The 144,179-nt window shown below is 35.2% G+C and overlaps 1 protein-coding gene and 1 pseudogene across 1 annotated transcript; both read right to left on the bottom strand.

Moving 5' to 3' along the window:
* Nucleotides 1-24,843: 24,843 nt before the first annotated feature.
* LOC149247322 (homeobox protein knotted-1-like 1) lies at nucleotides 24,844-83,450 on the bottom strand. The gene is made up of 5 exons (XM_089443887.1): nucleotides 81,819-83,450; nucleotides 81,286-81,412; nucleotides 80,907-81,038; nucleotides 26,356-26,612; nucleotides 24,844-25,203 (listed from the first exon to the last, which is right to left on the bottom strand). Exons 1-5 carry the CDS (start codon nucleotides 82,476-82,478, stop codon nucleotides 25,027-25,029), a joined length of 1,353 nt encoding a protein of 450 aa, XP_089300013.1. The 5' UTR covers nucleotides 82,479-83,450; the 3' UTR covers nucleotides 24,844-25,026.
* LOC149247323 (beta-D-xylosidase 4 pseudogene) lies at nucleotides 41,822-44,668 on the bottom strand (annotated as a pseudogene).
* Nucleotides 83,451-144,179: the final 60,729 nt, after the last annotated feature.

Below are 144,179 nucleotides of genomic sequence, written 5' to 3'. Positions count from 1 at the left end.
AACAAAAATTTATTGTTCTTTGCCATAAAGGAGTTCTAGAAATCTAGATTTGGGAATAAAAAAGCTAATCCAAGTAGCTCAATGATTACTATGACCTTCCAAAGTTTTTCCAAGGATGAAATGATGCTTGTGATCCTGCAAAGGAACTTACATCAACCATTTAACTCAATCCTACAACAAGAAATCATTAATATTAAATGCAGAAGTAGAAATAAATAAAAACAAGAGATGCATGCGAATAAGAAGTGAAAAGAAGGAAAGAAAATGATAAAAAAAGGGTCTGAGGCTCCTGGGATGGCCAAGCCCAAGGAAAATCAGAGACCTATGGAGGAGTACAAGATTTAGAAGTTGAACATGACACCATTCTTCATTATTTTCGTCAACACAATTACATCCCTGCGAGAAAATACAATGGAGCTGTAGAAATACGAGTTCTCTCCACAAGAACACTAATGAAAATCTATCTAGAGGAAAATTTGACTTGGTACTTATAAAAAATGATTAGTAATCATTCCCCATGAATGGAGGAAGCTTTCCCCACCAAAATCCCTTGATTAGTGGATCCAGTTCCCAATACTAGGAATCTGCATTAAATGGTAGGGAACACATTCCTAGATTTTCTCAATCATTGGAGTTCCACAATCTGTGCCATAATTCCATAATATATTGTTGATTTATTATTTAATAGTGATCCTCCTGTAGTAGGGAGCAAGTCCCTAAATTATCTCCTCCTCCAAATCTTCATAATCTGCCCAATATTCTCATAATATTCCACAAAAATAAATAATATTAGGCACAAATATGCAATTATTCATAAACTTTCCTAATGAATATATTAGAGTTAAAAATATATTATCTAATGCAAAAAGAGAGTTTTAATGTGTTGAAGGATGGTCAGAGGCCTTAATTTATGTCTAATTTAGAGGCCCATTAATCGCCTACAACGAAAATACAAAATATGTATTAGTTAAATATGTTCAAGATTTCAATTTATAGATGAAACAGTTAATGATAGAGGGGTAGATACCTTCCCTTACAATATTATATATTTGATCATGATCAAGTGAAACGATGGCCTCTTCATCATGCATCTCTTGCCATGTTGGAATTAGATGATGTCCCTTTGGATTAAGAGGGACATTGTTTGGTCAATTTATTATGCAAATTAACACAAGTATTTAATTATCAATTCGGGCTTGTAAGCATGGAAGCATGTCCAAAGTATAAGAATTTTAGTTGCAGTCAATTTTAGAAGATGAAATATAAAGATTAATGGAAATTCATATTACAAATATAAAATCTAACTTAATAGTTTCTGATTCAATATACAATAAATGAGGAAAGAGGCTCCTAACTAAGGAGATCCGGGTTGTCCTTTCCTACAATATTACTTTCATAAAAAGAAACAAAATTTAACTGATTAACAATAGTTTTGATGCATAAAATGTAGAGAGAAGTGGCTCCTAACTAAGGAGATCCAGATTTTCCTTCCTTACAATCTTATTCCATCATTATTACTATTGCATCGAAACTAGAATTCATAAATAACTCAACAAGGAAATGAGAATGAATTTCAATTATAGCTCATAATCAAATAGAAGGAGAATTTAACTTGAATTCTTGTTTGTCCCTTCATATTCAGATTAGAAGTAAATCAATATTCATTCAACAATCATAATAAATCTTCATACATCTAAAGAAATCTGAAGCAAAAACTAGTTTATAAAAAGTATGCTAAATTAACCGAGAAGTGCACTTAGCTTGGTGTGGGGGCCCTCCACCCTTGCCTTGCACACTTGAAGAGATCTCAGCTACAGCAAACTCAGTTACTCACTCAAGCATGAATAGCAAATGAAATGAAATAGGTTCTTCAATTAACTTTCAGTCTTCAAAGAGTCTCAAAATCAGATTACATAAAATTCTACATGTTCAAGCCTTCAATAGCCTTGGCTTAAATAGAGAAATAATAAACAAATTTGAATAAAAGGTCTCTAACAATAATATATATCCTAATCCCATCTATCTTGGTCGAATCCATCCATTCAATTACACAAAATTTGGAAAATCCCAAAAAACATTAAATTTGGCCTATTTCCTAAGGATTTTCTGAACAGCAGATCATGTTTGACCAGAGTTGACCAAGCATGTTTTAGCTTGGTTTGACTGAACCAATAGGTAAACATCCATCCTTGGTTCCAAATATTTCCATATCTGTTCTCATATCGTACCTAGGTGTCTTGCAAGAATGACTTCAATGGAGCCATTACGGGAATTTTCAGTTCTGTCCAAAAATACACTAAAACCCCAATTTTTGCAAAAATATCTAAAAATTGAAAAACCTAATTTATATACCTGAATATGCATAAATTGGTCAAAATAAGGTGTATATGGATGGTATATGGTTGAAAATTATGGAAATTAGGTGTATTTTAATAAGCAAAATTTGATGGAAAATGAGGGCCAACAGAGATATTTCCATCATTTCACCTACCCGTGTTTTTCACAATGATCAAGTCTGCATCCATCAATACCAATGAAAAACTCATAAAAACATTCAATTTTTCTTATCTCGGTGGCAAATATTTACCCCATGTCTTTGCTCTGCACTATGTAATTCCCTTGTTCCTTCTATAGTATTACAATACCAAGGAATCGATCTATTCACATCTCCAAGTTCAACATTCCAAAAGAACCTATTGACAGGCCTAATAGATTCGTGACCTTCACGTCCTAAATGGGATCTGCACCAGTTGACCACCTCTAGTGATGATTTGAGTATATCAGCATCTTGACTCATTTGGTACCTCCTAAGTGCTTACCTCACATAAGCACCTGCACCATCATGCTCACCCTTTCCATGTCATGTTTTGAAGTAGCTCCAAGTATGTTGAATTTGTGTAATCATCTCAACCAATAAAAAGTGTGTTGAGTTGAACTGCCCTATATAATCATTTTACCATTTTCAATGCTACATGAATGATATTTCATCTTTTTTAATGATTCATAAATATGGTCAAAGCAATGTTGCACGAACAATGTGTCATGCTCATGATTGCAATTGATGTAAAAGTGATACTCCTTAATCATATCACGTGACTCATCAATGTTATCACTACCATCAAGATTCAATTGTGCATGTCTATATAGAATATGTATGAATATGGACACTTGGTCTAAGTGATAATACTCACTCTCAATCTCTATCTAAGGAGAAAATATGTAATTCTCAGCAAATTCCACCACTGATAAGATTATGCCTTGCTGAAATATTTTGTGAGAATTCTTAAATTCAAACACTTTCCACCTCAACCTGTGTGAGCGTTTGATATATTTATAGATCTAGTTTTGAAACACCCTCATGAATTGTGAAATAGGAATCTCAACCTTAAGATAGTTGATCCTCTTAGGTGCCAAAGATGAAGAATATGGTTGATTTCCCATGACATACTCATAATGCTTCCATGTGATGGTGACATATCACATCCCAGACTGGTGGGGATCAATAAGAAAGTTCCTTTGGAACAATGCCAAATCAGCACATTCAGTGCATTTTCTCCCACCTATACATATTTTCTTATAAAACAACTCATTTGGCTCCCTTCTGCATAACATTGATGAAACAAAATCATGCACTATTAGAATAGGAGTGTCACGATCACGAGCTGAGCGTGCTCATGTGTGACAAGCGATGGTGGGAGACAAAACTCGGTTATGTGCGATGATTTGAGTTTGCAACGACGAGTGGGTGCATTTGGTTAAACGCGCCTCGGCAAGTGTGCAACGACGAGTTGTGCAACGATTTACTTAGAGAATCGAAAAACAGACATGAGGAAAATTGGCGAAGTATGGACCCACACGATGAGTTATATGAGCTGTTGAAAAACCGATGAGTTGGTCAGACATGTGGAGTTAGACACCATGGGCGGCTCGACGTGCGGAGCAAACGAGTTGTTGGGCCGACGCATTATTTGATATTTTTCATGGGCGATTTGTGTGGTCGACCTAGGCAAGCCGACCCACCTTAACTCATGGAGAATGCGTATATATTGGAGATGGGTTGCAATTCGATAAAAGAGAAAAAACCTTGAAGTTTCATTGCCACATTTGGCCCAAAATTGTAACCCATCTTCACACACACACACACACATATATATATATATAAAACTTACAGTCATATAATTTATTATTACATATTTCAGAGATTTTGAATATTTCTACTGCATATACAAGCCTTGTTCATTACAAAACATTGGATTTATATATATGCATGTGTGTGTGTGTGTGTGGACATACACACCCACACACACATTATGTGGGTGTCTATGTATCCATAATATAGCTTGGGTGTATATGGATTACACTATGAAAAGGAATAAGGTTGGGCTAAAGCTGCTAAGGCTACATTAGTTTACTAGGTAGTCCAAGCCAATGCATATACTTTACACAGTTAAATAACAATGTGCAATTTGTCGTTATATATGTTATGCAATATAAGGAAATGAAACATAAATATGGCCTAAATAAATTCAACATGCACAACAAAATTGATATGTCGGGTGTTGCACAATTAAAATGACCAAGCTCTCATCAATTGAACACATATTTTGCAACTGGAAGAAAATAATACTTGGCCAAGTTTACAATAATTATTATGTTATTCATTCAAATTATGAGTTACAAGTACAATGATTTATGGTATGGTGGTCATGAGATGCTTCCTACTCATACTATTTCAATTTTTGTAAATTTAAATCTCAGAGCTAGGTCTTAGCACATTTTTTACAATCTCAGGAAATTCAAAATTGGTTACAGGAATTGACTGTGTCTTTATTCAGTCAAGTTACTTTACCAGATGAAGGGAAAACTATGTTAAGCTAGGTTAAGTAACTATGAGCTATAAGGAAAAATAATTTTTTTAGAAGAATTGTCTTTTGAGGTTTGTGGTCATTAATTATCATTTCAAATACTAAACAATGTTCACACAAAATTTTGTAACCTGAAGCATTGTAGTTTTCATTTTTACTGGCACTGCAAAATCATTTTCTAGTGCCTACAAGATTTTTCCTATTTTAGTAACTATTTTAAAACATAGTTTATGAACAAATGGAAATGAATTTTAGAAAGAAAAAAATAGGTGTTCTAAGGGAATGGACCAATTAACAAAAACCTCCCTCATTTTTCTAACAGATATCATGGTTTGATATTCGAATGTATCTTTGAGGCCTATTTTTCCATATTTTTCGAAATTTTATTTCCTATAAAATGTCAAGTCAACAACTGAAGGCCACCTCATTAAATATGGCTTGGGCTTCAAATAAACAGATAGAAATCAAATCCACATCCTTAGGCAACACCTTAGTATTCAAATTCAAAATTATGGTCAAGGATCAACTCCAACATTTGAGACTTTTTTGCAACCAAATTCAGATTATTTTAATTTATTATTTGATTTTGTTTTCCAAAAAGATAGAGACAATTTGTTAATTGTATTTGTGTATATATTTTATGATTTGTAATAGAACATGGTTGAAATTTTGTGTAAAGAACCCTGCGTGTTTCTGTATATTTTGAGATCTATATATATTTTGCTATAAACAGAGTTATATGCCCAGTTTGTAGAGATTCATGTATGAATAATTTCCTGTATGTTTTCTATTGTGTTTAAATTTCTCATTAGTCACACATTCTCAACATTTGTCTTTAGCATCTGGATAAATTTTGATGAATTAGAATTCACGTGGAATTGCTCAGGTTCATGTTATTTGGATTGTTAATTGTTCTTTCAGCTTAAATATCACTGTAGAAATATCGGTGCTTTGTCTTGATGTTTATATTCTATAGTATTCTACATACCTTGATGATAATCTATCAAAGAAATTGTGAGTTATTTTGCCTTTGTTTATAGTTGTTCATGTAATCTGTGTTTAGCAAGCATTTATCTCTTTTCAAAGACTCCATGCCCAATGGTATCTTTCCTATCCCTTCCGAACCAAATTTATTTATGTCAAACTAAATATAGCCATTGAGCTAAAGACCTACTACTAAAGTGATCTTGAGTAGCAGTTCATGGAGAAATCCCTCTCCATATTGAAGGGTCAAATTTCAATCTTTCCCTAGTGGGTTTCCTTCCACAACCAGGAAAAATTATAAAGGATAACATCTTGGCACTATTGTCGGGGAATGAAGATGAAATCTTCCCTGGGAGAATGACAAAGATCAAGATTTGACCATTGATAGTGAACAATGGTCAGACACCATTAATTTGTACATCTTCCACCTGGTGACTCCACTGGAGGACAATCTCATTTGGCATAAACATGAAAGTCCAATATGGAAGAACCATGTACCAAAACTTGAATTTTTTCCAAGAGATGGTTTTCTTTTTCATCAATTGTTTCTTGTCATTTTTTGTATATATCAAAAGATTCATTATTTCGCCACTAGACTCAAATGACCACAATAGATCTAAATTTGTATATCCTTCTTTGAAAGTTGGAGGTGTACCTTTTTCGCATGTCACCGATCTTGAGAAAATTCCTACATTTGTACCATATGGTGTCCATGATTAGTTTTTTAATTCTCATGATACTAAAGTTGATATATCACCCCTTGTGCTCAATACTATACCTTATAAGATTCAAGAGAGATTTAGACCTATTAAATTACCATATGTCCTTCATGACATCCCTACAAAACATTACAAATACCTCCCTATGTTTGATGGAGAGAATCTTACAGCTAGAAAACATATTCAAGCCTTTGAGAATTTCACAGATATTTTCGAAGTTAAGTATGATGATGTGTACATGAGAGAATTTTCTCAATCCTTACAAGGGGATGCTAAAAAATGTTTCAAACATTTAGATCCTAAATCAGTCGATTCATGGTAGGAACTGAATGATACTTTTCTAGAATTTTAGAGCGAGAGGAAATCCAAGGCTCAACATTTTGTAGAGTTTCATGTCATAGAGAAATAAAGGGATGAAATTGTCTCTATGTTAAATAGAAGATTTTTCAGTCTTTATCATAATATGCCTAGATATATTCAGCCTCCTCAAGTTGTTGCCATGTTGCATTATGCAACAACCTTTCATTCATATTTTTCTTACTTTCTCATGAATAGAAGGTTTGTGACCTTGCAGCAAATGTTCATTGATGCTCAGGAAATAGATGACAATCTTCATGCATGTGAGAAACTCCCAAAATGTATTCTGGATGAAGTTATAGATGCAGATGAACAAGAGAATGAGTGTGTTCAAGAGAGACTTGATCTGAATCATAATCCATTTCATTATGAGCAAAGGATTGATAATATCATGCATTTTCTTGAAAATCTCAATGATGATGTTTTTGCAGAGAGCAATAATCAGCTTGTTGAAGAGCAAGTTGTTGTCTCAAATTTTATTACTAATGATATTCAAGGTGTTTTTTATTTACCTATCTATAATGATGCCTTTCACGACAAACCAATTATTTTTTTTCATTAATAAATGTTCATTTCCAACAGTCTAATCAAAGAACTCAACCTGCATATCGTAGTTATAACGTTCAACGTAAAGAGAGTAGTAAATTAGTTAAAGGTGATTCTTTGCCTTTGTGTTTTTCTTCATTCAAGTTGTTGAAAGAAAAATTTGAAATCGTAGATGAAGCAAAGGAAGTTGCATTGATGCAAAGTCATATATGCTTTTTAAAAAAAACTGAAAACATTATAGATTAGTAGGAAAATTTTCGTGTTTTTCACGATCTCGTGGATTTGTATATGGAAATTTTTATTAATTCAAATTTTCGGCTGTTAATTTACGAGGATTTTGAAAATGATGATTATAAGGATGTTGATTTTCAAAGGAAATTAAAGATATTTTCTTTATCAGAAAATATTCCATTGCAGTAATTTTATAAAAAAATTCATCATTTTTTTGTTGGTTGAGATGCATGGGAGAAAAATTTGTAGTTGAAGGGATTACCCATTAAAGTGACAATATTTTACATTGTTATGAGACCAATTTTCCTTCTTTTGAGGATCCATTTGCAGCATGCTTGGAGACAATAAGCAGGCCTAAGATTTCATATTTTGTCAATAATGAATTTGTTTTCATATTTTTAAATGATTTGTTATTAATTAGGGTTTTCTTTTCACCCATGAAGAAGGACATGCAAGAAGTTCAACTAGTGGAAAAGATGCTTGCATGGTTTCACAGGGTCTTTTATTTTACCTGATTAAGCAACTCATAATTTAGCTTAGTAGGTAGGAGTGCTTGCAAATAAGCTCAAATTCAGAGAATCCTTTCAGAAGTTTTGTTTTTCAGTTTTTTTGGTTCAGTTTCAGTTGAGGATCGGACTTAGTTAGAGAGCAAGTTATAGTTTGCAGGTTGCAGGTTAGAGCTTTGGGAGCATCCCAATAGATCGATCATAGGGTCTACGGGTTCTTTGTTTCTTCGCATGGAGGACAACATCCCCATTGGAGCCAGTTGTTAGAACCTTGTTTACATTCTCAGAAAATTCAAAATTGATTGTAGGAATTGACTCTGTCTTTATTCAATCCAGTTACTCTGCCATATGAAGGGAAAACTATGTTAAGCCAAGTTAAGTGACTATGAACTATAAGGCACATTAAATTTTTTGAGAAGAGTAGTATTTTGAGGACAAGTTTATTAATGAAAATTTCAAATATTAAACAATGTTCACACCAATTTTAATAAAAAGAATCATTTTAGTTTCCTCTTTTTACTGGCACTGCAAAATCATTTCCAGCGCATACAAGATTTATCTTTTTTAATAACGTTTTTAAAATTCCGTTTTCGAATAGATGGAGATAAATTTTGGAAAACAAAAAGATTTTTTTGGAGGTAACGAACTAATTAACAAAAAACCTCCCTCAATTTCTAATAACTATCATGGTTTGAGATATTATAATGTATATTTGAGGCTTATTTTTCCAAAGTTTTGGAAATTATGTTTCCTATAAAAATGCTAAGTCAACAGTTGAAGGCCACTTCATCAAATTCAACTTGGGAATCAAATCAATAAATGGAAATCAGATACACATCCTCAAGCATCACGTTAGTATTAAAATTCACAATTGTGGTCAAGGATAAACTCCAACATTCAAGACTTTTTTGCAACCAATTCTAGATTTAGTTTTATTTTAATTTGTTATTTGATTTTGTTTTCCAAAAGGATAGATACAATTGGTTAATTGTATTTGTGTATATATTTTATGATTTGTAATATAACAAGGTTGGAATTTTATGGAAATAACCCTATGTATTGTTGTACGTTTTCAGATTAATATATATTTTGCTATACATAGTCTTATATGCCTAGTTTGTAGGGATTCATGTATGAATAATTTCCTATTGGTTTTCTATTGTGTTTGAATTTATCATTAGTCAGACCTTCTGAAAATTTTTCTTCAACATTTGGATAAAGTTTGATGAATTACAATTCATGTGGAATTGTTGCAGATTCATGCCATTTGGATGCTTAATTTTTATTTCGGTTTAAATATAACTACAAGAATCTTAGTGCTTTGTATTGGTGTTTATCTTCTATAGTATTTTACATACCTTGATCATAGCCTATCAAATAAATTGTGAGTTCTCTTGCCTTTGTTTATAGTTGTTCATGTGATTTGTGTTTAGCAATGATTTATATTTTGTCAAAGACTCCATGCCCAATGGTCTCTTTCCTATCCCTTCCCAACCAAATTCATTTTTGTCGAACCAAATCTAGCCAATGAGCTAAAGACCTATTACTAAAGTGATCTTGAGTAGTAGTTCAAGGAGAAATTCCTCTCCACATTGAAGGGCCAACTTTCAATCTTGAATTGGTCTGAAGGTTTCCTTAGTGAGTTTCCTTCCACGGCCAAGAAAAAATATGATTGATAACAATAGGAAAAAGGGAATACAGATATATATTCATACCAAATTCATTTTCAAGTTTTTCATGGGATATTGTAACTTAACATTAGAAATTCACAAACGAGATTTGGACTGCTTATCTGTAAAAGTGATTTTCTTTGGAAAACTAAAGAATAGGATTCATGTAAATCTCCCAACCATAGGAAGTTAGGAAACTCTATCTATAACTTGCAATCCTCGTTCTAGGTCTAGAGTCTGATATTTTGAGCTTTCCGATTAAAATTTCACCAATTGAATTTTAGGATTATTGTTGATTGCAGGTGGTTTATCAGCCAAGGAAAAACACATTGGTTTATCAGTCGTAGCAAGCATTATGGTTTATTAGTCCTGGAAAGCACTAATGATCTGTTACATAGGTGATTTTTTAGTCAAGGAAAAGCATGGTGGTTTATCAATCATAGCAAGCATCATGGTTTATCATTCCTAATAAGCACTTGTTATCCGTTGTGTAGGTGGTTTAACATTCAAGGAGAGCATGGTGTCTTATCATCCATAACAAGAATCATCATTAATAAGTCCCAACAAGCACCTATATGTTCAGTCACTCTCTCTTCATGCTCATTCTGTAACAGCCCTAGTGAAAATTCCATGTAATAAAACTTAATAAAGGAAAAGTAATAACCACGGTTGATGGGACACTTATTCCAAGTTGAATGTTGGACAAAACATCCTAGTGGGTGTTCATTTGGTTTAATATGGCTAAAGGAAATTGGAAAAGGCAATGGCTAAGGCTTTGGAAAGGAAAAATGGCATTTTTGGCACATTTGTTTATGAAAATAACGGAAATTTGGAGAAAAGGGAGGTGAAAGGTCACAAGTTGAATGTGAGGAGGAAAATGAAGGAAATAATGAAAACTGGAGAAAATAGAGGCATAATTAATAAAAAGGCTTATGAGGATCAATTTGTATCCTTTTGTCGGTTCAATTTTGGAGCTCTCTTTCTCTCTCTTGGACACTAAGAGTTTTCTTGGAGCATTTTGGCATTGGATCAAGAAAGGCAAAGAAGGAAAGAGGAAGGAGATATCAAGCAAGGAAAAGAAGGATCAAGCAGCTACAACATTATTCTTTGCAGGTATCAAATTGCATGTGTATTTTCCTTGCTAGATTTGGCATGCATGGTATTGCATGTGGTTCATTTGTTGTTATGGCATGGGTTTTTCCACGTGTGACAGTTTTTTCAACCTAGCCTTTCCATTTCTGAGTAGCCACGATGTGATGGGGTTCTCATGTTTTGGTTGAGGTGGATGTCTAAACAATAGAACGCATGGCCTAGTAACCCCTGAACCGGATTGTGGGTTGCGGTAAAGCCAAATTTTGTGTTTCCTCAGTGGGCATAGGAATCATGGCTGATGAATGGCAGGATATACGGTAAAGCCAAGAGATGGTTAGTAATCTTAGGTTGGAATATGCAGTAAAACCTAGAGAGTGGGTCATGGTTCAAGGCCGAGTGATCCGGTGTCGATTGCGCTAAATCCTAAGAAACTAGGAGACAGGAAAATCACTCACGGTGTAAGTGGATAAATTTGGTGGCATCCATGCTTGTTTGGCCTAGTGATCAGGTGGAGATCATGGTAAAGCCTATTATTACATTTTCATTGTGTTTTCCTAGTGACCCGAGATGGATTATAGTAAAACTTCATTCCTATTGATGAGGGCGAGGTGGTTTAGCCTCGGGATGCCCTGGTTGGTTCTTTTTGTTTGAGTCCCACATTCATGTTTAGAATATGGCATGGAGTTGAATGGCTGAAGAGAGATTTGGCTCAGCCATTCTATGGTCGGGCTGAATGTGGTAGTCCCATCTCGAGTTTGGATTTTGATTCATCAATATGAGGTTATTTCTCCTTGTATTTGTATGAGTATTAAATACTAGTTTATATGTGGATCATATGGTTGTGATTTCATTGGTATTTCTGTTGCTATTATGTTGGTTATGTATGAGTTTTATGATAGTGGCTATGTATGGCTCTCATCATGTTTTTACTTGTAAATTAATGGAAAATGTATCTATGACCTAATAGATGATAATGCAACAAATGATATGAGAGAACAATGGTTCTTAGTGCTTCTCATGTAAGTATGAGATCCCTATGCTTAAATATGTTTTTTTCACCTATAGATTACATATTTGTGATATGTTTGACAAAATGCCTGTCATGGCTAGTAAAGGTCCAATCAAGGGCTTGTTCAAGTATTTAATTTTTCATCATTGTTTCCCTATTATCTTAATGCTCTAAAGGTGTCATTCAATTATGGGCAGTGACCTGGGCTTTGGGCCTAAAAAAGTGGCTCAAATCCTGGGGATGCTGACACAACACTGAGCAAAATAGTCCCTGGACATTAGCATGCCTTGTCACGAGAGAATCCAGAGCCTCCTGGTGACTGGCAAGCCTATAGCATGAGAGATTCCAAAGGTCAAGTGGTCAAAAACTTCAGTGGGACCCAGGGGCTAGCTACTTGAGTGGTTGGGATGGTTCCTAGGAGTCCTGTAGCTGATGTGGAAAGTTTGTACGTTGTGTTTATGTCGATTCCACTTCCTTAAGGTCACGTAGGAGGTTGAATCCAATCATAGTAGCCTCTCGTCACATGTTTACCTCAGTTGCCTGATTACTTTGGTAGATGTGGGAGGAGGGTGTTACAGAGTGGTATCAGAGCATGGTTCACCCCTCAGAATGGATGAGCGGTGTGTTGGTCATGCATTCATGTCATTTTCATGTGTGATTAATCATCCTTGGGGTCTATGTGCTTGTTACATATGCACGGTGTCAGTGATGGTTGTAGTGAAGTTGTCATGTGGAAGATGGTGTTGTTGCTATGAAGTATGTCATCATGAGTATATGATTGGTTACATGTTGTTATGCTTGCGTATTGTCAGTGTATGTCGGTATGGTTGTTGTTGTCATGCATGGGGTCATAGTATGTGTAGTTGATATGGTCATGCATCGATGACTATACTCTAGCTAGACTTATTGTTACATGGTTATGTGCTTATGTAATATATATCTATATGTTGTTATGATTATCTTTATACATGTATTGTGTTGATTTGATGATCTTGCAGATGAGATATCATCCCCAAATTTTTCTAAGGTGCATTGGTTTATTTTGATTTGGTTTAGCCAACATAGTATGCCTTGCAAGAGAAAGATCAAAATGACTAGCAAGATGGTAGACTACAGAGACTCTCCCTATGAGTCAGATGAGCAGCATGGTGTTGGGCAGTCTTCTGATTTAGCAAAAACCTTGAGAAGCTTAAAGGAAGGAATAAGGAGTTGTAAGGTATAAAATGACAGGATCATACGGAACAAGAGAAACAAGCAGAGGTTAATGCTATACTTCTTCAGTGTTTGTCAGAATTATAGTGACAAGGGCGACTTTGGATCAACCATGGACAGGAGGGAAAAACTAATGGGGCATATAGCAGTAGGTCTCGTAATGGTTACAGGTCGAATAGAGATGGCAAGTTGTTGGATACTCTAGATAGGAGAGGAGATGGATACAAGTACTATTCTAGTTCTGGTTTGATAGGCATCATGATCGTCATCGTTATCATCCTTACAGGAGGAGTGATAGGGAATACTTGCTAGATGATTTTAAGAAAGCAAAGCCACCAAATTTTGATGTAGATGTGAAAAATCCGGAAGATGCGGAGGCTTGGATACTTGGTATGAATAAGTTCTTTGAGTTGCATAATTACACAGAATAATATGAAGGATAGAGTAGCTATCTTTAGCATGAGAGGTAAAGCATACATCTGGTGGGAATATGTGAAGTGGGTTAGAGACATCTAGACTGATGACTTGAGTTGGCATGAGTTCAAGAGGCTTTTTAGGAAGAAGTACTTGTCAGAAAGGTACTACGACAGTAAGGAAAAAGAATTTTATGAGCTAAAGATGGGATCAATGATAGATGAAGAGTACATGACTAAGTTTCTGGAGCTATTGAGATAGGTACCATATCTTCAATATGAGAAGGCTAAAGATCAACCATTTTTCAGTGGATTGTCATTAGCGTTTAGAGATCAAATTCAGCATGATAAGCCTCGGTCACTTGAGGAAGTTATTGGGAAATTGAAGCATTGTTATGAACAATCAAAGCATAAGAATGAATCTCAGCAAGGTTGGAAAGGGAAGGAAAAAGGTAAAGGTAAATGGTAGCCTAAGAGAGAAAGACCTCAGAATGTTGAAGAGAAAGAAAATGTGGCACCACAAAATAGGTTCAATACATCTAGATAGGAACATGGGTCATAGCAGCAACAACATAGAGGTGAGGGTATTGGTCGGTTGGAGTGTTGGACATGCAGAAAGGAGCATATTAAGAGAGATTGTCCACATAATCGAGGTGGTAGGCCTCAGATATATAGTGCATAGGAGGCACGAACTATTAGGGATTTTGGCCAGACCGTTCCTCGAATTTATGCAGCATTGGATAACAAACAAGCAGACCACCAGGAATCTATCATTGAGATGGACGATAGGCTTTGTGATCAATTTATTTCTATTTTGATTTATACTGGATATAATTATAGCTATGTTAGTCCTGAATTGTTGTATAAGTGTGGTTTGAGTAAGGAATTACATGCAGAATCTTGATTAGTGCAGTTGGCTACAGGTACAAAGAAGTGAGTTCATCATTGGGTACGAGCTTGTGCATTTGATTTGAATGGCATGCCTACCATAGCACATTTGAATGTATTACCATTGGGATCATACAGTATGTTGTTGGGCATGGATTGGTTGTATCTTCATAGAACCAAGGTATATTTTTATGACAAAGCCATTGAGTGTGGTGATGACAATGGGGAACCAAGAGTCTTATAGGGAAAGAAGAAAACCACATCGGTTAGGCTGGTAACAACAATGCAGGCGAAGCGCAGTCGTAGGAAAGGGTGTATGTTATTCGTAGTGCACATTTCTAATACAAAGGTAAGGAAGTTGAGGATGCAAATGTTTTGAGCAGGTACCCATTTCTACAACATTTTCAGGACGTATTTCCTGAGGACATTTCAGAGTTTCCACCCCATAGGGAGGTAGAATTTTCTATTGAGTTAGTGTCAGAGGCAGCTCCAACATCAAAATCACCTTATAGGACGAGCACACCTGAGTTGGTAAAGTTGAAGTTGCAGTTGAAGTAAATGTGGAAATGGGATATATTAGACAAATTGTATCACCTTGGGGTGCACTGGTATTGTTTGTAAAGAAGAAATATGGTACTCTTAGATTATGCATTGACTACAGGCAGTTGAACAAAGTGACTATCAATAACAGGTATTCATTGCTGAGGATTGATGATGTGTTTGATTAGTTGAAGGGAGCATCAGTGTTCTCAAAGATTTATTTGAGATCCGGATATCACTAGGTACGCATCAAAGAGGAGGACCTTTACAAGACAACTTTCTGGACCTAGTATGGGCATTATGAGTTTGTTGTAGTTCCATTTGGTTTGACTAATGCTTTAGCTACATTTAAATGCTTGATGAATAGTCTGTTGCATCTGTCTTTCGATAACTTTGTTATTGTGTTCATTGATGACATATTGGTATATTTTAAAAATGAGGAAGAGCAGATCGCACATTTAGCAGTAGTATTGAACATTCATCTATCTATGACCATTTCCATGAGAGGTAGTCGTAACTAACTAATTTCACATGATTTTTGAATAGTCCACTTAGCACTCATTGCATCAGGTGATGCTCACACAGGTGAAGAAGTGGGATTGAAACTAGTGAAATGAATCACATAGCATCAATCATCACTTCAGGGGCTTGCAACCAGTAACCAGGACTTCCTGGGAGGTCACCCATCCGAGATTGCCTCTAGCTCAAGCGCGCTTAATTGTGAATTTTTCCCCACAATCAAGTCCACTTAGCTTGTTATCCCATTTGCAAAACCTTAGCAAGTATTGTGCCTCATGAACCATTCAAATAGAGTTCCCTTCACTCTTTTGAATTTAAGTATTAAGGAGTTTTCGGAGTGCATTATATTAGATATCATTTTGGGATTCAATTGCATTAAGTAAGTCATTCATCAATGACCATTTCCATGAGAGGTAGTCGTAACGGACTAATTTCACTTAGCACTCATTACATCGGGTGATGCTCACAAAGAAGAAGAAGTGGGATTGAAACTAGTTATTAATATCCATGGTAAAATGAGGTAAATATCCATGGTTAAGAATCTTTTTATATTATAAGTATTAAGTTTTAATTTTAAAAATATTATAAAACTAAATTAAAATAAAATATTTGGATTTTGAAATGAGTTATGGTTTTTGGGCATGTGGTATTGATAAGTCATGATATTGGCCCATAATATTGCAACAAAACCTAAATTATTAGCAAATTAAATTTTTTATTTTATTTTATTTTTTTAAATATAATTTTAACAATTCAATCTATTTAAAAATCTCAAAACTAATTCAAACTAGTTTTATTTAAAAATCTCAAAACTAATTCAAACTAGTTTTTTTACGAAAATAAAAAATAATATAAGTTAATCTCCTCAAATATAATAAATACAATTCTATACTACTACTATATAATTTCTGTTTTCTTTAAAAACTTTTAAAATAATGAAAAACTCTATTCATATTTTTATTATAATTATTTTTAATATCGATTTATGTTATTTTTAAAATAAAAATTAAAAAAGAAATTATTATTATTTTATTTTCACAATAATAATTTTTAAGAGTTTTAAAAGGGATTCATATTTTACAATATAGCATTATCAATAATTATATTTTAAAAAAAATAATAAGTTATAATATTTTTAGAAAAAAAATCATGTATTATAATAGAGTAGTATTAATATTTATATTAATAATGATTTGTAATTTATAATATATTATCGTTAATATTTATATTAATGGCTATTTATATAATTTTTTAAATAACATGTTTTATAATAATTTTATTAATTATAAATTTACAAGATGTTAATAGTTTTATTAATAACATAATTTAAGAATAATTTTATTAATTATTAATTATGTGTTATTATTATATATGAAAGTATTGAATTTTATTTAGAAGAAAAATGTATTCCTCTAATACATGTCTATTTTGGAATTTGGCTTCTACCATTTTAATTATGCCCATAGGTATGTTTATTTTAGAATAAGACTATCATAATTTTAATTTACATATTAATATTATTTTTTTCTATGGTAGGAATTTAACTTGCATAAAATATTTTAGAATATTTTCAATACTGGAAGAAGTAATGTCTTTTTTGCCTTTTTAATTAAATTTATTCATTAAAAAAATGCCTTATGAACAAATGCATATGAAATGAGTTATGATTTTTTTGTAACAAACCCTATTTACAAATTAAGAATCTTCATGATAAAGTGAGGTGAATCTTTATAGTTAAAAATATTGTTACATGTTTTTATAAATGTATATATGTTTAAATTATATATTAATTATTTTTTATCATTAATAATAATTATTATTATTTTAAGTTAAGTTATAATTTAATTATTATTTATGTTTTTTTTTTTAATTTTAGCAATTTCTGATGTATGATTAAGTAAGTGTTTGAGGTGGGTGATATAGAAGAAAATGGAGCTAAATAGAGTTAGGGTTTCACTGTGTGGAAAAGTGGGATTTGGGTCAGGCGCCATGATCTGTCCCTTGGACGGATCGCATGGCATCCAAGGATCTGAGGCACTTGGTCGCTGGAGGGCTCTGAACTTTGGGTGGGCGTATACTGAATCTCCATATTGGCGTGATCAACCCGAATACTCGATCGCTGGGGACGTGGAGCTTACAAAAAAAGGAGATCAATGCCCTACAACAGATTCCAAACTCAAGGCATAAAAAACAATATCATTCTACCGCATTCGGTTCCACATTTTTCTTGGGCCCATAAGAGCCAGCACACCCTGGATGGAATGGTTGAAGAGGGCTCCTTAGACATATTTTGCGCGACTACTGTTGGAGTCCCTGAGGAAAGAGGAGACAACAATTTTTTCAGTGGACAAAGCACACGAAAAACACTGGAACTATAACATGGATCCCCGTTGTGGTCACAGTCTTGCATTTGGCACTGAAATCACAAGGGGAATAACTTTGTGTTGCTCACAAAGGAAGAGATACAGGTTTTTTTGCACTGATGTGGAGGCGGGACTATTGTTACAACCACACCAACTCCATGTAATTGAGTTGGAGGGAGAATAGAAAAACTGGGTACTCTAGGACCATAACTTATTGGCATTGAAGGCAAACAAGATAAAGGCCCTCTGCTCTTGGTGCGCCACACCATCATCTGTTCTCCTAAGAGAGAGCCGGAACAGGCGTTGAAATTTGGCACTGATGGGATGGCCCCAGTTTCGACCTGCGCCAACAACTGTGTCATACTGAGCAATGAGCCATATGGGATATCCATAACAGAGTGGATTATCGGCAACAAGTTGGATTATGGCTCCCAGAACTTGGTAAATACTCTTCGCTTTCAAATATTTCTAAAAACCCCTGCTGGGACTTCCTTATTAGTCTAGGTAAATAAAACAAACAAAGTGATACAACTGAAGCACAACATCTTGCAAAATGTCAGATACCCTACTCATATGTAGAATTTGATATATGGGGGCAGAACATTACAGGATAATCGGTCTTTGAAGGATTATCATATCCTATCAGCATCCTCCATAATCCTCAACCTGAGACTAAGAGGTGGCACTGTGATAGCCAGTAAAACAAATAATGCAGGTGGAGGCTATGGGAACAGTACTTCGAAAAGCACAGAAACAAAACAGAAGCAAATAAATGGAAGAATCTCCTTCAAGAACATCCTACAAGGAAAAAGAGCAGATTCAGAGCCAACAAAACAAGTAGGTACTTCCCCTAGCTCGTATATAGTGGAGCAATTGAACTCCACTCCATAACTAAATATAAACATTACAGAAATAGATGAGCATTGTGCTACATTTGAATCACAAGCCATTATTTGTCGTTTCAACTGTTTCTGGCCAAAACTAGTATAGATTTTTCATTGGATTTTGATCAATTGGACATTAGACTGTGAAATGCACCTCTGCTTCAAAGGGTTCTTCATTGTTAAATTCCCAACATCGGAGGCAAGAGACATTATCTTACAGGAAGGACCATGGTTCTGGGGATCGACGGGCCTTTTCATCACACCTTGGTTCCCAGATTTTGATGCAAACACCATGGTTATTACCAAAATGCCGGTTTGGGTCCGAATGCACAATCTCCCTCTACATTTCTGGGATGAGCATGTTCTAGTAGATATAGGGAACATCATAGGGAAATATATCAAGACAGACACCCAAAGATTGGAGGAAAGGATCTACACATACACAAGGATATGTTTGGAAGTAGATCTCAGCAAAGGTTTATCCAATCGCATACAACTGACCCACAAACAACGAAATTGGACACAACTTCTAGATTATGAGAACACAACTTTTAGATGTAGAATTTGCAAGCAAACATGGCACCTTCAAGATATGTGTCCTAAAGCCAAGAAAGACACCAGAAGAAAGAATAAGAATGGGAAACAACCCAAAGGCTGGAATTTCCCTCTACCCAACCCTGATGAGGAGGAGGACGAAGCAGAGGAGAAACCCACACACATTGGGAACAACCAGACAACACAGGTACCAGAAAAACAGGGGGAAAGCTCTCAAGATCCTACTGAACCATAGAATATTATGATACTACTAGCAAACATACCAAAAGCAATGGATACCAGTGGATAAAATCGTATACATTCATCAAACAATTCAGATTCAGAGAAGGACAATGCAAGACCTAAAATTGGAAATCAACTTGCTCTTGTCACTTCTTCGTTGTCTCAAAGGGAATGGCGCAAATTCGAGAAAAAGAAAGGGAGAAAAGCCTAAATTTTCTCCTCAAATGTATATTAGTTTGATTTTTGTATGTTTTTTATTATCATGAATCATGGACTTGATGATGATATGTTTCTTAGCAAATGCAACATGTAATTTTCTTTTCACTAACAAAATTACAATTTAGATTGATGTCTATCATCATTATCCAATCATTTGATTTATATGATTGTGTTAATTTAATTATGAAGAGTTATTAGGTAGATGGTAGGGATTTAGCCTCCACAAAATATTCTAGAATATTCATAATAGTATATGCAAATCAAAGGTTAAGATTTATCTCCAAAGTAGTTATATTATTTTTCTATTTCAATTAGATTAATTAATTAATTTAAAACAAAAAAGTCATATGACATGTCTCTTATGAAGTAAGTTGTGGTTTTTTTTGGGCATGAGATATTGATAAGCCATTCTAATGACACATCATGTTGTAAGAAAGTATATTCCGATATTAAGAATCTCCATGCTAAAGTGAAAATCTTTATGATTAAGAATCATGTTCTATGTTTTCTTATATATATATGTTTAGCTTATATGTTAATTCTTTTATAATTCATGATAATAATAATAATAGTAATTTAAAATAAAATTATAATTTAATTAATTTTTATAAAAAAAATAAAAAAATTAGTAAAGTGAAATGTAGAATAAAATATTTTAATACTTGTTATGAATTGATATCTATTAATATTTGATAGTTATTTAATTTATATGATTACACTAATGACTAAATAAATAAAAATTACACTTTATTTACATACATTTTATTAATATACTATATATAAATATTTATAATGGCCTATACTAATATTAGATACATACTTGTACCACTACTTTTTAACACTGGTCTTTGAATTTGTCGATACAAAATTAAATTAAATGGGAATTTTATTGACATTTTAGCCAAATATTTATGGCTAACTATAATGTGATTGATTACACATTTGTGTCATATAATATTAGGTGCATCATTTTCAAATTACAATTTCCCTCTCTTAGGTTACCATTCAAAATATGATGGATTCCATGATATCATAATCATTCAAAATATGATGGATTCCATGATATCATAAGATGATTTTGGGTGTTGCAATGTAATAAAGATTTTTCTTTTCCATATTGGTAATTATATTTGTTTTTATTAAATTTTATTTAACTATAATATTAAATTTAATAATATATATTATAGTTTTTTAATTTATTTTAGAAAATTGAATATAACTTAAAGTTGTGATATTATGTGAAAGTTACATTTTAATAAATTTAAATGGAGAACTTGTTGGGTCCCTATAATACTAGTGATTACCCCATTACTATTGTAGTTATACCTCTTATTTATATTGTTGTGCCCCTATTACCCCCATATTATTATTTCTGTGCCCCATAGAATCCCTCTATTGTTATTTTTGTGGCTTTATATTATTATTGTTAGGTCGGCTGGATTATATTGTGACTCCTTAGACTCCTATATATAGAAAGGAGGTTTTGTCATTTGTATCATCCAAGAATTGTTCATTTATGTAATGTAAAGGAGGTTGCCCCCTCAAAGAGACTGAATTCTAAGGCGTTGATCTATCTTTTCTATCTTTTCTTGAGCTGGTTTCATAACATTTGGTATCAGAGATTTGGATTCTAGGGTTTCGCTGCTCCAAACAGGTCATCGTGGCATTTTCGCTATAACGTTTTTTCTGTGACGTTTCAGAAGTCGCAAAAAAAACCCATTTGAGAAGAATTGGCGCTGAAACTTGGGTCCGAATTTCAGAGCTTTTCGCGCGATATTTTCGGAGATATGATCTGAGGAAGTTGGTCTTTTTGTAGACTCCTGAATTACATTCAAAACAGGTGACCTGGGGAAAATCGTCATAACTTTCTCTCTGAGGATCGGATTGAAATTTTGTAAAAAGGTACAGAAAGAGGACGGATTGTAGTTTCTTGTGGGTGTTTTTTAGATCCAAAGGTCGAAACAGCAACTCGCGGCACGTCGTACAAGTTAGCTCTACTGAACTAGTCTATAATCAAGTCACTGTGGGAGATTTCATATAACTCTTCCTTGGAGAATCCAATTTGGGTCAGACTTGTGGCATTGGAAAGAGAATACAGAGAGCTACTACAGGTCACAAATTCAGAACTAGATGACTGGAAAGTACAGATATACATCAGAGGCAATATCGAGCTCCTACAAAGTGAAAAAAGGTGTGTAGATTTTTTTAAATGTTTGCTTAAGCTTGGTTTGAAAATTTATTTTGAAAGAATTCAAAAGGCATAGTAGAGTATTATTATCGGTAACTGATGCCCCGAGGAAAGAAAATGCAAACACCTAGTAAGGAACCTGAAAACTCTAGCACGACTCATGAAGAAGAGGAAGAAATGCTACATGATATATCAAAATTGCAAAAACAAGTGCAACAAATGTCACGCTCACAAAAGTTAACAGATGTTAAGATAAATGGCGTGGAAGCTAAGATGGACTGTTGTTCCATGGGAATTTTTCGATGACTTAATCTACCAAAACGATTAAAAGAGATATGACTATAAACCCCCACACATGCCATAAAGTATACTATAATATTTTAGCTAATAACGCGGTGAGCAAAGCAAGGATCTTTTCATACTTGCACTCTTTAGCGAAAAGAAAACATCGCAGATTTGTGAAAGCCCATTTCCTTGGGAATCTAAAAATTGCATATGAGTTCAATACCATGTGTTTCAAAATTCGGCATTGTTTTCATATAGTATGTGAAAAAACAGTACATGATGTCACTGCATTGTTTTTTAACTCGCTAAAGAACGCTAGGAATCTACCACTCAGTAGCCTTTATTTAACTCGGTGAAAAACGTTGGGACACTGCTACTCAGTAGCCTTTGTTTCATTTTGTCATTAAATCTGAAATGTTAATCCCAAGTCTGGAAGGTACGTGATAAGATATTTCTTAAAATTATTTTTGTTGGGTTAAGAATTAGTTTTTATCAGATTTAAAGAAACAGGTTAAGACTAAGAGATATTAGGCAGAATTGAAAATCTGTCCTTTACAAACCAACAATGAAGTAATTCCAAATAGTTTGATTTACAATAATAAATCGATCTGCGTGGTACCAGAGACTTGTGTAATTGAAGGAGTTTGTTTGTCTATCTTTACTATGATAGGCCTATAGAATTCGACAGTTGTGACCTGGGGAGGGGTACATTCACTTCTTGAATAGTGAAGACTTAAATAGTTTCCATTTGACAAATACGCTGGGTTGAATATTCGGTATCGAGGTGTAGTTTGAGCATCTTGTAGAGGTCGTTGGTGATCATGCCTTCGAACTCTGGGTCGTTGGAGTTGTATAGGGCGAGTGAGCATTGGGGAGTCGTGCTATGGGTGTGGAGCAACGTCCAGCAAATGGTTGAGGTTCTCGTCTCGCTGAGTAACTGATGATGATCGAGATGGAGGGCCAGAGCGTTGAAAAGCTGATTGAAGAAGGATCAGAGTTAAGGAGTTGCGTTGAGGAGCAGCTTGCGGACCTGTTAAGGAGCTACGTTGAGGCGCAGCAGTGTGCCCTGCAATATTAGCGATTTTTTTAATTTCACGAGGTAAATAAACACAAGGAACAGTCATCCCACATGGGTGAAGATGAAACCAAAACTTCGACTGGGCCGCAAACTAGTGTAAGTTCGGTGAAAGGAATTGTTTTTTTGAATTTTTCTTTTGGGTTTTGTAACTGAAATATGTTGAGTCTGATCAACTCAACATGTATATGTAATTTGTTAGAATTTATCACTCTAACAATTGCAAATTAGAGTTAAGATTCAAGACACTAAGTTTATATATGAGTTTAAAATAAGTTGGTGAAGTATGCCAGAGTTTAAAATAAGTTGGTGAAGTATGATAGTGGCAGTGTATATTAGTTGCGCTTTAAGATTCAAGACACTAAGTTTATATATGATTTTAAAATAAGTTGGTGAAGTATGATAGTGGCAGTGTATATTAGTTGGTTGAAGCGCAGCAATAGATGAATAAATAAGGTAAATTCTATTAGTTGGTTGAAGCGCAGTAATAGATAAACAAATAAGGTAAAGAATTGTGTTGAATAATAAAGATTCAATATTATATTATAATGTGAATTATACATGTATGAGTAAGTAAGTATGATGTTTTGTAGTGGTTTTTGAAAAGTATGTATTTGGTAACTCGGTGACTTTGGAGTGTGTAATGTAAGTTTAATGAAGATGTGTACCCCATAAAGTTAGTGGCAATCTTAAAACCACTTTGGAAGTGTAGGTTTGTGGTAAGCCAGAAACCAAGTGTGAGAGTGAAGTGGACAGAGATTCGTGTAGACATGGTAAGGTCAGCTGACAAAACCCTTGGCATAGTTTAGGTTAAGCCGATAAAACCCAAAACATGGTTATGGGCAATCCTAGAAAACCCATGATGATCATCATGGAGGGGGATTTGCAAGTACATGTACAGGTGCAGAGATGTGGTTGACTGAGCCATATACATGAAGGACATCCTAGTAGACTAGCCTGTTTCCCGTAGATGGTTGTTCTTTTATATGGAAGTTGGCATATTCTTTTTTTGATAATATTTGTAAACACCAAGATTACAGTTAGACTTTCTTGATTGAGATCTAGACAAGTAGTAATTAAATTTCTACTCGTCTTTGTTGTACTCATCAATTCTAGAATGAGTCTCTTGTTCCTATTAGTTAGGAGTTTGCTGAGGTCTAATTGGTTGAAAATTTCTCTTCATCTAATTAGATTACTAAATTGGTGTGGTTGAGATATTCACCCAACTAAAAAATTATATATCTAATTATATTGATATTGTATTATTATTTAATAGAAACAAAATAATTGAGTGTGCATTATACAATTTTAAATTAATAATATTTAAATTTGCATTATCTATGTTAGTGTAATTGTCCCTCTAAATGTTAGTCTCATCCGCTAATTTATTAGTAAATGAATGTGTTCCAAGTACGCGAGTGTACATTGCATCACCTTCCAATGTAAAAAGATCAATGACAGCTACCCACTTTGAGAAGACAGATTGATAACAGCAAAACGCTTCAGAAAACATTTGACATTTATACATTAACAGGTTAGGAAACTAGAACGTTCATTGAGAACTGTCACTGAGAAATACATATACATGGGATATTTATGCATTCAAATAAATATCCGCCATATATAAGGAACACAAGGCAAGCCATAGCATGGCGGTCAACCGAACAGACAGCAGCCGATACTTTTAGCATTCAGCTCCATCCATATAAAAGGAAGCACCGTGAGGATTTAGACTATCCATGACCACAAACTGCATATCCTCTGAAGGTTTCCAGTGGCGCTTTCGCTGGTTTATGAACCAATTATTTATTTGCTTCTGATCCAGACCAGTACTTTCAGCCAAAGCGACCTTGTCCGTTTCCTGCAGAAACCAGATCACATGATATGTTGGTTATATTTTCATGATGATAATTATAATTCATAATTTAGATATATTTATTGTGCAAACAGGGGTATTTGAGTCAAAGTAGTTGAGCTTAAGTAGAAGAGGTACATATTGTGTCCCTGGCTATCGTGGGCTATGTTACCAGAAACGGGACGGTTGTCACCGTTCCCGGTAAAAAAACGTGTAAAAAACGAGATCAGACGGAAACGCCGTTTTCTATTGTCGTTTTAGTTAACCAGTGCATATATTTTACTGGTCGTAGTTGGCCCTTTTGCAGGTCGTTCTCAGCTCTATATTTTCACTCTTTATTGTAGATTTCATGCATATATTCATTCAATAACCTAGAGGCATATGCGAAGTATACAGAAAGTTGATTATTTTTGTACTATTGTCCCTTTTTTAGTTGATTTGTTTTCCTTTAACATGTATAGTGTTAAAATTCATAGTTTAAACACTATTCTATATGTAGCTCAAGAAGTTCACATTTAATTGCAAATCTATTTATTGTTTATATATATATATATATATATATATATTATTTGGTTTTTTTTAAGGAAACAATAATTAGCCCAAGGCCCAAAATGCATAAGAATGTATACACTTAATTTACTAGGAAGCATAAGAATGTATATATTTAATAGTTAATTTGCTAAAATTAAGTTTGGTATTCAAATTATTTAGTTTTTAAATAAAATTTGGGCTAGAAAATTAGTTGAAACTATATTGAAAATTGAAATTAACTCTACATTTTTTATTTTTGTTTTTATTTTCTCTCTCCTCATTTCTTGAGTGATAAACCTCCAAACTCTGTTTCTCGTACCGTTGTCGTTTCTCTTTTCGTTTCTGGTAACATAGATGGTGGGTCGTTTCTGGCTATATAGATATTGTCTCTACTCATGGCAGGTTCAAATCTCAGTAGACATATTGTATCTACGGTATCTCAACAAGTAAAATATATATATATACGAGTTCTACTGAATAAACCATTGTCTCAATGGTTGAAAAAAAAAACATCTCAATAGACATATTGTGTCTCATTAAGTAAAAAAAATATAAACGAGTTCTACTGCTGGATAAACCATTTTCCCATTGGTTGAAAAAAAACAGAGCAGCAATCAGTTGACATACCGAAGGATATGGCCACTTGTAATGTACATTCCACCACTCAAGCAGCTTCTGCCTTGCCTCCTTCGGGAGTTTTCCTTTCTTCTTCTTCTTCAGAAATTCTTGCTTGAGACTGCTGAAGTATCCACTGTACTTGCGGAGGAGTTGATCTTTCAATTCCCTATCTTCCGCACGCGGATCAACTTCGTGAACTTCGATTTCGCCACAGCTGAACTCCTCTTCCGAGGATCCACCTCCATCTTCCCTTTCGTCGCAGTAGCCTGTTGATAAATTTCATCACATCACTTGTTATATTAAAATTTGCATTCTGAACTCATGGAAGTTCAATGAATATTAAAATGTTGGATTACAGTCGATGTAAATATCGAAATGTTCATCATAACTAATATTTGGTTCCATGCATCCTGAGTAAGGATTTCTAACTATAAACAATTCGTCATGGCTGTCAACTTAAAAATTAAACAATTCTACATACAACCTTATCTGTTAATATGCCTATGATAGAGGATAAATATTGAACTCTAGCATCCACCAAATTTTGAATCTGAAATTGTCATGTTAAGTATGGAAAAAAGTAATATGCATGCCATTTTAACAGATTGAAATGAATAAATCACATGTGTAATTAAATGGGGATGTACAGCTAAATGTTATAAAACACAAGTTAACATCTTATGTATATAAAAATTTAGGTAGAAACTAAATGAAAAGGATGTGATTAAAATTTTAGAATAGAAACCTGAAATAAAACCTCTTCTATGAGAGGCCACAAATAATAATATGGTTAAATGTTGAAAATGTACAAGTTAAAATCGTTTCATTAAAATTTTAGGTAGAAACTAAAAGAAAATGATCTGATTAGATTTTAGAAAGAAACTTGAAGTAAAACATTTCCACGAGAGACCGCAAATAATAATATCATATGGAAATGAAGTATAAACACACGTTGAAAGGTAATGTCCCGTGACTGTTGTACTTGTGTGTTCATCTCATTTCTATTTGTATATGAGATTTGAAATTAATAATAAATTTATAGACAGTGTAGGAAAACATAAAGGGTTGCAGCATATAATTGCATACAAAATTGAAATATAGTCTTCGAAGGTTTATATCTGTTTCAGTAAAGAAATTTAAATAGACACATTGAAGGGTAATGCTTCATGGATTCAACTGCACAATTAAAAATTGTACAGTACTGAAATGTACATACGTTTGGCCCACATTATGAGGTTATCTGCAATATTTACTATTGTGTGTTGTACTGGCTAGCCATCAATCTAAGTAAGCTAATATTTAGATATGTGTGCTCTTAGGAGTGTACATACCACAAAGCAAGGTTGCAGTAATTCAGTAAACTACAACCATACGAGTGTTTAGTGGTAAGACACCAATATATTCTTCAAAAGCCAATTCGAAAATTTAAAAAATAAAATAAAATTCAACGTGAAGCATAATGATAAAGAGAAAACCTTTCTATTATGTCATCAAAATTAAATCTAACAAATTTTTTCTCAAATACTACCAGTTTTGAAATGATGCCCTTTACTGTTCTATCCCTGTGTGGACCATTTCTTGTACTCTTCTCATTTTTATCTTCATCTCTTTCGTCGCTTGACTGTTCTACTTGTATGTGTAAAGCATCTCCGTGTGTTCACCTCATTTCATTTGTATATGAGATTTGAGATTAATAATAAATTTATAGGCAGTATAGGAAAACATAAATTGTTACAGCATCTAATTGCACACAAAAATGAATTATAGTTTTCAAATTTTTATATTTGTTTCGGGAAAGTGATTTTAAAAAAAAAAAATTCAAAAGATTTCTAAATTTGCTAATAATAATCAATCTAGCTAATCTTATGTCTTATAAAGATTTCTACGTGTATAATGATTTAGTTCTAAAGGTGACTCTCTTAAACTTCTTTAAAATTAGCTACAGGAGTAATATAATATTCCAACGCCCCCCTTATCACCATGGGTAATAATTCTGACTCCAAGCATTACAACTTTATGATCTAGTTGTAACTGAGACTATTTCAGACAATACTACAATATTCCAACACTACACTTAATTATGAAGCCTGATGATTCTAACTCTAACCATTACAAATGTACATTAGACAATGTCTATATGGGCCTACTATGAATACAAAATTCATAACATGGTAGCTTTTTGGTCCATGACCTTACTAGACTTGAAACACTCAAATTAGCTTCAATTTTAAATCCATTTTTTTCAATATTCTTTTTTGGTCTACTTGTCTTTTTCCATCTGCCTGTACTTCAATTATTGTTAATTGAACATCTACTTGTACTTCAATTATTGTTAATTGAACAACATCTTTGTTTTTTCCATCTCTTCTTTCACTGCCATAACAATTTCAACAAAGTCCATGGTTACTTTTATTTTTTCTGTTCCTCCTTATGCAGATTTTCCATAATCACATTCATCTCCATCATACTTGGGCTTCCAAAGCCACTCCTATAGAAATGCTAATAATCAAATTCAATATTTGGTGCATTATCCTTCATGTCTTCAGCATTTTCCATTACTACATTCTTCTCACAATTTTACACCAGTGCAAAGGTAGATTGATTTTCGTCTTCAACTTCAAATTCATCATCCCCGTTTGTATCTTTGTTTACCATGCTAACGCATTACATCTCCTACAAAGTCACATTTTTCCTAGGGAATTTCTTCAACAAAAGGACAACTGCAGTTTTCAGGTCTTGTTTATCTCCTTCTGCTTTATAAGACATTATTATTTCTTCAATATTAAAATCTCTTACTTCTTTTGCTACAACAATCATTAACACTATCAACTTTATGATCAAAATTATTCATCCTTTCATTATATGTTATCTCTAAAACATCCCAAATTTCTTTGAACCTATTTACTACTGTATTTTTGAGGAAAACGATCCTTAGAGTTGTTGAATGAGAGATATTGTCACCAGATCATTATTCATCATTCTTATTTGCTATGAATAGAAACTTAATTTGATGTTCTCCAAATCCATTCATCACAATATGTCATAAAAATCGTAATTTTGATGATGGTACAATAAGAACTACCGTTGCTAACGATCGCAATAACTCATTCACTTTTAGAGACCATTTTTTAAATCTTTTATTTTATTTTTAAATGATATAAAAAACCCCAATCAAGCACTCATCCAAAAAATTATTTTACACTATGTAACTTAAAAACTTTAATATAAATGTCTAGAAAAAATAAAACTGAAAACCTTTTTTTCCCATCTTATCACGGCAACTATTCGAGCTGAACAAGGCATTTTAACTTATTCCACCTCTAACTTTCTTTCCACCAGTCTTGAAACTGATCGTTCCTATATCACGTTCACTTGGCTATTGATGGAGGGCGCAGTGGCAGTAGCGAAAAGGAATGCAAAACGTGGCGGTTCTTCTTGGCAGCTACTAGGACGTCCAAATGAGGCTTTTTAGTGGCTTGGGAATAAAAGTAACGGCTATGGTTGTATTCTCACACCTCACATTTTGATGCATGAGTATTTAGCTTAACAAAATCAATTGTAATTTAGATGAGAAGAGGAATTAATTAGATATTGTGAGACATATTTGTAAATGTTTTCTAATGTAGACAAACATGAGAGGATTAGGATTAGTTAAGAATTAGTTTAAAGAAACTGGGCAGCAAATGTAAAGAAATTGTTTTTAATGTATTGAAAAAGAAAAAGAAAAAAAAGAGAGGTTGGGGCAGTTAGCTAACCAAGCAGCCACGGAGAGTGTCTATAAGCCTACAGGCAAGAGAGGGAGAGAGGCCATTGTAATCAGAAGATCAAGTCGGAGAGACAGAGTCTCATTGTGTAATCAATTGTGATTTGTTTATATACAGAAGAACTCAATTTTGAATTTGAATGTGTTTGAATGTTGATTGGTGAATGATGTATTGAATTGGAATTCAAAATAAATGTGTGTACAGACAAGTCGAGGCGAATACACAGTGGAGTAAAAGAGGCAGAGGAGAGGAACGAACCGTAGGTTCGTAATGGACCTTTGAATCCATTAAGGGATCAAGAAATGATCTAGGACGAGATCAATCAAAGGAGCATGAGAGAGTAGTCCAAAAGGAGGCGCGTAGTCAAAACAACAAAGAACATAAACCATTAAGGAAACCCCGGAAACCATAGAAGAATGTAAGAGATAGCATAAAAACCCAAGAAAAGAAGCAGACGAAGAATTGAAGTATTGAGTCTTAGGAACCATTGGATTGGGAAGATCAATGGTCGAGATTGAATCAAATCGGCGGAGTCCTTCTAAAAGTTATCGAAACTGAGCTTTAAAGAGTTGCGATGAGAAATCGCCGATTGATTGTGGACCGGTGGACCAAGACCAGATCAACAGTCCAGATCTAATCGCAAGTCGCAAGTCAAAGGTGCCCAGGGACAACGACGGTGACTTAGTGACGTTGCGATATCGCCCATAGCGATAAATCGGCAATCAAAGTTCGGGCTTATCGGCATGCAGAGGAATGCGACTAAAGGTGGACCTGACGATGTTATTTATGCAGAAGGAAAGTATTTGAAATCCGCTATATGTGTTCAGAGCGGGATTTCAACGTAATTCCATGTAATTACGATAAATGTGTGCCAAGCCTTTTTAAGGTTAAAACATATATTTATGCCTTTGATAGTCGCATATCGGAGGAAAGGGGCGATGATATCTATATGTGATGCCCCGAATGGAGCAACTACCGATTGCGATGAAGTTTAACCTCGGGGTCTGTGCAGAGGCCATACCGAGGCAGAAAATGTGAGTTTTGTTTATATTTCCTTTGTAATTGGATTATAAGGGATTTAGCACCGATATGTGGTTTTGTATGTTAATATATATGTAACCAAGGTTATGAGAGGGAAGGTTATATATATGCGGGCTTAAGGGGTTATGATAAGGATTTTGAAGGGTTTTAAAGTCCCGATAGGGAGGACTTAAAGTAAGGCTTCAATAAAGTCTTATGTGAAGGTTTAGAAGGGTGATTAGAGTCCCGATAGAGGGTTTAAGCAGGGTGATTGAGTTCTGTAATATAGGAACTGATAAAGAGGGCCTTAACCATTTTATGGTAGAAGATTTGACTCCTAAGAGAGTTAAATACCTGGGACTAAGTTGCTTATGCATATATAAGAACATTGTGGGTGTAAGCAGGGGTAACCCTGCATTAATTGGTATCAGAGCAAGTTAAAAGCTCTTGGAGAAAACTTAGAACAGAGTTGAGTTTAAGTTGTTTATGCAAGCAAGAGAAGATTAGATTTTAAACTGATAAACAACATGCACACAGGGATAAAAGTGCAGCAGAACTTGCAGATGCAAGAAGACAGGGAACAATACATTCAAAGTGCAGGAGAATGGTGGAACAAGATCATGCAGATATCTTGAAGGTGAGATGACATGTTTTGATTTCAAATTGAAGTTGAATATTGTGGTTGCAGATGAAGTATCTCAACAAAGGACAGCAAGAGAAGTTGTGAGAGGAAAACCTGATGTGTTCTTGAAGGCAGAGTTAGGAAAATACTATGAAAGAGAAGTGGCAGTGAACCTGAAGAATCCAATTGAAGGTTGTACAGGGAGGATAAGATTATTCTCAAAAGGGAACTGAGAAGCAAGCTTTTGAAAGCTTGGGAATGGTCTTTGTTTAAATATCATTGATATGCAGGTAACAACATTTAGATCTCAGCAAGAAGATCACAGCCTTAAGAGCAGTGATGAAGGAAGTCAGTAAGGGTTTGTAAGAGTGTGGTCAGAACCTAGCATTTCAATTGTGATTGAAATACAAAAGGACAGTTGTGTTCTTAAAAGATGTAGGTGAGTTAAAGCCTAGAAGGAGCAAAGAGAAGTGCTCAAAAGAGGTTCCAGAGATAGAGAACCAAGTACTTGCCAAAAGACCAAGTACAGAGGAAAGATTGGTGAGGTAAGTTGCAACAAGGAGGACTTGTTGTTGCATAGGTTTTAATACAGCTCATAGTGAATGAATGAGGAACTCATAGATGTGGAGAAGAATATGACTACTAATAGTCATAACAGAGGTCTTGAGGAAGACCACAGCAGAAGAAAGATGAAGAAAGAGGTTGCCAAGGCAAATGGCAAGACGATGAGCCAAGAAGAGTTTGACGGAGAGAAACCTGAGATAGGTCTCCAGATTGAAGTATTGATGAAGATGCTGCAGAGAACTAATGAAGGCCAGAAGCGTGGTTGGACCATGAGAAGAAGAGTGAAGTGGCAGAAGCTACAAGAGAAAAGATATCAGCAGGCGAGTTTAGAGTTGGCAAAAGAGTTGAGAAAGATTGAGCAAATGATTGTTCAATTGGAATCAGAAAATCTCAGAGAAGCTGAGTTGGAAATGGAAGTGTCCATTTGTGAACCAGAAGAGGGTAAAATTCTGGGAGAAGGAAAAGTCTGCACTGAAGAGACAAATGAAGAGTGGAGATTAGGCGAAGATCCCATGGACTATTGTGATAGTTCCAGATAGCCTGAGGAGATGCTGACAAGAGATGAAGTTGAACCTGAGAAACTGAATCATGTAGAAGATTCAAAGCAGCAAAGAAGTTTGATAACTGTAGAAGCAAGAGAGACCACCAAGTCTTGTGATTTTGATATTAATGATTTGTGGGTGATTGCAGGTACATCACAGGAGGATGAACAAATTTTAGAGTTTGTCAAAGAGGAGCAGAATCATAAATTTGTTCATATCAAGACTGAGATGGCAAGATCTCGGAGCCAGAAGGAGACAAAAGAGTCACCTGGAAGTAGGCAGCAAAATGTTAAAGCTATCATGGAGGAGGAAGAACATCTACTAAAGGATGTTAGAAGAGGTGAAGCTTACACCAAGGATGCACTTGGAAGGCATAATGAAAGAGATGAGTTTACTATGTTCAATAAATCTGATCATGATGATCTGGTAGAAGAAGAAGGTCCATTTGATGATGGATCAACAAAGGATGAAGATGAGGAGGATTTGATGATTGAATCATCAAATGAGATCATGAAATCTCATGGGTTTAAAATTGACAAATTGTGTGTGAATGCAGGTATTGCAGAAGACAAACCATCCTATGGAATTGTCTTGAATGAAGCTGAAAGATGCCAAGCCAAGTATGATGATGACTGTCTTTCGAATGAAGAAATAGTGTCACCAGTAAGTTATGCTTGTGACAAAGAAGAAGATAGTGAGGATTGTACAGGACTTTTGGGAGAGCTTCCAAGTGAAATGATAATGTTGTGGCGAGAGTTAAGTCTTTTGGAGGAAAGGCTAGAAAACTAGGAAGCAAGCATTCAGGTTGTAAAATCAAAACTGAATGAGGGTGGAGAAGTTTGCCACGATGGGCAAGGACAGAGATTGTTTGAAGATGAGATGGAGGTTCTTAAAGAACAAGAGGGTAAGGATGAAAGGGAGGCAGTAAGAATCAAACAATATCAAAGAAGAGTTAGCCAACAACAGGCTAAGGATGAAGAAGTTCACTATAGTGAACAAAGACAGGAAGACATCATTGGAGCAGATGATGTGGAAGAGAGACTAGGTGATAGTCTCATGAATTCTGCTGAGAATTCAAAACAGCGTATTGATGTGTTGATAGAGGAGGAGAGAACAGAGAAGCAAGCCGAATTGTTGCCAAGGAGAGAAGAGGCACCAAGGCCTTATGTTTTGAACTTTAATAATTGGTTTGTGAATGCAGATTTTGTTGCAGATGTTGAGAAAGATTTGATGCAAGAAGTAGAAGCCACGGAAGAGAAAAGCATGAAGATGCAAAAGTTGGAATAAAGCAACAATAATCTGAAGACCAGAGAGAGAGAAGACGTGTACCACACCAAAGACATGCTAGACTTGGAGATAGAAGAATTGTGGCAGTTAATGATGATGCAACTCAGATGGAGGAAGCCACTGACAAAAGGAGTGATCAATAAGAAAGTGAAGCTGATTGAGAAGGGAAGAAAAGAAAGGAGAATGAGATAGAAGATAGCAGAGATGCGGCAGCAGAAAAGGAGCAGAGCATTTGGACTTCTACAAACTAAAGTTTGGGACCCTGGAGGTTTCCTATTGCCATATGGGAACACATGATCAGGAGATCATGAATGTTTTCAAGCTTGGGAGTCTGATGCAGGAGCATTCAACCCAAGAAAATCAATGTAATTTAGTAGACATAGGGGGGTCTTGTGTTTTCAAGAAATTAGGTTCCTGTGTAAGAATTAATGTAAATATTTAGGCCTTTGAATTATTTTAATGAGAATAGAAATTAATTAGATATTGTGAGACATATTTGTAAATGTTCTCGAATGTAGAAGAACATGAGAGGATTAGGATTAGTTAGGAATTAGTTTAAAGAAACTGTTGAGCAACTGTAAAGAAATTGTTTCTAATGTATTGAAAAGAAAAAGAAAAAAAGAGGTTGGGGCAGTTAGTTAGCCAGTTAGCTAGCCAGCCAGCCAGGGAGAGTGTATCTGTAAGCCTACGGGTAAGAGAGGGAGAGAGGTTGTAGTCAGAAGATCAGGCCGAAGAGACAGAGTCTCGTTGTGTAATCAATTGTGATTTGTTTATATACAAAAGAACTCAATTCTGAGTTCGAATGTGTGTTTGAATGTTGAATGATGAATGATGTATTGAATTGGAATTCAATATAAATGCGTGTGCAGACAGGTCGAGGCGAATACACAGTGGAGTAAAAGAGGCAGAGGAGAGGAACGAACTGTAGGTTCGTAATGGACCTTTGAATCCATTAAGGGATCAAGAAATGATCTAGGACAAGATCAATCAAAGGAGCATGAGAGAGTAGTCCAAAAGGAGACGCGCAGCGAAAACAACAAAGAACAAAAACCATTAAGGAAACCTAGAAACCACAGAAGAACGTAAGAGATAGCGTAAAAACCCAAGAAAAGAAGCAGACGAGGAATTGAAGTATTGAGGCTCAGGGACCATTGGATCTGGAAGATCAACAGTCGAGATTAAATCACATCGACGGAGTCCTTTTAAAAGTTATCGGAACCGAGCCTTAAAGAGTTGCGATGAGCGATCACCGATTGATCGTGGACCATTGGATCGGGACCAGATCAACGGTCTAGATCTAATCGCAAGTCGCAAGTCGAAGGTGCCCAGGGACAACGATGGTGACTCAACGACATTGCGATATCGCCAATAGCAATAAATCGGCGATCGGAGTTCAGGCTTATCGGCGTGCAGAGGAATGTGACTAAAGGGCGGACCCGACGATGTTATGAATGCGGGAGGAAAGTATTTGAAATCTGCTATACGTGTTCGGAGCGGGATTTCAACGTAATTCCATGTAATTACGATAAATGTGTTGCCAAGCCTTTTTAAGGTTAAAACATATATGTATGCCTCTGATAGTCGCATATCGGAGGAAAGGGGCGGTGATATCTATATGTGATCCCGTGAATGGAGTGATTGCCGATTGTGATGAAGTTTAACCTCGGGGTCTGTGCAGAGGCCATACCGAGGCGGAGAATGTGAGTTTTGTGTATATTTCCTTTGTAATTGGATTATAACGGATTTAGCACCGATATGTGGTTTTGTATGTTAATACATATGTAACCAAGGTTATGAAAAGGAAGGTTATATATATGCGGGCTTAAGGGGTTATGATAAGGGCTCTGAAAAGTTTTAAAGCCCCGATAGGGTGACTTAAAGTAAGGCTTCAATAAGGTCTTATGTGAAAGTTTAGAAGGGTGATTAGAGTCCCAATAGAGGGTTTAAGCGGGGTGATTGAGTTCCGTAATATAGGAACTGATAAAGAGTGCCTTAACTATTCTATGGTAGAAGATTTGACTCCCGAGGGAGTTAAATACCTGGGACTAATTTGCTTATGCGTATATAAGCATACTGTGGGTGTAAGCAGAGGTAACCTTGCATTATATTTCGAGATCAATCTGATAGATCAGAACTTAGAAGAGGGAAATATAAACAGTTACCGTAGGTAAGTGTACACGAGAATGAGTTATAGCTCCAAAACTTTCATATTTCAGTTGCTTCATGAAAGGGTTTCCAATTAGCTATGAAGCTTTCATATTCCAATTGCTTTATGGATTTTCAAATTCTAAGGTTGGAGTATGTACCCTTATATGAAGGGTATGAAGGGATTTACTTGTGGATAAACTAGAAAGTCTCAAATATCAATATCTATTTTAACAGTAACTTTAAACATATAATTTTTTAGTATCAACTTTCAAATTTTAAATAATTAATATTAATAAATCCAAATAACTTCGACTCCTCCTATGGATTTTTCCAGAAATCTAACTTTTATAAACTTTTAATAATTACTATATTTCATATTATAAATTCATTACATTTCTTCCTATCCTCAATGGAATTTCTTCCTCTTTTTTCATCCAACATAGATGTTCTAAATTTAGTCCCTTTCTTCCTGTATTCAATAGAAAATTGTCATTCTTGTTTCAGCTTCTTCAATTCTATTTGTATATTACTTTTAGCATTTACAAACATGAGTTACTTTAATATCTACAAATAAATGTTATAAAAGACACTCGCATTCTCTGCAACAAAGCTTTTAAACCGGTATATAAACTGCCGTTTACGCTGTTTCTAAGTACTCTGAGCCTCCATATCTTTTGAATTACCCCTGCAGTTTAACTCTGCAAATCCCTTAGAGCTAGTAGAAAACCCAACTCGTTGAGTTATCGTAATATACTATTTAGCACAATGGCACAACCACATCTGTTGATATATGATATATTTTGATTGACTTCATTTTCATCCCTAATTGGAATAGTTGAAAATATAGTTAACCTATTTATATCAACTATATTTATTAATATTACTATCAACTATATTTATTAATATTACTATGCAAACATATATTCATCTATTACATTTACTAATATCATTATACAAACCTACCTTCATTAAAAGAAATTAGTAACAATACACTAATTACACCCCTTCTTTTACCAATATTCACATCACTCCAGTCTTTTTATCTATCTGCGCCCTCTGTATGATATGTCTACCCTCTAAGAGTCGGCCTTTTGTGAGTGCTTCTCTCTCCTTTGCATCTTTTGTCTGTCTATCTACCTTTAGATGTTGAAACAACTAATTTGTATGGGTACAGCCACTTCTTCAAGTCTTTTTGTCTACTCTTTACGTGTAGCGCCACCGTTTGTAAGTTGAAACACTTTATGCACCATTGATCACAATTTTGTAGGAACTCAGAATTTATTGCAGGTATTCGCCCATTTTATATCGATACCGTCACTTCTTCCACTCCTATCTATCTACCCTCTGCGTGTGGCACGACCATTTGTAAGTTGAAACACTATATGCATAAAAAAAATTCTCAAATTTGTTAGACCTAACATATCATTTTTTTCTCCTGTCTCGTTAACTTCTTTCACTAAAAGTCATTTGGTACAGAAGATTAGCACCCTTGGCTCAATAATTGCATTTTGCACTGAATGATTTTCTAGTGCTCCGGACATAGTTGGATAGAATGTTTCACCATTCATTCCAATTGTCTTTATAGTAAACTGTGTCATAGTTGGATAGAATGTTTCACCCTTCACTCCAATTGTCTTTATAGTAAAATGTGTCTATTTGAAGGAAATAACACCTGTCATGTTACTCGTAACTTTCTGTCGTCAATCTACAGCAATTTTCTCAAAACTTTATGCAGTCAATCTATCACAACATTCTCAAAACTTTCTATAATCAATCTATCACTATTTTCTCCCCCACAGTCTTGAACTTCTTCGATTTCATAATTTCGTATTACGAGGTCATTATTTCGCTTTCTTTTAGGACATCAAATACATATTGTTAAACTTCTGTCATATTGTTGTATGACTTGTGCCCAATGTATACCCAGGGTATGGTAGAAGTGTACCAAAGAACACTTTTCAACTACTGCGGTATGCATTATTGGAAACATACACGTTGCCCCCAACCAGCTAACCTGCTAGAAGAAATTTATAACAGTCACCCATAGCAACAAAGGAAGTGAATGTTAAAAGCGTAAGCATGTGTCCGTGAGATAAGCAAAGGTCACCCAAAAAGGAAAATAAGCTTCACAGCTTGAGCAAATGTCAATGAAATATCAAGGATCACCAAAAACAATATAAGTTTTCCATAATAGTATAATAATACACTTCCCTAGCTAGGCATACCCCTAGCCGAGCATAATCCAAAAAATTTAAAACAAACTAATGGCAAGTTACCGTATGTAAGACAAGTTAGATGGTTGAAAAAATTAAAACAAACTAATGGCAAGTTACCGTATATAAGATAAGTTAGATGGTTGATGAAGGCTAAAGATGTTTATTTATGTAAAGCAATAATTTGATTTTTAAGATTGGAAATGAGTTGCATAGTTAAAAACTTTTGAATAACATAAATAATTTTAAATTTTCATTACTTAATAGATTTAATTATAATTTTTATATACATCTTTATTATTTAATAAATTTAATTACAATTTTAAATATAATAATTAAAAATATCATTTTTTATTAAATTATATATATATCTTATATTTATAATTTAAAAACTCTAAAAACTTATTCTCATAAAGAGATCTATTAACACAATTATATAACAATATACTTTCCAACCTAAAAACATCTATTAGAACAATTATATATATAGCTGTATAGATACAGCTATATAAAGAGTTCCAGTAACAAAAAGAAGTTCGTTCGCAAAAACCTTAACCAGTCTTATTCATTATATTCCGAATCATTAAGGACTGAAATCCCGTTTTTAGAAGCAACTTAGCGAAGAAGGGGGCACCTATATTGTTGGTGAAATCAGTTGGTTTGTTTGAAGTTCTTTTAAAATAGCATAGGTTATGAAAATGAAAATATTATTTGCATAGGTTGATATCATACCGCTACTTGGACACCTAAGTAATGTGTTATCGACTTTAAAAAATAGTATAACTAGTATTTCGTTGTTTGTAATTTATCCTGCTTGGTGTTAATTTATTTCGAAAGATCTTAACAATATTGAATAAAACTGTAAATGAATTAGTGCACATTATCAATTTAAGTTAAGAAATTGCATTCTAAAAAAACAATTTAAAAAAAATGCTAAACAAAGCATAAAAAATAAGAGCAACTATCTCACAATTGCTTAGCAAAAGGTGAAAATGAATACAATAATAAAAATGAGGAGCAACTATCTAATTACTCCTCAACTTAGAAAAATTATCAGCATATATAAATTAGAAAAATTTAATTCCAGGGCCCAATCCTTCTTTCCTTTAAACAATCTTCGTCTTAAAAAAATAGAAACATTATTAGGAAGTCAGGGTAAGGATGCAGTTATCAATCTTAAGAATTCCAAATTGATAGGCTCAAATTTTTTCAAAAAGACATTATTTTTATTTAAAATTAAATAGAAATTATATTAAATATACACAGGGTAAAATATTATATATATAATTTATTTTTATTTTATTTAAAATTAATTTTGATTTTTTTTTTTAACATCGCGTCACTCTCTTCAAAATATTCTATATAACTATAATTCTAAATTTGAATAACCTATATGGAGTACCACTTTTTTATATGAATTAGAATTTGTGAGTTCTTTGTTTTGGTTGTTGGCGTGGGGTGAGGTTGGCCAGCTTTCTTTACCACTACCACTTTCAAATGGTGAGGGTAAATAGTTTAGTTTAGTTTAGTTTTTCTCTTTTTTTTATCTTTAGAGATATTTTTATTTTTACATAGACATTTTTGGATGGGAATTGTTGTATTATTGATTGATTTTATGCAATGTTACCATCTTCACCATCAAATATGGTTGAAAACATGATAGTTAATATTTTGGTTTTGGTTTTTGTTTTTGTTTTTTATTCATTTTTTCTCAAGTTCACCATCGAGTATGGTTGAAAACATGATTGCTAATGTTTTAGTTTAGGTTTTTTTCTTTTTCATTTGTTGTCAAGCTTGGTATTTCACATAAGAATCTTTGGTAAATATCACACTAAAAAGCCACATCCTCACAATCCAAAACGTGAGCCTATCTAAAATTTTCTTTCTATAGTATTGTCATGTTTGCAAAATATATATATATATATATATATATATATATATATATATATATATCCATCTAAAAACGGTGTAATAATCACTGTTGCTTTTAAAATTATACTAAAAACATAATAAAAGGCCACAGTACATTGAGCACCTCAAAGATATGTCATAATAAAATTGAACACCTACCAAATATTAGATTTAACACGTTTCAGGTTGTCTTCGATGCGTCTCGCTGTAATGAATCAAACCGAGCAGTTCCAATATCCGCTCTGTTTCTTCAATAAATGAAATCCGACGCGGTCTAAAGCAAGTAGGTTGAGTAAAGGTAAATAGTCAATAATAGTGGTACCCTCGAAGTAAGAATATGTAAGCGAGTGTGTTACCGAATGCCCGTGGAACAAGGCTCTATCTCCTAATTGACATGATTGCTCATGTTTTAGTTTAGGTTTTTTTTCCTTTGTTCATTTGTTGTCAAGCTTGATATTTCACATAAGAATCCTCGGTAAATATCACACTAAAAAACCACATCCTCACAATCAAAAACGTGAGCCCATCTAAAATTTTTTTTCTATAGTATTGTCATGTTTGCAAAACCTCCCTTGTTGATATCAATCTCAACACATATCATGTTTGCAAAACCTCCCTTGTTGATATCAATCTCAACACATATCTAAGCATATGAGAAGAACCTAAAGTTCAATTGCTCAAGAGATGCTTTTAAATCATTGCCCAAGGTATTCTCAATATATTCAAAAGATAATAAATGCCAACAATGTAGCGCTATATTTGGAAGGAAACCTAGGCAGCCATTTTGGTAATGAAAGTAGTGGTAAGAACAAAATATGGGAACCATGAGGTTACAAAATAATTAGCTCTTTCCCAAAACGTAATCTCCTGGGTTTCTTTCCTGAAATCCCGAAAAACTTATAAGTCTGCTGGATTCTAAGTGAGATCTAAAATTTCACTTTCTCTATATGAAATCCAACGAGGTTGGAACCATTTTCAAACATCTTAAGTCATTTGATGGTAATGTTAAAAATTTAAGTAAAAGGATTAAAAAAAAAGATAAAATGGAATGTCCTTTTAACAATTTAAACATTGCCATGAATTACATATCAATACTAGGGCCATATACTTGATCATTAGATTGCCCTACTCAAAAATTCTTGTTTCTTTGAAAAAAAATTGTATATATAGTTGATCATTAGGTTGCCTTACTCAAAAATTCTTGTTTCTTTGAAAAAAAATTGTATTTGGAATGTGTTTGTAAAAAAGAATTGCAAAAAAACCTAAAGAGCAAAATTTATTTAGAAAACCAACTTCATAAATGTATTCAGAAAAAGTGAAGGGTCCTTTCGCCCAGCGTCTTTGTTAGGTTATTTCTTGTCAAGCCTCGGGTTCAACCAGCAAGCTTGAACAGGTGCCCTTGGTTCATATATCCCAGCGAGCAAGCAGTTGTCCCAAAATCCCAGCCACATCCTCATCTACCTCATATGGTTCATCTAATTCCCCTTCTCCCCACCCTAGTTCCACCAAGGCAGCTACTAATGTTGGAGCGAGCACAGGAACTAATGCTAGTTGTCATTGTCGATAGCTAGCAGTCATAGCAAGTCGATCACAGCCAGGAGTAGCCTTAAGGGCATAGCCACACTCCCCACAACCTTGACCACACATATACATATACATATATATATACATAAAATTTAAATCTTTAAAAAAATAGTACCTTAATTTTCAATAAAATTTAATTAAATAAATTAGAAAAAATATACTTACAAATATTTCAAACCAACACCCCCACATTTAATCTATTTCCATTCCGTATACTTTTCCAACCAATGCCAAGTCCAAATACACCAAAGAAGTATAAAGCCCAATTCGTCGACATACTTCTATGTTGCTCTTATGTTTCCTACGTCTGATCCCCTCCTTTGCGTCTTCACAGGTAAATGATAATCAACTGTAGTTTAAGTAACAATTGCAAACATGTTCTTCCCCTTCCCTATGGAAAATTTATCATGGTTATCACTTAGTTACACGGGAACCACTCCGGACATGCTGGAAACTCATTCTAGCGGTTCGGTTCCTGCGTTTCTGGGAGCTTTGAGACGAGACCGAAACATTCTGTTTTTGTAAGATTTTTGAGATACACAGATCTAGATCTGCAAAACAATAAACAAGCTTGCAAGAGAAGGAAGGAAGCAAGCAAGAATTGAGAAAAGAATGAAAATTGATTCTACAATATTAGTTTTAGAATAAATACATAAAAGCAACTAAGTTAAGCTTAGTTGTACATGCAATAACTAAAGCTAACTAAAGCTAAGTGTGCTTTATCTTATGTTAATGTGTACATGTGCCACATGCAAGCAATAAGTTAACTGGAGCTAATCTAGGTGCATGTACACCAACACAGCTAGTCTAAGTGCATGTACACCAACACCCCCCTTAAGCATAACTTAGGTGAGTGTGATGCAAAATTAATGAGTCCCGGCAACACGGCCATTTTAGGTACCCATATACAATGCATAAAAAGGAGGAAAGAGGGAAAACCCAGTGGGAAGAAAACCCCCCCTCAAAATATAATGCAAAAGTAGAGAAAAGACAACTGCTAGGCAGTCGTGTCCTTCACCCCGAGTCGATCTCGCAGGAATCGAAACTTCTGCTCAGCATGTTTTCTTCCAGGTGTCGCAAATCCGCGGCCTGACAGAGCGCGAGCAAATACGTGGAGACCATGAGATTGAGTATGTCGATTGCCTCGGCTGATTTGCGGGCTGAGATGAGGCCCAGAGAATTGACATCTTGGTTGTGCTGCTCGAATTTTGTATAGCTTAGTCCATCACCGAAATTGTACACAGTTTTTCTTGTATAAAATTTGTAAGTCCGGCCAGGGTAACCTCGGGCAGGATCTGGTCTCATGTTCATGTCAGTCATGGGGACTTTGGCAGCGAACTCTTCTGAGTAGCAAGTCACAAGCAGTCTGCCACCCGGATTGTATTTTCCAAATATTACATCTGCAATGGCTGCTCCTCCAGCTTGTCCCGGATAACCCACCCAAAGAATCCCTAAGATCTTGTTAACATTCTTTGCGAATGTTATGTCAAATGGACCCCCTGACATAATCACAAGAACTACAGGTCCCTTGGCTGCGTCGGTAACTAGGTCTACGAGCTGTTGTTGCAGTCCTGGTAACAGCAAACTTGTTCTGTCTAGAGCCTCTGCTTCCAATGACAAGTCTCCACCAACTATTAGCACTGTTGCATCTGCATTGCTGGTTGTTTGGACTGCCTGAGGTATTGACTCGTTTCCCGTGCATGCAACGTTTGCACAGCCAGGTGCGTAGACAGTTTGAGTGTAAGCTGAAAGGCCTTGAAGGGGCGTTGTGTACCTACATGGGATGCCGGCATAGTTTCCGATCATTGTTGCAGTGACATTCGCATTGGGGCCAATGACAGCCAAGGAGTGGACCTGGTTTGTTGCCAATGGCAATTTACCATCATTCTTTAGCAGCACTATCCCTTCCCTCGCAGCCTTGAGAGCCAACTGCTGATTAGCATCAGTGCACACATCATTAGGTCCAAGATTCCCATATGGCTGCTGAGCCGGGTTGCCGTTGAACCAGCCGAGGCGCATCAGCACCGTGAAGGTATTATGCAGAGCTATATCAATGGAAGTCTCGTTCAGTTTGCCTTGTTGCACAGCTGATTATGTGTACTGAGCTAGGAATGTCACGCAGTTGAGATCCAGACCTGCATTTATAGCATCGGCAGCTGCGTCTTGAGGAGTTGCCCCATAGTGCTGTTGGTTGTAGAATACAGAAACGGAGTCACAGTCTGAGACAATATAGCCGTTCAAGTTCCAAGCGCCTCTGATGGTGCCTGCGAGCAGATTTTTATCGGCGCAGGTGGGGACGCCGTTGAACTGATTGTAGGAGCACATCACGCTGGCCACATTGCCATCCAGCACACAGCTCTTGAATGGTGGGTCGTATGTGTCCTCCAGATCTTGTTGCGTCACGATGGCATTGAATGTGTAACGCTCAACCCCATGCCAGTTGTCCATGTCATAGGCCATGTAATGTTTGTAGCAGGCCGCCACCCTCAACTAGTTAGGGTCACCACCATTGGTTTGTTGGAGACCTTGGACGTAGTTGGTGGCATACAAGTTGGCGACATGCGGGTCCTCACCAAGGGTCTCCTGCCCTCTCCCCCATCTCGGGTCACGGAAAATGTTCACGTTGGGACTCCAGAATGTCAGCCCTGCCTGTCCCGCGTTGTGCATAGCCCGCGCCTCTGTTGATACCACCTTGCCAGATGCAATCTTCAAATTGGTTTGCATGTCATAAATGCTCAGGGAATCTGGGGTAAATTCCACTTTCCTTCTGCTGCCTATGTGTGTCATCTGATACACTGAGAGAAGATTCACAGAAAGCCTTGGAATATGCAAGACATTTTCAAAACTTCCATCTTCGAATTGCACTCTTCCTTGTCCAGTTGCTGCAACTACAGAATTATCCCCCATGAGAATGGGAGGACCTGAGTATGCATGTAGAGAAGAAAAGGATTCCTTTGAAGAAGCCATATGATGTGAAGCTCCTGAATCGATGATCCATTCTTGTGGTGCAGAATGAAGAGCAATCAAAGCATGCCCATTACCTCTTGGATCTGATGCTTTTTCTCTAGACTTCTTCTTAGCATTCTCAGGAATGTGGTCTCCAAGATTGTGTTGCTGGAGTGTCTGCGCCATAAGATCTATAGTCTTCTTCATGCATGCAGATTCAGGATGAAAACCACAGTGGCAATAATTGCACATTGATTGCCCTTTCGTTCCTTTCCTTTCCTTTGAGCCAGATGATCCATCAGGGGGTTTGGGATGTCCTCCCTTTCTTGGATCAGGATCCTTCTTCCATTTTCCTTTCTGATGGTCTTTGGAATTTGCCTTTCCTTTTGCATGCACAGTAAGTGCATGCGCTTTGGAATTTTTAAGTGTGCCCATTTTGATGAGCTTATCTTGCTCATGCATCAAAGACTGAATAAAAGAATCCAGTGAGGGCATCTTCCAAGCTACACCAGTTGCAGATCTGACTGTGTGGAATGTAGAGACAAATACTGCATACTCTGGACCAAGTTTTGATAAAATGGAAAGAATCAACTGATTTTCTTGCTTGGATTTGTCGATCCCGCATCCTTTCAGCTGAACCAACAAGGCTTTATACCTCGTGAAAAAATCTTGAATGTTCTCAAAGTTTCTCGGATCTAATGAGTTTAACTCATTTTCGAGAATGTGACCTTGCATTTCATCCTGTTTTCCAAACAATCCTTCCAAAATTTTCCATACTTCATTTGGAGTTGAACATGATTCAACATGAAATAGCAGTTCCGGAGAAATAGATAAACATAGGATGCCGAAGGCCTCGTCCATGCGATTGAAATATCTTGTTTTCTCCATTGTCGATGTTGGTTCAACTTCCGTTTCCATGGTTATTCGAAATAAGCCTCTACTTCTGAGATGAAGTTGAATCTTTGGCTTCCATTCGAAATAATTATATGGAGTGAGAATTGCCGATTGTGGAAACTCCAATTTAGACTCCATTCTTTGTTGTTGCTTCAATCTTCTGAACCTGCAAATAAAATTGCTTGTGCACTGATTACAAATCCCTGTGCTCTGATACCATGTAAGATTTTTGAGATACACAGATCTAGATCTGCAAAACAATAAACAAGCTTGCAAGAGAAGGAAGGAAGCGAGCAAGAATTGAGAAAAGAATGAAAATTGATTCTACAATATTAGTTTTAGAATAAATACATAAAACCAACTAAGTTAAGCTTAGTTGTACATGCAATAACTAAAGCTAACTAAAGCTAAGTGAGCTTTATCTTATGTTAATGTGTACATGTGCCACATGCAAGCAATAAGTTAACTGGAGCTAATCTAGGTGCATGTACACCAACACAGCTAGTCTAAGTGCATGTACACCAACAGTTTTCGTGCAGACCAACAATAAAAACGAGGGGATGTTTCTAGCACTTAAAGAATATGATCGGGGAACGTGGTAACGACTATGCATTCCCTCCTATAAAATTAAATAAAGTAGTTTTTAGCATCCTCATAACACACTTACACGAATTGTGCGCAGTCTGATAGACCACTAACATTTATCAGAATAGATGTCCAAGAAAGTCGAACGTTTTTATTTTTAATGAAGGTAATTAGTTCCCAAGTTAGGTCTTCGTCTACGACTCGGCAGACGAAGCAAAATTAAGATATTTTAAGGTTTAGACTCACTATCATGTCTGATCTAAAACCCTAGGAGAAATTTATATTTCTCCTGATTCTGACTTTTGGTGGGGTTCACACTCAAATTCCGATTTTTGGTAGAGGTTCAGTTTGTGGCAAATACATGCACATTCAAACTCTCGTAATTTTGTCAACAAACAGAAAATACCTACCGCTTCTCTATTCATTGACGTGGCCGTATATTCCCCACAAAACGGATATATAGTAGTAGTTTGTTGACTATGTTCGTTGATTTTACAGTGACAATTATCCAAAAAGATGACAACGACTAAGGGAGGCTAGTAGGCATGTTGTTCTTGAAAAAGGGAGGCTAGTAGGCATGTTGTTCTTGAAATTTTGATTTGAGTTCTTTCAAAACTTCTCCTCTGCTTCTTGGAGTCAACCAATCACTTCTTGAAATTTTGATTGGAGTTCGTTCAAAACTTCTCCTCTACTTCTTAGAATCAACCAGTGAGTCATTATGACCGGAAAAGGAGGAGAATTTATTTTAAAAGGGCGAATTGTCCAAATAGACATGTTGTTATTGAAATTTTGATTTGAGTTCTTTCAAAACTTCTCTACTTCTTAAAGTCAACCAATCACTTGTTCTTGAAATTTTGATTTGAGTTCGTTCAAAACTTCTCTACTTAGAATCAACAAGTGACTCATCAGGACGGGAAAAGGAGGATAATTCATTTTAAAAGGGTTGTCTTATTTTAAAAGGGTTGTCCAAATCCTCTGGTTATATAAAAAATGAATACGCAAGGTACTAGGGTTTGTACGTTTCAGCAATAGACACGGTAGTTTGTCTGTAACTTTGTACATTTTTCCAATCTTAAAAAAAGTGTTATTTTAATTAAAATTGAATCCCTTTTCAAGATGGGACACTATCAAATTATGCGGGTGATTGAGCCATAGCAATGCAATATTTTAGTTCCTAGAATGGAAAATCCTAAAGGTTAAGATCTTCTATCGCAAACCATTATTGTCCTTGCCCACATGAGGTATAAAAAGCACATAAATTATATTATATAATAATATTTTTTTATTTTTTATTTCTTGTAAATTTTTGGGGAAACTTTTAGCTATTTCGACCACTCCTACTCAAGTCCTCCATAACCAAATTAGTGCAACATAAAGTTTTTATAGTTCTTATCATGTGTTTATTTATCATGGTTATCATTATTATATGAGTTTATGACAATCAACTAGCAAATAAATTGTGTATTAAATTCTGTAGAAATTTAATTTTAAGATTTGAAATTTGATAAATTAATTTTTGAGGTTTTACTAATTTCATTCCATTTCATAGTAAATGATTAAATTTGTAAATCAAAATTCATAAATTTATATTACAATTCAAGCTTGTAATTTATTTTTGTAAATTTTAAGTCATAAGAACATTTTCTTTGTATTTATTAATGTCCATTTCTTACTATTTAATATTATATTTCATATTATATAGATATATATAATTCAAATTCAAATTAAAACTGAATCTAATCATTCTTAAACACGAACATTAACTTTTATCCTAAAATATGTGACTTAGGTTAAAAGTGGATTATGATTATTAAATACCTACCCAAATCCCATTTTCATATATAAATATAAATATCTTCCTGCTTAATCAAGGTGATTTAATTTAACTTTATGTAAAGGTGCAATCTAATTATTCAATTTTTTTGTTTTATAGAAATAAGACAATAAAAATTTTGTAAGTTATTTAAAATATTATTTTGAATATATAAATAAATTTAAAATTCTCGAAAAAATTATAACACTAAAATTTATATATCCCATAACTTAAAAATAATATTCCAATAAATCCACACCAAATTTTATTACCAATAAATAATATTAAAAAAATTACTATATTTGCTATTTTTTTTAAGTGTGGTTCACGGGCACCGGAGTGGCCGCTACGGCCACATAAAGAAGCGAAGCAGCTCCACCCTAACCCCGAGGGCGTCGAGGCGATTTGACCCCGTGACCTCCCAAACCGGGAGAGTACTAGAACGGGAACTCGACCATTTGAGCTATCCCTCAGGGCTGACTATATTTGCTATTACAATATATAAGTATATGAATATTATTGGTTTGTAATATAAGCATATGAATATTATTGGTAAACCATGGTTGGGATCTTATTAAAGAATTTTTATTTACTTTACTTACATTGTCTTTTTTTAGTAATGAGTAACTCCTAAGGGGTAAATTTACATTTTTCAACTCACTCCAATCAAATAAAAATTTACATTTTTCAACTCACTCCAATCAAATAAAATCAAATAAAAGTTAATGATGCCCCGCAAACCACATATTACAATCAAAATCTATATCAGGAACATTATTCCGTAAGATCATATATACTCTCCATTCTGCTTGCAGAAAGACTCCTATTTTGTAAGAAGATCATACATGACGGTCCATTCTATGTGTGGAAAGACTCGATTTTGTTTGATGCAAGACAAAACACATCTGAGGAATAGAATCTATATGTACAAACAATAAGAAAACGATAAATATTAGCGTTAAAAAGTTCGGAGATGCGCTGAATATGTATAGGTAGAAGGTAAAAGAAGCCTTCTCATTTTGTCAAGATATAAAGCGGTACAATGCATCAAGTTCAGGTCAAAGGTAAAATAACCCTTTTCAGTTTGTCAAGATATAAAGTCGTACAGTACCACAAAAGCATCTACCCCACTTGAGGGACCGTGCACCTAGTCTCTCTTTGGGCTTAGATATTCACTTCCTGACTATCATCTTTAACATCACGAGAAAACATAGTCATAACAGACCTTGTATGATCAGCCGTGCGTCACTGTTTACAGTAATTTCTAGTGGGTCGCCACCGCGAAAACCTTTGGGTGGCGAATAGAATCTTGCGACCCAGGGGCGCACAATGTTTGTTTAGGTAAGGACAACTATCTCGTCGGAACTCCCAGTTGCCGAAATAAGTGGTCTCATCCACTAACTTCAAATCTGTCAGTACTGCCCTCGCAACTCTCCTCGGGTCTTTCCCACACAAGACTTTGCTCACCGGTCATGGCTTTGTTGATCAACCTAAAAGGTATTTCAGAAATGCCATTAAAGCTATTAATGTAGTGGGTTAGTTCAAACCCTCGCAAAAACTCTTTCAAAATGAAATATAGTCTAAGGAGGCGATGTTTTCACTCAAATAATGGAAAATCTAACGAGGTAATAATGGAAAATCTAAATTTAACAAAGTAAATCTAATAAGGTTTTGACTAAATCAGTACAAATTTTTGGAATCCACCTTCGAAAAACCATTGAACACTCCCACTATTAAATTTCTTCAAAAAAAAAACACCAAATTTCCATCTCAGCAATATCGTCATCTTGTTATATGAGTTGTTTATAATGCGACTTTTTGGAGGTAACGGAATCCAGCGGAAGAAATTGAGGTTAAATCTTGATTTGTTGCAGTTAAAATGGTTTTTTAACTGCATATTTGGATTCAGCACCCTGAAAAACCCCTGGGACGCTTTCATTGTGCAGAAACTAGCTATCAAACTTGCGATTCCAATAAATTCCTGCCAGATTTCGACTGGAAAAACCCGCCAAAAAAACTTTCAAAAAATCACCTTATAAACAACCCTTAAGATTCGACTGGTTCCCACTGTTGTAACCCTCAACCGCTTTTTTTAAACTCTCCTAATACCAACGCTACACTTAAGATTCGACTTGTTCCCACTATTGTAACCCTCAACCGCTTATTTAAACTCTCCTAACATATATTACTGAGATCAATACCCGATTGCAGATTGGTTCTTGATAACCCAATTCTCATCCCAACGTAGGTCTCGGGGAGAGGCCAACTCCCAGTCAAAAATGCTACAAAAATGAAAAGCTGCACGGCCATGCAGCGAGTCAGAGGGCGGCACTACTACCGATAGGGGCTAATCTACAGGAATATCTGTCAGATTTAATAGACTGCAGTTATTTCCCTTTGACTGAAACAAAAATACAGTACTTTGACCACAAAACGCCGGCTGAGCTGTGACGTTCGTGAAAATCCATGCACGCAACCTCTCTTAAAAGCTAAGGTCCACGTGGGTTCTCTTAAATCCTTTTTCTATGGCTACTATGGAGCTTCTTTCGAGTTCTTCGGCGACGACGTTAACTGCCCGACACGCGTCCAGCACGGCCCGGTGATTTCCCTGTAACCACTGGGCTTGCTTACGTCGTCATTGCCAAAGAAACTGAAAATTTGCAGCCTATAACCATTTTTATTTGGAAAGCCTTCTCAACGGCGCAAAATTACTATATCAGCGAATGAATCTTTTCACGGACGTCAACGTAACAAATTTTAACACTGATTAATTCTTACGTAACAAAATTTTAGCACTAATTAATACTTGCTATTTAAACTATTTTATGTTAACTTTGATTAGGTCAAGTTACTGGTAGCTTTCTAAAATCTTTGCTTAAATTTGACGTTAGAAGAATTTATGGTTTTGTTTATAGTATTCATTATGTAACCAATTTAAAAGTGAAAAGACAATAATATTTTTAGACACAACCACCTTTCGAGTTTCCAAATTTTTAATAAAAAATGTGTTTTAAATATATACACAAATTCAGCTTAGTGAAAATTTAGTGAAATACTAAAATTATGAAAAAATCACAAAACAAATTTGTGATTTTAATAAATTTAAGACAAATTTTGAAAAACAAATAACATACCACAAACAAAAAACACTAAACCAAAAACCAAAAACATAAAACAATATTGTGGTTTAACAACGGTGTAGTATGGTGATTTGGTCTCCACCAATCCCAAGATCCGTTCCGAAACAAAACTACTCTTCCGTGATTCCTGCGAAGTAATAACCAGAACAGTATATATATGTGTGGAGAAAAAAATAGAACACGGCTGACATTAAACTGAATTGTTTCGTTATAATATGCAGAAACTGCGGCCTCGTGTTATGCTATTCTGTGATAAAAGATAGATGGAAATGGTCTGTTCTGTTCAAAACTCTTCAACGTTTGATACATATCCGGTTCAAATATTTCTAAAAATAGATTTAATTTTTGAGGAACCATTAATTTATGATGCGTCCAGTAGAACCAAACCAGGGCACACCGCGGAAGGACATACCTATGGCAAGCGCCTAGTTCTGATATAGTCTTCGTACTTGAAACTTTCTTTTATTTCGACAGTCCCAAGACAATACCCCGATCAATAAAATCACCAGAATTGGCCTACCTAATAAACATGATTATTCAGAGATCCTACGATGGGCGCTCTCTTTATTTCGACAGTCCCAAGACAATATCCTGATCAATAAAATCACCCGAATTGACCTACCTAATAAACATGATTATTCAGAGATCCTACGACGGTCGCTTTCTTTCTGAAACTACGATAATATTGATTACAAAAATAAAACAATCTACGCGCGCTTCGATAATCAAGGATGTTACAAAAGCTCTGCGCAAAGCAACCAGCATACACATTATCCAGTGTGTTCTCGTAACTTGTGGACATACTTACAGTAGCTATTTTGTTTCAAGATTTAGGTGATCATGCTGTGACGTCATTCGTTATAATCTGCAGCTTTATAGTATATGCTGCTCCATGGTGTCGGAATATTTCCGAATTGTTTGATTTCCCTCGTATCTATTATATTTTAAAATTTGCAATCTAGTCATCCGTGTAAGTATAAGAAATTGAAATGTTTAAAAATTTGCAATAAAATAATTCTCATATAAGTATAAGAATTTGAGTCTATAGTGACAAAATAATCCTCAAGATAAAAAAGATTTGACAACACTAATAAACCATCGAAACATGGATGCAATATTTTCTAAATTCCAACCTACCCAACATCCATCAAGGCACAGGGACTCTGTACCATCTGCATAGCACCGAACAACAACCTGACCCCCACCGGATTGTAAGCGAGCATGCTGTCACGTGATAACCTATCAGCTAGAATTTTACTACCCTACATCCATTAGGAAGAGAATTCTAGTAGCTTATCTATTATTATGTTATGTCTATAACATCAAATAACAATATTTACCTCACCGGGTTGCAGAGCAGCTAGCTTGCCTGGCTGCATTTGGTGCAATAATAAACGATCCTATAAATTCTCGTCCGTTAAACCTCCATTTATATTCTTTAAAAATATCATGAACTCATCGCTCTATCGCTAATGAATACATTTATTTGTAATAGTATGACACACTTGCATAACTCTAGGGGTGTGCAAGCACACGCACCTACATATAGATTATTCTTAATCAAACATTTTCTTATACAAGTAAGATTTAAACATCATAAAATGAAATGAAATTTCTTAAAGGCGATCTGATATTTTGAGAATTCTCAAAATAAAACCCAAGGGAATGTGAACTTAGAATCTCACATGACTCCCACTATACTATATCCCAAAAGGACAAATCCAGATTTCATGACCGCAGACAAACAAGGGTTAAAATTTTGAAATTTAATAAATCATATTTACACTTATTAATATTTATATTTATTAGCACTCGCATAAAATATAATCCCCTTATGTTATGAAGTAAGCCAAAAACAACAAATATTACCATTCTTGGAAAATGTGTACACCCTCACGCTTTATAGATTAGGATGACGGTACATAATGATTTTAAATAAATAAACCTCGTCACACTTACATTCATACTCATTATTAAGATGGTGGTAGGGGTTAAGTGCGTGCATAGTGAGTGTGCATGTAATCATGTGCACGCAGATTTGGATATCGCACTCCTAGTTGGAAGAAATTAAGAGAAATGATGTTCCTGAGAATTTTCAAATAGAATCCAAAGTGGGTGTGTTTAGAATCTCAAACGGTGTATTTAAAATCTCAAATGAGTACCACTGTATGAGCCCAGACCAAAGGACAAGTCTAGATTTCACCCGATTCTAAAGGACAAGCCTAGATTTCACGTACTAGACAACATTGTTCTGATTGTTTCCATCCTTGCTACTCGTGCAAAGGTTTCTTCATAGTCTTTGCCTTGTTGTTGCTTGTAGCCTTTCACAACAAGTCTTGCTCTGTGCCTGTCAATCTTGCCTTCAGCATTGCTTTTGGTCTTATAGACCCACTTAACTCCAATGGCATCTTTGCCTTCAGGGAGGTCCACTAATTCCCATGTTTTACTCTTCTCAATTGCACCAATTTCTTCATTCATTGCTTCAATCCATTTATTTTCATTTACAGCATCTTCAAAATGAACTGGGTCATCAACATGACAATACAAAGCGAATAATGAATTCAGACCGGTATTGTTACTTACCTCTCCTTGTTCATAAATCTCATTCAGATTTCTGAATCTTGGTCTTCTTGGTGTGCTTGGAGTTCCATCCAAACTTGAGGGTATTTCTGATCCCTGTGACGTGCTTAGAGAAGCACTTCCTTGACTTCTCAAAGCGGTTCGAATTCCAGCTTGTGGTGTGGTTTGTTGCACTTGTTGTGGTGGAGGAGGAGCCACCAAGGAAAGATTATTTGCTGCTGTCCCTTCCTCTTCTTCTTCGTGAGACACAATTGTCTTCACATTCACTGTCTTCTCTAAGCTTCCATCCCAAGCTTCATCTTCAATGAACTGCACATCTCTGCTTATTATCAATTTCTTGGTGGATGGATTATAGAGTTTGTATGCTTTTGACTCATCACTATAGCCAATAAAGACACACTTCTCCCCCTTACTGTCAAGCTTCTTTCTTAGCTGATCTGGTATATGTGCATATGCTACACAACCGAATACTCTCATGTGAGCGACAGTTTTCTTTTGACCACTCCATGCTTCTTCTGGTATTTTGTTCATGACAGCTTTAGTTGGGCATCTATTCAAGATGTAAACTACGCAAGTGATAGCTTCTGCCCAATACTCATGCGGCAAATGTTTTGCCTTCAACATACTTCTGACCATGTCAAGAATGGTCCTATTCTTCCTTTCGGCAACACCGTTTTGCTGAGGTGTATACCTTGCGGTGAACTGCTTTTGTATGCCATTCTCTCTGCAAAAACGCAGAAAGTCATTGGAGATGTACTCTCCTCCTCTATCTGTTCTGAGCACTTTGATATAATGCCACACTGCTTCTCAACAAGAGTTTTGAAGTGGCGGAATTTCTCAAACACTTCACTCTTCTGTTTCATCATATACACCCATGTCTTTCTGGTGTAATCATCAATGAAAGTTAAAACATATTTATTTCCTGCAAATGATGATATTTGCATTGGTCCACACACATCAGAGTGAACAATTTCCAAGGGTGCTTTTGCCCTTATACTCTTTCCTGCTGGAAAGCTTTCTTTGTGTTGCTTGCCCAAGATACAGCCTTCACAAAGGTTATCTGGTTTCTCGATCAATGGCAATCCCTTTACCATTCCCTTTCTTTACAACAGATTCAAGCCTCCAAAATTGAGATGTCCAAATCTCAAGTGCCACAACCAATTCTCATCTTTCACTTGTTCCTGAAAGACTTCTTGTGTTACAGCTGCAATAGTTCTTCCTTCCTTCAAATCTGCCCTGAGTTTGAGAGGAAACATTCTATTGTTGGTCATCTGCACCTGTGCAATGATCTTCTTACTTGGAGGTATGTCTCTGATTGTACACATATCATCTTTGAAGAACACATTGTAACCTTTGTTAATGAGCTATCCAATGCTCAAAAGATTACATTTCAGACCAGGTACATAGTATACCTCTGGCACAATCATCTGTTCTCCATTTCTTGCTTGGATACTGACTCTGCCCTTACCCTTGACAGATATCTTACTATTAGTCCCTGTTGTTACCTCAGATTTCACATTTTCATCCAGATTGGAAAACATTGCAATATTTCCAGTCATGTGATTACTACAACCTGAGTCTAAAAACCAAAAATCTTCTTGTTTATCTTGTGCAATATTACATGTTAACAGCACAATCTTTGGATTCTTATCTTCTTCATTTACAAAATTAGCATTCTGCCTACTATTCATGTCATTTTGTTTTTTTTCTACATTCATTGGCCTAGTGCCCATATTTCTTACAATAATGACATTGGACTTGGGATTTGTCATACCTTTGTCCATGAGCTTGCTGTTTGCTTGAACCTTCATCTTGGTTTTGATTGCAGCTCCTTCCGCTTGTGCTTGCAGGATTATTTCTGCCTTTGTTTTGGCTTCTTCCACGACCTCTGTTATTTGCTCTGCCTCGACCTTTTCCTTGGCCAAAAGACATTTGAGTCTTGAATGCTTGCTTAAAATAGGAATCTGTTCCTCTACTTAGTCTGTGTTCATGAGACATAAGAGAAGCACTCAGTTCATCTACTGTGAACTGTGAGAGGTCCTTTGTTTCTTCTATTGCTACCACAATAGATTCAAATCTTAAGGGTAAAATTCTCAAGATCTTCTCTACAATCCTTCTTTCTTCAAGAATCTCACCATGAGACCTTATCTGGGTTATCAACCCAATAACCCGAGTGAAGAATGAATCTATTGTATCAGATTCCTTCATGCTGAGTGTTTCAAAATCTCTCCTCAACATCTGCAACTTTGCAGTCTTCACCTTCTCCATGTCTTGATAGGCAGTTTTGAGAATATCCCATGCCTCCTTGGATTTTGTTGCTACTGCAATCCATGGAAAAACACTTTCATGTACTGATTGGAAGAGAAAAAAGAGGGCTTTGGCATCCTTCTTCCTGTCGCTCTTCAACTGGTCTCTTTCTGCTACTGTCAAAGCAGCCAATGTTGTTGCATCTGCAGGTTCAGTTCCTTGAGAAGCAAACAATGCTTTCATTGTTATGGACCAATAACTGTGATTTTTCTCATTAAACTGTGGCAGTTGGGAATTTATCAAACCAGTTCCAGCATCTGCCATCTTAACCTATAGAAATAAAGAAGAGATACTAACTGTATAATTAAAAACAAGCAAAAAACTTTTTCTACTAGAGAAAATCTGCTCAATAAGCTTTTTACAGCTCCTACAGTGAAAAACAAACTCTGTTTTTGACTCACTGAGTGCCTAAACCAACTCTGATACCATGATGGAAATTTTTGGGAATTTCAAACACAAAAGAAATTGCACAGATATATTCGATTTCATTAATAAAAAGATAACTGTTACAAAAAATAGTCTTCCTCTACAGAGGGGTTACAACAGGAACGTTTCAGTTCCAGAAACCAATTTCACTATCTCAGAAAATTAAAATTTCAGCACTGCTGTGCATTGCAAGAAAAAAATAGAACTCTTCTTCGCTAATTCTACACACCTATGTCTGCTCTTGCATTTTTTTTTTTAATGAACAACACAAAAATATCTTACAATATGTGTTGCTTGTGCCCATACTTCCGTAAAATAGAAAATAATAAAATTAAAAATTTCACCTACATTTACCAACAGTAACAAATATCATTAATTACACGGCTGAAAATATCTTATCGGGATTTAATGCATGGCTTATCACAATATCGCACCATCGCATCGAAGGAAGAGAAAAGATGTGCCACCGCTTCCATAACCGTTGAATCATGCGATTTGCGATATGCGATCAGATCGCATCGCGAAATCGCAATCGCAGACAATCGAAGGGTCGCAGTGAAGATTGACAAGGAAATGTGCGATATGCGATGGAGAAAAAATCTGCAGATTCGTTGAAATAAAGTCGCTGCTGCTTTTTTCAACTATCAGCGTCCGGCAGTTTGAAATTATCATTCCAACACGATGAAAGATTTTCAAATTCGTGGGGTGCTGAGCATCCGAACGTTTTCCAAAATGGAAAATCTGCAACGCTGAAAAAACAGTGGCTAATGTACCTCATCAAATCCTATGTGGCATTGGGAGGATCTCCATCTCCTTTAAATAAAGTTGCCCTCATTATAGTTTCCTCATTATAGTTTCATGATGGCTCAGTCTCTTGTTCTTCGATGGCCTCAGCAGCCGAGTTAACTCAATCACAACATACAATCTATAGCCAGTTGTCGTCTACTCACGTGTTCACGTGTTCCTGTAACAATCACGAACATGATTCCTAAACCATGGAGGAAAGAAATATCCCGAAGACGAATATGCAGTCAATGTGAAATCGCGACGACGTTGCCATGATATAGTCTGAAATCACGACGACGAACGTGCTGCTCCCCGCCCTGCGGTGGCCATTCTCAGGCATGTAGTGGCAAGTCATACAAGAGCCGCTCTTGTAGAAAACATCACTTCGTGTTGGAATGCTTAACAAGGCTGTCAGCAGCGGCATAGAATAGCTTTTCCGGCCAATTGGACCAATAGAAACAACTGGCACCATGATGGCACAGCCCAGGTATTCCTCAGTCACGGACACATACACTTCATCCATTGAGAACATTATTCCACAGGCTGCTTGAATCCAGGTTCAAAACAGACACTGCATGAAGATGGAGTCGCGCAAACAAGCAATTCTATAAACAACGGCACTATCAATTCTTCCATATCCCTGAGCCCCAAGTTATTGAGAGAATACTTCAACCATTCATTAATGTAGGAGAAAAGATATAATAAAGGATGCGGTTCAGGCTGATTATGATACCAAGATAAATTTTGTATAAACATAATTCATATATATATATTAGCGTTATGTTTAAATGAAGTGTTTTGTTAAAATAGATAAATTATTTTGGACAAATAATTATTTGGTTAAGAGAATATTTGAATCGCATACCAATCTAAAAAACATCTAATTCCATAATATGATAAACCAACCAAATCTAAACAACCCATAAAAAAATTTAGAAACATATTCTACTTCTACTTAATAGAGGGCATCCTAGTTTGCATTTTTGCCACTAATGGCCGAACCGAAGCTGCATTGGGTATCCATATCAACGTTGGTGGTGATGCGTGTGAATGACAATGAAAAAGCCTTAGTTAACATGTATGTTGTTGTTTTGATACGATATATATGAGATGTTGCGGCTACAGATACGGCTCCTACTATTAACGTTACTCTCATTTGGAAGTGGTTGAGTTTGTGAAATGTAGACGGTTCCTACTATCAACGTTTCTGTTATTTGGGAGTGCTATAGGTTGTAAATTGTCGACGGGAACAGTTTGCTGATCCACTTTGAACTCGGTATAAGCAATCAAGACACTTAATACCCACACCATTCATCCTTCAATATGTATATTATTAGATTTGTCCTTCAAATGATGAGTTAACCTAACTGTTAATTTTGTTTATTTTTTTAAAATCAAACTCAAGGTAGACGATCGCCTGAAAATCTTTGAAAGACCATAAAGTATAGAAGTATAAACAAATTTTAACCATCATTTTCACCCATTAGCATTGCAGCCTAGAAGTGACCGAAAGGAGAACGCAATTTGATTCTCTCTTTTAATTGAAGCATTTTTTCAAATACTTTTTATACTGAAAAATGACGACGATTGAGATTAAAGGGTAATCAGATCAAACTTTTCAGTTCATGCACTTTGTTATTGATTTTTGTTGGCCACTTTGTTTTAAGGTGAGAGGAGTTAAGGGGTTAACTTGGGGGTGAATCAATAATTGTGGTTAGGGTTCCTGGGCCATTCACTTTTAGAAAAATTAGAAAAATTGATAAAGGATGGATAAGAACGTCTGATAACAAAGCATTGAGTGCCTATTAGTATAGCAGAATTCGGGTATATATAGCTACAACTTAAAGAGAATAACTAATGAGCTGACCTAGATCATGATACACATAGTCATCCTTATCCTTGTAATTTGATCAAGTATTTTTCCAAATACAGGAAAATGACGACGATTGAGATTTAAGGGTAATCACATCAAACTATTTAGTGCACGCACTGTGTTATTGTTTTTCGTTGGCCACTTTGTTTAAAGGTAAGAGGAGTTAAGGGGTTGACCTGAGGGTGAATCAATGATTGATTGTGGTTAGATTTTTGGACCTCCATTTTTAGAAAAGTTGCAGAAAGATGGATAAGAATGTCTGATAACAAAGCATTGACATCAGTGCAAGATGTGCCGATAAACATAGCAAAATTCCCGTAGAAATAGCTCTAAGTTAAGAGCATAATTAATCAGCTGATCTAGATAATGGATAAACATACTCATCTTTATCCTTTTGTGACTAAATTGAGATGGTTAACCTTTAAGTTTTAGCTCCTATCATTATCTAAAAGACATTAGAGGCTAGGGTAAATGGGTTAACATTAGTGTTAGCTAGTGGAATAGTTAGTTGGGGAAAACTAGTGTTAGCTAGTGGAATAGTTAGTTGGGGAAAACTAGTTGATCATTGGTTGAGTGTTAGGGCAAGTTGATAATTGATACTCTATTGTTGATGACAATTAATTTTGTTTGCTTTATTGTTCTATAACCCTATTCTAAGCTTTGGCATACGTTATTATAACCTTTGGCAAAATGAAGTCTTTCGGGCTCTTTAAAATTTCGTGCAATGTCTTTTCTAAATGATGAACGGAGTTGTTTTCTTTCTTTATTTTCTTAAGGATGTAGAAATTGCAGCTTATTCTAAATGATGAATGGAGTTGTTTTCTTTCCTTATTTTCTTACGGATGTAGAAATTGCAGCTTAATCTATGGTTATGGTTTGTTTTCCAGTTCCAAAGATTACCGTTATATTTAACCGGTATCTAATGAGCCTATTTTTAATGCATACTGAGTTGTCGAAGTCCTATTTTATCCCCCTATCTCTGTTTTCCAGCTCCAAAGATTAATGTTATATTTAACATGTATCTAATGAGCCTATTTTTGTACAGCTATGCGTATTGAATTGTTGAAGTCCTATTGATGACAATTCATTTTGTTTGCTCTCTTGTTCTACAGCTCCATTGTTCTATAACTCTATTGTAAGCTTTGGCATACGTTTTTATAACCTTTGGCAAAATGAAGTATTTGGGGCTCTTTAAAATTTCGTGTAAGGTCTTTTCTAAATGATGAATGGAGTTGTTTTCTTTCCTTATTTTCTTATGGATGTAGAAATTGCGGCTTAATCCATGTTAATGGTTTGTTTTCGAGTTCCAAAGATTACCGTTATATTTAACCGGTACCTAATGAGCCTATTGTTAATGCATACTGAGTTGTCGAAGTCCTAATGAGCATATTTTTAATGCATACTAAGTTGTGGAAATCCTGTTATATCCCCATCTCTGTTTTCCAGTTCCAAAGATTAATGTTTTATTTAACATGTATCTAATGAGCCTATTTTTGTACAGCTATGCGTATTGAGTTGTTGAAGTCCTATTGTATCCCCTATCTCTTTAACACTTGATGTGTTTCAAGTGAGACCTTTCCTTTGGGATTATTGAAAATGGCAATGATGCTAGAGTACAATTCCTTCATTAGTATTCAATGAGAACCATGATATCGATTTAATACCAACAATATTTAACACCCATGTCCAAGTATATTGCTAGGTTTTCCATTACTTAGGTTGATACCCCTTCTTTTCCATGTGCATCATATGATACCTTCCGCACTAGATCTCTTTAACACTCGGATGTGTTTCAAGTGAGACCTTTCCTTTGGGATGATTGAAAATGGCAATGCTTCTAGAGTAAAATGAAGCTTTCATGAGTATTTCATTAGCATTCCATGAGAAGCATGATATCGATTTAATACTAACAATATTTAACAACCATGTCCAAGTATATTGCTAGGTTTATCATTACTTATGTTGACACCCCTCCTTTTCCATGTGCATCATATGATACCTTCCCCTCCTTTTCCATGTGCATCATATGATACCTTCCCCTCCTTTTCCATGTGCATCATATGATACCTTTTGCATTGGATCATAAATGTTTATAGAACTTTGGACATTAACTCTATATATGGGAAATTATAGTGTTAGGGATCTACTTCCATGATGCATATCTTTTAATTCAACTTTTCTCATTCAACTACGCTACTACATCTTCCATGTTTTTTGTGGTACAAGCTTCACTCTATTTTTTACATGAGATGTAAAGAGTTTTCCGATGCAGGTTCAAATTATTCACATTTGTGTTCCTATTGTACTATAGCATGTTCCCATAGCATCTAGAGTTTGAGATTCGGAACATCACGATACAACATCTTACTCTCCTTTAACATGCTCAAACATCATCACATTGCATGCATTTAGATGGTGATTTTATGAAAACTATGGTTGTCCTTATTGATCAAAGATCTATATTTTTCTATAGTTGTGTTAAGCCAATGGTTTTTTATAAAAGTTCCCATAGTATATGTGTGCGGGGTATTCTAAAAACATATATGTAAACAAGTGTAAAATATCTATTTATGCTTGTTAGCACCTCAAACCCTTAAGATTGTAAGACATATTAAAAAACATTAGGTCATAGTGCTTATTGATTAAGGTAGTACCCATAACCTCATTAATAAAAGATTCTCAAAGCACTTTAATTGTTTTGTGTATTGACACATTTTCAGGTTTTGGTTGCTAATGGAGGGAAGTATTGATTATGGAGCACAATGACATAACATTAAACTTAGCATTGGAGAATAACTTAGAAATCCTAATGTATGACATTCCAATTAGATGACTAGATATTGTTTACTTTCTAAAAACTACAGTAAATTGTACATGAGATTTGAGTTGGAAGGAATTCAATATGAACTTAATGGGTTAAATTGGCATCCTCAGGTTATCAACCCTCCTGGAATGGAAAAGCTCCCAAAGAAGGATAATAGTGGAGTTTTGGCTAAACCGTATTTGTGGAAGAAGTGAGAAGAGTTTTGGCTAAACCTTATTTATGGAAGTGAAGCAAGAAGACTAAAATATTTCAAAGGACTTCAAATGCATCTTCAAAAAGCACAATAGGTTTTTCTAAGAAATTCTTAATGGGTTGTTTATGTATAATCAAATCCTAGTATCATGTACTTTTTGCAAGACCAATCCAAAGTACATGTAGTAGGCATAGATATGGAAAAGGCTAGCGAATCTTTGAAAATTCTTAATGAAAACCTTAAAATGGGTTCAAAATAAGATGAAGCATTAAGCAAATTAACATTAAAGTTAAACACAATTTTACTAGGGTGATTGAGTGTTTTTAAGACTACAAACATATAAGCAATCTACCATTAAAAAAGAAAATCCAAAATTTTATGGGCCCTACAATATTACTCGCAATATTGGACATGTGGCGTATGAGTCAGATTTTCTTTCTTCTTGCATTCCTAAAGTTTTCCATGCCTCTTGCCTATAAAGGTTCTTGGTCAAACTATGTCAATATAAACATAATTTCCATAAAAAAACAAAGAAGGCAAGTTGGCTATTGAACCGAAAGAAAGTTATAGATCAACATTCTTTATCTCTTCGAAATAAATCTATTATGGAATAGCTAATCAAGTGAAGGATATGCCTCTAGAAAAAGCTACATGGGAAAATGAAAAATCGTGTAGAAATACCCTCAGTTACAAGTTTTGAAGGAAAGGGTTTAAAAAGAACTCTATGTTAAGGCACTAACCCTCGTTCATTATTATTATATTGGTTATGGTTATGTGAAGTGAATGTGAAGCAACATCATGCTTACTTTATCTCATATTTATAATAAAGGAAATTAATTTGTATAAGCATCTTGTTTTATGCATTAAATATATTATAAAAAGAGATTTCTCATTTATTATTGATTGACTTTTTATCGTTCTCAAGGGAGGAATTACTTCTTTCTATCCTTATGTCATTTGTAAGGTTTGGTACATAACAACTACTAAGGATGAAAATATTCTTTATGCTAATTTTAATTATTTGTATTTGTAGGTTAAGGACATATTAGCATATTTAATATAATCTTAATGTTGTAGTTCTAATTATTATAACCTTCAATTGTGATTATTCACTGATTTTAGGATACCACATTTATTTTAGGATTGCCCTCATTTGCTTATTTTTTTTCTAGGTTATGTGAATCTGCAACCGAGGGGCATCTAAGCGGTCAAGGTCAGCCGCAAATCACATTTGGCCTTGGCCACCCCAACCCTTAGCATAGTTGAATTTTTTCCCACAAAATTTCAAACCTATAACCTTTTTCATCGCGAAATACCTTATCTAAACACCCTATCATTGTCTACTGTACTCCTAATAAGCTATATACACTTTTGTTTTATATATATATATATATATATATATATATATATATAAAATTTAAATTCATATAAATACAAATAAATATTTACGTAATTCTTTTTAAAATTTAATATAATCAATCATTTCATTATTTAATTAGAATCATATTTACACACCTTAACCTCCTTTGTCCCCTCCATTTTCCTAAAATTTATGAGTTCTCCCATGCCGCCTATGCGTCTAGCCATATTGATTTATATTATTATATAAAGATTAATGAGGTGTTTTACACTTCAAAATAGAAAGGTATTGTTTGATTTTATATAATCTTATGTTATTGGATATAGGATAATATTAATAAACGAAATGTAAATAAAATATATATATCCATATTTTTAATATAAAACATCAAATTTTTAAGTATAATTTTTTACATAACTGTATTAATAAATTAAATTATAAAAAAATTTACTTAATAAATTGATTTTTTTTGTTTAAGGTTGTATTTTAATTAGTTATTGAGGTGATATGAAATGGTGTAAATTAATTAGTTATTGAAGTGATATGAAATGGTGTAAAATAAGAGATTTAAGGTTTAATTTTCAGTCTATGGAGAGGAGGACAAGTCATAAGTCTGAGTGATATAGTGGTAGTAGGAAAAACCAACTATGTTACGCTAGTACAAGACAAATATGTTTAGATTTAAGTTTAAACAAATAATGATACCATGTAGAAGTTTTCCAGTACACCAAAACTTGCAAGTATGAGCAAACACCAAAACTTGCAAGTATTAGCAAACTTGAAAACGTTAGAGGTAGGAAGTCTCTTCTTTGAGAAACAAAATATCTCATACATCAATTTAATGTCTAACTAAAAGGTAATCTTAAAATTAGATTATTTGTTATTATTACATTTTGTTTATACTCCAATTTAAGTCAGGTTGGGGCTAACAACAATGTTGGATGGAAAAACAATCGTTCCACTAAAATGTTGGATGGAAGAAGTATTTTTCCACCATTGAGATGTTACTACCACTATGGTAAAAAACTTGATCAAGCTTCCCTTGAAATAGTTTAATTCCCTAAGAGTGACTTCCATACGTAATTCTTCCCATAAAATTTGAAACTAAAAACTCAACCCCATACAAAACAACTAAACTACATTTGTGAAATATATCATAACTAAAAATATAATAGTTTTTCATCCTTACTTCCATTTCCTAGAAAGGAGTCACTTGACGTGATCCTTACTTCCATAGCTTATTGTTCTTTACTAGAGTGAAGGGGACTATTTCCTCGTTTGATAGCTATTATAATAGCGATGTAAGATGTTTCTTTGAAACCAATCACCCCAATGCTTGTATGCCCTCCACAACTATTGATTGTATTTATTTTTGCATATTTAAAACACAGTTTCTAACAATCCTTGCACAAGGATATAAATCATCGAAGAGGGGATTGTCATAACGACGGTATCTCTTTTGTTGTATGTCTTTTGGTCTATTACTTCTCTATTTTAAATGTGGCCACTAGAATCTATACCGATGTTTTACAACGCTCTTTTGTTGTATGTCTTTTGGTCTATTACGTCTCTATTTTAAATGTGGCCACTAGAATCTATACCGATGTTTTACAACGCTCTATGTTTGTACGTTGATCTTTCTCATGCTTTTGATTTTCAGCGGGATTTATACATTATTATGTAGGTGTATTTGTATGGCTATGGTTTAATGGCAGTTTAAAGCAGTAACTCTGAATGTGAATATAATTCAAATTCGAATAAACATGTTCATATTTCACGTGAGTGTCAAATATGTTATGTTAGAGAGTAGTTAAATTTTTTTGCTGAGTAGATGATGCCTTAGTATTTTCTTAGACCCGACTTTCTGCCAATTATTGTTGTAATTTTCGAACATGACTTACCAAGTGTGCGTTTTCCAACGTGTGATCCTTTATTCAAACATCGATTATTCTGGTTCACATACGTGTGAGTATTTTCAAGGGCGTTTTAGTAAACCCACCCATTTCCAAAGCTAAAATGAAAATTAACTTAATACCCAACAAAATTAATAACAATAAAAATTGAATTAAACTTTTTGATTATATGCATATGCACATAGACATGCGTAGGGCAGCCTGACTGGTTAGGATTTATAAGGATAAAGACACTCACTTTGATTGGAAGCGAGCTAAACTTTATAGTTTGTGGATTATTATATCTTCTCAAAGAGACTTTCTTACTGTATGATTATTGGTGACAATAAGGATTTCTATATAATATAATGATGAATGAGAATAAAGATAACATATTTTCATTAATTTATCCAAAATATGAATAGGTATAATGGGTAAGTCGTAAATTCAAGGCCCAATCCAAATACATTTAATTAACACCAATGTTATCTGGTCACCTATAATTTGAAAACATTATATCAATTTCATATGAAAATAGACAACATGGCCAACCAGATCGTTGAGTTTGATGTTTGAAATGGAAGGCATCAAGAACGAATATAACTACATCATCGTTCTACCAACTTCATATGAAAATATGACAAGATGACAACATGGCCAACCAGATCACTGAGTTTGACAATTTTAGTTTGACGATTGAAATGGAAGGCATCAAGAACGAATGTAAGTACGACGAATCCCCTCCCTATGTTATTATTTTAGTCGAAGATCATTTATAATAGTACAGCCATATAAGTTTCGTACATAAACTCCCAAATGATCCATAAATATATCTTGCCTGGAGAGTCGTTTATTTATTCTTTAATCATACCCCCACCCTTGGTCTTCTCATCAAATAGAGTTTCTTTAGCCAACTTGGCTTCTCGAACAATACTCTCTTCATCTGATGCGGTTTTTCTTTAGAATTTGCGCAGTTGCTTCTTGCTTAGCCAATGCTTCTTCATCTTTTCCTCATGTCTTTGTTTCAATATCAACATGATCTTCTTCCTCGGTGACTTTTCTATTTTTTTCTTTTCCAACATCGACAAATTTGATAGGCACCTAATCTACAAGCTCTTCTTGAGGAAGCTCGGATATCTCTAAGCATTAAGATATCTTTGTTTTCAGTTTTATTTAATCTCTTTTTTAAGGCAGAGGCTGAGAATGGTTACAAATTCTGTTGAATATTTCTAATTATGACTAAGTGTAGTAGTTTCACTTTTAAAAATTACCTAAATATTTAACACAATTATAATTTATAACACAACTATAAATATTTAAAAAAAGTTAACATTAAATTTAGAGTCTGATTTCATTCTTTCATTTATAAATATTTAAAAAAAGTTAACATTAAATTTAGAGTTTGATTTCATTCTTTCATTTATAATTTATTAAATTTAGTTAATTCACATAATATTTATTATTGAAAAAACTTATATTTTGTAAAATATAAAAATATATATTAAAAAATATTATAATTATTTATATATATATATATATATATATATATATATATATATTTATATTGAAGTTATTTATTAAATCTAGTTAATTCACATAATATTTATTATTTAAAAAACTTATATTTTGTAAAATATAAAAATATATATAAGTACCTCTATATATGGTATTCTTAAAATTATTTTTGAAAAACGTAAAAAAAGATTATGGTTTTGAACCTTGTCATTTAAATAGCTGTAACAATATATATATATATATGAAATATAAAAACATTTTTATTAAAAAAATTATAATTATATTTAGAAATAATTATTAAACAAAAATAACAGAAATATATATATTTTGATATTCTTAACAAAAAGAATTCATTGTTTCTTCCTCCTATAACTTGAAAAAATTACACTTGCTGGTTACTGCTCAAGGTTTAAGGGGTATGCTTTTGTGATTACTAATAAATGAATATATTTATAAAAAAAATGATGAAGTGAAGATTATAATAATGTGAATCTTGTTTAAATATGTATTTGTAATAAGTGATTATGAATGAAGTTTTCTGTGAGAGATATAATTTTGTATGGTAAGAAATAATTAATAAATAGTAAATAAACTAAAATATTTAAAAAATAATTTTATTTTTATATTTTAATCTAAAATTTTAGTAAATTTAATAAATAATAATATATAATTTAATTAACAATTATATTTTTATATATGTATATATATAATTTATTTTTATAAATTTTCAAAATGTTTAATTGAAATGTTAAATTTTATACTAAGTGTGATATTTACTGCTTGTAAAATGTTTAAAATATGGTATGGTGTTTTAAAAAAATAGAGACGGTATTGGGAAAAAGTGATAATTATGGTATTATGAGGAAAACTAAAAGTGATATTTAAAAAGAAAATTACAAAACTATTTGCGACAGTAATTAGGAATTTTTAATTTCATAAATCGGACAGAATTAATGTGAAATAAGAATAGCCAAAATATATTCATAAAAGTCAGTTATATAAAATAAATTCAAATGCCTCTAATCTCCACAATACACAAACCTCTTACAAATTTGTTAAACCAATACATTGTCTTTACACATGGTGTAATACATAGTCAAACAATCCATAATATGATATATACCATCCATACTATAATATACTATAATACACATTGTTATATGATATAATAATCAAAATATTTTTAGTGGAAAATTAAGGTAAGTCAACCCAAAGATAAGTTCCCTCATTTCTACCAAGTGATGATTCAGATGCCTCTAACCTCCACGGTGCACACATGTATATTACAATGGAAATTTTTTCAGTGGAAAATTAGTGTAGGTCAGCCCAAAGAGATCAATAATATGATATATATCATCCATAATATAATACACATTGTTATATGATAGTGACCCAATGATGATTCAGATCCTCTAACCTCCACAGTGTGCACACACATATTACAATGGAAATTTTTCAGTGGAAAATTAGTGTAGGTCAGCCTAAAGAGATCAATAATATGATATATATCATCCATAATATAATACATATTGTTGAGATTTTTCAGTGGAAAATTAGTGTAGGTCAGCCTAAAGAGATCAATAATATGATATATATCATCCATAATATAATACATATTGTTGAGATTCCTCTAATATGATATATGATAGGGACCCAATGATGATTCAGATTCCTCTAACCTCCAGGGTGCACAAGCCCCACACACACATATTACAAATTTGTTTAAACCAATACATTGTCCTTACACATGGTATAATGCATCATCAAAAAAATCCATAATATGATATATACCATCAATAATATAATACACATTGTTATATGATATACTAATGGAAATTTTTTTAGTGGAAAATTAGTGTAGGTCAGCCCCAATAGGTCAATAATATGATATATACCATCCATAATATAATATACATTGTTATATGATAGGGTAGGTCAGTCCAAAGATAAGTTACCTCATTTCTACCGAGTGATGATTCAAATGCCTCTAACCTCCACTGCCCGGGCGCGCACACACACACATATATATTTGTTTAAACCAATACATTGTCTTTATACCAATCCATAATATGATATATAACATCCATAATATAATACACATTGTTATATGATATTACACACACATATATATTACAAATTTGTTTAAATCAATACGTTGTCTTTATAACAATCCATAATATGATATATACCATCCATAATATAATACACATTGTTATATGATATAATACACACACACATATATTACAAATTTGTTTAAACCAATGCATTGTCTTTATACCAATCCATAATATGATATATACCATCCATAATATAATACACATTGTTATATGATATAATAATCGAAATTTCCAAAGAGATCACACTCTCGGGCCAAACAAATCCAAGCCTAACCTGGAGGGCATTGAGGAGAATTGACCTGTGAACTCCCAATGGCAAGTTACTTTAACAACAACAAGTCCACCTATTGAGCTAACCCTCAGGTCTATGGTATGATAATTGAATTACTTAATGGTATACATAAATTATACCTTCTATTACATGATAAATAGTTTATTTTGGGATATGATATGCTATAGATGTTGCAAGGTTATGTTATGTTAAGTTGTGTTGTGTAAGCATTTTGACTCCATCAAATTACATAACAATACAAATAAAAATAAAATACAATTAAAAAATAAATAAAATTAATAATTATAATTATTAATTAAAACATTTTGACTGAATCAAATTACATAAAAATAAAAATAAAATTAGTCTACATCAAGAGGTGCAAACTTCTTTTAGAGTGAAAAGAGATTTGATCCCTCTCAACACTTGGTAGATCTAGAGTTAAGATGGATCTAGGCTGGTTTAATTATCAATAATTATTACATATATAATAGAGATTTACCTTCCATGGAATATTATAAAATATTCATAATGATATACACAAATAAAATGTTTAAATTTATCTCCAAAATATTTATGCCTTTTTTGTCATTTTAATTAAATTGATCCATTAAAAAATAAATGTCATATGAAGTGAATTATGGTTTTTTTGAACATATGGTATAGATGAGCCAAAGTAGTAAGTGTTTAGATACTTATTATGAATTGATGTTTACTAGTGATTTAATTTATATAATTGTACTCTCCTATAATACATGCCATGAGTGTTATTTCTAAACCAAATTAAGTGTCCTAGTATATAAATGATTTATGGAGAAAATTGTGTTATGGAGATTTGAAACCTTAGGGTGAACATTTCACCCATCATTAGGGACAAAAAACAATAAGCATAGGTGAAAAAGAGGAGAAATCTAACTAATTTAGAAGAAAATATAAAAATAGAAAAAAAATAATAAAATAATGATGAGAAAATTTATTATTAAAATTAATTATAAATTTATAATATATTAATTTATTAACTACACTCATATTATTGGAGAATTAATATTAATTATTATTATAAAAAAAATATTAATAATTATTAGTATTAATAGAGACATAATATTAATAATGATTAATCATTATTAATATTACTAATTATAATATTGTAATAAAAATCTGGTTAAAGAATACAATGTTTTTAGAAATATAGTATTGACATTAATAATCATTTAATATATGGATATACTATATTCTAAAATTATTATTGTTATTATCAATAACGAATAGTAATTTGAATAATCAAAATTATTTTATATTATATCTATTATATTTGTCTTTACTCTTTTGCATAGACAAGGTCACACATTTTTTAGTTATTCAAATTTTATCACTTTAATCAGCGATTAAGATGCTTTTGGGACATAATAATAATAATAATAATAAATATTATTATTATTATTATTATAAAATAATAAGAATTTTAATAATATTGTGAACATAATAATTATAATTAAATATTGATAATATTTAAATTATTATATTATTAATCACTTATAAATTTAAAGAATTGTTAAAAAATAATAATTAATAGTAATAGTAATATTGTTATAAAGATAATACCAGTTGTACTAAAAAGTCATGTTATTAATGTTTAACGAACCAAAATCTAATATTAAACCGAGATATCCGAATATAACATAGTTATTACAATTAAAAATGTTATAATGGATCGAGATGTAATTATGTTAATAGAATAAATCATTAAATATATGTATTAAATGAATTATTATTCAAGGCTAAATAAGAGCGAAGGGAAAAAAGAAAACAAGGGAAAGAGAGAGAAATGGAAAACATAAGGAAAATTGATTTGACTATTTTTGCTTGAAGAAAGATAGAAAGATGCTTATTATTGGAACCAAGAGAATAAGTGGGAAAACGGGGAGAGAGGAGGGTGGCAAAGGAAAACATGGGGAGAAGCAAAATGAGAGGAGAATTTATGTGACAAACAATGTATAATGGGATGTCATGATTGACTAAGTTTAAAGCCTTCATTTTTCTCGTTAAAAAAATTGTATGGATTTTTCTTGATTTTGATGGCTTTCTAATGAGACATTGAGACAAGTTGAGTGGAAATTAACAAAATCCAAAATTTTAGCTTTTTCAAAGTAGATAAGGTGGTTAGTAAGGGTAGAGTGTTCGACAATGGTTGATTTGGATACACGGTTATGGATATTATCAGCCATGTGCTCTTTGCAACTAGCCTTGAAGGATCTTTTTTGTAGTCTATGAAAGTTGCAGGAAAAGGGATTTCATATACTCCAAGGCCAATCAAGGAGTCGGGGGATTTCATATACTCCAAGGCCAATCAAGGAGTAGGATTTGTCTTTAGCAGAACTAAAGAGCATTCTTAGGGTGTTTTGGGATTTGAAGGATGTTTGAATGTTCTTTTTCCATAGGATCAAGCTTGAGATTTTTTTGCAAAGTATTTATGCATTTTTTGCCCTTTTAATTAAGTTGATTAATTAAAATAATGCCATATGAGGTGAGTTATAGTTTTTTGAGCATGTGGTATTAATAAGTCATGGTATTGGACCATGGTATTGTAAAGAAGTCTATTTTTTAGATTAAGAATATCCAGTGTAAAGTGGGGGTAAATATCCATGGTTAAGAATCTTGTTCCATGTTTTTTAAATGTATTTATGTTTAACTTATAGGTTAATTTTATAATTAATAATAATAATTTATATAACGTATACTTCAGTTAATTTTTATGATTTGTTTAATTTTAAGATAGTGAGACATATTATAAAGTAAGTGTTTTGATGTTTACTATGGATTTTTGCCTATTGGCAATTAATATCCATTTAATTTATATGGTTACACTAATTATAAGTGTGTACGATCAAATATATATAATCAACTCTATTAAATCTATGAGCGTAAATCTATTTAGATTTATATTTATTATGTATTTAGAGGGATCAAATCCTTTGAGGTGAATTTTATTTAAAGTTTCCCCTCTCTCTCTCTCTATATATATATATATGGAAACCGCAATATTTTATTTAAGATAAACATTGAAATATGTTGTCTCTTCTTGGCTCGCTTCTTCACTGACTAACTCAAACCTTTAAAGGGTGGTTGAGCCTTCCAAATAGCATGCTCCCACAATCCTTTTGAAACAACCAATAAAACATCTTAGGCACTCTCAACTTGCCAGTCTTCACTATGTGGAAGCACACTTAACTCTTGCTTGGCTTCAAAAACCTTTCTTCTATCATTCCACCATCTTACAGTTTACAATCCTACTAGGTAAGTGCCTTTATGCTCTCCCCGGGCCAAACATGTTGGCTATATTCCAACAAAAATGAGACGTCCATCGATATTTAATCCTCTTTTGCACAATAGGTCATGTTCTAGTGGTTGTCTTTTCAACATCCTCTACAACTATTGTTAGCAAAAGCTCAATCTTGCCTCCAACATCTTGCTTTTGGGTCTTCAAAGCACACTCATGTCCAATCTTTTCTAAGGTTGATTTCTTCGTTTTTAATTGTGACTATAATATTTAATATTAAAAGGTTGCACGAGGCATGCAACAACACCTCGATAGTACATCAAAGAGAAAAAAGAGCGTTAGAGACTGAGTATGTGGGTCTAATACAGACCATGAGATCCAAAATTGTGCATGTTCTTCTATATACAATTCAAATTATCCACAGTTCTACAAGTTTAAATCCTCCATCAACTTCCTAATAGAAAACAAATTTTACACTTAAATGGGTATAAAGCTATTTCTTGTGGTATGCTATTATGGAATCCTTCTTGTCCTCTTGTTCATTCCCATCTTCTACTGGCTTGTTGAGGTTATGTCGCTTTGAGTTCTCCATGTTCACCAAGCTAGATGAATGTGGACAGACCATGTCTTTCCTAGCAAGGTGCAAAGTTAACTCCTCCATATGATTTCTACGATATCCAAGTTCACATTCAATTCTTCCAATTTGATGTTTCTGATCAATGAGATTCTCCATAGCTACTATGAGGAAGGAGGCTAGTTGATTATGGTCAATTTAGAGCCTTTTAAAGGCAAAATTCATGTCTTCATCATCATCGTGCATCTTTGGAGCAAACTTCAACAATCTAGTACACAATAAGAAAAATATTATAGGGGAATTCCCAAGATGTATTTAGCACTACACTAGTAACTAACATCCTGAACCAAGCCTGGATGCAGGGGAAATTCTTCCAAACATTGATATGACAGAAAAGAAAATTCCAACAGAGGGCACAAAAAGGTGGTAACAGAGAGGGATTGTGCGAGGTCTCTCTTTATCATACACCACATGATGATGTCAAACACCGAAAGAATTAGAACAAGCCATAAAAACACTTTCGCATAATGGATATAAGCGATTCATCCCCAAAATATGTTGGGGCATAAGACCTCTAGTACACTTGAAATTCATTGACACTGTATAACACCAAACATCAAATTCACTCCTATGTGGAAAAGAGAATTTCCATTCAAGAGCACTAACTTCTATGATCATCATCCTAACTCATCGCATTGAGCTTGTACCAGAAAACTTCATGAATCTTTCAAATTTAAACATCATGATCAAGTACCATCTCACTATGCAAACCAAACAATGAATGTGAGAATACATGAATGGGTAAGTAATATGAGGCATCGATTCCACCTTGAGTGCACGAAGACATGTGACCAACAAAAACCATAATATTGGCCTTTTCATCCGCCTCTTGTGATGATTCAAAGGAACCCTTATGACTTTGGGTATGATAATATTCAATTTCCTTATGGAACAAAACATTTGTGTTTATGATTGCTAACCACCTAGTCTCCATTTCCTAATTTGACTCAATGATCCACCAACAAGTCAACCTACATGTTTTGTCATAATATATGAAAGGCTTCATAATGCTCAAGCTTATGAAGCAAAACCATTACCATTATCGTTAAGAAAAGAGCCTCCAACTTCAAATTGTGAAGAGAGAAGTCCTTTTGCAAATAAGAGATGAGAAGGGAGAGTCCTCTATTATAATTAACCTAGTAGTTTTTAGAAATAAAGCTTAGATAAGGCGTTGGTATAGACGAAAGGTTTCTACTTCTATTTGAAGCTAAACTAAAACCCCAATAATAAGAAATTTCTCATTTTCCTTCGGGCTAATATACTAAACAACCCCCCAATCTTGCCACCGGTTTTCTCGAGAGTATCTACACCAAAGTCTCTCATGTGGATTTAACAAGAAAAATATACTAAAGCAAGAATAAATTGTAACAATTCAATGTCACAGAGAAAATTTAAATGGAAACCAAATTAACAGTAGACATTACATTCTTTTAATTAAATTGAAACGCAAAAAAAGACAAAACTATCTTTAAGATAAATCTCATTACTATATAATTGTCTACTAGAGAAAATATTCTTTAAAAATATATCCCTACCATCCACCTAATAACTCAACATAATAGTTATTAATAATTAAATTAAAATTTTGAAATCATTATTCCAAAATAGCCAAATTTATTAAAATAACAATCAAATTTTTAACTAAATATACAATTAACCAAATCAATTATAAAATTAACTATATTAAATATATAATATATCAATTTTATGGTTCACCTTATTGTTAACCTATCAACTACGTATCAACCATCAAATTAGCCTTGTAACCTTAATGGTAAATGGTATGTAGCTCTACATATTCAACAATATCAGTTATAAATAATACCGTAAACTCTACCACATGATAGACCATTCCACCTTACTATCAATAATTCACAGAGAACGTTATGATGTTGTACACCATGTCATCAAGCTATAAAGGATATTGCAAAGTCTATCATACGAGTATCCAACCTTAATTGGTAAGACATAATAAACCATACACTTAATCATAAGTGATAAGGTTGTCAACCATAGCAATATATGCCCAACTCGAGAGTCGACGACAACTACCTTAAATTCAACCTTACAACATCCACGTTGTGAAACCTATCGTCCATCATATCAACCATACCTCAGTGACGATACCTATTAACCATATCAACTATAAAGACAATTATAACAAATCTAAACAAACAGCAAAGTAGTTTTTCCTCCATTTTGTGAGTTATATGATTTATCATTTCCATTATCAGATTAACAACATCAATTATTTGTTCTTCCATATCAAATATAAAGTCAACCATATTGAATTTTAATCATACATAAGTCATCTATGTTATCAATCATGAAGTTACACATCATAATTATGTGGCCACTCCACAAGTTCAACATGTCCACCACCCATATTGTTAATATTGAAGTTGGAATTTTAAAGTTAGAATTTTAGATAAATTCAAATAGGAAAATTGTGATATAAAAGCAATCAAATGATCAGCAACAATCATTTGTATTTAACTCCTTGAAACATTTCATCCCACTCAAGTATATAAGATTGATGATACTTAAATGAAGTATATAAGATTGATGATACTTAAATGAAAATGAGATTGTGTGAAAAAAACTAAAACATCCTAAAAGGAAAGAATATCTAAAGTTAAAAGCAAAGAATATTTAAAGTAAGCCAAGTACTAAGGAATTTTCTCTGAGAATTCACATTGATTTGAAATTAAATCTTAATTTTAAAATATTTATTTTATTAATTTTATTATCGATTTTATTATATCATCAATTTGTACAAAATATTATTAATTTATATAAAATTATAATATTATTTAAATTTATTTTGAAATTAATTGATATATAATTAATTAAATTTTTATTAAGGATTATAACGAGGGACTCATCATTGATTTTTTTATAATTATGTTTTGGCCATAAATATATACTCAATTGTTAATGTAGAATATTACACATTTTTTATTTTTATAATAAATTATAATTTAATTTTTTATTATTTTATTGGTGAAAAAAATTGAAATATTTTTACAAAATTTAATTGAAATAGAAAAAAATAATAAAAAATAAAAATGTCAAAATTCAAAAACAATAAATTAAAATAAAAAAATTTTGATTAAAAAATGTTACAAAGTATATAATATATATTTATATTGCTCTTGCACAATATTAATAACTAATATATATGAAATGGTATGAATATATTCTATTATAATTGTGTCAATATATCATTTCTAATGGATAACTATTTGTGTGTCCTTGTTCTTCAGAAAATTTCAATTTTTTTACTTTTAGTATAAACAATTTAATTTTTATTTACAAATTTTATGAATAAATAGCATTTCTTTTATTAATAGTTTAACAATAAATAATATTTATTTTATTAATCTTTCGACAAAAAACACTCTTTACTTTTACTTTTGTCTGTATATTTTGTGTATTTATATTGTGATATATTAAAATTTTATTTTTTATCTCTTTTTTTTTTTTTTTGAAAAGAAATGAAGTCTTCCTAGAACGTTGAATTGATAATAAATAAATAAAATACAAAAATTTAGAAAAATCAAAATTACAAAAAAATAATTTGAAATAAAAATATTAGAAAAAAAGCTAAAAGGATTTCATGCAAATGTCTTTGTAGAGATTTTTTAACATTATATACATTAATTTAAATAAATTAGTATAATAATATATATTTATTTTATTTTTTAGCCAATTACACAACATTTATAATTGATATATGAAATGATATGAATATATTTTGTTAGGGTTCTCATAAGATTTAAATCTCCTTGTGCTTTTAGGATAAACAATTTAATCTAGTTGTATAAATTTTATGAATAAACCATATTTTTCAAAGCCATATTTAGGTGAAGCTTATGGGCCAAACACCATTTTAATACCATGGGCTAAATATCATGGACCAAATACCATATTTATAAAATAAGTAAGGTAAATAAATAAAACATTTTTTTATATTAACTCCATATTTCACTTTATATTTACGAACACTCAAAACTAAGGTTTTATTTAGGTGAAGCCTATGGGCCAAATACCATGAGCCAAATTATTATTAATACCATGCAAAAAAATATTATCAACCCTAATATTAATATTAATAAAAATAAAGATGGCACATAGTATTGACACATGGTATTGAAAACCAATGGTATTGACCCATGGTATTCACGTGGAATGTAGCCTATTTAAAGGGGGGAATTAAACCATCATAGATCCATATTTACTCTGGATCTACCAAGTGCCAAGAGGGATCAAATATCCTGATATGCAAACTAGGAAAAAAGATCAAGATATGTAAAAAGATTTGATCCCTCTAGGCGCTTGGTAGATCCAAAATAAAGATAAATCTACGCTGGTTATTATTAAGATTAAAAAAGCGATACACTTTTCAAAAGAGCAATATTTGGATCTAGCATTTCAATGCCACATCCATAAATAAATAATGTTACAACAAAAGTCAGACATACACATATAAACATGAAATTAGTTTTTTCTCCACCTCCACCTCCACCTCCACCTCTAGAATATATGAGCCGGCTTCTATTTTCAAAAACCACAACAACGCCTCTTGGATTATATATCAAGCACCACCTTTGCTCATACACCTTTTTTAACAAAATGGTGCTGGATATGTTTCAATGAATTTACACCTTATAACACTTCACAAGAGTATGTTTGATTATGAGGACAGGAAATGTTTGATATGCGTCACCATATCGCACTTCGGTTGCCGGCCTTTTCCCAACTTATCCACACTTAGAAGCATTAATCAGTTACAAGAGACAACACATGTACCAATCATCACAAACGCGAAAACAGTCGGTGATTTAGCCACGACCAGCACAAATTCGTTCATGAATTCAGAATTTGGATTGGGAAAAAGTGGGAGCAAGCATTCAGGAACACGTCAAACATATTCATTTATAGCATTGACCCTAGATAATACATTTACCAATCCTCACAAAGCGAAAACAGTCGGTGATTTAGCAACGACCAGCGCAAATTCGTTCATGAATTCAGAATTTGGATTTGGAAAAAGTGAGAGCAAGCATTCTGGAACACGTCACACATATTCATTTCATTTATAGCATTGACCCTTTGATTCCAATGGAGTTCCTTAAACAACTTACCGTCAGCCCAAAAAGATTAAATATAACGTTTCAAGCATGAAGACTAATTAGTGAGCTGTTTAAAATATAAACAGCTTTAGTTCACATTTACGAAGGTCTGATGCCTCTCGTTATTCCGCAGGTGTTTCATAGGGTTTGGAAAAAGATGTTTAGAGAATCGATGCCTAAAAGTATTTTATTACAAACCTGGCCACGCCTGCATTAACTGATCAGGTAATCAAATCTTTAGTTGGAAAACATCTAGCTCAGACTCTAATATTCCTGCCTCAAACCCAATATGCTACTGTTGATACTGTAATGAAAGACTACTGTTCGAATATATCGTCGGATTATATTCACCGTATTCTCTGCCTTTGGCACTAATCAATTAATGGCAAACTGGTAATAATCCTAGTCATTTTTAGGTATTTAGATTGAAATAACTGACCAAAGTGGACGATGTTTGGTTTTTTGCTTAAGGATATGTGGAGAGGCTTAGGGTTTCACCCTTACAATTTATCGTAATGTTTGATTCTTGTGAAGATCCACCTCCATGTTTTTAGGGTTTCACCCTGCATGGGCGTACTTCTTCCTTAAAAAGTCTACAAACAAATTACCCAAATGAAAATGGTTAAAGCTAATAATATTCAGTGGATTGAACGAAAATTGTGGTGAGAAATTGTCCCGACTCCCCAGAGATGTTTTGTAAGTTGTTAAAATTATCCAGAGGGTGTTCTATAGCCCTGTTGGGAAGAAGGAAATGTTCAACGTTGATCCATATGTGAGCTTGTTGTAACCTTGAATAAATGAACCAAAAAATTTACAGCTTAGTTTTCATTATCTATCATACCTTTTAGAATTTACAGCTTAGTTTTCATTATCTATCATACCTTTTAGAGTATCTGAATATAGTGTATGCATACCTGTATTGTAATTTTAAAATAATGAGGAAAAAAAAAGGCATAATTGTATAGTTGGCATAATTGTATAGTTTGAAGCATAATTGTATAGTTTGAATGGTTTAATAGGTACAGTTTGAGTAGGCTTAATAAATAAATAAGAGTATGTAGTTTTTAGTAACAAGTTATATGTTAAAATTTAAAAGGAGTAAAGAATATACATATCTTTAACTTAGATTTTAGTATCTAGTTTCTACTAAAAAGTTACATATTCAAATTTAAAAGGAATAAAGTATGTATATATCCTTAACTTAGATTTTAGCAATGAAATAGTTAAGCAGAGATGCATCCTGGTCTCATACACTAGTCTAATACACCAATTTGATGACTATGACCTTAAAACTAAATTCGTTTAATACCAAAAATAAAATCGGATTTTCAGGTTTTAAACGTTCAATAATAACGATCCTTACAGCATCTGGAATACTCACTAAAATGATTATAAATGTCTACATTCTATTTCTGGCTTTATGAATGACTACAGTGTAATTTCTATGATTTGTATCATATTATGCCCTTAGTGCAGACTAAGCATCACTGCCTGCGATGTAGCCTATAAGCATTGCAATGTAGCCTATAAGCATTAGCGTTTATAAGACTAAATAAGTCATATGGTTGAACTGAAATGTTTACTTACGTTAAGGAAATACTCAAAATGCCGCTTGTACTCATCACAACAGCAATTTTCTAAAGCCGGACCCTAATCTATGCCTGAAACATTTCTGTTCGCTTATAAGGCTAAATGAGTCAGCTGGTTGAATTGAAATGTCTACTTAAGCTAGGGAAATACAAAAAAGCTGAGTGTACTCGTCCCACCAATAATTTTCAAAGCCGGACCCTAATCTATGCCCGAAACATTTCAGTTCTAAAGTTTAAACATTTATGTTTTGATTAGTAGATCCAAGGTTGAAACTTTGAAATAAATTGATACTGATACCACTATCTTTCAGCCATTTTTTTAGGGTTACACCTTTCGCGGACCCTCGCTGTCGTGTCACGCAATTATGAAACGAATTGGGAAAGGGGTAAAGTTTACTTTAGCGAAAGATTTGCATACTTTGCTTTAGATTGGGCCCTTCAGCTTTTGACAATTTATCAGAAATGGTCTGTGCGGACATCTCTTTGGAGTACACGATTTCAACATTTCAAAACCAGTACTCAATAAAGACTAAAGTTCTTTCAGACGTTTGACAGAAGTATGGAAGGTTTATGGAAACGCCACATAAAGAATATGAACGGAAGAATATAAACGGCATGTCTAACCTAGATAAATAAACGCACTGCATAGTAGTTTAGTTAGAAACTTTGAGGATTCGATCATCTGACCACTTAAATAAAACGGATTGTAGCATTTCTAGCTAACTAAAATAAAAAAGGCAAACCGTACCTGAAGGGAAACTCCTGGTAGCTCCTTTACTCAAGCAATTTAGCTGTGTCTCCATCTTGTTCAGAAACGTTCTCGCTTCTTTGAATGGCTTCGTTAGTTCTAAATGGTACTTGATCAACATCTGGCAGTAGCCTCCTGAGACAACATGATTTTTAATCAATTAGACAGTTAAATGAAAACAAAAAAATGACAGAAGTTTGGCTAAATGATGGCAGTCCTACGGAAAGGTTTCAGCATGCAAAAAGAGTAGCCTGTTCCAAGCCAGTCTGGCCAACAGTTTTCCTGCAGGATACTACTAGAAAACAAGAACTAAGGTTCTATGGAGTTAGACATTATTTCATAATGCTCCTACAATTATGTCAAAACCTTGTGAACTGTCAGAAAATCACCATGAATTGATCAAGCTCCGGATCCACTCCTATATCCATAGTTCCCGAATGGCGTCCAAGCTGATTCTCCTGAATAATCTCATCCAGTACTGTGACAACTTCTGGAGGAGCCCCAACCTGAAAATAGAGACATAAATCCAAGATGGTATCAGCGAAAGACTGAAGTACCTAGATTTGGGAACCGTAACTATTGTTTCCATAGTTCGACCAGAAATAAAGAAAGGCCTATTCCCATGTGAATTGGTAACTGGTTCGACTAATCATCAGGAAGACCTAGTGCCATGTGAATCAGTAACTTGTTTGTTAGAATAATCTAGACGAGGAGCACAACGACCACAGTAAAATCGATATCAAATATTACTATCAAATTACAAAAGAAGAAAGGCGCGTATGTATGAACAATGGGACTCCACTGAAAACAAAGCAACATCCTGCCTGCAAATCACAACTGTTTTGATATCCCAGTCCTTTGATGCAAAATTATAAATACGGTTGCTGAACCAGGTGGTATTATTTATTTTACCTTCTGGCAATCCATGTAAGCTGCCAACAGCTGAGGATAGTGAGGATGGCAAGCAATTTTTGATTTCAGCGCATCAATGGAATCGTTAGGGTTACTGGAACAAGCACTATCGATATCGACCTCCAAGGAAGTCACCATCCTGCTGGCTTCTTGTTGGTGGTGCTGGTGGTGTTGCTGTTGCTGGTGGTGGTGAGGAGTTCTCGCCATTAAGGACGGCTGAGGGCAGCACGACCTCCCTCCTCCTCCACCACTCGTTTTTCTGTGATAATCCAACTGATTCGAACACACCTCCGTCTTGACAGAAGACAAGGACGAATCGGAAATGACGGCCGCTTGTTCATTCATCACCAGCTGTTCTTGTGGTGGGAAATGACCACCGACGAGATGTTTCTGGTGATGATGATGATGACCGCCTTGATTAAACATAGTGGCTGCCGCCGCCGAGAGGAGACCTTCAACCTGACCTGCGTGACTATAGGACGAGAAGGCGCTACTGGGTATGGTCCTGGTCATGGTACTCATTATGCTCTCATTTCCAGGTTCTTGTTCAGTCATCAAAGCCATCATAGAGCCCACTCCTGTGTCTCCATATTCACTCATGTTCACTCCATAAAAAGTAGCAGCACCAGCACCTCCAATATTCATATTCATGTCCTCCATTTCTATTTAAAACGCCAAATCTCTTAAACAATAGCCTCAGCCCTTGTGCTGCAGCCCATTGTTCATACAATTAAGAATAAACCCCGCAAGCCCAAAGTCCAAATCTCAGATCCTCAATTCATCTCAGATTCTTCTCAAGATCCAACCAGTTTCACTCCACGAATCTTCCCTATCTAAAAATACCCATGATTTACTAGGGAATTTTCAGGCAACACTTCTATACAAGGAGGGTGAAGCCAAGACGCCATTTTCCCTCCACTTTCCCTTGCCTTGAGAATTTCAACAACCAACTCATATCAAATCAAATCAAATCAATTCAGCTCTCGCTTTCTGCAGCCGCAACCGCCCAAGCTATCCCATCCAACTCAGACACAAGCAAACTCATCCAGCCACAGGGAAAATTATAATATTGAATATTGGATTACATTGGATATGGCATATCTATTCTCTGTATATCTATCAGCACACAGCTCAAGCGAGCAGCAGAACCTGACCTACTTGCTCTCAAGCTCTCTCATCTTCTTGTTTTTGCAGCTCCTCTCTGATAACTTTCCCAAATCAATGAAACCAGGAAAACCATCTAGATTTGCCTCCAAAGTACTCCCTCAAGTACAGGATGGACAGTGTGTATTGAAGGAGCTTTTAAGGCCTATAGATCTGCGCCACCTGCCCAACGTACAACGACAACGACGCACCCACACTCGCTCCTATTCGATTCCTATTTTTCCACAGTATACGAACCACAACCACCGCCTCCTAGGCTTCTTCCCATGAGCTCGCTGCTCCGTCACCGGTGCATGTCGTCAAGTGAATAATGCAAAAAGCAAAACCGTATGCCCTGAGGCGTCTTCGGTCAACAAAATGTATTTCCACGAGGGGTTCCGTCACGTGCATCTTGCAGAGATGGCAGAGCATTCCATCGTTTGCTGCCAGTACTATCAGTCTTCACCGGGGGACGGAGGTTTCAGGGGGGCCTGCCTTCCCTACCCCAAGTCCCGTCCGTTCTTCCCTTCAGGATGGAATGGGTTGGAATTTAAGTCTCACTGAGTTGGATTTTGTCATGGTGTGATTTGTTCGTTAAATATAATTAAAAAATTATTGGAGCTGTAGTGGTGAAGTGTGAAAATAAAGATAGTGAAATGTAAAAATAATCAAATTTAATAAATAAATATATTTTAAACTTCTAAAATCTGGCTCTTTCCCAACCACCCAAATGTAAGAGTGAAAAACTTCCTCCCTTTCCAATACCTAATCAACTACAATTAAAATGTTCACAAAACCATTAAAACTATAAAAACAAAGGTTCACAAAACCATTAAAACTATAAAAACAAGTGATGAGGTGTGAAAACCGTCCAATTTAATAATGAGTATGTTTCTTTATATATGATTCTATAACGGCGGTGCAGCTACTTCGCCCAGCTGGAAATTATGCCCCACATCCACACCCCGATGCTTTAGGAGCCTTCACGACCCGGCCCCTGCATGTACGTTTCTTAATTTTTGATTCCGAAATCATTCATCCCGTCCCTATTACTCTATAACTATCATGGAAGCGCATGACTTTCCAGCGTTAAATTTTTTCCCTTCTCTTTCTTTTGTCTGATTGTCTACCCCGCTGGACTCCAATATTTAGTTAATCTAAGGTTGGTGTATGATGCTGCGTGTCCCCTTTTAGGTTGAGGTCTCTAAATCTAAGAGAACAAACAGTGCTCTTCCCCCTCCCGTTTCATCGCTTTCATATTGTGTAACATGAAAATGAAACAAAGTTAACACATTCTTACTCCTATGTTCTTACTTTATTAGGGTCATTTAACACTTTTTATATTTTTAATATAGTTTTACGGTTTTGAAAATGGGTAAAGCTAAGTCACATGACACGAGACACGGAGGACACGTAAATACGAGTATTCAATATGAAACGCAGCGACCTGGAAACAGGACACGGGGGACACGTTTTATATATATATATATATATATATATACCGAAATATAGTTTTTTATCCATATTAAATTGCAGGTTGCAGCTTATCTAATCAAATTAAAATATAATTACTTCTCAAAGTTCATAGTTCACTTTAAAAAAATAAATAGAATCAAAATTTACTATTTAGAAATTAGAATGTGATATGCTTGGTCTTGATTCTTGAATATTCAATGTTCATTGTTCATGTACAACTTACAAGCACATAAGAAAATAACTAAGTCTAATCCTATTGATTTCTTCTTGTGAGAAAATGGCAACGGATATCTCGGCTCTTGTTACGATGAAGAACGTAGCGAAATGCGATACTTAGATGTTGGTGCTGGTGGAGTTGGCAGTGGAGTTTGCTATGCTCTAGAAGCTGAAGAACTAGAAGTAGGAGCTATAGGAGGTAGACCACGTCCCCTACTGGTGACAGGGGTAGCCGGGCAGGTGGTGTCACCTGGAAACATTACAATCTCCCAATCCTGAAAATTGATAAGTCTGCTGCATTTTGAATCCATATGAAATCCAATGAGGCCGGAACCACTCTCAAACATCCTGAGTCATTTCATGGTAATGTTAAAAATTTAAGTAAAAGGATGAAAATGAAGATTAAGGAGAATGTCACTTTTACTTTAAGAATTTAACATTACCATGAATAGCATATCAATACTAGGGCCTAGACTTGATCATTAAGCTGCCCCACTCAAAAATTATTTGTTTCTTTCAAAAAAAATTGCAACTTATGCAGGCAACGTTTTCTATCAACGGAATACGCGTTTTCCAGATGCAGGACACGACGAAAACCGACGAATACGTTTTACATTTTACAGGACACGATGAAAAACGTTTTCGACACGTTTTAGGGCCGTTTTCGTGTCCGACACGTAAAATACGGGACACGGGACCTTGGAGGACGTGTCCTGTGACTTAGGGGTAAAGTATCTAAGATGGTTTTTTTTATCATTATATACTTCTCGTATTATTGATATACTTTTTTTATTATTAATAAAGCTTTATGTTCTTGAAAATGGGTGAAGTGTTACTCAGACAACTCTTAGTATTATTGATGGTTTAGCACTATTTACATTTTTGATATAGTTTTATGTCTTCAAAAATGGATGAAATGTTCACCATGCCACTCTTTATATCATTGATATACTCCTTGTATCATTAATAAAGCTTTATATCCTTGAAGATGAGTGAAGTTACCCTATACAACTCCTAGTATGATTGATATAGTATTAAGTCATTAAAAATAAGCGAAGTGTTCACCCAAAACATTTGACACATCAACATTTTCCAAAAACAAACTTTAAACTTCAACCAAATTAAAAAATATATTTTATACTCAAACTTTTTAATTCAAATCCATTACTGCCAACAATCAGATTTTGTCACCCAAACCTTTTATTATTCAAATTCAACTACCCCCACTTACAGCAGAGAGATTTTGTCACCCTCACTTTTCTTGATTCAAACTTCTGTTACCCAAGCCTTTCTTGATTCAAACTCTGCTAGCGCGCAAATTACAGGAGACTAATTATAAACCTACCCACTTTTCTTGATTCAAACTCTGCTAGCGCGCAAATTACAGGAGACTTTAATTATAAACCTACATATTCATCCAAGGGGAAGCTCAAACTTTTGGGCTTTTCGAGTATGTTTCAAAGTCTAGGAACATGTGAAAACAACAATACACTCTTAACCTTTAGTCCATGTCATATTTATTCCTTCACTTTAAAGCTTACCACGTAGGAACAAATTGACATTTATTGGGTTGGTAAGCAAACGATCCTTTCCTGTACACTCCCTACATCCATCGATCTCGCGAAGCACCATTATCCATCCACGTTATTGGTAGGCGGATGTTACGACTTCTATGTTGTTCATCTTCCACTGTTTGGAATTTTAATCTTACCATCTAGAATCTTTTTCTTTATGGCCACTGTTGACGACTTTTATGTCGCCTTCTTGTCGACCAATTTATTCTAGATTTTGTATCTCAACCCCGCTATTCACATCGTAATTGTCTGTCGGCATACCTTTACTATTTTCATGCACTCTTTTCACCTTAGTGTTTGACCAATTTTTTTTACCATCTTCCACCATCGAGATTCTATGTCCTATATTCTTACCCTTCTAGGCATAATTTCCTATTTCTATCTCCGCTTTGTCATGTGAGAGTTGATAATCTTTCACTATTAAAAATACGTAAGTTTGTACAAGTTTTATAAGATATTTACTTATATATTTAAAGAATAAATTTGGTAATAAAATCGATAATTATATTTAAATTAGATGTTTTATAATTTTATAATAAAAATTGTTTTTTTGTTTTTATAGTAATTGTTTTTTGAGGGCAAAATTCCATTTTTTTTGTTATTTCATAGTTGAGTAATCTTTAAAACCTAAGAATTGTACGCTAGAGTTTGTACTAATTTTATGAGATATTTACTTAGTAATTATGATTAATTATATTTAAATAAATTTCATAATAGATTCATCAAGTATATCTATTCTATAGATTTATGATAAAAAATGATTTTTGATTATTTATAAATTTACAATAACTTTATAAACACAAACTTTTTTATGCATAGATTAGGTGAAGCATAAAAGGATAGTGAAGCATAGCTTAAGCATGAAGAGAAAATGATGAATAAAAGAAAAGTGACATTTACAATTATAATATTAAGTATATTAAAGGTCAAGTGTTGAAGAAGTGCTGTGTTTATAATAATTATTAAAGTATATGCGAAGAAAAAATGAGAAGGCCCCATGAATGAAATTTTTAAGCTTATGGAAAGTTTGAGGAAGTATTGCATTGATAATAGTTAGGTATGGTAAGTATGAGGAAAAAATAAGTTTGAAGTGAATTCAAATATATTGAAGATCAAGAATTAAAGAAGTGTTATGTAAAGCATATGTGAAGAAAAAGAAAAGAAGAGGAGAAGTGGTAATGTTAAGCATGTTGAAGAGTTGATATAGTGTTGTATTGACAATAGTTATGGAGAGAGAGAAGTCAATTTTGGAAGATAAATATTTATCAAGAATTTTTAAAGGTTTTACTATAATTACTCCTATATGGTAATAAAATATATATTTATATAATTGTATAAGAATTTATAATATTATTAATAGAAATAAGTGAAAATTTTATTAAAGTTTATTGGCTTTAATATGATAAAGGGATATATTTATTGTATGATTAATTATATTAATTTATAGTTTAAAATTTATTTTAATAGGGAGAATTTAAATAGAAAAACAATATCATTTAATATATGATGAGATATATAATAAACATATTTATAAATATTTATGCTTTAAAATATTCTTCATTATAGTGAATATATATATTATGAGAACTTATTTAGTTTTAAATAAATTGTTACTTATCATTGAATTCAACTTTATCTAAATATCTTATCAAACTATTTTATTATTTAATCATATTGATGGAGACACATGAGTATAAGATATCATATAAAGTTTGGAGGATAAGTTATGTTCATATTACAAACTATTATACGGGTGTACTATTTACTTCTTCTGAAGTCTAGAGCTAATAAAATAAAATAAAAATTGTTGTATTCATATTTCGTGATAAAAATATGATCAAGTTCATTATAGATTTGTATCATTATTTCTTCATCTTTTTCCACCTCTTTCTCAAGTCAAGTTTTAAAGTACTTCCATTTTTCTTTGGGAGTCACTTTAAGTTTCCCCTTTACTTTTTTGAATATTAAGTTTTTCCTTTTTCTTTTTGAACATTTCTTTTCCCAATTGTCATTTACCAAGTTTGTCACTTATGAATATTAGATATTAGTTTAAATCCATTTTAACCTCAAATTTATTGAGTGATTAAAGGATCAAATCTTTCCGAGTGAAATTATTTCCTCTTGTTTTCACACTATAATACTCTAGCCTTTTACCCCTAGATTGTATAGGACCAAATTATGTATAAATTGTAAATGCAAGGTTATAAGGATGTGTGTAGAGCCATAGGAGATTGAATAAATGATTTGGCTTATTAATAATGTAAATGTGCTGGTATGGATTTCTACTACTAAACTCAGAACCAAAACTCCACTAATAATTAGTTGTGCATGTAGGTGTTGTAAATATGTGTATATGTATTATGTGGTGGATTTGACATATTGAATTCAACTATGTAAATATTGATGTTGTAATATACTATATAATGATCCATGATGGTTATATAGAGCATAGGAGGAGAAATGATTCCACCAAAGGGGGGAGAGAAAAGAGGGTTATGAGAAAGTATTCATCTATCCCTAAGTGTCAACATATGATCTCACATCATTTTCCATGACACACCTTTAATGAACCCATCCACCTCCATTGACTTATAAAACCAAAAAATAATATCAGTGGGGAACTCTACCCATGTAGTTACTAGAACAGAGTGTGGTCATTATGGGAAAGTGTAAGAGTACCTCGTACTTTTGTTAGTAGGACTATTAGCCATCGTTTTCCTTAAATCTTTCATTGACATTAATTCCATGATTCACATTGACATGTTCATTTTTTATATGTCATTTCATGTTCTCCCTTGTTAATTGAATTGACCAAATCAACACCATAAAAGAGGAAATTGTAGGCCTTGAATGAGAGATTGATGGTTGTAAGTGACTATAGAGACTAGGAAAGTTAGGACACTAGTGGTTGGCAAAAGAAGTACATTTAATAACCCAATATGAGGGAGACATGTAAATCATTTCGCGATTAACCTCGAGTTAACAAGTGTCCGTTAAAAAAAAAAAAATTAAATAAAGAAAAAATGTGGGCTATAGTAAAAACAAAAATGAATTTACATATTTCATTAGTTTTAGTTAAATGCACTATAAACCATCAATAATCTCACTCTCATTCGTTGTTAATATTACACCACACTAGGAACAGGGCATGGTAAAAATATTTCACTTTCACTCTCAAAACCATAAATAAAATATTTCAATGTATATGTTAAGTAATGTAATGTTATATCAACTTAGGAAAAAAAAACATCTTAAGTTCTCCTTATAAATATTTTAATATATGATAGTTATTTGAATATCCAAATTAACGAATGTATTTGAGTATGAACTCCATATATATATATATATATATATATATATATATATATATATATATATATATATATTAGTAGAATCGTGTTGCATTTTGATCCTGTAAGCTTAATTGAACAATAACAAAAAATTCATAAAAGAACATTAAATTGATTTCATAAACAATATACAAAATATACATTGTAATACTTTTATTAATCAAGGTCAAGCAATGACTCTCCAATATAGTTTTTCTCTTGAGCTAAAACATTTTAATCAATAGGATCTGTTACAAACTACCTATTGTTATACAACTGCCTGATTGGTAAAACAATATTTGCTGAAGTAAAAATTAAAATTACACAATCTTTTAATTGTATTCATTTTTATCAATATCCACCTTAAAAATGATTTTCCTAATCCCTTGCCCATGCCCATTCATCATCTTTTCTGCAATCCAAGAGAAGCCAATCACCATTGTAGCTTCTCTACCATAATTGGTTTCGTGAACTTGTCTGCACAATTCTCCTATGTGTGGACCTTTTTAAGAGCCACTTTGTTATCATCAATTACATGTCTTACAAAATGGAATTTTGCATCAATATGTTTAATCTTGTTGTGATAAGCTAGATTAGTAGCCAAATAAATAACACTTTAACTATAAAAAAATATATTCACTTTCTCCTGCATCATTCCAAGCTCACCCAGTAGACCCTTCAACCAAATTTCATGTTTATAGGCATGTGAAGCAACTACATATTATTCTTTAGTAGTGGACAAAGCAATTGTTCCTTGAAGCTTTCACATCTAACTAATCTCTCCACCTACAAGAGTAAAGACATATCCTAAAGTAGATCTCTTCTTATCCAAGTCAACAACATAATCTGAATCAACATATCGACAGACTAAATCACGCAACCATTAAAGATGATACAATGGTTACTTGTGCCTCTCAAATACCAAAGCATTCCTTTCACTACTCGCCAATGTTCTATTCCTAGATTACCCATGAATCTATTTTATAACTCAAATTGTGTGTGAAACGCTAGGTCTTGTAGACTCCATCGCATACATTAAGCTACCTATTTCATTTACATATGATACACGAGACGTATACTCCTTTTCTTTGCCATTAATAAGACATAAAATTGAAAAAAATCTTAAAATGGGAAGCCAAAGGAACATTAATATGTTTCGCATTATTCATCCCGAACTTTACAAGTATTTTGTCCACATACTTTTGTTGTGATAACCAGACCATTTTTCTTGTCTATGTATCTCCATGCCCAGGCTCTATTTTGCAGCTCCAAGATCCTTCATATCAAACTTCCTAGCAAGCTTAGCCTTTAACTGGTTGATCTCATCCATGTTTTTTCTTGCAACAAGCATAGCGTCAATGTACAAAACCGAGATAAATAATATACCATTGCAAATTTTGAAGTACACACAATGGTCATATTCACTTCTAGTGAAATTCTGATTCACCATGAAGGAAGCAAACTTGTTAGACCATTACCTAGGTGATTGTCTCAAATCATACAATGATTTCCTAAGCATGCAAACTAATATCCTACTACAATATTGTACAAATCCTTCTGGTTGTTTTATATAGATCTCTTCATCCAAATATCCATGAAGAAAAGTTGTTTTAACATCTAACTACTCTAACTCAATGTCAAGTAATGTAGTTAGTCCTAACATCATACGAATAGAAACAAGTTTTACTAATAGCGAAAAAATCTCATGAATGTAAATACCTTCTTTCTTATAGTACTCTTTTTCTACCTACCCCGCTTTATATCTTTCAATATTTCCATCAACATCTCTCTTCAATTTGAAGACCCATTTACATCCAACAAAACGTCTCCCTCTAGGAATTTCTACAAGATCCCAAATTCTGTTCTTGGCTAGGGAATCCACTTCCTCGTTCATAACTTTCTTCCATTTTTCACTATCCACATCATTCATTGCTTCCTCATAACAAGAAGGTTCTCCATCCTCAGCAATCAGGGAAACAAATGAAGCAAAATCTTCATAAATCTTGGGAGCTTTTATTTCCCATGTAGACCTCCTAAAAGTGATCAATTTTTGAACTTCTACACTTTCCTTTATATCTTCTTCACCTATTTCTTCATAAGTTTCTTTTTGCTTTTGATTTTCTAAAAATGATTGAGTCTCCAACTGAAATTGTTGATCCCCATGATACCTGTTCATGTTCAACTTTTCCAACGTCCACTTTCAAAAGAGAATATCCATCAAACAGTACATTTCTGTTGATGATGATTGTATGCACAAAATGATCTTATAACCTATATCCTTTCGAATCATCGACATACCCAACAAAGACATAACTTTTTTGCTTTTGGGCCTAATTTAGAACGTTGATTCTCTGGAACAAGAGCATAGACATCACAACCAAAAACATTTAAGTATGAATAGTCACAAGACTGACCCAACCAAACTTCTTCAGGAATTTTATAGCTAATAGCAACTCAAGGTGAACTATTTACAAAATAAACAAGCAATGGATATTGCATCTATCCACAACTCCTTCTACAGATTAGCATTGTTGATCATGTTCCTAGCTCTTTCCATAAGAGTCTTGTTTATATGTTTAGCAACGTCATTTTGTTGAGGAGTATAGACAATGGTTTTGTGTCTAATTATTCCTTCATCCTTGCAATAATTTTCAAATTCTAAGGAAGTAAATTCACTGCCAGTATATAATTATTTTGCCTATTTTCTTTTCAACCATAATTTTAAACTATTTAAAAACATTAAATATGTATGCTTTTCTTTTTAACATACAAAACCAAAATTTCTGGGAGTAGTCATCAATAAATCTTACAAAATAGGATCCACCTCCATAAGACTATAGGAGATGGTCCCCATAAATCAAAATGAATATAATCCAAAACTCCTTTACTATTACAATTACCAACCTTAAATTTGTGTTTGAACCATTATCCATATACACAATGCTTGCAAAAATCCAAATTCAAAGATTTCAAATTAGAAAGTAATTTGAAATCCATCAGTACTTGAAGGCCCTTCTCACTCATGTGACCCAATTGTTGATGTCATAGGCGAGTAACTTCTCATGCCTCCTCATATACGGTCACTGCCTCATCGACTTGAGTACTTCCTTTAACTCTATAAAGGTTTTTGATATTATATGTCTTAATAACAACCAAAGCACCCTTTGAAAAAATAAGTGCTCCCCCTTGACTTTTGAATTTATAACCCTCTAAGTTGAATACTCCCAAAGAAATCAAATTCTTCTTCAACTCAAGTACATTTCCTACATTTTTCAATGTTATTATAGCACCATTACACATTTTTATTCTGACATTTCCCAACCCTACAGTCTAACAAGATACATTATTACCCATAAGGACAAAACTTCCATTCACAACTTGATATGAAGTGAACCATTTTCTGTGCAAACTCACGTGATGAGAAGTGCCATAATATAATAGCCAATCTTCAAAATTCTAATAAACATTAAAAATAGACGAAACTTCATCTATCATACCTGATTTTATGGAAAAAAACTCATCTATAGTACTTGACTCAACATGATTTGGTTCCTTCTTTGAGTTTTCACTGGACCCTTATCTTTTCCAGCAGTCCTTCTTGAGATGCCCTGCTTGTTGTAGAACCAACATTTGGCTTTACAGTTCTTTCCTCTTGACTTTGATCTAGAAGAGACTATTGATTTCTCTCCTTTCTCCCTAGATCAACCTCTAGCTACCATAAATTTTGGTGTGGAAGTTTTAATACTAGACTTCCTCTGCACTTCTTCAGATAACAAATCTCCCACAACCGAATCAAAATTGAGAGAATCAATTGTGATCCAATTGATTGAAGTATCAAAATGGTTCAAAGACTCGGGAAAGGAGCATAAAAACATAATGACTTTATCTTGTTCTTCAAATTTGACCTCCATACTAGGCAACTAGAAAATAAGGGTATTAGTTACATTTAGGTGGTTTGCAATCTTAGTGCCCTCCTTCATTGTAACAACCCTTATGAAAATTCCATGTAAAAATATATAAATACCATGGATGATGGGACATGTATTTCAAGATGAATAGTGGTGGAAACATCCTAATGGGTGTTGATTCAATTTATTATGGCTAAGGAAATTGGCAAAGGCAATGACAAAGGCTTTAGAAATGCGTGAGGCACTAATTGGAATTTATTTATGAAAATAATGGAAATAGGATAAAAGGAAGGTGAAAGGTCACAGGTTGCATGTGAGGAGGAAAATGAAGGAAAATAATGGAAAATGAAGAAAATAGAGGCCTCATTGATAAAAAGGCTTCTGAAGATTAGTTGGTAAGATTTTGACAGGTTTTGGTGGAGCTCCCTTCTATTCTCTCTCTCTCTCTCATATTCTTGGAGACTTAGAGTTTTCTTGGAGCACTCTTGGAGGGTGTGGCATACTTGGATTCTTGGAGAAAGAAGGCAAAGGAAGAGTAGGAAAGCACAATAGGGAATTGGGATCAACAACTACAACAATTTTTCTTACAGGTACCGAGTTGCATGTATGGTTTCCTCACTAGTATTGGCATGCATGGCACTTGCATGTGGTTTCTTGGTTATGATCTGTCATTGGCATGGAGGATTGCCTGGATTGGCATTGGATTTGCTTAGACTTGCCATTTCCTAGATAACCATGGAGATTGTGGGTTTATTTCATTGTTTGTTTTGGTTGGTTCTCATGTTTCCTTTAGCTTAGGTTGAGTTATTAGTTCTGGAGACTTGGTTGGACAAACGCTCTAGAAGCCTTTTAACGACTTGGGTTGAGTTACTAGTCTTGAAGCCTTGGTTGGACAAATACTTTACAATCCCTATAATAGCTTGGGTTGAGTTACTAGTCCTGGAAGCCTTGATTGGACAAACGCTTTGGAAGCCCTTGGTGGGTTGAGTTACTAGTCCTAGAAGCCCTAGTTGTACAAACGCTCTGGAAGCCCAGAAAATGTTGTGGGTTGAGTTACTAGTCCTAGAGCCTTGGTTTGAAAAACGTTCTGGAGCCTAGCGACAGTTGTGGTTGAGTTACTAATCCTGGAAGCTGGGTTGGAACAAACGCTTTGGAAGCCTTGGAAGGCTAGGATGGAGACCAATCTGATGATGGTTTTATGATGTCCGACCATGAGGTGGAATCATTGTTTGATGGGTTGAGGTGGATGACCTCTGGAAGCATTGGATGACTTTTGATTGATGTGTTCTATGAGATCCCACATTGAGGCTTGGAATATGCCACGGGAGTGAATGATATAAGAGAGATTTGGCTTAACCATTCTATGGTCGGGTGGAACGTCGAAGTCCCATCTTGGGTTTGGATATTTTATCATTAATTAAAGGTTATGTATCCTTGTATTTCTATGAGTATTGTGATGGATTATATGTGGTTTATATGGCTATGATTTCATTGGATATTTTTGTCCCTACTATGTTGGTTATGTATATGTTTTATGACAATAGTTATGTATGCCTCTCATCATGTTTTTACTTGTAATTGAATGGTCAATGTATCTATGGACTAATGGATGGAATGGTAGTTAATGTGTTGAGGCACCAATGCTTCATGGCAAACCTCAGATAATTATGAGACCCCTATTCTCAGATATGTTTTTTACACCTATAGATTACATATTCGTGATATGTCTGACGAAATGCCTATCATGGCTATTAGGGGTCCAATCAAGGTCTTAAACACATATTTGCTTTAGTACTGTCATTTCCATATTATTTTATTGTTTTTAAGACATGGATTAATTTTGGGTGGTGACCTGGGCTCTGGGCCTAAAAAAGTGGGTCAAATCCCGGGGACGCTGGCACAACACTGACAAAAAGAGTCTCTGGACGTTGGCAGGCAAACCTGTGAGAGTGATTAGAGGTCCTTGGACGTTGTCATGTCTATAGCATGAGAGTGACTCGGGGTTAAGTTGTACAAAAGCTCAGTGGGACCTAGGGACAAGCTGTCTGAAGTGTTGGCATGGTTCTCAGGGGTCCTGAAGATGATGTTGAATGTATGTATGGTGTGTTTCCGTCGGTTCCACTTCCTTAACGTGACTTAGGAGGTCGAACCATATCATAGTGACCTCTCGTCGAATGTTTACCTCGACTAACCAATTGCTTGGGTAGATGTGGGAGGAGGGTGTTACAAAGTGGTATTAGAGCATGGTTCACCCCTCAGATTGGATGGGTTGTCTATTGGTCATGCATTCATGTTGGTTGCATATGTGTTCCTTTTGCATGTATTCCATGTGCTTGTTGCATTTGCATGGTGTTGATCATGGTTGTAGTGATGTCGCCATGTGAACGTTGAAGGTGTTGTCATGGAGCATGTCCTCATGTGTGTATGGTTGATTAGGCAATGTTATACACGTCAATGTTCACATGTTTTCAAGTGCACATGATGTGGTTGTTGTTCTGATATAAGAGGTCATGGTTTGTGTAGTTGATATGGTCATGCATTGATGAACGAACCCTAGCTAGAATGATGTGTATATGGTTTCGTACTCATGTGTTATATGTCTATATGTAGTTGTTATGCATGTATGGTCTTGGTTATAGTTATGCATGAATAGTAGGTCAAACATGCCTTGTGAAGTCATGGTATGCAATTTAGGTCATCATGGTGCTATTGCTTGTTATGATGCTAATGTGTTGGCTGAGATAGAGCAGGAGATGCAGATCACCATAATGAGGTTGTAGCATTAGACTTTGGGATAAGAGGATATCGTCATACAGGTATTGTATGTTTGGAATGCAGGTATGTAAGTTAAGGAATTTTATATGCATTAGGTTTATGTACTTTAGTTTTATGTACATGTCTTTTGATGTTATGGTTACATACATAATAAATGATAGTTGATTAGCATAGTCATATGCACATGTGGTGGACAGTCAAGAATGACAGTAACATGTCGTTGTATGCATTGCTATCATTGTTTTATGTTAGATAACTTGATGATTATGTTATATGCTATATGTTGTAGATGAGTATGTTATAGGTTAACTTGTGTTGTTCTATGTTAGTAACTTGATGATTAAGGTTATTACATTAATTTATTGATGTTATATGTATTATGCTAAATTGGATTAGCCTATGATGATGGCTATCGTTATGATATTCAGGTATGAGCTGACATAATTGTAATATGGTGTTGTACTAATCTAGATTGAATTTGCATATGTGTGAATAATAATTTTGTAAGGGTTATGATGTAAACATGTTAGCTAGTGACTATTTTGGATCTCATGACCTTATTTACGTTTGGTTTGATATCTCGTGAAGTTATATCATGCTAAATAGATTGATTATGCAGACAAGATAGCCTTCCCTGAGATACATTAAGGTATGAGTTTTCTTATGTCATCTATCTTGTGCTTGAATGTTTTATTATGTCATCTATTTGGTGTTTGAGTGTCGGTGTCTATTATGTAGTCTAAGTTGATTTATTTAACAAGGTATGTTTGCAAGTTGGATGAATGTTTGATGAATTGCAAATGATCTTGTTTAAGATGGTCATAATAACACATGTGTTGAGACAATTGATATGTACTTGAGTGTAGTAGGTGATAGATGTAGCATTATGTATAATGACTATTAGTTGATTATGGATTATGACATGATTGTTAGTCCTGATAAAGGCTACTTTCAAATTAATATACATGTTGTCTTGATATTTGGAACATGTGTTTGACATGTGTGAGCAATTGCAGGCTAACATGCATGGTATTAGCATGACAAGGTAATAGCTATGTGTTTATATAACTAACAGTTGGGTTATGTGATAGTACACAATAAGCCTCGATTGCAACAAGGTAAAAAGGTAAAAGAAAGGAATTGGGAAAGAATTCATTTGGCTATGTTTGGAAACCCTAATTCCAAACGAATGAATTCTTTGCATACAGGAATTCTTCTTAACCCTAATTTGTTTGAAATTATGTGGATATGTGCTATGTTCATGGACATGTATTTGACATCTACAACATTTGGTGTGTATTTATAGCTAGATTTTTCAAGGGAATTGGAGTCCCTTGAGACATGGCATAGATGTGCTCGGTTACAAGGCAACATGATTGGCATAGAAAGGTAAGATAACTAGTATGTTGTTATGTTTATTTATGCACTGGTAGTTATGCATTCATGGTAATATGATGCAGGGTATTGCATGGAAAGGAGATTGCCATGAAATTTTGAAGAAGGCTCAGGTTGAGCTTTCCCTTGGAAGCACTAGTAACCATGGGGATTGAGTCATGGTGTATGTTGATTGCTTTGGTCTTTTGGCAATTTTTTGTGCTTGATTGCAATTTTGTTTGTGTCTTATGCATGGACATTCCACTTTGTCTATGATATTGGTTTTCATGGTCTTCTCTTGTTGTTTCTTGGCTTGCCTTTTATGTTTTGAGAGCCTTGGGAATTGGTTGGGAAAAGAGGAAAGTTAGTGGAGCTTGGGGAGAGCTTAATGAAATCCAGTAGGTAATATAAGATCCAGATGAAGCACTGTGCATGAGTAAGCGCAGTGGAAGGTAAGACTATGATAGTCAGTTGGATTGGTTGGTCCATTGTGGTAAATGGACAGTGGCAATACAAACATGAGAAAGGTAACCGAAAAAGGTAAAGTAAATGGATATGAGGTTTCAAATGCCTTGGCTATGTTGGGAATTATTGTTCTCAATGTTGTGCATGATGTGCAAAGATAAAGGAAGTTCTCTTAACCCAAACCTTGATATATACTAATTATGTTATGATCATGATTACGTTGATGTTTATATATGCATACATGTGGGTGTGTATGTATGTCATGTTTGATAGGATCATCATGGATCATGATTATTTTATGCTAATGTTTATATATGTATGTATTTATGTCATTGTCTGACACGGTCATCAAGAATCCTTCTTGTGGAGGAATGATTGCTACGCGGGCGAATAACTTGAAGAGGTTCATGTTTTATGAGGAATCAAGTGGGAAGAGTAGTCCTGACAAATATACGAGGTCAGTGTCATGTGGTTATGAGTTGATATTATGTGATTATATTATGTCTATGTTATGGACATGTTATACCAAGGGATACATCAGCGAAATGAATGCAGTGTGGTCTGTGCATGCTGGGACAAGCATCGATAAGACACTGGAAACAAGGTTGTTTGGTAGAGACAATGTGGTTTTGGATGTGTTGTATCATTATTTTGCATATGTTGTATATGTTGCATGTGTGATGTTGTGCGCATGCAATGTCATGTATATATAGTGTGTGCACATGTTGTTTATTCAATGTTATGTACAAGATGGTATAGATAGTGTTGTGTGAATGTTGCATATGTAGTGTTGGGTATAGATGGTGCTATGCACAGGTTGTATATGCGGCACTATGTACATATTGTACTATGCACATGATGTATATGCGGTGTTGTGTGCATATGGTGATTTGTGCATGTTGGATATGTGGTGTTGTGTACAGATGATGCTATTTACGTGTTGGATATGCAGTATTATGTACATGTGGTGTTGTGTGCATGTTGTACATGTGGTGCTATGTACATATGGTGTTGTGCGCGTGTGGTGTTGTGTACATGTTGTACAAGTGGCATTGTGTGCAGGTGGTGTTGTGTACATGTCGTGTATGTGGCACTGTGTACATGTGGTGTCGTGTACATGTCATGTATGTGTTACTATGTACATGTGGTTTTGTGTACACATTGTACATGTGGTGCAATGTACATGTGGCATTGTATACACATTATGGAGATGGTGTCGTCTACATGTGATGTTGTGAACACATTGTGTAGGTGGTTGCAGTGTACATGTGGTACATATGGTATTGGTGTACGTGTGGTATTATGTGCATGTCGTACATGTTCTGTTGTGTACATGCAGTACTATGTATGTGCATTGTGTAGTCGTGGTATCATGACATGTGTATTCATCGCGTTGTACTCGGTGTGGGTACATGTATTGTGTGGCGTTGTACATTGAGTATATATATATGAGTTGTGTTGTATATCGGGTGTATGTGTATGCATTTTGTGGTGTCGCACATTGTGTGCGGATGTATGTCTTGTGATGTACATTGTGTATGCATACGTGTTGTGTTGTGTCGTACACCGGACGTAGGAGTATGTATTGTGTTATGTTGTATGTTAGGTGTAGATGCGTGTATTGCATGGTGTGGTATGCCATGTGTGGTTGTATGTGTGGGATGTACACTATGTGTGTGTGCACACGGTTGAAGAGAATGCATTGGGTGTTTGTCGGGTGTGGAAACCGATCTAGAGTGTGTACGAAATAAAGACAAAGGTAGAAGAAGTTAAGGATCGACTAATGGATAAGTATCAGTATTTTATTTCAGTTTAATTATACATGTGATTTATGATTATGTTCTATGATGATCACATGTGATCTATGATTCTGGTTTATGATGGTTAGATGTGATTCATGATTTTGATCTATGATGGTTATATTTTGAGCTAACCTAATGTGATATGCTTATACATGATGATTTGGGCAAAGATGGTAGTTTGATTTGTTGTGAGAAGAAGTAAACACGATTACAAGTGTACCTTATTGTCGAGCTACCAATGAGGTATGATGTGAATTTATTTCAATTTATTTTAATCTAATGGAAGTTATGTGCTTGGTAAAGGAAGCATGAAATACCCGGTTGGGTGATTAAAATTGACAGCAAGAATTAATAGTAGCAGCGAAAGAAATTGGAATAGGCAACAATATGTTGGTGAAGCACTTCAGGAGCAGGGCCATTGTGGGACATTGGTACCCAATAGTGTCCATTGATTTCCATGAGCATGCTATGACCGATATTATGGTTTTAAGGTAGGGATATGCCTTGGTTTTTGTATCTTCCGATGTGAGGAAGCCTTGCCAAGGGATGGACTGCCTAGAATGGGGGTGTCAGCGGTTGGAAGGTGAGTGACTTCACAAAAGGGTTGACCAAATTTCCCGAGGGATTGTCTAGCAGAGAAGGGAAGGCCGGGGATGGATTTGTCTTGGTCATAAGAATTACTAGATGGAATAAGATGCACATTGGGAGTGTGCCCTGGAACGATGAGCCATTAACTGTTCACTGAGAGGAAAAGTGGTGTTGGATTGTAGCGCTAGACATTGGATGCATATTTGACTTTGTAGTGGATTTTAGACTTCCTGGGAAGGAGGTAAATCTTGGTATTACTTTGAGGGTGGAGGTGTGAGCCTTTGGATTCCCTTGTTGTGGATGCAGACATCATATCCTTTTATTTTCTGGTTGAGAAAATGTGCATATGTGTATATGTGTGCCTTATTGTAAATACTATATCGAGCTAGATTTATAAAGCTCCATAAACAATATGGTTATTTCCTGGTTTAAGCAAATGTGTATGTGTATATATGGTTATTGTAAATACTGTAATGAGATATGTTATAAAGCTCCAGTAAATGGTATGATTGTCATGTTCCAACAATGGTCATTGTAAATACTGCAACGAGCTGTGTTATAAAGCTCCATGGGTAGTATATTTTGTTTTTAGCAGTCTTGTTGGTTATAGGTGTCATTAAACACTGAGGACGGTGTTCCCCAAGGGGGGGGGGGGTTCTGTAACAACCCTAGTGAAAATTCCATGTAAAAGGATATAAATATTATGGATGATGGGACACGTATTCCAAGTTGAATTGTGGGGGAAACATCCTAGTGGGTGTTGATTCGGTTTATTATGGCTAAGGAAATTGGCAAAGACAATGACAAAGGCTTTGGAAAGGCACGAGGCATTAATTGGCATTCATTTATGAAAATAATATAAAATAGGAGAAAATGAAGGTGAAAGGTCATAGGTTGCATGTGAGGAGGAAAATGAAGGAAATAATGGAAAATGAAGAAAATAGAGGCCTCATTGATAAAAAGGCTTTTGAGGATCAATTGGTAAGATTTTGACAGGTTTTGGTGGAGCTCCCTTCTATTCTCTCTCTCTCTCCCATATTCTTGGAGACTTAGAGTTTTCTTGGAGCACTCTTGGAGGGTGTGGCATACTTGGATTCTTGGAGCAAGAAGGCAAAGGAAGAGAAGGAAAGCACAAGAGGGCATCGATATCAGCAACTACACCAAGTTTTCTTGTAGGTACTAAGTTGCATGTATGTTTTCCTCACTAGTTTCGGCATGCATGGCACATGCATGTGGTTTCTTGATTATGATTTGTCATTAGCATGGAGGATTTCCTGGATTGTTAGTGGATTTGTCTAGCCTTCCCATTTCCTAGATAGCCATGGGGATTATGGGTTTATTACATTGTTTATTTTGGTTGGTTCTCATGTTTATTTTAGCTTGGGTTGAGTTATTAGTTCCTAGAGCCTTGGTTGGAAAAACGTTCTGGAAGCCCTGTAATGGCTTGGATTGAGTTACTAGTCTCATAGCCTTGGTTGGACAAACAATTTGGAATCCCTGTAACAATTTGGGTTGAGTTACTAGTCCTAGAATCCTTGGTTGGACAAACACTCTGCAAGCCCTTGGTGGGTTGAATTACTAGTCCTGGAAGCCCTGGTTGGACGAACACTTTGGAAACCCAGAAATGTTGTGGGTTGAGTTACTAGTCCTAAAGCCTTAGTTGGTCAGATACTCTGGAGCCCGACGATAGCCATGGGTTGAGTTAATAGTCCTAGAATTAGGGTTGGAACAAGCACTCTTGAAGCCTTGGAAGGCTAGGATGGAGACCAATCTGATGATGGTCTTGTGATGTATGACTGTGAGGTGGAATCACTATTTTATGGGTTGATGTGGATGGCCTCTGGAAGCCCTGGATGAGTTTTGATTGATGTGTTCTATGAGATCCCACATTCATGCTTGGAATATGGCACGGGGGTGAATGGCTGAAGAGAGATTTGGCTCTGCCATTCTATGGTCGGGCGGAACGTGGATGCCCCATCACAGGGTTTGGATTTTGTATCATTAATGAAAGGTTATGTATCATTGTATTTCTATGAGTATTATGATGGATTATATGTGGCTTATATGGTTGTGGTTTCGTTGGGTATTTTTGTCCTTATTATGTTGGTTATGTATATGTTTTATGACAACAACTATGTATGGCTCGCATCATTTTTTTACTTGTAATTGAATGATCAATGTATCTATGTACTAATGGATGGAATGACAATTAATGTGTTGAGGCATCAATGCTTCATGGCGAATCTCAGATAAGTACGAGAGCCCTATGCTCATATCTGTTCTTTACACCTGTAGGTTACATATTCATGATATGTCTGAAGAAATGCCTACCATGGCTAGTAGGGGTCCATTCAAGGTATTAAAAAAGTATTTTCTTTAGTACTGTCATTTCCATGTTATTTTGTTGTTCTGAAGAGATGGACCAATTATGGGCAGTGACCTGGGCTTTGGGCCTGAAAAAGTGGCTCAAATCCCAGGGATGCTGGCACAACACTGACAAAAAGAGTCTCTGGATGCTGGCAGGAAAGCCTGTGAGAATGACTAGAGGTCCTTGGATGTTGCCATGCTTATAGCATGACATTGAATAGGTGTTAAGTTCTGGATTTAAGACATTTGTGGTTTATATCTTTTGACTTAGTTACCGGAGAATCCACAGTACGAACCATTTTTCCGTCAACGTTTCAAATCCCAACCAGGATCCATCATCAGGACTTTATGAATGATGAAATAAGAAGAGCTTATTTGAAGGAATATGTTTTGCTTCCTTAGGATCTTAGCAATCTTGTCTGTTACTCCATGAATATAAGGTAGAAATACCCTACCACACTGAGGTTGGTCTTGAGCCTTAGGTTCATGAGATAACTTCCTTCTCTCAGCTTTCTTTATGGCTCTTTTAATCTCCTGTTATTTGTAGCCTATACTCTTAAAGGTTGAATTTAAATGGTTCTTCTCTTCATTCAGATGCTCAGAGTCAGAAATTTGAAGGGCTCTGATAGCAAGAGTGTTTAGAACACCAAACTTCTGGGCTGGGTGATGGTCGAAATCAATGTGGAGGCAACTTTCTGTGTGGGTTGACTTCCTGAAAACCTTATGCCCTAAAGAGCCATCCTCTTTTCTGATGATGAGAATGTCTAAAAATGGGATGCTCATGTTTTCTTCTAGCTCCATAGTAAATTTTATTTCTGGATGACTTAGTTATCGGAGAATCCACAGTACGAACCATTTTTCTGTCAACGTTTCAAATCCTAACCGAGATCCATCATCAGGACTTTATGAATGATGAAATAAGAAGAGCTTATTTGAAGGAATATGTTTTGCTTCCTTAGGATCTTAGCAATCTTGTCTGTTACTCCATGAATATAAGGTAGAAATACCCTACCACACTGAGGTTGGTCTTGAGCCTTAGGTTCATGAGATAACATCCTTCTTTCAACTTTTAGAAAAGAGGATGGCTCTTTAGGGCATAAGGTTTTCAGGAAGTCAACCCACACAGAAAGTTACCTCCACATTGATTCCCACCATCACCTAGCCCAGAAGTTTGGTGTTCTAAACACTCTTGCTATCAGAGCCCTTCGAATTTCTGACTCTGAGCATCTGAATGAAGAGAAGAAGCATTTAATTTCAACCTTTAAGAGTATAGGCTACAAAGAACAGGAGATTAAAAGAGCCATAGAGAAAGCTGAAAGAAGGATGTTATCTCATGAACCTAAGGCTCAAGACCAACCTCAGTGTGGTAGGGTATTTCTACCTTATATTCATGGAGTAACAGACAAGATTGCTAAGATCCTAAGGAAGCAAAACATATTCCTTCAAATAAGCTCTTCTTATTTCATCATTCATAAAGTCTTGATGATGGATCCCGGTTGGGATTTGAAACGTTGATGGAAAAATGGTTCGTACTGTGGATTCTCGGTAACTAAGTCATCCAGAAATAAAATTTACTATGGAGCTAGAAGAAAACATGAGCATCCCATTTTTTAGACGTTCTCATCATCAGAAAAGAGGATGGCTCTTCAGGGCATAAGGTTTTCAGGAAGTCAACCCACACAGAAAGTTACCTCCACGCTAATTCCCACCATCACCTAGCCCAGAAGTTTGGTGTTATAAACACTCTTGCTATCAGAGCCCTTTAAATTTCTGACTCTGAGCATCTGAATGAAGAGAAGAAGCCTTTCATTTCAACCTTTAAGAGTATAGGCTACAAAGAACAGGAGATTAAAAGAGCCATAGAGAAAGCTAAAAGAAGGATGTTATCTCATGAACCTAAGGCTCAAGACCAACCTCAGTGTGGTAGGGTATTTCTACCTTATATTCATGGAGTAACAGATAAGATTGCTAAGATCCTAAGGAAGCAAAACATATTCCTTCAATTAAGCTCTTCTTATTTCATCATTTCATCATTCATAAAGTCCTGATGATGGATCCCGGTTGGGATTTGAAACGTTGACAGAAAAATGGTTCGTATTGTGGATTCTCCGGTAAGTAAGTCAATAGGGCTTAAGTTGACCAAAAGCTTAGTGGGACCTAGGGGCAAGCTACCTGAAGTGTTGGCATGGTTTGCAAGGGTCCTGAAGCTAATGTTAAATGTTTTTATGGTGTTTTTCCATTCGTTCCACTTCCTTAACATCACTTAGGAGGTCGAACCATATCATAGTGGCCTCTTGTCGCATGTTTATCTTGACTGGCTAGTTGCTTGGGTAGATGTGGGAGGAGGGTGTCACATTCATCTAGAGGTTGTACAATTTCCTCTTCATCTATAAATTCTATAATTTACTCCATGAACTTGTTGTTGAGCTTTCTTCAACAATGTTGAAGAGAGAGACATCCACCAGGCACAACATGATGGTATTGAGAGCTCGGACGTCCAAGCCCTCCCATTCCAAATTTTTCATGCTAACATGTTTCCTTCTTGCCCCATCTAATGTTTTGTGCAACCCATATTGCACTAAAAAATCTCATACCTTCAGCTTCCACAACGCAAAATTATTTTTGCCGATGAATTTCTCCACCTCAAACTTGGTATTAGTCAATTTTTCATTTTCCTCCTACATAGGTGATGGGAATGAGATTTTTGGGGTAATCAAAATCCCTTTCCCTTTAAAAATCGATCCTGAGGCCTGTGGGTTGTGGTCCACAAAGCCTATCAGAACTATATTGAGGCTATAAGCCTTTAAAACCATGGACCATACAAGAATCGGAGCCACCACACTATTGGAAGCTTTATACTATCGACGTTCAAGCCTTAAACCCCAAAATCCATTTAACTATCGAAATACGGGAGTACCCAGGAAACCATGGAAATCTCGTTCTGGAATACATACATCGGACTTCAAAAACATTAAGCCGCACCTATATCTCCGCCGGGTCTGCACCTTTGGTTGATCCACAACACTGATCTGATCGCTCGACTTCCAATAGACCCGATCTCTGATTGCCGATTAGTTTTATCGCTATCGGCGTTCAACGCTCCACTTCCCAGTGTCATTTGGATTCTTCGATTTGCGATCAACGATTTGATCGCAACTGTCGATCCTGGCTCTTGATTCGACGATTGACGATTAATCGCAGGATCGCAATCACATTGTTATCAGGCCTGGTTCCGATAATATCCAAAGGTTTCCGCCGATGCGATAGGAGGTCTCTGCTCATCTGCGACTTCATCTGGACTGTTGATCATATCGATCCAACGGCCCCTGTGCATTCTCAGTCATCCCTTCTTTAACTTAATCTTCCTCGTATTCGTCCACTGGTTGATGGATTTTTGTGTTTAAACATAGTTCTCTGCCAGATCTGTCTTTACACACCACATAACATATAATAATATTTCATTAGATCGCCATTGATCCTACTGTGATCGATGGTCGATCGAAACACTCACAATTGGAATTTTAAGCCTGCGCACATATATCATAACAGGATCGAAAAGAGACATAATACACAGACAAAGAGAGATCCACACAACCCATACATATATTTACTATACACAACACGATTATAGCTAAGGCATTTCAGCCTTAGAATAGTTTCTCCCTTCGCTACATTAGAAATACTCTCGGGGTTCCACTTTCTATCTATCACTCTCTCCCCTTAACACTTGAACACGTAGGTTCATATATATAAGGAACATTGTTGGATCGGATCACGGAAGGATCTGATCAATCCTCTAACAAAAAGCCCCAAAGCTCTCGTTACATGCATACATATGGCAGAATATATATTGATAAGTCTCCTCGAGACTTTTATCCATCTTTTTCCATCTTTAAATTTGTTTTAAAACAGATTTTTCCCTGTTTTGCTCCCTGGTTCACGTCTTCCTCTTCGCTTCGCTTTCGATTCCTCCCTTTGACTAAGGGTGCTGGATGCTCCTACATCAGACTCCCGAGGCACAAAAGTTTATGACCTCCTAGTCATATGCTTCTCCTTGTCCTTAGCAATTCTACCCACTTTACTACTTCATTGGAACTGCCTTCATGATCTTTGTGAGCTGCAACCAAACCTCTACAGTAACAGTCTCCTTCTGCTTACCTCACCAAGCTCTCCTCACTCAACTTTTTGGCATCCTTCAAGTTCTCTCCTCTGGAACCAATTGAGCACACCTTGCTCTAGGTTGCTGCAAATCTTCTCACCTTCTGCTATCGTTCTTTGTGCGAAAGTAAGACCATAACTCTCCATCTTTATCAATTGTACCTCCTGGTCCTCTTCTTTCTCTCTGGAATCCTTTCCCTTCTCTTACACGCAGAATCTTCTTTTGCTCTGATACTAAATTATGGGAATGATATTTTGGGGATTAATCAAAATCCATTTCCCTTTAAAAATCGATCCTAAGGCCTGTGGGTTGTGGCCCACAAAGCCTATAAGAAGCGTATTGAGGCTATAAGCCTTTAAAACCATGGACCATACAAGAATCAGAGTGTTTCCGGGAAAACTAGTGTCTTTTCGATTTGCTAGTCCCACTAGGATTGGCAGCTATCCTAGAAACAAACAATCAAAGCAATTTGCGATTTCCTCTATGTATGATAGATAAGAGAGAAGCAAGAGACCAACCTGGATCTTCTGCTTGACTCCTTACTTGATTTCTCTCTCCCTTGATAGAGCTTGCAACTCCTCTCCTACTTGTCCCGCTTAGAGAATACCTGTAGAAGCAAAGTAACAAAACACCGTCAAAGCATATCGATCTATTATATCATAAACAATGCAGAATCAAAAATACATTGGACATACAATAGCATTCACAAATAACAAGATTCACAAATACACGATTGTATGGAGGAAAACTCAAAGAACTTTACTAAAATAGAGGGGAGAATTACAACCCAGCTGTCTAATCAAACATCATCCTCCCAGCATCAAAGCCCTCTTCACCTCTTGAAAATTAAAATCCCCCAACAATACAATGTTCTTTCTCAAAGAAAAACTATCAGAACTTCCTTACAAATTACAAAATTCCAACCTCTAGATCTCTCAGATGAGGGATCCATTTATAGATGCCTGCAAGGGTGTGAGTCATCTTTGGGTTTTTTATTAGTGTCATTCCACTTGTTGTTCTTGGTTCCACTTGGAGATTTCTTGGATCTCTTACTCATCCCTAGGCGAATTCAGAGAGGAAAGTGTCATATGAGAAGTTTCTGGAAGATTCCATGAGCATCCAATTAGCAAACTGTCTCGGACATTTGTCCATCCTCGCTCATCGCACCCCACAGAAGGCCTCTTCAGTATGCATCACACCTAGCTAGTGTAGAAGTCAGTATGCATCGCACCCTGACAGTGGAGCAGTCAATATGGTCCAGTTTTGGCCAGTTTTGAGTGGTTTTTCAGGTGTAACTTTTGGGGAATGATGTAATCAGTTGATCATGATCTTTTAGGGTATGAAACAACACTTTTAGGGGTTAAAGAGCCCTTGGTTTATCGACATATAAGATTTGGGTTGCGGTGCCCAAATATTTCTATAACAGTGGCCCCCTAAAGCATGAAGTCGTAAATCTTTTGATGTCGAGTGAAATGCTTTATCATGAGGATTCGAGGTATTCGAATTGGAAGGTGACCTGTATAAGATACAATACAATACATCATCATCATATTATTTTCATGATCTAGCTAAGGCGAGCATTCGCATGCTTAGCTTTATAAATTCATTTTCATGTACATAGGACAGATAATCTTCTGCAATTGCAGACTGGTGATTCTTCATACCAAGAGTCATCTTCCATGGCTTAGATGACTATCTGTGCAACTTTTGTGTACATTTGATGTCTTTATATTCCTGAATATATCGCAACCTGGATGGATGAAACAAGATCCGTGGTCTTCAAAACTCGTTCAATCTCGCTTGATGTACAAGTCGATAATGTGAAAAGATGTCCTGAAGTCGAACATGGAAAGACATCACCTGATTACCAGCTAATAATGTACACTGTTAACAGGCGCGAGAGGAATCACCGATAATGATAATGACCCTCAAGGTACTACAGAACAATTCACGTGGTGTGAATATATGATCCGATGTCGAACACCACACAAAATCTTTCGGTCGAAGGCCACTGATGTAAACCTGTCGCCGGAAGTGAGAAACTTGCCATTGAGGCATGCAAGCTTCAAATTACTGAAAGGGTTGTTTCTAAGTCAAATTCTTGGATAATGAGCTGATGTCGACAAGAAGTGACCCGTCGTAGGAGGGCCTTAATGTATCCCACATCTATGACACGAAACAAAGCAAATGATTTTTTGGAGGTGAAAATGATCTAATGATACAAGGTTCAGGAATGGCGGTCATGAAAAATGGAGGGTGAAGGTATTGCAGTGGATGAGGCATTGATTGGATGGTGAATTCTCTGAATGTCTTCTTTTGAACATATTGGTGACACTGAGATGGATTGGTAGCGTTAACCCCAAAAGATGGATGGTATGGAGGACCAATGGTGATATGACCGGTGAATGGAATAACCCAACTTGACTCAATCATGGTGATGGAGTGAAAGTGTCATGTTCAAGAGCGACCTGCTACCAATAAAATTATTCAAGTTTTCTTCCCTTTTCCCTAGTCATTGTTGACCAATACCTCTTTATTTTTGTCAATCTTGAGGAGGATAACATATGCTTGTTCTATAATTTTCCCTTTGGGCAAACCTGTCACTACGTTTTAGCGATTCTAACGATAGTGAAACTTGTTCTTGTCTGGGTGGACAAGTTTGTCGCTATTGTTTTAGCAGGTTTAACGACAAATATAACTTGGTCCTTTTCATGTTTATAGAGTTCGAAAAGGGACGAAAAGGAAACTCCAGCAGTTCTTTTTCATAGCATAATCCCTTAAGTCCGAAAAAAGATTAAAATAATACAAAAGGGACGAGTTTTCGATAACTTTAGCGAGCCGAAAAGAAAAGCGCTTGATCTTTTTTGTGAGATAATCCCTCAGGTCCAAAAAACATTAAAATATACAAGAGGGATGGTGCTTCCAATCACTTTAGTGAGCTAGAGAGGCCAATAGCTCGACAATATTTTCATATTTAGCGAGTCTGAAAAGAGTTTAAAGGATACTCATTTTTTCAGGAACGAGTGGCGTTTAGGGTAGCAACTGGTTCCGGCTAATCTTAGAACTTCTCAAAACATGGTAATGTGTATAGGGTAGCTAACAGGACCATTCATTGTAGCTGTTCCTCAAAATGGTAAACAATCAAGTGGAAGCGTATGATCGGCCAAAAGAATGGAGGTGATGGTAGGAACACAACCAAGGCTCAAAAGGCTGATGTAATGGCAATCACAAAGGTTATTTACCAAAGGTAGGTTCATTTTTTAAAGAGCTTGAACTCTAGGGGAACATATGCTCTGTTGGCAGGTTTATTTTTTAACGAGCTTGAACCTTGCGGGAACATTGCTCATTGAAGTGGTCAAATATTTTTACTGTTTAGCACATGATATTCTTTTGACGGTCATTTAACCTACTCAATCACTCCATCAAATTGATTAGAAATACATATGTATGTATGAAAAAATGAATTAAAACTAACATTTTACTTGAAATATGTGAATAGTAACATAAAAAGTAGTTTTACCTTTCATTTTCATCATTTCATTTCAAATTTGGGATTTTGGAGCTCTAGAGTGGTTTTCCCCCTCAAATTTCACCAGCTGATTTCAAGAGATCCAGTGGACTATTCTCTATGCCATCAGGACCAGGTAGGAGCTAACCCTGAGCTCTTCATTTTCATTCCATCCTTTCTTGATTTTGAGCAAGTTTTCCCATTCTTCTGGGCCCCTAGGGTTTGAAGAATTTGTTCTCCCATCATCGCACCTGTCCCACATCGAAAGGAGCAATGCATACTGAGTTGTACACTGGCCAGTCAGTATGCATCTCACCTTGCTCAAAGGCAGGGTGCGATGGGCACAAAAGGGAAACTTTGCACAATGATTTTTCATGAAATTTTTCCCTGTTTTTGCTCAAATTTGGATCCTAACTTATCTTTTGTCTGTGTTTCAGATATTTGTTGGATCAATATGGTCATCACATGGTGTGAATGCGAACATGAAGAAGAGGACATGATTGCCTTACACGATCAGGGCACAATTACTACATTACGAAACTGTGGTTTGCTCAAATTCTTCCGCATTTCCAACATGAGGCAACAAATCAGTTTGTTGCAATATTTTCTCAATGCTTGGGCTCTGATCGACCAGGCATTCCAGATCATAGGCAAATATATTCCATTTACAGTCGAGGATATTTACTTTCTGACGGGGTTATCGAAACGTGGTGCCCCTCTTTCATTATCGGGATTTTCCCATGGGGGTGAACCTGTGAGAGATTATATCCGTCAGTTTTGTAGAGATGGATCTCAGCCCAGCAGAGACGGAAAGATCAATATCCAGGATGTCACTGATTGGCCCTGGAGGACCATCTTATTTACCTTTGCTAGATTGGCTGGTAGCGCGGCTCTTCATTTGGCAAACAGATCTTACATGTAGTACGCCCTAGAATGCCTGGAGCTAAAGGTGTTCAACTGGTGTGAGGTAGTACTTCCTGTCATAAAAGAATAGCTCCCCAAGGTAAAGAATGGAAGATCTAGGAATTTTGGCTACGGTTCCATATTGACTACTTTTGCCTTGGAGAGGATTCCACTAATGCAGCCTCAGTACATTTCACTAGGATTGCCAGCACCGAGGGAACCACGGATGCAGAGATGGGTTGATCTTATGGCCAGACATGCTGGTCAGTCACAGATTTCTTTCTTTGATGCCTTCTTTGAGTGGTTCGACCATCAGGAGATGGTCTTTGCAGAGTATCCATATGTCGGGATGGATTTCCGAGGTGACCTGGATTTGGCATTACCGGCTGGCGAGCAGTGGAGTGCGATAGGTAAAATGATTCGACCACATCTTTGTTTATCAGTTTTATAATGTTTTTGTGTTTTTAAATGTTATCAAGACTAATCGAACTCATATGTGTGTGCAGATATTGGGCCAGTGCGACTAGTGGCACGCCCACGGGTGGCAGTTGACGCTCCAACAGGAGAAGCTGTAGGGAGGGCCGTCCTTCGAGATCTGGACATATCGGAGACCCTGGTAGTGCTGCAGGATCAGATTGAGGGCCTCACTCTCAGTATTCAGGATGTTAGGACCGATGAGTTACCCTTGAGGTTACAGCGCCACACTACTGGTGTGCTGAGTCGATGGACCCGACTCTTGCGCATGATCGCACAGGCGGTGACATGTTATCACTAGCATCATTAGTCTAGGATGCTTTTCTGCATTCATTTTTGAGTTTCTTGGTCATGTGACCGATTTTGTCTTGAACACAAAATTTTTTGTAAAAACTACAAACAGTTATATATTTTTTATTTTTCGGAGTTTTATTTTGGTTAAGTTATGCAATCCTGATGCAAATATTTATGTAAAATTCTTTCTTTACAAATGCTGTAAATGTCTATCTAACACATAGTTTGCTAATGAATTAGTTAATGTGTTTAAGTTTATGGAAATATGTTGATATTGAATGGAATCAAACTGTCTTTCCAAAATCCTGACTCTTCGAAACATGCGATAAATAGCCGGGTTCCGAATGGAATAAACGTCAGTAAGCTGTAGAATGACGAGTTGTGAATCTAGCCTGACAACGAGTCGGCGTATGCCATGTAAAATGGCATCAGAGAGAAGTTCAATCAACGCGTTATACTCAGCAATGTTGTTCGTTGAACGACCAATACATATCCCCCTGAAACTCACTAACTCACCGCTTGGAGTGAAAATGGACCAGGCTGCAGAAGATAGATTCTGCGTACTACGAAAAGCTCCGTCAACATATCCAACAAATGATTCCAAAAAGTCTAACATCTGCAACAAATGCAAAGTGGATTACCTAACCAAAATAATAACTCTAAAAGAAAACAAAAATGTAACAAAAGTATATATACAAAGAGTGTACTACACTTAATTAAGCATAGTAACGCTTAAGATAGAACCCGTTTCGGGGTTGCGACAGTGGAATCCCATCATAATCCACTAGCTCATAGGAACCTTTTGTCAATACTCGTTTAACAATGTAGGGGCCCATCCATAATGGTTCGAACTTACCTACTCCCAATTTGTTAGAGTCCTGATCATAAAGCAAGACCAGGTCACCTTTTGAGAAGACATGAGGCTTGACATTTTTGTCAAATTGTGCTTGACAAGTTTCTTATTGCTTCATTAGCTAGTGCGACATCAAGATGGGTTTCATCCAAGTGGATTAGTTCCAAGAAACGAGCCTCTTCCTCCGAAGTTTCGGGAAGTAGATCAATTGCGAGCTTGAGAGACGAAATTTCGCACTGAATTGGTAAGACAACTTCTAGACCATACACCAACTGAAAAGGCGTAAATCCGGCCACATTTATCACTGAAGTCCTATATGCCCACAGAGTTGAGTATAGGATTAAATGACTATTCCGTTTGTGGACTCCAATCATTCTCTGCAGCATGCACTTAAGGACTTTGTTGATCGCCTCAACCTATCCGTTAGCCTGCGGATAATATGGAGTAGAACTATCGTGGGACAGTCCTAATTTGGCAGTAAATTCAACCATCATGTGATTTCGAAAATGAGACCCATGATCTGTGACTATAGCCTGTGGAACACCAAATCTAGAGACTACATGATTGAAAAAGAAAAGAGTAGCCATTTTGCCGCTGTTGTTTAATGTAGGCATCGCCTCGGCCCATTTTGTAAAATAGTCGACAACAACTATAATATACCCATGCCCCCCAGTCGAGGTGGGGTTACATATCATGAAATCAATGCCCCATTTAGCTAATGGCCCAACAACAACTATTGGATGCGGTGGTGCAGGTGGTAATCTGGTTTTGCAATAAAAAATCTAACAAGCATGGCAACTTCTAACTGCAATTATGCAATCTTTGAATATAGTGGGCCAGAAGTAACCAGCTCGTAATATCTTTTGTGCAGTAGCGTAACTAGATAGATGCCCCCCACACGCACCTGAATGACAGTCATTCAGAACTTTTTCAGCCTCCTTATGCATGAGGCACCTTCGCAGAATTGTATCGACACCATGATGGTAAAGTGTATCACCGAAGATCATGTAGTCTTTGGCTTGGTAAAAAAAGTATATATACAAAGAGTGTACTACACTTAATTAAGCATAGTAACGCTTAAGATACAACCCATTTCGGGGTTGCAACAGTGGAATCCCATCATAATCCACCAGGCTGTAGGCACCTTTTGTCAATACTCATTTAACAATGTAGGGGCCCATCGATAATGGTTCGAACTTACCTGCTCCCAATTTGTCAGAGTCCTGATCGGAAAGCAAGACCAGGTCACCTTCTGAGAAGACATGAGGCTTGGAATTTTTGTCAAATTGTGCCTTGACACGTTTCTTATGTGCTTTGTTAGCTAGCACAGCGTCACGATGGGTTTCATCCAAGTGGATTAGTTCCAAGAAACGAGCCTCTTCCTCAGAAGTTTCGGGAAGTAGATCAATTGTGAGCTTGAGAGATGAAATTTCGCACTGAATTTGTAAGACAACTTCTAGAACATAAACCAATCGAAAAGGCGTAAATCCAAGAAAACTAGTGTCTTTTCGATCTGTTAGTCCCACTAGGACTGGCAGCTATCCTAGAAACAAACAATCAAAGAAATTTGCTATTTCCTCTATGTATGATAGATAAGAGAGAATCAAGAGACCAACTTGGATCTTCCACTTGATTCCTTGCTTGAATTTTCTCCCCCTTGATAGAGCTTGCAACTCCTCTCCTGCTTGTCCCGCTTAGAGAATACTTGTAGAAACAAAGTAACAAAACACCATCAAAGCATCTCGATCTATTATATCATAAACAATGCAGAATCAGAAATACATTGAACATACAATAGCATTCACAAATAACAAGATTCACAAATACACGATTGTATGGAGGAAAACTCAAAGAACTTTATTAAAATAGAAGGGAGAATTACAACCCAGCTATCTAATCCAACATCATCCTCCCAGCATCAAAGCCCTCTTCACCTCATGAAAAGCAAAATCACCCAACAATACAATGCTCTTTCTCAAAGACAAACTATCAGCACTTCCTTACAAATTACAAAATTCCAGCCTCTAGATCTCTCAGATGAGGGATCCATTTATAGATGTCTGCAAGGGTGTGAGTCATCTCTGGGTTTTTGATTAGTGTCATTCCACTTGTTGTTCTTGGTTCCACTTGGAGATTTCTTAGATCTCTTACTCATCCCTGGGCGAATTCAGAGAGGCAAGTGTCATATGAGAAGTTTTTGGAAGATTCCATGAGCATCCACTTAGCAAACTGTCTCGGACATTTGTCCATCATCGCTCATCACACCCCACAGAAGGCCTCTTCAGTATGCATCGCACCTGGCTAGTGTAGAAGTTAGTATGGTCCAGTTTTGGCCACTTCTGAGTGGTTTTTCAGGTGGAACTTTTGGGGAATGATGTAATCAGTTGACCATGATCCTTTAGGGTATGAAACAACACTTTTAGGGGTTAAAGAGCCCTTGGTTTATTGACATATAAGATTGGGGTTTTAGTGCCGAAATATGTCTATAACAGTTGCCCCCTAAAGCATGAAGTCATAAATCTTTTGATGTCGGGTGAAATGCTTTATCATGAGGATCCAAGGTATTCGAACTAGAAGGTGACCTGTATAAGATACAACACAATACATCATCATCATATTATTTTCATGATCTAGCTGAGGTGGGCATTCCCATGCTCAGCTTTATAAATTCATTTTCATGTACATAGGACATACAATCATCTGCAGTTGCAGAATGGTGATTCTTCATATGAAGAGTCATCTTCCCTAGCTTAGACAACTATCTGTGCAACTTTTGTGTAGATTTAATGTCATTATATTCTTGAATATATCACAGCCTGGATGGATGAAACTAGATCTGTGGTCTTCAATACTCGTTCAATCTTCACCTGATGTATAAGTCGATCCATGTGAAAAGATGTCCTGAAGTCGAACATGGAAAGACATCGCCTGATTACCAGCCAATAATGTAAGCTATTAATAGGCACAAGAGGAATCATCGATAATGATAATTACCCTCAAGGTACTACAGTACAATTCACGTGGTGTGAATATATGATCCGATGTCGAACACCACACAAAATCTTTCGGTCGAAGGCCATTGATGTAAACCTATCGCCAGAAGTGAGAAACTTGCCATTGAGGCATGCAAGCTTCAAAGTACTGAAAGGGTTGTGTCTAAGTCAACTTCTTGGATAATGAGCTGATGTCGACAAGAAGTGACCCATCGTAGGAGGGCCTTAATGTATCCCACATCTACGACACGAAACAAAGAAAATGATTTTCTGGAGGTGAAAATGATCTGATGATACAAGGTTCAGGAATGGCGGTCATGAAAAATGGAGGGTGTAGGTATTGCAGTGGATGAGGCACTGACTGGATGGTGAATTCTATGAATGACTTCTCTTGAACATATTGGTGACACTGAGATGGATTGGTAGCATTAACCCCAAAAGATGGATGGTATGGAGGACCAATGGTGATATGAATGGTGAACGGAATAACCCAACTCGACTCAATCATGGTGATGGAGTGAAAGTGTCATGTTCAAGAGCAACCTGCTACCAATAAAATTCTTCAAGTTTTCTTCCGTTTTTCCCCAGTCATTGCTGACCAGTACCTCTTTATTTTTGTCAAGCTTGAGGAGGATAACATATGTTTGTTCTATAATCTGCCCTTCGGGCAAACCTGTCGCTATGTTTTAGTGAGTCTAACGACAGTGAAACTCATTCTTGTCTGGCTGGACAAGTTTGTCACTATTTTTTTAGTGAGTTTAACGACAAAGATAATTTGGTCCTTTTCATGTTTAGAGAGTTTGTAAAGGGACGAAAAGGAAACTATAGCAGTTATTTTTCGTAGCATAATCCCTTAAGTTTGAAAAAGATTAAAATAATACAAAAGTGATGCGTTTTCGATAACTTTAGCGAGCCAAAAAGACAAGCGCTTGACCTTTTTTGTAAGATAATCCCTCAGGTCCGAAAAAGATTAAAATATACAGGATGGATGGCACTTCCAATCGCTTTAGCGAGCTGGAGAGGCCAATAGCTCGACAATCTTTTCATATTTAGTGAGTTTGAAAAGAGTTTAAAGGAGACTCGTTTTATGAGGAACGAGTCATGTTTAGGGTAGCAACTGGTTCCGAGTAATCTTGGAACTTCTCAAAACATGGTGATGTGAAGAGGGTAACTAACAGGACCACTCATTGCAGTTGTTCCTCAAAATGGTAAACAATCAAGTGGAAGCGTATGATCGGCCAAAATAATGGAGGTGATGTAGGAACACAACCAAGGCTCAAAAGGTTGATGTAATGGCAATCACAAAGGTTATTTACCGAAGGTAGGTTCATTATTTTTTAAAGAGCTTGAACTCTGGGGGAACATATGCTCTGTTGGCAGGTTTATTTTTTAACAAGCTTGAACCTTGCAGGAACATTGCTCATTGAAGTGGTCAAAGATTTTTACTGTTTAGCACATGATATTCTTTCGACAGTTGTTTAACCTGCTCAATCACTCCATCAAATTGATTAGAAATACATATATATTTACAAAAAAATGAATTAAAACTAACAGGGTGCGATGGGCGCAAAAGGGAAACTTTGCACAGTGATTTTTCATGAAATTTTTGATTGTTTTTACTCAAATTTGGATCCTAACTTATCTTTTGTCTGTGTTTTAGATATTTTTTGGATCAATATGGTCATCACATGGTGTGAATGTGAACATGAAGAAGAAGACATGATTGCCTTACACGATCAGGGCACAATTACTGCGTTACGAAACTGTGGTTTGCTCAAATTCTTTTGCATATCCACCATGAGGCAACAAATCAGTTTGTTACAATATTTTCTCGATGCTTGGGATCTGATCGACCAGGTATTCCAGATCAGAGGCAAATCTATTTCGTTGATAGTCGAGGATATTTACTTTCTGATGGGGTTATCGAGATGTGGTGCCCCTCTTTCACTATAGGGATCCACTCGTGGGGTGTATCTGTGAGAGATTATATCCGTCAGTTTTGTAGAGATGGATCTTAGCCCAGCAGAGATGGAAAGATCAATATCCGGGATGTCACTGATCGGCCCTTGAGGACCATCTTATTTACCTTTGCTAGATTGGCTGGTAGTGCGGCTCTTCATTTGGCAAACAGATCTTACATGCAGTATGCCCTAGAATGCCTAGAACCAAAGGTGTTCAACTGGTGTGAGGTGGTACTTCCTGTCATAAAAGAACAACTCTCCAAGGTAAAGAATGGAAGATCCAAGAATTTTGGCTACGGTTCCATATTGACTGCTTTTGCCTTGGAGAGGATTCCATTGATGCAACCTCAATACATTTCACTAGGATTGCCAGCACCGAGGGAACCACGGATGTAGAGATGGGTTGATCTTATGGCCAGACATGCTGGTCAGTCACAGATTTCTTTCTCTGATGCCTTCTTTGAGTGGTTCGACCGTCAGGAGATGGTCTTTGCGGAGTATCCATATGTCGGGATGGATTTCCGAGGCGACCTGGATTTGGTGTTACTGGCTGGTGAGAAGTGGAGTGCGATAGGTAAAATGATTCGACCACATATTTTTTTATCAGTTTTATAATGTTTTTGTGTTTTTAAATGTTATCAAGACTAATCGAACTCATATGTGTGTGCAGATATTGGGCCAGTGCGACCAGCAGCACACCCACGGGCGGCAGCTAACGCTCCAGCAGGAGAGGTTGTAGGGAGGGCTATCCTTCGAGATCTGGACATATCAGAGACCCTGGCAATGCTGCAAGATTAGATTGAGGGCCTCACTCTTGGTATTCAAGATGTTAGGACCGATGAGTTACCCTTGAGGTTACAGCGCCACACTACTGACGTGCCGAGTCGATGGACTCGACTCTTGCGCATGATCGCATAGGCGGTGACATGTTATCAGCAACATCATTAGTCTAGGATGCTTTTCTGCATTCATTTTTTGAGTTTCTTGGTCATGTGAATGATTTTGTCTTGAAGACAAAATGTTTTGTAAAAAATACAAACAATTATATATTTTTGATTTTTTGGAGTTTTATTTTGGTTAAATTATGCAATCCTTATGCAAATATTAAGGTGAAATGCTTTCTTTACAAATGCTGCAAATTCCTGTCTAACACATAGTTTTCTAATGAATCAGTTAATGTGTTTAACTTTTTGGAAATATGTTGATATTAAATGGAATCAAATTGTCTTTCCAAAATCCTGACTCTTAGGAACATGCGATAAATAGTCGGGTTCCAAATGGAATAAACGTCAATAAGCTATAGAATGACGAGTTGTGAATCTAGCCTGACAACGAGTTGGTGTACACCATGTGAAATGGCATCAGAGAGAATTTCAATCAACGCGCTCTACTCAAGGATGTTGTTCATTGAATGACAAATACATATCCCCTCGAAACTCACTAACTCACCGCTTGGAGTGAAAATGGCCCAGGCTGTAGCAGATAGATTTCGCGTACTATGACTAGCTCCGTTGGCATATCCAACAAATGATTCCAAAAAGTCTGAGATTTGCTCCCAATTTGTTAGAGTCCTGATCGTAAAGCAAGACCAAGTCACCTTCTGAGAAGACATGAGGCTTGACATTTTTGTCAAATTGTGCCTTGACACGTTCATTATGTGCTTCGTTAGCCACCGCGGGGTCACGATGGGTTTCATCCTAGTGGATTAGTTCCAAGAAACAAACCTCTTCCTCCGAAGTTTCGGGAAGTAGATCAATTGCGAGCTTGAGAGACGAAATTTTGCACTGATTTGGAAAGACAACTTCCAGACCATACATCAACTAAAAAGGTGTAAATCCGGTCGCATTTCTCACCGAAGTCCTATATGCCCACAGAGTTGAGTACAAGAATAAATGCCAATTCCATTTGTGTACTCCAATCATTCTCTGCAGCATGCACTTAAGGACTTTGTTGATCGCCTCAACCTGTCCGTTAGCCTGTGGATAATATGGAGTAGAACTGTCGTGGGACAGTTCTAATTTGGCAGTCAATTCAATCATCATGTGATTGTGAAAATGTGATCCAAAAGGGATGAGTTTTTGATAACTCATCCATGATCTGTGACCATAGCCTATGGAACACCGAATCTAGAGAATACATGATTAAAAAAGAAAAGAGCAACCGTTTCACCGCTGTTGTTTAATGTAGGCATCGCCTCAGCCCATTTTGTAAAATAGTCGACAACGACTATAATATACCCATGCCCCCTGGTCGAGGTGGGGTTACATGTCATGAAATCAATGCCCCATTTAGCTAATGGCCCAAAAAAAACTACTGGATGCAATGGTGCAGGTGGTAATCTAGTTTTGCGATCAAAAATCTGACAAGCATGGCAACTTCTGACTGCAATTATGAAATCTTTGAATATAGTGGGCTAGAAGTAACCAGCTCATAAGATCTTTTGTGCAGTAGCGTAACCAGATAGATGCCCCCCACATGCACCTGAATGATAGTCATTCAGAACTTTTTCAGCCTCCTTATGTGTGAGGCACCTTTGCAAAACTGTATCGACACCACGACGGTAAAGTGTATCACCAACGATCATGTAGTCTTTGGCTTGGTATCGAATACGTTACTATTCTGAGTGAGAGGTGTTCGACCTAAAATTTTGGTTTTGGAGATAGGTCAGTGTATCTCCATACCATGGATCGCTTAACGATATCAGAAACAGAGTCTCATCCACGATTGATGCTTTAGATGTTAAATCGTTGGATGATGATGGAAGGTCACAAAGTAACTCAGCGAAGATGAGAGACTTCTTTGATTTGGATTTGGTGAATTCCATATCAAAATCTTGCAAAATGGCTATCCATTTGGAATATTTGCCCCCTAGTAATTGACGCGATAGAATGTAGGTCATAGGGTTGCAATCTGACAGAATGGTAGTTTTGCGAAAGAGTATATAGTGTCGAAATCTTTGTACTACTTGAACAATTGTTAAAGCCAACTTTTCAACATAGGTGTATTTGCTTTCTATATCATTTAAGTTTCAACTTAAATAATATATAGGATTTTCTATTCAATCATTTTCTTGCACTAAAACCATAACGATGGTTGTATCTGCAGCTATGAGATACAGGTTAAAGTCATTTTGATAGTCAGGAGCATACATTAATGATGCTTTTATCAGGGAATCTTTTAAAGCATCAAAGGAAGCTTGCGCAACTTGATCCCAGTTGAAGGGTACTTCTTTTTTCAAAAGACGCGTATAACCTTTAGCAAGTTCGGCGTAATGTGGAATGAACCTCCTCAAAAAGTTTGCTTTCCCTTGGAGTTTCTGAATCTGAAGCAAATTTGAAGGTGGAGGCATGTTAAGGATTGCCTGAACCTTACATGGGTCGAGTCAAATTCCATCCTTAGAAACTACAAAACCAAGTAATCGACTGGAACCAACACAAAATACACACTTGTGTGGATTGAGTCGTATCTTGTATTATCGGCAACGTAGAAATATGGCTCTCAAATGTTGCGGATGATCAGTCCGCTTTCGTGAGTGAGCTGGTAAATCGTCGAGAAATGGTTGAATGATGTGCTTGATGTCATGGAAGGCGTAGTTCATTGCCCTATGAAAATTTTCCCCTGCGTTCTTCAAACCAAAAGGTAATTTGTGATATGCGAATGTGCCCCACGGACATATAAATGCAATCTTTGACTAGTCCTGTGGGCGGATATTGATTTGATTGTATCCGGAAAATCCATCCATAAATGAAAAGATTTCGCATTCGGCACATTCATCAATTATCTGGTCGATAAAGGGTGTAGGATAGTTGTCTTTTGGACAAGCTTTATTTACATCCCTATAGTCGACGCACACTCTAATTGTTCCTTGTTTTTTCATTACAGGAACAATGTTAGATACCCAATCAGTGAGAGGAATAGGGTAAATGAAACCAACATGCAAAATTTTTCAACTTCTGCCTTAATGGTAGTGGCTTTCTTCGGATGAATAGGCCAAAGCTGTTGTCATACTGGTTTGACATCTGGATACATCTTTATTTCATGTTCAACAATTCTCGAGTCAATGCCTAGCATTTCTTCATATGACCATGCAAAGACATCTCTAAATTCGCAAAAGAGAGTGCAATAAATTTCTAGTTCTGATGAAGAACATGATTTGCCAACATGAATATTCTCTACAACATTAGGTTTGGTCGAGATATTAATGGCGATAGTTTCTTCAATATTGGACAGATTTTGCTCAGAATCCACTGTATTTACAGTATTTGATAGAAAATCAAAGACTGAAGGATGATTAAGGTCGCTTGAATAATCTTCATTGTTATCTTGAAGGTGGGAATGATGGTGGTAATCTTCCCACAACGTCTCTCCTATCATCATAGACTGAATGATTCCTTCGTCTGTAGAATGTATACGAGACCAAGGATCGGAAGAGGTACCATACTCTAGAGACCTATCTATCCAAACACTTGTTGAGTGTTGATTTGGGTTCGTTGCCCAGGCCCAGAAAATTGATTGCTACAAAGATTCTATAGGGCTTGGGGGCAACACCTCACGATGATCCACACTATCAAAATGGTCAGAGTTCTTCTTAATCTTTGATGATGTAGAAGATATCATATGACAGGTTTCCACTGTGGCCACTTCCGCCAGATTACTTGGAGGCGGGAGGGCAAAAGTACCCATTAAGGAAGGGTCTTTTAGGAGACCTATTCCGACATGTTGAAGTGATTGAGAACTTCCATGGATCAATCGAATGCTGTCAGTAACTTGTGAATTGTTGGGAAAAAAGGTTAGTTGGTCAACGATTGTAATTCCACCTTGGAAGGGAAATGCAATTTTTCTAAAATATGTTGACACAATGGTGGCCATAGCATAAATCCAGGGCCTTCCAAGCAAGATATTGTAGTCGAGGTTTCCATAAATGACCTCGACTTCAATTTCTACTGTCTTTCCCCCCAGTTCAATTTGCAAGTTACTTAATATCCCAAATGGCGTGTATGTTCTTCCATCGAATGCTTTTAATGTCGTTGATGATCATGACAAGGGTGGTGAGCCTAAAGTTTTCCAGTAACTCATTGACATAATACAGGTAGATTCCCCCTCATCAATGATTGTTCAATGAATAGTTTTATTGAGGGATTTTACCTGTATAAGGAAAGTGAGTTGGGCAGATAACTGAGGTTCATATCCTTTATGGTTAATGGCCACAAGATTGGAATCCATTGGGTCAATCCCAACTATTGTTGACAACAAAGCCTACTTTTGGGAGGGGCAATTTTGCAGTACTTGAAGTGTCGACATAGGGGATGGTGATTGAGCCAAATCCTCCACTATATTATAATGTTGTGCTGCTCGAGCATGAGGATTAAATGTCGATTTATGTACTAATCCCTTTGGCGGCTTTATAGTTAGTTCAGGAATGATGGGTGGAACAACTTCTAGCGAAGTTGTTGTCGAACTATTAGGTTGATCTGTAGACTTGTTGTTCGACGACGGTGGATTCCCATAATCTTTATTCCTTGTTGATATCAAAGCATCATTTTTTTGTTTTGATATGGATAGCATAAGCACTTGGGATGGGGAAGCATGATCTATAGCAACCAAATTTGTTTCTGGGCTTGAAAACAGATTAGTCAACACCGCTGAGGTACTTGAAGTCTTTAAAAATTTCGTAACCTCAACATTATGTGGACAATCTTTCGTGAAATGCTCATCGTCGCATATGTAACATGGATAACGATGTTTCTTTTGCCCAGTAGGTTTTTGAGAAGATTTTTCAGGAGGTGAATTTTCCTGTTTCTTCTTATTATTTTTCCCTTTCTTCTTGCCCCCTAGTTGCTTTGGATTCTTGCCCTTGTCAGATGACATGGCATTAATCTCCGAGGCAATAGGTTCATCATTTGCTTTGTTACGAAACACTGCAAGGGCTTTTTTAGATGGAGCGTTTGCGGTTTTCGTGCTTGAGACACCGATGACACCATTGCTGGCACGAGAGTCCCTGTTTGATTTGGGGGGGAGGAACGGAAAATTCTGGTCTAGGAGCATTAGGAATTTTGTCATAGAGCATGCCAGACTGAGTATAGATCAAGTCTAAATATTGTGCATAAGCAATGACTTTCTCTTCAGTGACAACTCCTCCCTTAGCCACATCTTCAGTAATAGAAGGCAATAATGACTTAATAAACCACTCAGCTAGAAGTTGATCAGGAACATACGTCTTTACCATTCGACGACAATGCCGCCACTCATGAATATGATCAGATATGTGAGTGGCTGTTGTCTGTTTAAAGTTGGTAAGGATTTCTGTTCCCATTTTGTACCTTATGGGTAATTGAAAGTGGGTTAGAAAAGTAGTGGCAAGGGCACTGAAGTTATCAAACGAAGCTCTAGGCAATTCGATATAACATTTTGCTACTAGATCAGTTAGCATTCGTTGAAAAAGGCAAAATTGAATCATCATTCAGGGTGTTATATGAGCACCACAAATGAAAGGTCATTACGTGATTTGATGGATCTTCACCTGGATTTCCAATGAATTTAGGAATATCAGAGGGAAGTTTATGAAAAAATCGCTGGCCACCAAGGGGCGTATGCAATTGGATCATTTGTCAACCGGTTCAAATTTGGTAATTCTAGAGTCGCTACAAAAGGAAATTGTTGATTTAGGTTAGGCGAAGCATACCCAGGATAAGATGGAATCGCCTGAGCAGTAGGTCTTTGCATACCAGCATAATGTATCTGATGTTGGTAACTTTGATAAGGTTGTTGGACATAACCATTATAGTATGGTTGTTGATAACCGTTTTGAAAATGTGGTTGTTCGTTACCTACAAAGCCTTGTTGCTCAGATCCTCGGTAGGTTTGCTGGAATTGTGGTTGTTGATATTGTACCAGCCATGGTTGTTGGACCATTTGCTGTTGCCCAATACTGGAAGATTGACCAAGATGCGGGGTGATAACACCCGTTTGAGCCTGAGTCATTCCAAGTAAAGAAGCACTAACCTGAGGTTGTGATTGAGCCGTAGAGACAAGAGGTTGTTGTATTGCAACCTGAGAGACTTGAGGTTGACACACAACAGGCAGTGCTTGTACTTGCGACACAGTCACAATAGCAGGTGTAGTGGGAATATTCGACACAGGTTGGGTCGGTTGTATTGAATATACAACCCTTGGTTGTTGAGGTAGTATTGGTACCCAACCACTGGATGTAATTCCAGTTGGACTTGAATTTTGTTGTAAACTCTCATATGGTTGTTCTCCAGGAGGGAACAATGAAAAAGCATACTGCCCTCCATATGGCGGTAGTCCAGTGTTCAAAGGATATATCGGTCTTTGGAGACTGGTAAGCGCAAATTGATATTGGCATGCCGGATCAACTTGCTGAGTTTCAACATAAGAACTACCAGATGGGATTCCAAATGAACAAATAGGAATAGACCATGTTGCCGAAATAGTCCCTGAATGGACTCCAGCTAGTGATTGGTAACTAGCCGGGACAAATGGTATACCAACAAACATTGTAGGAATGGCAGCAGGAAGCTCTGCCGTAGCTGTATCAGATGATACAGTCCTAGATGTTGATGGTTGCTCAGACATATTTAGTCTATCCAAAAGATTTTCTAGTGATTCGACAGGAACTTGCGATGAAGGATGATTAAAAGAACTAACTTCAGGAGTGGAAGGATATAAGTGGATCCCAGTTCCAAAATGCAATGGGGTACTGGATAGAAGATCCTTTACTATCTCTTCTATTGAAATTAGTCCAGGTGGAAGAGGTAGACCGTTAGGTCTGTAAAATATTTCTGGAGCCGAAGAAGGTATTGCTTCTGCAGTGACAGATACTGGAGGGGTGACACCTTCTGAATTTTGGAACACGACTTCCAGATGTTTAGGTAAGTGAACTTCGGTCCCTGGATTAGCTCTAGTTGGAGCTGCTTTAGGTATAGAAGTGTCTACCATTACACTAGGATCAATTCTAATGTCCTCTTGCAACTGCAGAACTTCTTCTCTAAAGTCAGATGTACCAGAAATGATCGGAGTAACTGTAGTCTCTGACGGTTTCGAAACATAAGTTTCAAATAAATCAGGTGAATTAGACTTAGTTAAACGAGACCGTTTTGCCCGGAATGGCTTTGTTTCTAGAGTCAAATACGGTTGACTCGCTAGTCTCCACGAATGACGGGGTTTTGATTGACTTTCTTCCACAATTGCGGATTACTTGATCAACTCCAAATTAAGGGGAAAAATGTTATTCTGAATTTAATAAATTTTAATGACGCTTTGACACAACTTTGCTTTTTCAATTTTTAAGAGTCGAGAAAAAAGCTAAAGATGACTCTAGTCCCCTTCGATTTTTAATGAGCCTAAAGTGAAAAGTGCTCAGATGGACCTTTTCTTTTAAGGAGTCGAAAAGGAACGAAAGTGACTACTCTGGAAATATAGACAGAGGGATTACCAAACCAATTGCAAAACGGCAAAATACACATTGGTGATAAATTAAAGAGAAATTACCAAGGAATTATGTACGACAGTCAATCTTCCTGAATGTTGTGTTTAGTGCATTCCGATCGATAGGGCAGTAGACACAACTTCCTATGGATAAAGGATATAAGCCTATTGTGGTCTCCCAATATATACTTGACAATACGGGGAGCACAAGTCCGTGCTAGCACTTGCCGTATCAAGGAGGAGGAATCACCCAACCTTCGATGAAAATGATAGTTACTAGATTTTACGACGCCAGAACACGTCCTGGATGTGTTGCGTTAGGTTCCAAAGAGTTGTTAAGTTCATTGAAATTTATTTTAGAGTTGATCTTGCATAGAATTTTGCCTTTCAATGGTTCACCACGTGATGTAGATGTAAAATTCCTAAAAATGCAATCTAAAATGATAAACAATCGTTGTTTATTTTTAGCAATGGAAATTCTAGCTACTAAGGAAAGAAGATTATGATTCTTTCAAACAGAGAGCAAACAACACACACTAAATGCACTTTTCCTAAATCTTTTTTCGCACACAGTCTAAATGAAAATGCAAATGCATGTATTGGTTTTCCATTCCCTTAATGTGAGAAATGCCAAAAAGGAAAACTAAGTATAGATCTGAAATATTTTCTTCAAAGTGACATTTCGACAATTTCTTTTTTCAAAATGAAAGGAAGACTTAAACGACACTTTTCAATTTCGAATAGGAGATGCTTTCGACACTTCAAATATCAACAAATCAAATCAAATACACGACAAAAAGTTCAATCGACTATCTAGAGAAGGAAGACTTTACGACACTCCTCTTTTTGATACAAAACGATAGTTACGACACTTTTTTCACCAAGACGACAAATCGATTTAAATAACTTTTTGACAAAGGATTGCAAATGATGGACAAATACATAAAAACAATTACTAATCCTAATCAATGGAGGTTGGTCTACATAATGCAAGGAGGCTTCAGCAATGAGATACTGTTCATAAGCAGCAAAACAACTAAAGAGAGATAAAAGCAAGGACAAAAAACCCAAATTTCAAGGAAAGAAATAGGATTACTCAGTCATCGCACTTGTGCTTCACAGAAACAAGGATGCATCTTACCTGCTACATTCGGGAAGTGCGATGCATACTAGTTTCTAGTGATAGACAATGTAATGGGCTAGGGAGCGCAACTGAGATGGGTTTTGGCTCAAATTTGTAGCTGATTTCAGTGAGTTAATCTGAGCTATTATGGACAGTAAAAAACAAAGTATAGGGATATGATCTTGGGAGGTTATTGAGCTACCAACAAGGCATCTAGAATGCTTATAAGTCAGATGTTCAAATCATAAACTAAACTAGAGATTGATTGAAGCAACATTCATCTACTTTGCAATTGCAGAGCAAGAGCAGTTAGAAGGTTATCTGGCTAACTTCAAGCTCTGTCTATAGTTTATAAAACAAACAATCAATAACAAACAAACAAACTATTCAATCCCCAGCGAAGTCACCATTTTGTTTCCAAGAAAACTAGTCTCTTTTCGATCTGCTAGTCCCACTAGGATTGGCAGCTATCCTAGAAACAAACAATCAAAGCAATTTGCGATTTCCTCTATGTATGATAGATAAGAGAGAAGCAAGAGACCAACCTAGATCTTCCGCTTGACTCCTTGCTTGATTTCTCTCTCCCTTGATAGAGCTTGCAACTCCTCTCCTACTTGTCCCGCTTAGAGAATACCTGTAGAAACAAAGTAACAAAACACCGTCAAAGCATCTCGATCTATTATATCATAAACAATGCAGAATCAAAAATACATTGGACATACAATAGCATTCACAAATAACAAGATTCACAAATACACGATTGTATGGAGGAAAACTCAAAGAACTTTATTAAAATAGAAGGGAGGATTACAACCCAGCTGTCTGATCCAGCATCATCCTCCTGGCATCAAATCCCTCTTCACCTCATGAAAAGCAAAATCACCCAACAATACAATGTTCTTTCTCAAAGACAAACTATCAACACTTCCTTACAAATTACAAAATTCCAGCCTCTAGATCTCTCAGATGAGGGATCCATTTGTAGATGTCTGCAAGGGTGTGAGTCATCTTTGGGTTTTTTATTAGTGTCATTCCACTTGTTGTTCTTGGTTCCACTTGGAGATTTCTTGGATCTCTTACTCATCCTTGGGTGAATTTAGAGAGGCAAGTGTCATATGAGAAGTTTCTGGAAGATTCCATGAGCATCCACTTAGCAAACTGTCTTGGACATTTGTCCATCCTCGCTTATCGCACCCAACAGAAGGCCTCCTCAGTATGCATCACACCTGGCTAGTGTAGAAGTCAGTATGTATCGCACCCTAAAAGTGGAGCAGTTAGTATGGTCCAGTTTTGGCTAGTTCTGAGTGGTTTTTCAGGTGGAACTTTTGGGGAATGATGTAATCAATTGACCATGATCCTTTAGGGTATGAAACAACACTTTTAGGGGTTAAAGAGCCCTTGGTTTATCGACATATAAGATTGGGGTTGCAGTGCCCAAATATGTCTATAACACGGAGCCACCACACTATCGGAAGATTTATACTATTGGTGTTCAAGCCTTAAACTCCGCAATCCATTTAACTATTGGAATACAGGAATACCTAGGAAACCATGGAAATCTCGCTCTAGAATACATACATCAACTTCAAAAACATTAAGCTGCACCTATATCTCTATCAGGTCTGCACCTTTGGTTGATCCACAACACTGCTCCGATCGCCCGACTTCCGATAGACTCGATGTCCGATTGCCTATTGGTTTTATTGCTATCGGCATTCAGCGCTCCACTGCCCACTGCCATTTGGATTCTCTGATTTGTGATCAGTAATTTGATCACAACCGTCGATCCTAGCTCTTGATCCGATGGTTGCTATCAAATCGTTGATCGCAAATCAAAGAATCCAAATGACAGTGGGCAGTGGAGCGTTGAAGGCCGATAGTGATAAAACCAATCGACAATCGGAGATCGGTTCTATCGGAAGTCGGGCGATCGGAGCAGTGTTGTGGATCAACTAAAGGTGCGGACCCGACAGAGATATAGGTGCAGCTTAATGTTTTTGAATTCTGATGTATGTATTCCGGAGCAAGATTTCCATGGTTTCTCAAGTACTCTCGTATTCCAATAGTTAAAATGATTGCGGGGTTTAAGGCTTGAACGCCGATAGTATAAAGCTTTCGATAGTGTGGTGGCTCTGATTCTTGTATGGTCCATGGTTTTAAAGGCTTATAGCCTCAATAAGCTTCCAATAGGCTTTGTGGGCCACAACCCACATGCCTTAGGATTGATTTTTAAAGGGAAAGGGATTTTGATTAAACCCCAAAATCTCATTCCCATCAACAAGTTCCTTTAATAAAAAATTAAAAGAAATTTACTAGGTTCTTTCAAAGTTTTAATATGAATCCTTCACTAAGAGTTTTCTTTCTTTCCTTTTTTTTTAAATGTATGTTTCCCTATTTTTTGATTTAATTTTTTGAGTTTTCCACTTTCTGTGTTTTCCACTGGGGTTTTAAAAAAATTATGTTTCCTTTTTTTTTAATGTACACCAATTTGTTTTTAAACTAAAGAAAATATTACAAAAAAAATAAACCACCACACCTGTCTTCCTTTGTTTTCTAGAAACATGTAGGGTTTTAATTGATTTCTGCACAACCTCATCCCACCTTCTCCTCGCGATCACACTAGTCCATTATGTTGAGCCTTCCCTCTGTCTACTTACATGCAGAGTCTGGCAGTTACAACTTCTTGTTGAATCTTCAAATTCAACCCCTAGGAAGACTTGGCCTTTCCTCTCATGTGGTAAAGTAGAGTCCCACTTCGGTTTCTCAGCTCGAGAAACTCTGAACCCACTCTACTCCTTTACGACCTCATCAATTGATGAATGCTCTTTTATTTTCTTTCTTTTGGTGATTTCCACCCACGACTCGCCTCATAGCTTACACTTCACTTAGCGATTAGTTGTGAATGTCCTTCATGGGCTTCAAAAATGACAACTGCTTGTGGGCCTTTCTATGGGTTATGATTTCTCATAGCTTACTCTCTCTATAGTGGATTCAATCTCTCACAATTGATCGGGGTTTCTCTTATGGACGCACAAGCTGTGCATTAACTTCATCATTCGGTCATATCTTTTGTTTAACAAAAAAAAAAAGTACTATGAAAGACGATTGTGCTTTGTCTACTTCAAATGAAGGTTTGGTAAACTGCAACCCAAATCTCTTTCATTGTCGAGAAAACTTGATTTTTACTTAAAACTATTAGACTTTCCTTGGCTTTGATACCACTTATTACATTTTGAGCCCATAAAATTAATTGAAAAAGAAGGGAAAATGCACACAAGAATAGGAAATTAATTTCATAAACAAGACACTGAATATATGTGGTAAAACCCTAACAATGTGTTAAGGAAAGTTCCATGAGGCAAGGGATTGGAATAATTTTTTAATCAAGGTTAAGCAATGACTCTTCAATACAATTTTCCTCTTGGGAAACAACATTTTAATCAATAGGCCTTATTACAAATTGGTTATCTTTATACAATTGTTTGATCGGCAAAACAAGATTTAACGAGGTAAAAATTACATTTACATAATCTTTTAACTGTTTCCATTTTTAACAAATAGTACAATGTCCGAAAAGAAGAAGTAAAATATTGTAGTTACTTCTTAAGGAGAAAGAGATTTGTAATTCATTTAATTTTTAATATAAATTAATATTTGTCATTTGAAAAAATCAATAATAATAAAATCCAATGTGCTTCATAAATAAAATATTTTATTATGAAAAATTAAGTAATATTGATATGTATTTAAAAGTATATTAATAATAGAAAAGTATTTTAATGTGGACAATAGGATCTATAAATAGAATATTTCAATATTAATTATGCATATATGTATATATTGTATAAAGTAATATATATATATGTGTGTGTGTGTGTGTGGTTAAAACATTTTAAGTAATCTCATCATTTTACATTTTGACCTTTTATCGAATAGATTTTTCGATCAATTTTGTTGAAATCTAGAAAAAAAAATTGTTGGAATTTAAGTTTAAGCGGCATACTCTACACAATCCCTAAAAGGAAAGAAGTTCCATGAGAGATCACCAAGGACAAAAAGTGAAGGTCTTCCATATGTTGTATATGGCAATTAAATAAATTTCCATGATAAATAAATGATCCCTAGAGTGCTATGTAATAAATAGGTTGAACGAACTACAAAAGAAAATGGGTTAGGTTGAGCAAACTATAAGCTTGTAAATTGTTTTTTTTTTTTTTTTTCTAGTGTGTGATAACTATGTATGGACAACACCTTGTCTACTTAGTTTTGACATTTTGTAAGTTTTTTAAGTTTTTTGAACAATCTGGAAGTTAATATTAGGATCTAAGGTTGCTACTGAAAGGATCTAAGTCTGTTACTGATAGCAATGGTGAACTTTGTTCCCACTACTGGAACATGGGATCTCAAATTTTGGGAATAATAAACTATCAATATAATATCAGTTTTTCAAGAACATAAATATATTCACGAAGCTTACAAAAACAATTTGTGTAATAACCTAATTTAAAATTACATAAATAATACATACCTACACCTAAGTGGAAATTTATTTAGATACAACTAAATATTCAAATAATTATTACAACTTTATTTAGAAATTTAGAAATTAATATGATTTTATATTTTATATATATATATATATATATATAAAACCTATTTTAATAGTTATATTTAAATGTAGTTATAAAACTTTGATTTTAGTATTTATATTATTCCATATATGTATATCTCGTTGTATTTATTGGTTTTCGTAATTGTTTTTATTTTTTATTAAAATTATAATGATTTAAAACCTTAAAAATAAAATTTCAATAATAAATTATATTATTAAAAGATGTAAACTTCACAGAATTAAAATGAACCTCAATACTTGATAAAACATAAATTGAAATGGCTCTCAAATAACATTATTTTAAATATAATTTTTACCTTTCAAATTTCAAAACCATTATTAGGATCACTCAAATATAAATCTCAAAACCATTATTAGGATCACTCAAATATAAATCTCAAACATTAAAATATTGTTGGAAAGTCCCTTGAAAGATTCACAATTCAAGGTTATCTCTTTCTTCTTTTACATGTCTCTTCTCTTGATAACATAACCACGTACAAACAAATAGACAACCATAGTAATGTCCCAAACTTAAAAGAGTTGAACACCTTCCTTTTGAAAATTAAATTAGAGATCATAAAGCACCATCATTACTTGATGCCCTAGAGCACACAAAGGTTGTACTACTTTAAAATTTTTGTCGACCGGCGTAGATTCTACCAAACAACATCCACACGACGAATAATGATTTTTCATTTTTATAATGATGAATGCACATCTCTTGAAAATATCATCTTCTATGGGGAACTGTGTTTATACTTTTGGAAGGCTAATAATTTTTTTGGCTATGAGTTTTACACGTGTGAAGTCTCGAAAGAAATAACAAGATCAAGTGCAATTATTGCTGCTCATATTTTATTGCAGCCCTTGTCCATGTACATGATTTGAAGTACATATTCATACCATATACTAAATACACAAATAGTTAAACATGATATATGCCCCTTTTCTTACATAAAGGAAAAAGATCAAGATCTCAATGAGTTTTAATCATTGATTTTTTTATTTTTTACATACTCCAAAACAATAACAAACAAAGAAGCAAATTAAGAATAAATATAAGAAACTAATAGTCAAATTGTGAATACATAATATTGTAATTATATTGTCATTTCCATGTCATTATTCTTCTGTCCTTTCGAGTGAGGTTATTGGCTTTAATTAATTTTTTATTTTCATTTTTATCTTCTGGAAAGTGATGCAATTTATTATAATTTAATAATAATAATATTTATTAGTCAATTGATAATAATGATAATTTTTATTAATTATAATTCATAAATTTGTGTTAAACTATAATTGTGGTGAGGAAAATAATAAACGATGTATTGATGGTTTATAAGAAAACATATTTTCACTCTGGTTAAATATCTTTGCATTTTGTGTCATTAACATGTATATATCCAACTAAGACTAGTTATAAGTGTTCTTATAAGATTAAAATGCGGTTTCAACTTAAATACTATTTACAAAAACGTAAAAATCCTTTATGGTCATCGTGGAAGTTACTTTTAATAATATCACATGCTTTCTTATAATATCACTAATTATTATATATATGTGTGTTAACTCATCATCATTATTCGAGTGAAATCATGTCATTTGAGTCATTCATGGTTTGTAAGGGGGCATACTTTCAATCTTGCAAAATGGCATTGAGTCTTGAGTTGTTAATCTGTTTCCTTACATCTAACGAAGGCAAACTTTTAACTAAGCAGAAGTAGTTTTAGGACATACTCCAAAATTATAAGATGGTTTCAACCAATTTAATATTTACTAAAAAGTAGGTATCCCTTATAGACTTCAGGGAAGCTACCTCTAGTAGTACCATACTCATTTTAATAACATCATTAACTACTATGCATAAATGTTGGTCATCGTTATTTAAGGAAAATGACACCAATTGAAATGGCCAACTAATGGTATGTAAGGGGGTGACTTTTGCTCTTGTTATATTCTTTGGATATTGGGTTATTAACATTCTTCCTTACATCTAAGGAAGATAAGATCTTAACCAATCAATAGTAGCTTTAGGTCTCACATCAATATTAAAGTTGATTTCAATCGAGATGGTATTTACAAAAATGATAATATTCCTTGTAGTCATCAGTGAAGCTACCTCTGGTAGCATCATATGTTTTCTAATAACATCACTAACTATATCCATAAATGTGTGTTAATTCATGATCATTATTAAAGGAAAACCACTTTACTGAATGATACATTAGTGGTTAATAATAGGGAATACATTCACTCTCGTCACATGCCTTTGGATCTTAGATTGTTAACATGTCTTTTTACACTTAAGCAATAAAAATTCTTGACTAATTAAAAATAATTTTAAATCTTCTTCTAAAATTGAAATATTATTTTAACTTAAATAACAATTGTCTTTATCCTCTATGGTTAATATTACGATTACTTTTAATTTCATTTACTTTTTAATAACCTTTATTAATTAATACATAAAATCAAATATGATGTCTAAGTGCATTTTAACTTCCCTAAAGAAAACTTCAATTATCTTCCAAAGACCAAACTAACTATATATTTTCCTGTATGAAAACTGTATTTTCATAACTAATGGTTGTCTCTATCCAACTCCATAATGAAACAACAAAGCTTGCCTAATACTTGTGTATGAACACGTGCATCTTAAGAGACTAAGGACTTCTAGGAATATAGTTTTGACCCATCCAAAAATACATGTGGAATTCAAAAGTGCCTCTTTGTGGTTTTTAAATCTGTAAAGTTGGTTTTGAAAGGGAAGTGCAAGAAGAGACTAGAAGGAAAGAAAGGTGGATGAAAGTGAGTGGGTGTAGAATATCAAGTGTTTAACACATTATGTGATTCTCGTGATTTCTAAATTTTTTAATGTGGAAAGTAACATCCACATAAAGACAAGGAGGTCAAAGAAGAAGGAAAGGTGAGCACTATAATCTCCATTTATATTTTAATATATGTGGAGGGAAAAAGAGATCCATACATAAAGATGAGTTCAGGTGTAAAGAGGCCTGTTAAAGGCTAAGATGCCCTAAATTAAAGTATAGTATATATTTTTTCTATTTTAGTGAGGACAAGCGAAACAAGCCTTCAACATAAAGAGAACTCACGTGTAAAGAGGTTTGAAAAGCTTAATATGCCATGAATTAATATATGTATATTTCTGACCCTTTATTGGTTGTGTTTGTTAAGCTATATTTTATTCTCCAATTTTGACTTCAAGTAACGGAAAAGTATATAATTATGGATTCAACTATGCTTACATTTTAAATTAATATATTTAGAGCATGATAACTATTATTTATTTGTTATATTATTTATTTTGAAACTTAATATAATTGTATATTATTTAGTTTAAAAGAATATGATTTTATTATATATGAATGACAACCTCCTATGCCAGACTACTTTATATTATAATAATGGAATAAAAAATAATGGTGATTATGGAGAATTTCCATCGAATCGGTTAAGAATAAAAAACTTCCAATGCAAATAATATCTTTAATATTTTATTAACGACAAAAATAATAGCGGAGATATTTTGAAGAGGAAATTCGTTTGTTAGTGTATATTTTATATACAAAATGCTGTTACACTAATTATAACTTTCACTATCTAAATGGCTCTCTTGAATTTTTTATGTTTAGGAAAGGAAAATATAATTAAAAAATATTTTAAATTTTGTTGCGGTCTCGAAGTAATATTAAAAAGGACAGTGTATTTTATTTTTTGGTGAATCATGTGGGTGCTGATAAATGGTGGAAATATGTATTTTCAAAGATGAGCTTTATGTTAGAAACTTTATAGAAGGCATGATTTGTATTGATATATGTAAAATGTCACTTTGAAAAGGAGTTAGAGGTGAGATGGATATAATTGAAATTATTGATATGTATGGAAAGTTTGGTAATATAAAAATTAGATATTAATAGTTTTTTTTGTTTTTTGTTTTTAAATAAGATTTAAATTAGAAATTATATATATATATATATATATATATATATATAATATTTAAAATGGAAAAGTAAGAAGATTATCATACAATAAGTTTTTTAAATTGAAAATATAATTATAAAATTTTTAGAATAATATTAAAGTGAGATGAATTGAAAACAAAATCATCAAAATATTTCGACATTCACTTTGAAATTTTTGAATAGATAATTAAAAGTTTTCTTAAAACAATTAATTGTTGGAGGAATGCATCATCAAATAAAAGACCATTTCACTTGAAACTAACAACAAAGGTGAAGAAATAGATCTATAAATGCTCCATTGCTATGGATTATTCTCAAAATGGACTAAAACAATTATAGATATTAAATCAATATCATCTCAACCTCTACACTCACCAATAGACAAGAAACAAACACAAATACATTCTTTCCAAAAGTGATAACAAACTTGGCGGAACATAGCCACAAAGAGTAAGCATGAGATGTACTACCAAAAACACCTCCCAATTGTCTTTTCATAATAAGAGTGGCACCCAATTGTCTTTTGATAATTGGAGTGGCTAAGGGACCCATTGAAGAAAGAAAGTCGGAGGAACTAAAAGACAATAATAATGAAAATAAAAAAGGAACATCATAGTGAATGATAAAACATGAAGGAAACACAAGAATGTATCCTCACATCTTGTAAGAACATGTAATGCCTAAAATTTATATGCAAGCCATACCTAATTCATGGTTTAGTTTTATTGAAATTCATAAGTGTATTGCAAAAGTAATAAAACATGTTTAAGAAGATTTGATAATGTCAAGAAACATTATGGTAGCGTCAATCCACAATACACAATAACATAACACAAATTCAAACTCTCCCTCTTTAACACATATTCTTGGAGGACTAGGACTTGGTGTTTTTCAACATCTTTTAGGGTTCAAAAGCATATTGCAGAAGTAGTAAAACATTTCCAAATAGAGTTGTTGGTCTTAAGAAACATCAATATAATATACGTGCACAATATACAATATAATTATTTTCCATATATAGATCAATAAAAGTGACCATCTATTTATACTTGAGCTTGTAACTAATCTCCTTTAAACTAAGGTTCATTTAGTCAACTTTCGTTATGAAACATGGCCTTAATGGAGTTAGGTAATCTACATTTCCTAGCTTGTTTGTGACCACTTGATTATAGTCGACATGCGGGAACCATTTTGGTCAATCTCATATGTGTAGTTGAGACCCCTCAATCAATTAGTCAATTACTTTGTTGATCACTAGTTGACACCAAAATAAAGACATTGATGTCCAATAATTGGGTTTAGCAATAGATTCAAACATCCACCCTTTAACATAACATCATATAAAATTAGGAGGTCGCATTATCATAGAACCCTCCTTCAATGGAAACTTCCTAAAATGTGATCTTAGAATGAAATTTGATAGACTTTGTGTTTGTCAAAGACTTCATAAACATATCAACAATTTGATCCTTTGTCTTGCAACGTATAAAATCGTTGACCACCTATTAGAGGTGCATTACTTATTAACTCCACCTTTGAATAACTTTGATGCAATTATAGTTTATGCCCACTAGGGACCAACATCAACCAAAATATTATATAACTACTCTATAATATTATATCCTCCTACCTTAAACAACATTACTCATAATCTCTTAATTGTGGGTCACCCCTGAGTTAGGGTTGTTATTACACCAAGGAAAAAAGCTTCCTAAATCCATGTAAGGTCCATAGATCACACCAACAAGGTAAGAAGCCAAGTTACCAAACTCCAATAGCCTCCAACCTATAGTCCTTCATCTCTCATTAACCTACAAAACCCAAGGTAATGGACCCCATTCTCTACAGATACAATACATTAGGATGTGCCACTAACTAGGGAGGAGTTTCAATAGCCCTCAAGGGTCTCCAAGTACCCTCCAGACCTCACACCAAGGAATATATCCCCTCACATCACCCTTTAGAGCTTTAGCCTTTCCCATGGAAACCTAAGGAGAAGTCTAAGCCCAATCCACTTAGGATCCACAAGATAACAATATCACGGGGTCACATGCTCCTAGAGCAAGTCCATTAGTCATAATGGTCACACTAAATGATAATAATGGAAAGAATTATGTGAATTACACTAAACTCCAATTTTTTTATGTTTGTTCTCCTTTTTTTACATGTGACACCTCATGAAGCCCCTTTAAGAACCTTAGGAAAAAATGTGTGCAATCTTGACTTTAGGCTCATTTTAATATTAGCTTAACCCTTACGATTAAGCCTCTCGTCACTTAGCTCTTAGTCCCCTTTCCAATTCATGGTGTCCTAACCCCTATGTTGTTTGTCCAACTTGATTTGTAACACAAAATCTATTTTATTGATGTTAGTGTGATTACATGTTTACATAGCTAGGCTCACTGGCCTTTTAGTACATAGGTCCACTAGCCTAAAATCTCATAGGTACTATGGCCTTAAAACATATAAACATATGCACAAACGCCCCAAAATACTAATATAAACATGGGCATGCAAGGTCAACACATCCTAGCTCACTAACCTAATAAAACATGTACAATATACACATCAATCATATTGGGAGTATTACATTCCCTCCCCCTTATTTATTCACTATCATCAATGCATTATATACATATGTACAATTGAAAATATTAAAAAATATGAGGCTATTCCTCCCTCATGCTCCCATGTAGTGTCCTCGGGACTAAAATGCAGCCATTGCACCTTCACTAGTGTGATGGCTTAATTTTATAACACTTTGACCTTCCTATCCAATATGCACATTGGTTGGACCTAGCCACATTTAGGCTCCCCCTAAATCATATTCCAATAGATTACATGGTTAGCATCAAGCACATAATTTTTAATGAAAGTAACATGAAACACATCAATAATATGCATGGATGTTGGCAATGCAAGTATATATGATCCATAAATTGTTGTGGATATTCCACTAGATACTTCATCACAACAGATATTAATAAAATTAGATTGAAATCTATGCCATGAGGGTTAATTTTCTTAGATTCCATAGTTATTAATTACTATTTTATGTTTATGAATGTAATAGATAAAATGCATAAAATAGAGAACAATAAAATACAATCACAATGAACACAAAATATGCTCTAAGAAGCCCTTATGAGAGAAAACCAAACTTGAAGTTGAGGATTATTTTCTCTCTATTTCTATGGAATGGAAATAATGCAAGTACTAAATGAGAAGGCACTCTTCGTGGAGTTACCTAGGACCTATGGCTTGATAAGTTGCTACAGACACTAAACCCCCTCTAACATGCTCTCTCGCTGCCACTCCCAAGTTGTTATCCTTTACGATGGAAGAAGATACAATAAAAAATGAATTGAACTTATTTTTCCACCAAGTGTCTTGGTTATAATGCAGTTAAATATCCAACTAGTGTTTAAGTTTGTCTCCTTCAACTCTCAAATAGAGTTACAACTTTGACCCTTCTAGAGTCTTCTTCATGGTCTTCGCATGGTTAGTGTTAAGCCCCATATAATCCCCATGTTAACCCTAAAACCCATTATTAAGCCTTAGATACTGAGTTATTACATTTCTATTATTCTATTGTTAATGTTCGCTATAACCTTTCAATGTACCATTTCATTCTAATTGAAGCCCATGTCTCCTATATGTATACTAAGGATCTCTACTCTTGGTATTATAAAATATTGTCTGATACATTATATTTAATGTGAAAGAAGGTTTCCCCCTCGAAGTGGATTGTAATTATTGGATTCTTATTATAGAATTTGGTAATAAAGATATTATATTAGGGTTCTGATGCTTCAAATGAACCATCTCCAAATTTTCACTCTCACTTTTTTGGTGGATGTTTCAAACTATGAAAGTGTTATAAGACCGATAATACATTTCAATGTATGTCAGTGAGATCCCTTCTTGGGGTCTCAAGTTTGTATAAAGAAACTACTGAGTAAGAAAAACATTCTTAAATGTTTTTATTACTACTACACATTTTATTTTTGTTCATTCCAAAGCACATTTGTCATTTCCATTTCTAACAGCATATGAAATTCAAATAATTTGACAATAATCCACAAAAAATACTTATTTTTGGTGTCTCAATTGCAATGCTCCTCCTTGTTACACAAAAATATCGTCACCATGATTATTTGCAGTCAGTATGGGTCTATCATCACTTGTACTGTCCTCCTAAGCAAGTCTTAGAACTCAGCTCTTCAAGTCAAGCTTTGAAAATAAGAGAAAGACATTAAAAATCAATGAAACTATGGTTCTGCACTTTCTCTCACTGTCACCTGTGGTCCCGCACCGTCTGTTTACAAAAACTGCGGACCTGCCCGCTCTGTCCCTAAAGGTGTGGGTGCAGACCCCTGTGAAAGTAAAAAAGGCGCAAGTTTATTCTAAAAAACTCACTTTGGGTTAATTCTAGATGATTCTAGAAGGAATTTTGACGTGGATTTGCCGCTCTTAGGTGGTTCATGCATCCCAAAAGAGAAGGAGGTAATCCCTTGATGAGAGGAGCTATCCCTTTGAAGGAGGGCTTTATCCCTTTGAAGGAGGACCTAGTAACCTCCCTCCATTACACTATAAATTCAGGCATTGGGCTGGTTGCTGGAGAGGTTAGAAGCTGAACATTTTTGAGGGTAAATGCTGGTGAAATTAAGACTTCCTAGTTGAGCTTAAGAGGAGAGATCACATACCTTTTTGGCTTCATTGGGAAGTGAGTGAAACTTGTCAAAGTAGAGGAGACTTCTTGCTGGACCCTGGGAGGAGCTTGTAAAGCGTCAAGGCACAGGTTGTAAAGTTCTTCTTCTTTTGAATTAATACAATCAAACTCATTTTTCTCAACAAGTATCTCATGTTATTTGTTTCATGAACTCCTTGACTTTCATGTTAAATATGTTTTATGATATTGGCTTTTCAAGTGTTATTTAATTTGTTTGCTTGTTTGTGTTTACAGGTTCACGACAAAGGAGCTCATTTGGATCGAAGGAGCGAGGGCATCCACAAACTTGTGTTGGACCTAAGGTAGGCCCTAAAAACACTTGTTTGCCTTTGTTTATTAAAGCATATTTAGAGAAAGATAGTGTCTGGTTGGTTTGCTTGTCATTAGGCCTTCTTTAGATTCTAGGAAGGTCTGTCTTGTCCGCAAGATCGACTTATTCCATGTGACAAAATGGCGACCATACTAGGGAGCTTGATTTTTTCCTTGTTTTTGCTTTGACCTGAGAAACTGTCTTTTTGTTTTTGTTTTTGGCTTGTTGTGTGTAAAATTGGGTAGAGTTTGTAGATCCAGGGTTATTTTTCGTTTTTCATAGCTTTGGGAGAAGACCGCACCCTAGCCTTTTGACACAGTGCGTACCTATCCGCACCTTTTCTTTTAGCACAGAGCGGGACCACACCCGTGTTAACTGTGGGCCTGTGGACCCTGTCAAAATTTTGAAAAACCTAAGATTTCCTCTGTTATTCAGGTTAGTTTTTGTTTAGAAATTGTTTTTCCACTACCCAGACCTGCATATAACTTGTCAGAAGCTTTCCTTAGGTTGATTTCATTAGTGTTAGGGTTTTAGGTGAAATTCCTAGGAGTTTTGCTTGTTGGGCTTGTTTTTCATTTTGGTTATGTAGTGGCTCTGAGCTTAGAAGCTATAGGGACTTCAGATCACCTTGGTGTCTACCAGCCTTCTTATGAGTCTGACCATTTATGAAATCTCCCCTTGTTGAGGAATCCGCTTTGAGTTTTCTCTTTACAAAACTTCAAAAATCTTGTGTTTAAAAGTTTGGATTTTCATTTTCAAAAAGAAAACAAAATTGGTTGTTCTTGACTGATTTGTGATTCTGCATAAATTGGTCCTTAGCTCACATCTAGCTAAGTAAAACATCCTTAAAAAAGACATCTTGTAGGCTTTGACTTCAAATAGGTTTTTATAATTTATAGATCTCAAAGTTAATCATTTCCATAGTTTTGAGTATTTTATAAAAAATAAAAAAATCTCTTTTGGAAAAAAGTTTGTTTTTTGTAGTGGTTGAGTGCTTTGAAACGGAAAAGGGAAATTTTTGTGAAATAACTAGTTGTCTCGTTTTGAGTGCATTGGAAAGGACAAAAGCTCTTCTTTTAATTTGTTTCTTAAGAAGGATTTGTGTTTACAAAGTATTTGCATTCTCAAACTCTTTCTTAGTTTAGAAGTTCATTGAAGAGAAAAAGATTGTTTAAATCATCTTAGGTGCATTTTTAGTGATTTTGAGTCGAGTCTTCATACCACGAGTTTCATCTCCGCACCTTTTGACTTAAACAAAAACCAATAAAAAATAACGCTTAAAGTAAAATTCATCTAGTAAACATTTTTATTTCTAGGGCTCTGATACACCAACTTAGCTTAGGCTAGTGTCTTGGAGTAGGAGAGTAATTAACTCTCCAAGACAGTAAAAACAAACAAGTAGCTGTATCTTGTGGTAGGGAAGAAATCCAATTGTTGCATTTATGCTCTGGGAAAGCTCCTCTTAAAGGAGAAGCACGAGATCGTGTCCGAACCAGTGTGGGAATCAATTCTTCCTCATTGGGAACGACGCCATATATTCACGTATTAAAAACGGTAAACCTCGGATTAACCATTGTCGAGGAGCCTGGGGTCACTTGTTGGTAAACCTTGGATTATGTCAAGGAGCCTTCAAGGGGATTGAGCTTGCTACTCTGCCCTTGCGTGCGTATCGGATCGTAGACTGTTCCCCCAGGTATATTTGTTTCAGTTGGTAACCTTAGTGGCCATATTCTTTACGATTCTTCCTAAGGTGACAGTGGTGGGAAGATCCCACTATACCTGGAGTAGACGTCGGCTAGACTCACTTGGATTTTCTGGGGGGTTCTCTTCACTCGAGACGGTTAAGTGGAGGAACGTGTGCCAGTCTATTCATTAAGCAGGTTGCCGAGGTAACTGTTCCAACCGCCATTTCTGTATTGAACTCTGCGACGTTGGATTTCATCACCAACTAGTGTTTTCAGTACAGAAAGTTACTGTTTGTGTGTGTTTGATCTCCTAGATTCTTTAGGCGTGTGATTCAAATTTGTTTGGTTCTTTAGAGGCTTTAGGTGGTTTCATTGAGATTTTACTTTGTTTGCGTGTGAAGTAGTTAAAAGTTTTTAACCGTGGTTGAATTATCGAGGAAGTCCCGTAGACTTCGGGCCAACCTCCTGAGTTTTCACCGAGCCAGCTTGAAGGCTTGAAAGTCCTCGTAACTCCTAGAGACAGTAGAGTTGGGTCACCTGAAGAAGGAGAATCTTCTTTGATAGTACATCCTGATTTTCAAACGTTAGTAGCAGATTATAATCCACAGTCAGTGTCTGTTTCCGAAGTTACTGGTAGCTTTTCATCTACTAGTGATATAGGTGAGGAACCTGAAATATCCGAGCCTGAAAGTGAATTTGCTGCTACTCCGACATCGGGGTTTGCTTCTCCAGCTTCTAGTGGTCCTGGTTCACCTAGGGTAGAAAGAGTAATCACCCAAGATCTTCCTTCTGGACTTATTGCTATTGAAGAACTTGCTACTCCGGAAGAGGAAGTAGGCATCCCTATCCCTGAAAATCAACCTGTTATTGAGCTAAGGGAGCGTGAATCAATTTTTTACAGTCCACCTAGGAGCAGTACTTGGTATCTTTCTTTGACTAATTTCTTAGAAAACCCAGGGTTAAGTTTTTCACCACCTCGCATTCCTTATCACCCAACACCTAGAGGTTATTATCCTCCGTTAAATATGTCAAGGCAATTGTCCATGTTTACTCAATCACCCGAATCCTTATTGTACGGCGGTCCTTCTGTTCCCTCTGGGTATCAGTCACTTTCTGGTACTTTTTCGGGAGCATCTCCTCAACCCATTGAGCAAGGGTTATTAACTGGAAGCAATGGTACTAAGCCGTTGAGCGTAGAAGACATTCTCATGATGTCAGGTTCTATTCCCAATCCTCAACCTCAAGGTGGCCAGTTACCGCCTGGGGGGCAGCCTCAATTATCGCCTGGGGGGCAACCTCAAGG

Source organism: Pinus tabuliformis, chromosome 7, assembly GCF_031772625.1.
Source record: "Pinus tabuliformis cultivar Carrire ecotype Pingquan chromosome 7, CPIR1, whole genome shotgun sequence".
Lineage (NCBI taxonomy): Eukaryota > Viridiplantae > Streptophyta > Pinopsida > Pinales > Pinaceae > Pinus > Pinus tabuliformis.
Note: the sequence above shows the minus strand (reverse complement) of the source record. Positions and strands in the feature narration are given on the sequence as shown.

Bases quoted from the DNA above. Each gene is read 5' to 3' on its own strand.
- LOC149247322 (XM_089443887.1), bottom strand. From the start codon at position 82,478: ATGGAGGACATGAATATGAATATTGGAGGTGCTGGTGCTGCTACTTTT. The intron at 81,039-81,285 runs GACAGTTCACAA...TTGTCTCAGGAG, and splicing joins TCAATTCATGGTGATTTTCT to GCTACTGCCAGATGTTGATC. The intron at 26,613-80,906 runs GTACGGTTTGCC...ATTTATCAACAG, and splicing joins TACCAGGAGTTTCCCTTCAG to GCTACTGCGACGAAAGGGAA.